The 141330-nt window shown below is 41.4% G+C and overlaps 5 protein-coding genes and 1 long non-coding RNA gene across 18 annotated transcripts; 2 read left to right on the top strand and 4 right to left on the bottom strand.

Moving 5' to 3' along the window:
- Positions 1–1434: 1434 nt before the first annotated feature.
- LOC118125525 lies at positions 1435–3199 on the bottom strand. Its single transcript, XR_004698859.1, has 3 exons — positions 2547–3199; positions 1830–2443; positions 1435–1669 (listed from the first exon to the last, which is right to left on the bottom strand). It is a non-coding gene; the product is annotated as an uncharacterized LOC118125525 (long non-coding RNA).
- A 3625-nt stretch (positions 3200–6824) lies between these two features.
- sema4d (sema domain, immunoglobulin domain (Ig), transmembrane domain (TM) and short cytoplasmic domain, (semaphorin) 4D) lies at positions 6825–49377 on the top strand. 12 transcript variants are annotated; one of them, XM_047344379.1, is made up of 22 exons: positions 6831–6981; positions 13296–13316; positions 15992–16097; positions 23576–23634; positions 35102–35235; positions 36458–36603; positions 36689–36751; positions 36846–36944; positions 37063–37156; positions 37322–37438; positions 38780–38931; positions 39693–39868; positions 40003–40159; positions 40367–40589; positions 41124–41236; positions 41838–42010; positions 42200–42246; positions 43186–43551; positions 45344–45559; positions 47163–47375; positions 47598–47689; positions 48565–49377. In XM_047344379.1, exons 5-22 carry the CDS (start codon positions 35139–35141, stop codon positions 48583–48585), a joined length of 2565 nt encoding a protein of 854 aa, XP_047200335.1. In that variant the 5' UTR covers positions 6831–6981; positions 13296–13316; positions 15992–16097; positions 23576–23634; positions 35102–35138; the 3' UTR covers positions 48586–49377. The 12 variants fall into 12 exon arrangements, 9 of the variants coding, with proteins under 9 accessions (XP_047200334.1, XP_035040090.1, XP_035040089.1 ...); XR_004698856.2 differs by lacking the exons at positions 13296–13316; positions 23576–23634 and having other exon boundaries at positions 6825–6981; positions 48565–48655; positions 48783–49377; XM_047344378.1 differs by lacking the exon at positions 13296–13316 and having other exon boundaries at positions 6825–6981.
- An 839-nt stretch (positions 49378–50216) lies between these two features.
- Positions 50217–52271, bottom strand: zgc:86839 (Cyclin-dependent kinases regulatory subunit 2-like). The gene is made up of 3 exons (XM_035141394.2): positions 52096–52271; positions 51051–51178; positions 50217–50769 (listed from the first exon to the last, which is right to left on the bottom strand). The coding sequence occupies exons 1-3, from the start codon at positions 52152–52154 to the stop codon at positions 50726–50728; spliced, it is 231 nt and encodes a 76-aa protein (XP_034997285.1). The 5' UTR covers positions 52155–52271; the 3' UTR covers positions 50217–50725.
- A 4087-nt stretch (positions 52272–56358) lies between these two features.
- Positions 56359–75270, top strand: shc3 (SHC (Src homology 2 domain containing) transforming protein 3). The gene is made up of 12 exons (XM_035141392.2): positions 56359–59093; positions 62608–62678; positions 64802–64865; positions 66534–66653; positions 67454–67507; positions 67615–67666; positions 67755–67884; positions 67983–68136; positions 68732–68825; positions 68909–69100; positions 70973–71298; positions 71450–75270. The coding sequence occupies exons 1-12, from the start codon at positions 58455–58457 to the stop codon at positions 71576–71578; spliced, it is 2025 nt and encodes a 674-aa protein (XP_034997283.2). The 5' UTR covers positions 56359–58454; the 3' UTR covers positions 71579–75270.
- LOC118098021 (sphingosine 1-phosphate receptor 3) lies at positions 75264–79580 on the bottom strand. The gene is made up of 2 exons (XM_035141393.2): positions 79407–79580; positions 75264–78185 (listed from the first exon to the last, which is right to left on the bottom strand). The coding sequence occupies exon 2, from the start codon at positions 78089–78091 to the stop codon at positions 76964–76966; it is 1128 nt and encodes a 375-aa protein (XP_034997284.1). The 5' UTR covers positions 78092–78185; positions 79407–79580; the 3' UTR covers positions 75264–76963.
- Positions 79581–93890: 14310 nt separating this feature from the next.
- Positions 93891–113631, bottom strand: LOC118125369 (zinc finger and BTB domain-containing protein 7C). 2 transcript variants are annotated; one of them, XM_035183848.2, is made up of 4 exons: positions 113463–113631; positions 97005–97751; positions 96244–96917; positions 93891–95792 (listed from the first exon to the last, which is right to left on the bottom strand). In XM_035183848.2, the coding sequence occupies exons 2-4, from the start codon at positions 97722–97724 to the stop codon at positions 95180–95182; spliced, it is 2007 nt and encodes a 668-aa protein (XP_035039739.1). In that variant the 5' UTR covers positions 97725–97751; positions 113463–113631; the 3' UTR covers positions 93891–95179. The 2 variants fall into 2 exon arrangements, with proteins under 2 accessions (XP_035039739.1, XP_035039738.1); XM_035183847.2 differs by lacking the exon at positions 113463–113631 and adding an exon at positions 103737–104193.
- Between the last annotated feature and the right edge of the window lie 27699 nt (positions 113632–141330).

Below are 141330 nucleotides of genomic sequence, written 5' to 3' on the forward strand. Positions count from 1 at the left end.
CTGTTTTATATAGTATTATTCTATTGAACATTTTCAAATGTGTATGGCACAAATATATAAAGTATAATAGAAACAAAAACATTGTTTATCAATAACAATATGAATAATGAATAAACAATTATGTTAACATTTAAAGTGCTGGGGTTTGTCCTCCGAATCGTATTCCTCTATAATGTAGATCAATTCAGTTTAAGGGCTCTGATGTAAGGGATATTCACTATGAAACACAGAAAGTGCCCAGCAACCACCAACAACTATTTTCTTTATTTTTAATCAAATGTTTTAATCAAATGTTAAATATCTCCATTCATTAATTATTTCTTATAGGGGAAGGTTTAACACATCATGAGGTCATTTCATCAACTACCATATTAGAAATGTATGTAAAATAGTATTATAAGAATAGGTAAAAGCAAAAAAGGGAAAGAAATGCTTGATAGAACAGGAGGGTTTATCCTGGTGCTACTCTGTTGTTTATTTTCCAGATTCTACTCCTTTTGGTGGTCGAAACAATAACACCTGAAATGATAAAAAACCTTCACTTTCTTTTTTTTTTTTTACTGGTAGCCTCAAATATGAAAACATGATGTTGAAGTTTGGACAATGGCAGCATTTCCTCCTGTGTTTTCTTGTGCACAAGACCTTAATCTCATAGTGCTGACAAAATATCAATGTCTTCTATTCATAGCCCATACGACATACCTCTCAAAAGCAAAGAGGTGGAATAATTGTATTTTGTTGCTGGATTACACAAAAGAAAAGTGAAGTTTATGTTTCCATAGCTCCGTACCAGTGCAGCAGAAGGCCTCATGTGTCTATGGTGCATGTCAGGTAGGCTATTTTTAAAACCATCCTGATTGCACTCGAGGTCAGAGACATCACACAGTTACTGCTGGGCGCAGTTAGATTGTATTTTGGGAAGTGAAAGGATCTTTTCAGAACAAATCTCTCCCCACTAGTGTCATACTCACTCTGTCTTACAAGTGTAATACCTTCATGGTCCCATAAGTCGCAGCACAGATGTGTTCTTTACGTCACTACAACACAAACTGCGCAGATGGGCACAATTGTAGGATTTCAATAAACATTAAAGTGACATGTTTGATATTCGCCACTAGATGGTGCTGCATTGACACAGAACTCGCACAATACTCACGTTACTTTCTGAAGTCAATGAAATAAATAGAAGAGCCAAACTGACCAGAGATTACACAAGAACGCGTGAGAGAGAACCTTCATCTGTCTGAAAACAGTCACTGGCTTTAATGAATGTGAAAATCGAATTACTGATAGTTTACCTCTACTCCAAGGTACAAGTTGTTTTTGTGTTTGTTGACTTCTTGAGCTTCACACATCTAAGACGGCGTTTTCCTGTGGTGTTGTTTAAACTTCACGTAAAGAAAAATGGGTGCAGCGGTTTTTTGACACAAACACAAATTTATTTTTGAAACTGATGGCATTGGTACATTAATCGTACATCTTCTTTCACTTCTTATTTCCCATCTTCCCTTTCTGTACGTCCATCTGTCGTTTCCGTCTCCACACTTTCACCAGGAAATAGTCTTGTAGGTAACTTCCTGTTGAGCCACTTCTGTTTCTGGATTCGAGGCATCTTTTTGTAATCCACAGGGGGTAAAGGAGTCCTTCTGAGTTTGAACCGTACTTTTACCTAGTAAAAAATATTTGAAACATAATTTTTTAGTAAATGCTTAAACTTACATTTTTAACTCTTAAGAAAAATATTTTTTAGATAGTTGAATGCAAAGCTGTTGACCTTGGGACACAGGGAGTCTGAGATCATCTTCTCTTTGTGTAGTTTTGTAATTTACCTGTTTGTCATACTCTTTAGGCATCATTTCAATCCATTCATCCAATCCCTCGTCTCCTGTGACGGAGATGTTGGCATCAGTGGAGGCTTCACCCATCCTCATCTGCTTTGGTAGATTACCCTCTTCAACTGGATCCATCCTATCTCCTTGGCTTTGTAACTAATAAGGAAAACCGAAGGTGGATATCAGCAAAGTGTAATTTGGCCAAAACATGGGGTCAAAATGTTGAGCCACTTCCGTTTCTGGATAGTTGAATGCAAAGCTGTTGACCTTGGGACACAGGGAGTCTGAGATCATCTTCTCTTTTTGTAGTTTTTGTAATTTATCTGTTTGTCATACTCTTCAGCCATCATATCGAACGACTCATCTAATCCCTCTTCCTCTGGAACAGAGCTGTTGGCAGCAGTGGAGGCTTCATCCATCATCTGCTGAGACTTTGGTGGATTACACTCTTTAACTGGATCCATCCTCGATCTCTTTGGCTTTTTAATTAATAAGGAAAACAAAAGGTGGATATCGGCAAAGTGTAATTTGGCCATTTCTTCCAACCGAGGACATTGTTGTTGAATTGTTTGCGTTGTCTGTTTGTAGTTGGTCATTTTTCTGCTGTTTTTCTATGAGAAGAGACATAAAAAAAACAGGGGGTCAAAATGAGCACTGACTGGACACTGGTAACTGGTGAGGAGGCCTGGAGGTTGTGTGGAGGTGGATAAACACCTGGCAGGACAGAATAGGCTTCATTCACCCCACATCTAGCCATCTCTTCAGGATCTAATTCTTTAAACTCTGCATCCAACCAATCGTTCTACTCCTTTCTTTCCTGTTCTTTTGAGACAGAGCTGTCGGCAGGACTTGTGCTATCTTTGTTATTAAAAGTGGTCTCAAGTGAAGAAGGCTGCACTGGATCCAGCCTTTATCTCTTTGGCTTTGTAACTGTGAAAAGGAAAACGAAAGGTTGATATCAGCAAAGTGTAATTTAACCATTTCATCCAAAATATTAATGAATAAAAACAGCTTCTCTTTATTCCACCCAGTCACCTTCCCAGTTCAACTTTTTCTTTATTAACCAGTATTTGACTGCTAAGTTTTTATCGCTGCTATCTTTTTATGTGTGTTTTACGTTTTATGTCACATGGATAATGTGTCTAAATGTGATATAATATGTTGTTTTTGAATGTGACCTGCACCCTGACCGGTGGAGGACCACATTTTGCTCCCATGTTTTCTGTAACGTGTGTTATGGATGTGACAAATAAAGCTGAATCTAAATCTGTTAAAAATTTCACAAACTCATAGATTTCAGTCCTCTACACATGAAATCTGATTTGTTTTCATCAAGATCCATGAATTATCCATGATGACATTGAAGAAGGAACACAAACACTGAACAGTAGATTCTATATTGTGCACAACCTTAAAAATCCAAACCTTAGAAATCCCATTTCAACCACCCACTAGTGGGCGCAGTTAATTAATATTTTGGGAAGTAAAAGGATCTTTTCAGAACAAATCTCTCCCCACTACTGTCATACTCACTCTGTCTTACAAGTGTTATACCTTCATGGTCTCATATGTCGCAGCACAGATGTGTTCTTTACGTCACAACAACACAAACTGCGCAGATGGGCACAATTGTAGGATTTCAATACACATTAAAGGGATGTTTGATATTCGCCACTAGATGGTGCTGCATTGACACAAAACTCGCACAATACTCACGTTACTTCCTGAAGTCAATGAAAGAAATAGAAGAACCAAACTGACCAGAGTTTATACACTGACTTACCAAATTATTAGGCACACCTATAGCTGACATAGCATTATACATGATTGTGTATTATATTATATCTCATTCAGTCAGTTCAGTTATGATGTCACAAGAAATTGTAGTGTGTAGATATGTCATGTATTTTGACTCAACAATAAAAGTAGGAAAGTCAGCTTTAAATGGCACAGGCCATGGGTTATCGCTTAAATGAGAAGCACGCAGAACTGTCTGTCCACTTTTGTGCAAATGTGTGAAGGTGTCTGGTATGAAATAGGCAGGATGGCCTGCTTCCTGAGAAACTATTTCTATCCAATGGGTTTCAAACCACCTGCTCAACAACAATCTTAGCAGGTGTGTGGAAAAGAAGAAATCATATGAAAGCTCTGTTGCAGTTAATTAAGATATTGTGTGTGCTGTGTGTTGCTTTTTCAATTCTTTAATATGAGCTCAACATGGTGGAACGTATGGTGTAAATCCTGTCCTGTACCAGTTGACACACACATGCACTCTCCCCTTTGACTGATCTCAGACCAGTGCTGGCCTTTCCAGTGTTGTGAATAATTGTGGCCTGCCTTGTAGCATGGATACACCAGCTAGGACTCTAAATATATCACACTGGTGTGTCTGAAGAGCTCGGGCACGAAGATCATATACTTACACTTGAAATATACACCTTGCTCGTCCATTGTGTGTGTGTGTGTGTGTGTGTGTGTGTTTTTGTGTGACTTTGTCCATGTTACATTTACATTTTGGGCGTCTATCTGATGACGTTATCGAGAGTGGCATTAAAATAGGGTTCACTGTGAAGTGGATTTGCGTCTCTGTGTTTGCATTGGCCTCTTTATCCAACATCTGCACTTTGAGCATTAACATTTCATTCAAACGCAGAGCTACAGTAAAGTAAACGCCAACAAGTAACTTTAAGGAAGAACACACTGACCAGACAAGAAGGGCCCACAAAGACAGAGACATTTCTAGAAAACAGACACGTGAATAAAATAGGTCTTCGGGAATACATATCGTCCTAAGTGGCAACAAATCATTTTAGCTCCAGTATTATGTTTGGGTTTCAGCACACATTCCTCCGTCACCTGTTTTCTCTTAGCAGCACATGTCAGAGAGCGAGTGAAGATAAACCCAGCTGCTTTTCGTATTCATTTCAGGCAGCACTTACCGTCCCCTTTTAACTGCAGCCAGCCTTCAACTCTAAGCTCTCAAATCACCAGGGGCTGATATGAATATAAACAATTTGTAGTTTAGCCGATGATGCCTGGGAGGGTTAGCATATTTAAGGATGTGGCTTCATTTGACTTAAAAAAAAAAGGACATAATAGACTTATTCAAGCTCAATTGGGCAGGTAAATTTCCCTACATTTGTTATTCAGTGAGCCCACAAAGCAGCCACAGAGGTACGTAGCGACGCTGTTCTGTCTTACGCCAGCAGCAATCTGTCTTTGACTCAAAGATGGTATTGTATTTGGCCCGCAGTGCCATGGAAAGCCCCACACCCTCCTCCTCCGCCCCCTGCACAATAAGACAAGGGTCAGCCTGTCTTGCCTTCCACTGTGTTTTTGATTCACTTCTCCTCTAGGAAAATGTTGTGTAACCTTTGACCTCCAGCCATGACTTTTTAAACCCACTGGCTCCACCCACAGAGTCTCCTTCAGCCAGCGTTTCAAGGCAGCTGATTCCTTACCACGACTGAGGACTCAATGTCCTTGGATGTCTGGTAAATCTGGGAACTTCAATGACATGCTGATCTGGTTTGGGTTGATTTTGATAGAACTCATATACTCAGACATATCACTCTTCAGTTTTCATTGTGATTACCACACAAATGTACCAAAGGATTTGAAACAGCATTTAAATAATAGTGTAAAACAAAAATGTAAATGAAATTTGTGAATACCAGTATGTGTGATATGACTTAAATACCAAGAAAAAAAAGACTTTCAACAATTGGTCAGATATTTGGAGCTCTGCAAGATGGAATTTGGACCTTGATGTTCATAAAATCCTGGCTACGACCTTGTTCTTCGTGTGAAATACAAAGTGAGTGTGAATTGTCATCACCCTTTTGTCATACTCTTCAGCCATCATATCTATTATCTATTGTCTATTATGGTTGCAGTGGTGTTGGAGGAAAGATCCAGGTCGCAGGAGCAAGAGTCGCAGCGCAACAATGTAAAACCACCCTACTACAAGTTCAAGTTCTGCTTTTAAAATGTAAGAGAATAAAAGTACAGAGGTTTTAAGAGCCTATTTTCAATCATTTCCAAACAATTAAACTCAAAGTAAGTGCAGAATGGCAATTTATGATGTTATATAATCAATACTGAATTATTATTATTACAAATGCATTGACATATAGACAGCATTTCAGTGTTGTAGGTGCAATTATTTCCACACAGCACTCACAGCGCCGCCAGCTAGCAGGTGGGAGAGACAGCTAGCCGGCTGCTTGGCATAAGGCCGACTGGGAGATGACACTGGACTCCGCAGTTCCTCCGTATCTTCTCTGGAAAAAGCGCATGTGTGAACGCAAATGTCCAAGGGAGACGCCTCGCAGTTCCTACGGACTTTCTCCGCCTGGCCTCCTATAAAGTCTAAGAAATCCAGGAGAAGTCAATGTGAGAACACAGCAGGGGATTCAACCAAGACAGACGCAAAAATAGAAAAAAAGAAAAGAAAACAAATATCTCCCGGTGAAAAAGATGAACCTCCCGCTGCGTTGTGCATGTGTGAAAGGTAAACTCTGTAGCCAATTCACCGGATTTTACCCGGGGGTCACGTCTGAAGATGTCAATAGACTAAAAGTGAAGCCAAAAGCATCGTGATCACCCCCTGGTGACTGGCAGCAGTATAGGTCATTAATCCCACCTGTACTTACAACAGTCTAAATACCCCTCCTTTTTTTTGCTTTCTAACTGTTTCCTATTGGTTGCATACAATTTGGGATTTGTAACTTGTAAAGCACCTTTTAATTGTGTTTATTATTATTATTATTATTATTATTAGTAGTAGTAGTAAGTAGGGGTAGTATTAATTCTATGGTTACATTTTGTACTAATAATCTAACCTGCAAAGTTCTGCAAAGTACCTAAACCTGCCATGTAGATGTAATGCAGGAGAAGAATATTACTCCGGGTTGAGTGTGTTGAACTTTGTGGAGGCCACTTTCCTCGGTGCACCACCGCCTCCACCCTGAGCCCTCCCCCTGTCTGTTGATATCACAGCCCGGAGAGGTTTGAATCCACTCTGTGGCCCCAGTCGCCGCCATGCTGAGCTGAGGGAGAGCGAACTCACCAGACCTCTGTCACGCTGCTGCTGCTGCAACACTCCACCTCCACAAACACCGGGACAAAGAGAGGAGCTAACCCCGCGGTGAGTACCACGCCGGCGGCTTCGGTATTCACAGTTTGATTTGCGCCTCGAGGAAAAGTAACGACGACGCGTTTTGGTGCGTGAAGTTATTTCATCCTGCGCCCCGCTCCTCCTGCTCCTCCTGCTGCTGCTGTAGCTCGTACTCGTGCGTGCTGTCGCGGACTGCAGCTGCACTTGTTGCACTGTGCCCCCACCCACCGACACTCACACGGCACGAAAACACGCAAATTCATCACTTTCTTCCTGAACGTCTTCACTTTGCCGCGGTTGAATACTTTCCAAAACCTCCCTCGCGACGTTTCCAAAAGCGCAATTGCGTTAAAAAAAAAAACTAAACACAGAAACTTCCCCATTGCGCCGAACAGTCCACGCCGTCGCTGTCCTTGAAGCGTAAAATAACTCGCGAATATAACATTACGTTGCCACGCAAAATCTTTTTAAAGATCAAATTCGCTCTCGCCCCCTCCCCCCCACCCCACCCCACTGGCACCCTTTCTTTCTGGCACCCGAGGGTCACTCAGGGGTTTCCACCCTTGGCATGCATAAATCAAGGGTGCTCCTTTTGAGTGCAACAACAAAAGAGCTGCACTGACAGCGCTGCGGCAACATAACCGAGGTTTATACGAGCACTGCTCCGAGCACCGAGGGGAGTAAATACCTGCACCGTGCACGGTTGTGTCTCCAGTGCAGCTGGGGCCCATCACTGCCTGCCCATAAACCTCTCACCTGCACGCATGTCCAGTCTTAAGATGTCGTGGCGCTGTGCGGACCTGCAGGGAGCAATAAGAGGCTGTCTGTCTGTCGTGTGTGTGTGTGTGTGTGTGTGTGTGTGTGTGACCTCTCTTGGCTCTGTGCAGTGTAATTTAACAGAACACCATCATCAACCTTGGGTTTGAACACTTCTGAGACACAAACACAGGCCAATGTTGTCCCAGGGTCAAGGTCTTCTGTGTTGCATGGCTGAATTGATCATATGAGTAGTTGAGGGCTGTATCTAGTGAAGGTTGTTATCATTCATTTGCTGATCTTTCCTGGTCTACTGAAAAGTGCACGTAGCAGTTTCCCTGAGCGCAAAGTGATTGGAGATGTTCCAATACCATTTTCCCTTCCCGATATCGATTCCAATACCTGGACTGCATATCGGCCGGTACTGAAAACCGATCCGATACCAGTGCATTTAAAAATTATAGCAACTTATATAACATATTTTAACAGTCTTGTGCAACTTTCCAGTGTGAAATGTTGCTAAATTCAGTTCTTCCTCGCTTCTCTAAAAACAGGACTTGCCTGTGGCAGTGCAGTACAGTGCAGGTGAAACTAAAGATGTGGTATCTGTTCTGTACATAGATTTGCGTACTTGCCGACGTGCCATTTTCAGCGGTTATCAGAGGCATTTCCGATGCTGGTATCGGAACACCTCTAGCTGTCAAACTGGTTATTTTGTCCAAACAAAGGTCTAAGTATAAAAGAACCAGCGTTGGAACCAGCGAAAAGATGTTTCATTTACTTTTTTTTAAAGATCCACTTAGAGGACACATTCAAATAGTGTTTCAGATCTAAAAAAAAAAAAGTTGGTTTATGATTATTCTCTGTTACTTGTTTTGTCTTTGAAATAGGCCTGGCTGATAAAACAATAATTAACAACTATAATTATATATTGATTCCATGCTTATCTGTAGAGCACCCATAATTGTTTTAACGTTCTACCTCAGATTTCATCGTTCATCTAGTATAGTATAGTTTAAAATTAACTGCAGTTATAATCTTGTGTTTTGTTCAACCGATTTCCAAGAAACTGTAATAGTAATTTTTCAGTATATTTTCTTATTCTAAAGGTCGATTGATTTATTGATTAATAAAGAAAATACTTAGTTTTGGTATACTAGTTTCAGCCCTACTCCTTATACTTGTGAAACGACACCATTTGCCTTCCCTCACGCCCTTTAGCGTTTTAGGAGTTGTATAAAAGAGAGAGCTTTCTTCACTTAGGAGCAAAGGAACGCCCCTCACATGATATACAGGCTTAGTTTACATTGCATAAGCACTGTGGAATTCTGGAGCATGCAAGCTATTTAGTTTGTCACTAAATACAGCTCTTGTGTTTCCCACAGCTTCGTTAGTGACATTAACCGACCCCGCCTGTCCCTCCTCTCCGCTCAGCGTTTTCAGCGACGTGCATGGGATATGACATCTCGTCCCTCGTGGCCTCAATAACTCATTCTTCTGCCTCATCGAGTTTGATTCCACAGGTCCTTCCCTGGGTTGCTCAGGGGGGCAGCCACCCGGATCTTGTCAATATGATGGGGTTGGCTGGCCGGCGCTCCGGTGGCACCGGGGCGAGCCAGAATCATGTCAGTCAGACCCTCGAGGGGGGGCCCGGCAGAGAACTAGCCAGAACAGGATATTGCTGTGTGATCATTCACCAGCAGCAGACAAATCATTAAACCGCTGCGTGCTGCTGAGCCGCTCAGGCATTTCTGTCTGACTTTCCCTCAGGTTAGAGGTTGTGTTTGTGTTGCAAGGTTGTTGATGCTGCAGGTTTTTTGGAATTGCCGTCGGAAAGAAGGATCAATCTGTTAGATTAAGGAGTTTTCATGAAAATAGACATTAGGAGCCCAACATAATAATTTGCTCTGCTGTTTTTCCTTCCAGCTAAAGCTTTGATTTGTTTTGCAGATTTCTGTCATGTTTGTGCAGCTTTACTTCCTCTTACCTGCGCTTTATGCGAGGAAATCTGTGCACACACAAAGCTTTCCTGGGACTTTCCATTTTAGGAATGCGAATTAGCCTATTTTTAACATGTGAGACTGTATGTATCGTTGGAATTCTATTTATAGAGAAACAGATACTGTCTGTAAGTTGTTCTTTGTCCTATTTTCAACCTCTCTCCGTCATTGGAAGCACAGGATTCACATGTGCTAAATGAAATTACACAGAATGCTCCTGCTTGTTAATGATAACTACGCCTAAGCACGCAAACCCTTCTTTAGAGTCCTCTCTTTTTTTAAATCGATAATCAATTTAAAACGGGTGGGGAAACAGGGGATCCACTCAGGAAGTGCAGGGCTGAAAGGGAGCTTTGTTTTGAACATGAACTTTGTGCAGAAATGGCACTTGTTTTGGACATCAGGCGTTATTTATTTGGATGGCATTTTTGCATCTCAGCCCAAGCTCTGGCCGTTTGTCAGATTTCTCTCTTGTAAAAAAATGCTGGGAGCAGTGAAATTGGCTCTTGCTGGAGCATGTCCAGTGTGGCATATAGGGCGATTGCATTAAGCACACATACCGCATCTGTGTACTTTCCCCCTCTGATCCAAATGCACTTATTTGACCCCCTCCAAAGGAAACCTCCTATTTAAGAAACGTCACATTTCTTCACATGCCCACAGCGAACGACTGTCAGGTAATTGAATAAACTCTTAATGGATCTGAGGGTGACCATTCATGAGCCGTCAGGAGCTTTCCTCTCGTCTCTTCTGCCGAGGTTGGTCGTCAGCCAGCTCCTCGCGTACAAAGGTCTGGAATACCTGCTAACGGCGTGGATAAGCAGCACTCGGCATCCCACTGTGAAGGTCACTGTAAAAGGTGTCATGTCTTTGACGCGGACACACACAACCCCTCGCTGTTCCCTTCAGCTCATTAGCAATCTAATTATCGGGATTCTCCTGGTAGACGGGCCAGCAAACTGGCTCTTTCTTTAATTAAAAATCATGCAGTCCATAAGAAGATGCGACATGGAACAGCGCAATGCTGACCTTTCATAAGAGCCTATTGGATGTCATGCGTTTCGTAAACAAGGTGGGAGAGTGTGATGTATGGCTTGCAGCGAGCGACCTCATTGTTGTGGTCCTGCAGGAGTTAAAAGGGGTCAGGGGCCAATCTGTGCTGCTCTGATGTTGAGGTGTGCTGCACTGGTTTTATAAAACAGACATCTGGGTGCAACCCCCACCTCCTTTTGAAATGCCCAACCCCCCCCAGCCGCCACACCCTAGTACCCCCCGACACCCCCGGGCTGGAATAATTTCCTATCGGCGAAAAGAGAGCAGCATCTGGCTCTGTGTTGGCCGCAGACAGCGGCATGTGTAGGCACTTTGTGTGTCTGGCCATGCGTTACTGGCCATGCATAATGCATCGCCGCATTCCGTAGATGTCTCAGCAAAATTGTCTCATGATTGAATGGTGGTTTCAGATCCGCTGATGTAAGGATAAACACGGGATGTTTTGGTCTGATTCCTGTTTTTCTTCTTTTTGTGTAAAGGTGAAAACCTGTCTACAACCTGGAAGGCTCAGTCGCCTGAACTGGTTTCAGTGATTTTAAAAGTGTTCCGACAACAACATTAGAAATAGCAGTCATCTTTTCCCAGAAATCCCCTCTTCCTCTTCGCTGCTCCAAACAAGCAACTACAGTACCACTGTTAAGTATAGTAGAGTGGCAAAGAAGAGGGGATTTCCGATAGTGTAGCATTAGCAACAGCTTGCTAAAATGTCAGCAATATTTCTCACTGGAAAGATACAGACAACAGGTATTTTTTTCTGTGGCTGCATGTTTTTCCAGATATATTCTGTTTTGAAGTTGCTTTTGCACCTATTTCATACTGTTACTGTCCTGTCTTTTACACTTATAAACCGTGGTTGCACTTTAAAAGCTATTTAGAGGAAGTAACTTGCCTGTTCCTCGATGATAAAAGAGGCTCTATGTCCTTCATTTTCTGTGTATTTGATTTTCAAAGAGTTTAACCTGGGCCAGGCCATATAACAGTGGTAACAATCATCAATTCCATACAGCGTTAGTAACATACAGGTGATTAAATACATTATACAAGTTGTTATATTATTAAATACACTGGTGTTAGATTGAAACCAGGTATCAGCTGATATGCAAAGTCCAGTTCTTGGTTTCAGGAAAGGGAAATGGGAACATCTCTGATTAAAAGTAGTTGCATCATTATCCATGACACAACAGAGCCTACACTGTGCATGAACTCTGAAGATCCCCAAGATGCTGTTCCCACAGCTTTAAGTGAGTGTGGGAAGGTTACTGATGCGGCGCTGCAGTGCTATTGACAGCTCGCTTGATATTTTGAAAAGGTTCCCAGCGTTGTGTCTCTGAGAGCAGGGAGCTGGAAGGGAATGAGAGTGTGGAGCGCTGGACTACATACAGTACATTCTGTGACTGTGGAGGATATCACTGTCCCACACAGCTGAGCGGAGAAGGTGTCCTCTGACCTTGTGCGGCTATCATCTGTTTACGAAGTGGTTTGGCAGTTGCAAATCCACCAAAGTTTTGTTTATAGGTGATGGAAGCTGTTGCATGACAGAGGCTCGATCTGCAGTCAGTAGATTTTTATCAGTTCTGCCTTTTATCGGGTTGTTGTCGCTCACTGTTTGATTTGTGTGAGGTTTGCACAGGGAGACAGACGTTTCTGCATCAACGATCCATTGCCCGAGGACTCCAACTGCCTTTACAGCTAACATCTGTCTGTGTGTGTGTTTGTGCTTTCTCTCTCTGTGTGTGTGTGTGTGTGTGTGTGTGTGTGTGTGTGTGTGTGTGTGTGTGTGTGTGTGTGTGTGTGTGTGTGTGTGTGTGTGTGTGTGTTTGCAGTTTTCATCGCCCAGGGCTCAAAACAGTGCTGAGAGAGGGCGCAGCAGCTGGACCTGCACTCCCCATTCATTCCTTAAAGGAGGGAGAGAGGAGAAAAAAAATGTCCCCGCAACAATAGACACACTCCCACAGATGCACATACGCACTACCCTAACCTCTGCCCCCCACACCCCCTACTCACCGACCACCCCCAAAAGTCCCCCCTCCCCCCTCCTAGGCAATTGTGTGCATTGACGCTTTCCAGAGGAGCGATCCTGTTCGGCGTTGCTCTACACTGGTGAACGCCGCTTGACTGTTGTGACAGGTGGGGGGAGAGAGATAGAGAGAGAAAGAGAGGTGTTTTTTTGTTACACGTTCAGAAGGAGATGGACTCTGCCGCTGACGTGCTTTACAGTGAAACAGTCCTTTAATACAAGTGCTGTCTCTCCACCCTTGGAGCATTTTCTTTTCCACTGTATACATCGTGCAAGAAAGAGAGAGAGAGAGAGAGAGAGAGAGAGAGAGGCAGAGCGAAGGAGAGAGGAGCAGCAGCGGAGGAGGAGGAGGGAGGGAGGAGGTGAGAGACTGCTGGATGATCCTATTCTATTTTCTTTTTTGTGTGTCATCTGTCATGCAAACCACTGGTGACTTTCCCAGTAATGACAGTGTGACTGTGCCGGCTTGGAGGAACCTCTCCGACAGTTCTTCTTCTTCTCTCTCTCACCCTCTGCAGGATCTTCCCACTCAGATTATGGTAAGATTCACGTCGCAAACGGCTCGTGTGGACGCGAGTGAGTGAGTGTGTTGACTGCTGGAATCGCACAGTGTCAACACCTTATTCTTTTTGTTCTTGCCATAGCAATCAGATAATGGTTTTTCAAAGCTCACTCTGTGCAGTGGAGAGAGCTATTTTTACCCAAATCTCATCTGCGAGGTAAATAATTCAGTGTGCTGGATGGCAGGTTGTCATGATGCAGTGAGTGGGGCTCTGCCGTGCCTCATTTTGAGGAAATACCCACACGGGTCACTTGGATTAGCTGCTTTTTGCTTCTGCTCGGCTGCATGAGTTAGGATTTGAAATGTTTACAGAGGAGAAAAGGGAAGGATTTTTATTATTTCCACTATAGTCTAGTGTATTTGTTTACAGCAAGATGGAGGAAAGAGTGTATATATATCCCAGCAGGCTGATGTCTGGAGTTCATAAATCTCCCTTGAAAGGGGAAGGAGTGGCACTACCCTCCCAGCGTGGACATTTCAGATTTTCCTTTACTGCACCACAAGTTGCTCTTCTTAACTGGGCATTGAGGAACTCAGAGACAGATGTTTGGTGTGATTAGTTTACGAGTGCTCGGTGCAGGTACATGAAAGCTATCGCATCACTTCAAATGACACTGGTCTTCTGGCTCTGAGTAGTTTCATATCTCTGCTGTGCACAAATAGAAACCACGCTATCAGTCACTGGTGACCTTTTCTTTAAAACTTCAGCTGCAGCACAGTTTGAGTGCTCTTTTATGTGGGTCACTTTGTGTTGGATGTCAATCCTGGATCTAGACACTGGATTAATGCTGCTTTCAGACGTGCACTTAAGTCCAGACATTTTCTTGACCTTTTCCGAAGGGGCTGTGTGTGAGAACGCAGATGTCAGAGTCGGTTGCTGCGGACAGTTTCCAGAACTTTTCCTGCCAGCGCCCAAGTAGAATGTCCGGAAAAATGTCAGAATGAGTCAATATGAGAATACTGCTGGAAAATTCTGGAAGTGCCACAGACGAAGATGTCAATGAGATTCAAGAGCTTTTGACTATGAAGGCAGATGCTGGTGTCGATGTGCTGTAAACAAAACCATATGATTTCTGCAGTGGAATTAATACGTCATGTCGTGCCTCCTGCATGTTCTAACCAGGCTTCATCCCTCGTCTGAAGGTTCCAGACATCTTCGTGTTGTTGTGAACGCGACTGGTGTCTTTGCGGACCAAATTTTCCAGACATTTTCCAGAGTTCATGTCTGAAAAGGGCTTTAGATATGAAATGCACCTTCACCCCATTAATTCAATTCGTCACTCAAATTAACAATCATGCCCACTCCATCACCAGCACTTTTTTTCAGTGCCTCTTTTTAATTATATCTCCCAGACACTTACGCTGAGCGACCAGAGGAATTGGAGCTAAATTGATTACGGGAGATTACTTGGGTGTATGCAACTACTGCCTGCTCCTGCACTGACGACACACACGTAAACTAAAGTTCAACTCGCTGTTATTCGGCGGGTAATGGAAAAGAAACCGATGCACTGGTGAGCAAACGCACTCTAACATCAGCAAATAGAAAGGGTTGAGAATTCAGGAGAACTAGGCTGAGGAGAAAGGTGAAAGGAAAGAAGGCACATGTACCCGTTTAGCCATGGTCCCCACACAGACAGTCTGCCGCTGGCTGGCCGACTGTCTCCGAGCCTGGTGGCTGTCTGTCTGGGTTTGAGGCTGACAGGATTGGGTGGGGTTGAGACCTTACCCCCACTCCCCTGTCCCCCCTCCTCTTGTAGCCCTAGCAACTGAAGCGATAAAACCATTAAGTCTTATTTGGTTGGATTATTAACTGAAATAGACTTACATATAATATTAAAAGCTTTAATGTTCTGCCTCAGCTCTATTGTATACATCCGACTGTCTGTGAATTTGTTTCTAACCTTTTATCTGCTTAGTGAACCTAATTCCCTCTCTGGCTGATCACAATCTGTGTTATGCCAGCGTGCTGACACATCACAGGGTATAATCTATGAATCTAATGTGCTGCTGCCGTCGTAATCTTCGATTTGGTTGATAAGCTGTTGAGCTAATGCCATGCTGGGTTTTGGAGATTTCCCATCAGCCTGCAGGACACAGGATGTGTCTCGTCTCCATCGGCTCATTAAAATTTCAGAATGCTGTCAGTAAGCATCTGCTGATTTACACTACGTGCAATCACAAATGCATTGGCAGATTTGTGTTTTATGGACTATTAGTTTGATAATTTTTATTTTTTTAATGATGTTCTAATTAGTGTTGATTGATGTATTATTCATAGTTTAATGCTGGATGTTAATGAGCTCCACTGAATCCATAATTGCTCCTTAATAACACAATGCATTCTTCATCTGTGTTTGGGTTCACATTGTCTGCTAGCTAGCTGGCTGGTTGGCTGCCTTGGTAACCATAGTAACAGTATCCTTCAGAAAGTTAAAGAGACCAGCGCTTGCCAGATGAGTTGTGAGCTAGTGAAGCGTGTCTGCAAAGTTAGACGTTGTCCTAGGCACGAAACCCAACAGAATGAATCGCTACCTATGGCTACAGAGGCTGCTGTTCCTTGGCAAAAAATTGCATAGTTTTGCTTTTATTATTTATTGTAATATTGCTTTATTATAATTCTAAACTTACACTGATTTTTCTCTGTCGTAGATCACTGTGTCGCAGGCCTTTCCTTCGACCGTTTCCAACTGTGTGAAGAAAAGTGAAAAGAAGTTTTAATGTATCAGTATTCGCTCGCCGACGCCATGACGGACAAGTAAGTGGTTCATCTTCCTCGAGAGTGTGTATGTGTGAAGAGCCCACTCGGGACACTGGCCATTTGTTTCAGTGTGAAGTAAGAACATGACGTTGTCTCTTGTGATTACACTTCTCTCGCTCGGCACAAGATTGTCTGCTGGAAGTGTTTTCGAGTTACTACAGAAGCAGAGGAGAAAGGGGAGGGGTCGATGGTACAGAGGGAAGTGTGTTGCGGTGGGGGGTTGGTATAAAGACAGTCTGTTTTGCCCCTGAAGACCTATTACATTTGCATCGGGGCTAATTTGCATTCTTGTTCACTGTGCTGGTATGTTGCTGCTGTTGTTCGTGGGTCGTTATTTCCCTGACAAAATAGTCATTTATAGGGTTTTTGCACCTTTGCAATACCACCTCTCCTTTGCTCCTTCTCTCTATTCTCCCACTTTTTCTTTTCTAAGATTACTTCTTCATCTTCCCCCTTCCCCCTTTTCGTTTTGGACCAGTCCTCTGCCTATCTCTTTTCAAATGTTTTTTTTTTGTCTCCATTGTCAACTTCGTCTTTGTCTCTTAGTCCGGTGTTTGTTGGATTCGATCTATAGACGATGGAGAATTTGGGTGCAGTAAGCAAAATAATCCGCTGTCAGCGTTCATAATAAGCGGAATAAGTGGCGCAGGGCAGTCAGCTGGAAGGGATAGGAGCGAAAACATGGTGGAAGGCCAAACAAGGCCGGGACTATTATGTGCTTGAATTACAGAAAATGAAAGAGGAAGTGTTGAAGAAGAAGAAAAAAAAATGGTCGGCCCACGACAGAACCATAGAAGCAGGTTGTTTTCAGGACACTTTGATGTTACGGGTCAATTTGAGTAATGTAATGAATGCTTGTGCAGTGAAGAAGTAGAGGAGATTCATGTGCAGAGGGACGTTTCCATCATAATGGTGGTCGATGGAATGAGGTTGATGTGATTTACTGTTTGCGTGCACTCTCCACTTATTACTTATGCACCTGTTGGTCCTTTCAGAGCGAGAGAAAGAGAAGGGGAGAGGTCCGGTGAGTCAGACTTTCTATGAAACAGGCCTCGGGGTAGTTTCCCTGGCTAACACCAGAACACTGAATAATGTCGGCAAAGGATATTATGTTGGTTAGTAGAGCCGGATAATGCTATATTTGCCCCGAGGGGGAATTTCTCTTGCAAATTAGAAGGTTCTACCACTTAAGGATGCATTTCAATTTCTGCAGTGCCAAACGTTTCGGGCTCGGAAGTTTAACTGTTTTGGATGCAAAATAAAAGACTAAACATGAAAAAGATGTTCGTGGAAACTTTACTGGCTCTGCTGGACCAAAAATCAAAGTGGAGGGAAGGTTGGGAGTTTTTCTAAGTAAGTGATGATGTTGTTGACAAGCTGTCCCATTGGATGAAAGGTATCCAGGCAACCAGAGCGGGGCGAAAAAAGGGGGTGGGAGTGGGGCGTAATTGTGTGCTCGATGCTGGTCCATGTTGCAGGATGATTGTTTGTCTGGGAAGAATGATAAATGTTATGCCAAAAGGAAGTGAGGGGAAAAGTTGGAGGACGTGCCCCCCGACAGTGATGGCGAACAAAGCCCCCCTCAACATGGGACTACTTAAGATTCATACAAAGGCAGAAGAAAAAGGCTACTTATTCTCTCTCTCTCTCTCTCTCCACACACACATGCCTCTTGCACACTCATGAGCAAACATTTACACATAGCAGGATATCAGTGGACATTCCTCCATGTGCATTCCTCTAATGGCATTCCCAGATACAAGCTGGGCCTGCAGCAAGTGGAGCATTTGGCATTCACAAGTTTCTGGTATTTTCCAGCAAAGTACATGACGACCCTGGAGTGCACACCATCCCCATTTGTTTGGTAAAAGAGTATAGACCCTGTGTTTTCCATTCAGATTGATGCAGGAGCTGATCCATCCATCTGCAAATGTGCTCTAACATCCTCAAAACCTTCAGTGGCAGGATTTGAAGTTCAGCCCTCGATTGTAGCAGGACGATCTGGGATGAGGAGTTTCTAAAGCCAGATTTGCTCCGTAGTGTTTGTAGATGGGGATTCTTTCTGTTAAAATTCAAGCCTGCATAATCCTCTTCATCACACTGATGTGTATGTGCATCCATATTTGTGAGTAAAGCCCCTTTACAAATGGTCAAAACACCCACTAACATCAGGCTTTAGTTTGCATTTGGAATGGATACAATGAGCATTCACTTCCGGGTCAATAACTGCAGTACAAACTGTTTTTATCGGCCCCGGCTCCGATTGATAGTGATGGAAACATGAAAACGTTATGACGAGCATTGAACCTCTAGGTGTTTGGTGCTTAAACAGCCAGACACGTTTGGGTACTTATTGTTTTTTACATCTTGGTAACAATGTGCAACACCAATTTATCTTATTTTTTTATTCTTATATGTATTGTGCAAAATGCATGCCACTTGTGATGCATTGGTTTCTTGCACATTTGTGACGTTGAACATCAATCACAGACACAACCCAACAAAAGAAACAAACTGGCAATGGGACAAGAGTCTGCCCTTTTTTTCCCACCCTAAATGTGGTGTAAAAGAGGTGTAACAGCAGCACAGGGGCCAAGTCCACTAGTTGTTCTGTTCTTATTCGTTCAAAAACACTTGCACCAGGGTGCACTGTATTGCATCATATGGGAGAGTAGGTCAGACAGACAATGCCCCAAATCCAGAAAGAGAATGTAGTTTCGGATTTTTAAAATTTTTTATTCAATCAAAAACACACACAAACTGTAAAACACTCTGAGTTGTGAATTTCCCTTCAAATTGGTTGCTTCCATTCTTTAGGGAAATGCACAAACACAACCAAGATGGAAGAATATGGTGTTCCTTTTGCCCTCAAAGCATACTATCATATTTCTTTTATGCACTGCTTTCATTCCTGTTTTCCATAAGGAGAATCCTCCGCCTACTCTCTTCTCCTTCTCTTTGTTCTCTCTCTTCCCTCTCTACAACCTCCGCATGAATTTGCTGGCTTGAATGTCCTCCCTCATCCTAAAGCCTGTTTTCTCTCTCTCTCTCCCTCGGTCCCTCTCATTTTCATTTCCTCCCCCCACCTGTGGTGGTGCACGCTGACGGCCCCGTCAGAGACTTGGGTTGTTTACAGACGGACAGTAAGGATGGCTGCACAGATGAGAATGTGTGGGGTGGGGAGGGGTGTTTGGCTGTTACTGGAATGACCACACTGTCATAGAGACGAGTGGCCTTTCCCAGTCTACTGTGTATCTGGATCAGTCAAGGTCTCGCATGTGTGCGTATTCATGTCGGTCTCATGGGAGCGAGCATCTAAAACCACCAACAGAAGCTGGTTAAGTGCTTTCTGTCACTTGCTGCTGACCACTCAGATGTTAGGACCCTTTAGATTAATAATTGCATTTATGAAACATCAATGACTGCATTGCTTTTAACAGCATCACCCAAAACAAAACTGGTCTATTGTTGAAATATAGAGGTGCAACATGGTGGATTTCCTGGAAGAGGACCTGCTCCCGATGTAAAGGGATCATTCTAACGTAATGAAAACACAACAATTCTTAGTTTCAGGTGATAATGTGAAATCTGCCAATACATCCTCATAAATCCTACTCACAGCATTTTAACTGAATCAGGGACACTGAACATCATAGTCTGCATCATAACGTTTCATCCATGAGGGTATCCCACAAGACTACTCTTTTAGGAAAAGAAAAACCAAGCGCTGACAAAATAATTGACTGGAACAGTTTGTGCGGAAAGAAAATAGTCCCGTTGGTTTGTCAACTTAAGCTTTGACCATGGACTTTTCTGTTATGCAACAAGAGGGGGGAAATAAAAATATCCTCTCAAAGTTTGTGATGCGATTGTCGATTATTTATGGGACCATTTTAAGGAGTTGGTTGCAAACACTTGAATTAAATGCAGCACTGTTGTGTTGCAGAGCGGTGTAGCTGAGGTCATGGGATACTGACCAAAGCTCAAGCTGGGTCCTTTTTATCAGCTTGGGGGGAAAATCAGGTGTCACAGTGGACTGAGCTCAATAGCCCATCCTGTCAGTATGTTTACCATAGGCTGCGTTTCTGAAGTAGGGCCATTAATAAATTTGTTCTGGCCTGAAGAGCCTTCAAAAAGCTTTTCCTGCTCCTCATTCAAGTCCACTCATCAATTTAAAAAACACCCAGAGCCGTGACATCTGCACTTCCTCTCTGTGCCCTCTCCAGACCGCCGTGTCACCAAGGGTGTGGTTTGGGCACCGCTGGGCTCGCACCCAGGCCCGACACCCACTCTGGACATAATGAATCGAGACATGTGAAGGCGTGGTGTCACTGGTGTCATTGGGAATCGTGGGTGCATAGTGAAATCTCTGTATCAGCTGTCACAGGGTTTTGTGGGAGCCGAGGGAAGCCAAGTCAAAGTGCTTCCTAAGGATGTCGAGGGGGATGCACCCTTTGGCCCCCAGCTCATCAATCTTACGCAACTGTCATCTTCTCCCAGTGCTCTATTGATGCTGTCGGACGAGGACGAGAGGCAGGGACTCGTTGCCTCTTGTGTTCGTGCCTGTTTGCATACGTGTTTTCTACTTTTGTGTTCGTGTCCCTGAGAGAAGACGTTACTGGAGGATGGGGAAGGTCTGGAAGAAGATGCAAAAACAGAGGGTGATATGTTGGACATGCATTGCCATGTCTATAAGTGGCTACACATCAAGTTTGACTCTTGACCTTGATGACTTGATGACTTACTTATTGTAAGTCGCTTTGGATAAAAGCGTCAGCAAAATGTAATGTAATGATCTATGAGAGAATAAAATTAGTTTGTGGCCTCATGAAACTGATCTGAATTTTAACGCTCAGCTAAAATCTGTAACTGATGACAGAAATGTGACGTGCAATCTTGATATGGATAAATATTCCCAACCGCAACCAACTCATTACAGGACACTGTGGTCACCAGTACGATCAATGGGGGAAACCTGAGACGGTTGTATCAGTCATGCATGGGTCCCATTTTAGAAAACCGCAGCCCCAAAGCTCTTTACTGGACATGTTATCCTCCATTATCAAGTCAAATCCAGACCCACTCTGTCCCATTATCAAATGACGCACAACCCAACGTCGTGTATATATCATAGCTGTCAACAATTACCCGTCAGGTATCTGTGACCCGGTTTGTATACGGTTAATATTCATGCACATCCAAAGCTTTATTTTTAAAAATGTGATCAGTTATAAGTGAGCTGCCAATGTTTGCAGTCTGGTGTGCATCATCTCTACTTAACATAATCTGATTACTCTTTTATACAGTGGGGTGGGGGGGGCCTGCATGATGGTGGCTTTCCCCCGCCAAGCCAATGCTAATGAATCTGCATATTTGGGTTGATTTGGGTGACCTGAATTCACTTGTCTGGAAGATTTGTCTCCTCAATTGTTCTGGCACTTTATTTGTTGCACCGGCAGCCGCGTCATTTAGTCTGTTATTTTAAGGATGTAATGACTCATTTAATTGTTTACAGATGAATTAGGTATTTTTAGGAACTTTTTGGAAATGAGGCCTTGATTCTACTAGTCCCTGAGTCCTCGTCAAGGCAAAGCAAATATGTGAGTCCATGTTTTTCACTGAGAGTTTGATTCTAGCCGACTGTGGGAATGAAGCTTGTGCCCGTCTGCAGGGAGAATGTATTCAGCTTTGTTGTAAGGGTTTTCATTTTGCTCAGGGAAGCGGTCTGAGGGAACGGACTGGAAAGTGTAGTGAATAGAGGCCCAGCCATCTGTCACAATGGCAATAAGAAGATTTCTACTTTCCCTCCCTTTGACTTATAAAATCTGGTTTTCATGCACTTAAAAGAAAAGCAAAATATTTTCTTCTGCTGACTCTTCTGTTCCTGCTCTGATGCAGATTATTCCCTAATGTCTTTGTTCTCTTATTCTTTGTTTCACCACTGATGCACAAGTTTTAATGGCCTTGAAAACAAATTCTCTCGATCGGCTTCATTTTATGATCAATGTGGTTCTACATGAAACCAACCAAATTCTTTTTTCAAGTATGCTTACTCTGTGTGTGCTGTTTGTGTCTGTGATTTTCTCTTTGGTGGATGTTACATTCTTTTAATAAGGACTAATAAGGATTTAGCAAAGTTTGAATGAAAATAATCTGGTGACAGGGTGGTGGGTTGTTTGCTCAAGTTACAGGCACTAGCTTGAGTCATCTTTTCCAAACTATAACTGGCTGTTGCATATTTACTTTTCAACACTCAATGCTACGAAGCAAGTTTCCAGGGGGGTTAAAGGTAGAATGGTATTGAAAACAAATGGTTTTGACCTGCACCTACAATTAGGAAAAAAACTAATAGCATTTTAGTTCATAAAACATGTCTTAGCATTCCACTTTCAAATTGATGATAACCTTATAAAATATATAACCTGTTCAAAATAGAGGTCACACATGTTTAAAACTGGGCCACGAGGCTGCAACTGAACAGTATTTAGTTGAGTCTGAGTCTGGCCCTGCTCCCATTCAGAATCTTGGAACTGGTCGGGCCAATCATGTGAAATCATTTAACTTCTAACTAAGATGGCTGCTGCTGATGTAGAGACGTCTGTTAAAGTCACTATCCAGGCAGGAGTAAACAGACTGGGTGGTATATTTTCTCTCAAAGAAGGAAAAACCACTTCATGCTGTGGTCTGTTTACATTTTTCCATCACTGTGTGTTCTTTCTCCTGATTGGTCCGTTCTGCGACTGTTGATAATGTCTCTTCTAAATTGAAAATGAACTGAGAGATTGAGTCTGGTGACAGGAGGCTTCAATATTTGTGCTGACGGACAGAAAAATTACATGAGGCCACAGCAAATGATCACTTGTACAGCTGAAGATACCCAACCTGAGCCCGCCAGGAGTCGTTGGGCAAACATTTGGAAAAAATATTCGGGTTTGGGTCTGTTTTTTAGATCCGTCATCGGTTACATCGGTTTCTTACAGCAAATAGAAAAATTCCTGTCAGGTTGGGGTTGACTCGGTTAATTTCCTCTCGGGCTCGGACAGGTTTTGACTGAAGGCTGTGGCCTGACACTCTTTGCACTCTGTTGTAGACACAGCTAGAGGAAATCAATATTCCTCACCATAGCTTCCTCTGAGGATAATGCTCATCATTCGTTTGTCTCTTGTCTCTGTGATAAATGTCAGGACAACATGCTGACAGACATATGACATATGGATATAACCATTTTCTCCTTCATAATGCTTATCCATCATGTTTGTGTGTATTAGATGTTTAATATCAGTTTTATTGTGCAATATGTGTTTGCTTCATCATTATATGTATATAGTCTAGACGACTAACCACACATACACACTCAGCACACACACATATGGACACTGCTTCCTGCCACTTGTACATGCAAACACACACACACACACACACCCCATAATTGTCTTGTCTGATCTGTCTGTCTGTCTTCTTCCCCCCCTCCCTAGCTTGAGGATTTTATAATTCTCTCCGGAGGAAGAGCGTCGCATCTTGTAAGGAGCCACAGGTCAGAAACTCTACTCCTCTCCCTCCCCTTTGTTTTACGGTGTGGACCCTCACAGGTCTGCATGCTTCAGCACGAATGCTGCATGCTTCTCCAACACTCCCTTATCCCCCCCCTCAGGGCTTTGCTCCCTTTTTTTTATTTCCCCCTTGCATGACCACACCTGGGCAACCCAGCTGATTTGGTCCCGCTTGGCTTGTGCAGTGTTTTGCAGTGAAACCTTCCTCTTTCACCAATCATTGTTTTTTTTTGCCCGCGTGATTTGCTTTTCCTTCCCTCTTTAAATTGTGATCTGCTTGTTTTCATCAGCGTGGAAGCAAAACCGATGCTCTGTGTTGTCTCAATGATGTTTTAGGGACAGACATTGTGTATGCACATGCAGGTCTCTTTTACCCCTTTTTGACCAAGGTCAACATGGTGCAAAGGGCTGGTTCGGATTTGATGTGAACCTTTTTAGAACCAGTTTGTTTCCGCACTTAAGATGACGAGCACAGAACAAGGAGACACTTTGTCTCATCCACAGACCTATTAAATGCCTGGAGTCAGCTGTTCTTTCAGCCTATTGAAAACTATTAAAACTATAAGCTATAGTTAAAAAAAATGACCAATTAGTTGATTGTCAAAAACAGTTTTGCAGATATTTTGAATTGATAATTTTACTAATTTTTCGAACACACATGCACAAACAAGTGCCCTTTTCCACCTTCTCAAATGTCATGGTTTGATGCTTTTAGTCACATGATAGTTAACTGAATATTTTCTGATAATAAGTAGCTTTCACCATTTTCCTGATCTTTTCAAGTACCAAAAAATGACTAATGGAGAGAATATCCAGAACATTAATCGATAGTTGAGTTGGTTGCAGCCTTGAATTAAAGCGGCAGTCATCAGCTAGGAATAAGAAGCCTGCTGTTGTTTGTGAAATCAGGGACCTATTGTCTCAGAAATGTCTTATTTTGAGTATTAAATCTGCCTTTGTTATTACAAACTGCATATATACAATGCTAGAAATGAGAACTTTACACGCATGCCGGTTTTAACTGAGGGAGGCAGCACTTCGCAAAGGGTCAGTTCATGCAAACACCTGTGATTAGTACTTTTATAAGTCCTGCACATGTGTTTTTCTAACTTTTTCTTATTCAGCTGCTTGAATTTTAAGTGACCTACTTCTTCTGAATGGCTACGATTATCTTCATTAACACGAGGATTGAAGTGGGTCCAGAATCTGCCGACCAGATCACGGAAAAATCTGCGCAATTCGTGTTTAAAAGTTTCAGTCTCGGCCTTGTGTTGTTCCTCTGAGGGGAACGGTGAAATTGTTGCTTTTATCTGCTGGCACACCAAGTTCAGGAGGACACACTGCTAGTGTTGTGGCAGCCTGTGGGTGATGGGGTGAGTTTTCACACAACACTCCAAAGGAGGTTTTTGTCTCCGCCGGGCCAAAATTACCAGCATGAAATCAGTGCCTGCTGAAGGCTGCGCTGGGAGAAAAGCACGAGAGAAAGGAGTCCTCCTTAAAGACAGAAAGGAGAGGGGAAAGTACAGCAGGGTTTTTAGTGAAGTTTACAGCCCCTCCGTATGTCCCCTGACTGGTGGGAACGCTCTACTTTGAAAGATGGCTGCCTCCGCCAACGAGGTTATGTTTTCATCTGCGTTTGTTTGTATAGGCCATTTTCAATGTTTTCCTCGATTTCTCAGAATTATTCATCAACTTGATGGGGGGGGGAAATCAGGCATGTTTAAGGGGCTGATATTTATGAGGCAAGGCACTTTCATTTATAAAGCACATTTCCTATACAGAAGCAGATTCTGTGCTGTACAGGGACATTAAAAACAACATAGATGGAATTCAAAGAAATCAATTTGAAATTGGAAAGCAGGGTTTAAAAAAACATTCAAGCAAATGGATTAAAAAGAAGGTAGAAAAAATACAGTAGGTAGAAATGTATAGAACAATCAAATAAATGTAGAATAATGTAATAAAGAATAAAATACAATGATGGAGTGACCTTGTAAAATTGTTTAGTTAAAGGCACTTGTGAATAAATATAAGTTTTCAATCTGGTTTAAAACGGATTGGATGGAGCATTCCTAAAGCTTTCAGGTGGTTAGTGTGTGAAATTTGGTGCCGATCTGATTAAAACCAAATTTATAGACTTAAAGATAAGATAATCCTTTACAACAGGGGAATTTGCAATGTTACAGCAGCAAGAGGGCAGTCAAAATAAGACATCAGAATTTGGTGTCATAAGGGGACTCTGGGGCCTTGGCGGAGGTATGCACTCTTGAGTGCCTTTCCAGTTTTTTTTTCTTTCTTTCTTCCTTCTTCATCCACTGCTTGGAAAAACACTCTACACACTAAAACTCGAAATAAGGGAAATGCCTTTTAGATATTTTTATTCCACTTCCGTTAAGTCGAAACCTTGGGATTTTATTAACAACCGAGACATTTATTCCAGTCCAGCAGCTAAAGTCACCTGCTCTTATAACTGCTGCTGTTTAAACAACCACCACCAATGTGACTGGACCACTCACCAGCTTTGGGACCGCAAGACCATCAGCTGGGGCTCTTGCAGCTTCCCAAAATAGTCCCACGTTATACGCCCGAGGCCTGGCTGGCATCACAGTCGCCTCAAGGAAACTACATCAAGTGAAAGGTTTATGACTTTACTGTCAGCGGTGGTTTCCACGTGACCAAATACCATTTAGATTACTGTAGTCACCCCAGGATGAATAACAAAATATTTTTTCACTGGGTTTTCCTCTTAAAGTGCCATACTTGAAGAAAATTACATATCTGTGCGTTATTGTTAATATTTACTTTTTAAAAGTAAGAAGCCATTCTTATAGGAACAGAGGGAAATGGCTGTTATGTCATAAGTGGCTCCAGGAAACAGTTTATTTAGCATCTGTATGATGACATAAAAACATATTTTCAGATGTGTAATTGCGCAAGAAACACCTGTTTCTTTTCTAGGTGATCCTTGAATTTTAATCCCTTCTTATTGTAATCTTGTGCCGCTGCAGATGTCAATAGTAAAACTCCTCTGCATTTTTTTCCTCCTCTAATTAAAAGAAACCACGCATGGTGATTATGTTTTCATGTTGGACTACAGAGGCTCATTCGGTCCTTGCATGGGGAACACCACACAGCCGTGCTTGTTCCTGTAGTTATCCTTCCACTTCACTTTGCCCGTATGTTTATAGGGAAGTTATTCAAATCTTCCACAACCATGTGACTCAGAGAAAGGGTGTGTTGTTTTTAAAAAGCTCGCCATCAACAGACTAAATATACCCTTTACTGGACCTGACCCCTCATTTGCCTTTGCTGTGGCCACTTTAGGTCGACATGCTAGCTCAGCAGGGGCCCTACAACCGGTAATTACATAGGAGAGTTCCCATTTTACCTCCCCCGTACAGTGTTGCCTTCACACTAGCTCTTTTCCTCAATTTAGCTGGTTATTGATGGTTTACCTACATTTAATTCTGCTTCCTTCTTCTCAATATAACCAGAAAAACTGTAGTTTCTGTTTGCAGCCTGTAATGCATCAGAAATGTGCTCATTCAACCTTGAATGTAGATGTAAAATTAACGTCATGAATGAAGTGGAATAAGACCTTAATCCTCGATCTGGCCTTATAAAAGTTGAACTCTTCCTCCCATCTGTCATCCGGCGAGCCCACCGCGGATATCGTGATGACGGCGGCGTCATCTGCTGCAGTTTATATATGATTTTCTAGGTATGACCAGCAGTCAGCTGTGCAGTGGAGGTCATACAGCTGTTTCACTGGGCTTCAGATGACTATGTGGCTTTGACACGGTGGCTTTGCACTTCACAACTGAAGGCTTGTGTCTATCTCCAGTGAATTCCAGATGGTGCAGACCAGAGCTGTGGATTTGGTTTGTGATAATTTATCCAGACAAGAAAATCAAAGAAAGTAAAAGAGAACAAACAGATTTTACACATCAAAGTCAATTTACAAGCTATTTTGTGGCTTCATGGGGAATATAAATTGCCTCAAGTGATGTCAACTGAGTCTGTGAGTGTGTATGTTCGGGCTGAAGACCTAGGGCAGTTTCACACTTACCTTGTTTGGTCCAGACCTTCAGACTTTTCTGTCAGACAAAATAACAGGTGTGAAAGGTGCCTCAGACCACAGCCTGGACCAACGGAATTTAGTCTGACCAAAACCTGGTGTTGGTCCAGATCAAACAAACCTTGGTTCAGATTTTTTGCAGTGTAAAAACATTTTGGGGGATTTTTGGACAAATTGCAGGAAGTTGAGACAGCATTAAATAACAGAAGAAAAAGGATCATGAAGCGGAACAAGGGATTGCTTAGAGTTTTTTACCCCCGATGACGTAACGTTCGAACGACTAGGAAGTTCATTTTGGTGGTAGTGTCAATGAAATTAAAAGTTTGAAACCAAGTCTGGGTGTGTGTAGTTACGGAGAAGAACAAAACCTCAGATCTTAGCTGACATTGGGTGAGAAGTGTGGTACACCCTGGCCAGGTTGCGAGGGTTCCACAGGACTGATGTATAGAGACAAACAACCATTCACAGGTTCGAATCCAGAAATCCTTCGCTGGGAGGCCAGAGTGCTAACAACTGCACCACCAATGTTGCTCTGTCTCTGGTTGTCCTGCCAAGTTTTTATTTATATTTTTGCCTGACTATGTAACAGGGGTCCAACAACAAACTGGGAGATTGAACGTTACCTGTGAGAGACACAAGAACAGAAGATGGACTGTAGCTTTAATCGTCAGATCAGATGGAAGCGCAGCAGTCAGCTGGAGATGTACTGCCAGTAGCTGAGTCAATACTGAGAGAATATAAAGCCTTGGCTGCCTACACTCCAAATGTCAAAAACGGTTCATCAGCGTGTGGCGAAACACAACCCAGAACTGGGATGCAGCTGGTAGTATTTTGAGATGGGCTCCTGGTCCCTCTCTAGGCTCATAAGAGGGATTTGATGCCCACAGTTGGCATTACCGTGTAAACATGTGAGCGTGCAAGAGTCTCAGCCACATCTATGGCCAAACTCCATTAATCTGTAAAATGACATTGGAGCAGACATCTGTCCCCATCAGTGTGGTCTCTGTATTTTGTTTCAAGTGAACGCTCTCTCGCGCGCTCACTTTCTCAAACAGGCCGGGCTCCAACTAACTCGTAATACCCTTTGGAGATTATAAGAGCGACAACTTCAAGTAGTCAAGAATACTGTAAACACAGAAGCCCTCCTTTTTTCATGTAAACCAAACATACTGATGTGTTTTCATTATGTGGCATATCCAGACAAAAAACATAGTCTAATGCCCAATTTCTACACGTGCAAATATGCATTATATTCTAATATGTTGTATGAGATCCTGGAGGCCGATTCCAGGGCTACAGCGATTACTACAATTTCCGATTTTCTGAATTGTTTGCTCAGTAGGCCAAGAGAGAAAGAAGCAACTGAAATGTTTTGTTTGATTAAACGTATATATATATTCATGTATAATTTATTACCACATAATACTAAGAAAAAACAGTACATAGTGACATTTAAGAGGCAGGAATCATCTGTGAACATGGAGCCAAAATGTCCCATGAGTTGGACGCAGCAAACATTGCAATTTTTCCCTCTGGTTTCCCTGGTCATCAACAGGCGTGTGTTTCCATCCAGCCCCTGGATTAAATTATGACAGGACTATTAGAGAAGCGTCAGTAAAGCAGGCTGATTAATATAAGCTACTGGTGCTGTTGGATAATCACTCTTCCCACAGCTGGGTGGGTACCGTACAGATGGTCCCAATGATAAAGCATCAGCAGCAGCCTTACGACAGCCAGAAATGGTGACTTGACAACAGCAGAAGTTGGTTTCGCCCTTCAGAAGTAACAACTTGGAGCAAACTTTGAGTGCAGCTCAGTATGGAAATAAAATACTGAACTGCCAAAAGAGACATTCTTTCCACAAAATAAACGAATCACATTTCCCATTGCACAGTTTGTTTGTGCGTGGTCAGGCCCATTGGTATTGTAGCAACAGACGGAGACGAAGAAAAATCTGCCTCTTGGCGTGCTGCGGCAAAAGGAAGAAGAGCATCGCTGTGCATTGATGCCGATGATGAGTGAGAACATGGAAAAGAGAGCCAGCGAGGCCAGAGAAGTGTTGGGATGGGGACGTTGGCAGGCAGTGCCTGATGTCCCTAACATCACCCTGCACCACACTCCGTATCCTCACTGTGCTGTGTGCTCGCAGGATGTGGAGCTTCTTGTTATCAAGTTCCATGAATTATCCCCTGGGAAATTGGAGAAAACCTCTAAAAATGTCCTATCTCGCAATGGTAAAGAAAGTAGGGTCAAAAAGTTTACCTGATGCAAAATTGAATGGGATCTTTCTTGGCCCATGTCCCATCCTTCCACCAAGTTTCGTGGAAATGTGATTAGTAGTTTTTGGTCAATCCTGCTGATAAACAAACAAACAAATGCACAGGGACTAAAGCATACAATGCAAAGGCCTTGGTGGAGATATACCCAGTGGGCAAATCTGCTTATTCAGTGATCAATTCTGATCAGTTCAATCAAAATGAAATGATTAGAACTCTGCCAATGATCCGTCTGTCTTCCACAAACAATAATGGTGATATATTTTTCTCTCTTTCACATGTTCAAACTTCTTGTGCAAAGATAGGCTGAGCTCCAGTTTCCCCTCCCCTCTGTCTGTCCTCTGTCCTCAGTGGGCAGCCTGCCAGTAGCTCTGCCCAGTTAGCAGCGCGGTGCTGGGAACCCCAAGGCCCCAAGCAGGTGTCAACCTCCCTGCCCAGCCAAAGGAGCTGAGAGGGGAACACAAAGGGCTCAAAGAGTACTGCCAGCATGGTAACAGTCTTAAATATCCCCAGCCCAGTATGGCTACTCCTCTAAATCTCTCAGTAGCATAGGGTAGATGCCAGTATACTCTTTCTGCTACTGTAACGCTGACTCTCGAAGAGGTTTGAACCTTTTTTTTAAAGCCCTTAATGGGGAACAGAGTGGTGAGATTGACAGAGGGCGTCGGGAGTGCACAGACGGAGGGCAGAAGTCTCATTCGAAGCCTTATTTATGCAGCGTGCCACCAGAGGTTTTTTTTCAAAGGACACAAAAAGAGAAATTTTGTCCGTCTGGGGGTTTTGTCATGGATTTACTTTTGTTATCTCATCCACTCATGCTACGCCTGCGTCACGCCCGTCCTTTCTCTCTGCTTCCGTTAAACAATCACAGCTAATGCCACCGTCATTAGACACTTCATGGATCATCTTTACGGGATGCGTCCACATCCCGAGCTCATGGGCCTGTGTGATCTTTGAAAACCCCGGCTCGGCTCGGTGGCTTTCCTCGAGGCTAAGCTGTCCTGGCATTTAGATTGGCAAGAGCGTAAAAGAACTGGATGTGAGGGAGACGTGATGTTGTTCTCCCTCTGTCCCCTCTTTCTCTCTCTGTTCATTGTTGAGCACTCTGCAGTGATGATGTGGATGTGATGGGGGGAGGAGTGGAGTGGAGGCGACCCTCATCTTCAGTAAACAATAGGTCCTTGTGTATTTGACCCCCTCTATAGCCGAGCAGAGTCCATGACTAAGGCTGAAGCCGGGATGGAATTCCATCTTCGCCTGATTTAGTCAGAGAAAACCATAGCCAAAAAAAAATCTAAAATCCTAGTGTTGGGAGGGTCAAAGATCTGGGGCCATTTGTTCTCATTTACAACCAAATCAATAATCAATTATCTTTCTGCCCCCTTTTCACTAACCAAAGTCGCCCTTGGCTGGGTAACTGATTACTAACCTATATTTGAGTGGAATTGGCCACAATGGTGCTACTGGGTCATTAATACGTGATTGACAATGATTTATCTGTTTTTTGTGATTGTATCGTTTGCTGGTTTTTTCTAGTTAAAAAATCTGATTCCTTTACAGAGGACAAATGACCCAGTAAAGGAATTTGAGAATTTTAAGGTTTGTTTGTAAGATAGAATCCTGGAGGTCATTTTTGCATAATGCAAAATCTCAAAAGAGGGACATTGGCGCGGATGGAGGAATATTTTTGTTACCACTTTCTTTAGCATTGCAAGATAGCCGGTGTTAGGTCCATTTTTTACATTTATCATAAATTATAATTTCATAAATGTGATTGATTAGTGAGCAGACGTATATTTTTCTGACTGATTATTATTCTGGTTTGATTATTTGATCTATTTATTGTGATTAGTCAGATGAGCTGCGATGGAGCAAACATGTGGGAAACAGTCTCTGACCGCACATCAGACTTTGTTCTTTTAGTTTGTTTGAATTAAAAAATTGAAGGCAACATAATCAGTGATCGAAGTGTTTCGATTTGGAATTTGAACGTGTGAGTCAAGAAGCAGAGCCCTGTTAATGTGGCACAGTTTAAAAGAAAGGAACAGGCGACAACAGGGTTTTGTTTTGACAGTATCACAGATGTCCAGTGCCATTCTAGTGATTCACTAGAATTTCCCTTCAGCCACCTGATTGTGAACATCATTCTTGAATGCTTATTAAGCCCATGTTTCTTCAGACATGGTGATACAGCTTTTCGTTTCCTGACAGTTTATCTCGGTCCTCATCTTACCAGACATCCGATAACCTCTTATCCCGTCTAGCGTCACCGGCCCACCCATTTTGCGGAGGTGTGCTGCTGCAGGTACTTTAGTTCCTCCTGAAAAACAGAATAACCTGTTTTGTGGCAGATCGTTTTACACCCTGAGAAAAGTGAAACGAGTCCACTGAGCGGTCAGACCCACCTTCCTTCTGCTTGTTTCTTTTTCTATAGACTCCAGTCATGGCTAATTATCATAAAAGCCAAAGTTATTGACGTTAAACATGAGTAAAGACAGGTGACGAGGCTGGAGACACTTCCTCTCATTGGATGAAGAGAAAGGAAGAACATCAGCCTAACGATTGAATTATGTGAGCTAATCACTTTGAGTTAATACCACATCAGTGTTATTGATATTTACACAGCTCTCTGTCCATGTCAGAGCGAATTTAGCCGACAGTCATGAAAATTGACCTCGAGGTTATTGTGCATGTGGCCTTCACTGCAGTAAATTTACCAAACATGGCTGTATTACAAGCAGGATTGAGAACAGATTTAGAGATTTATTTTAATATTTTACTTTAAGCTTTAAATCTCGTGCTTTCCCCCCAGCTTTTCTGTTGACCCAGAACTGTCGACTTTAAACATGGTGTGTTCAACTATTAAGTTACTAACTATTTCACATAAACAAACAAGTCTTTCTAAAAGGACAGAGTGCACCAAAATGTCATTAGTGAGAGTGACCAACTCCTTCATTGAGATACCACAATCAACATGTGTCCTAAATTTCAACATCAGAGTTTTGTTTTATTTTCTGTTATATAATGTCATGATTGTTTGAGGCTATTGATTTATATCACTTCCCAGTATATGGTTGTATTTAAAGCCATTTTCAGATATGAGCTGTAAATGTCAGCTGTGAAATGTGAGTTTTCCTTTCACATACGAATGCATAAGGAGATTGTTGGCATTCACAAGAACAGGCAAATGTTGGGAACATTCAGGCGAGAGGTGGCGTATGAGTAGAGCAGCAGGAGGGAGGGCATGACGCATGGATTCAAGTGTGGAAAGCATTGGTTTTTTGTTTACAGCTCATCAAGGCATCGCTTATCGCCAAAAGCCCTCAAATTCTTCAAAGTCTTTCCAAGTTGACGTCTTGTCGGTGTCTTCTACGTGTACGGCAGCTCTTTTTCATCCGGAGATATTTCTCTTCTACTCGTTTCACTTCTGTCATGTGTTAGAAACCTCATCAGCTCACCCACTCACTTGCTGTATTCTCACATGGGCTTGCTCTGACATTTTCTCAGGAGGCTGGCAGGAAAAGTTCTGTCCGGAGCAGCTCACTTGGACATTTGGGTTCTCACATACAGCCCCTTTGGAAAAGTTCAGGAAAATGTCTGGAGTTCAGTGCATGTCTGAAAGCAGCTACATTTTAAAATGTGAAAGAACCTGCAGTGACTTTCACTTTAAAGCTTAGGGAACAGATTAGCTTTAATTCATTGAATTTGAAATAATTTGTGTCCTGGGGTGGGTCTGGATAATTTAACACACAGGCACGGGGCACCCTAATGGAGTCCTTATCAGCCACATCCTGCGGCGAACGCAGCGGGAACGACGAGCCGCTAAAAGGCTGAAAGATCACGATGCTCCACAAATTGGCAAATGGAAAACAACACCTGCACCTGATAAGAGCTGATACTGTGGCTGCCAGGAATGCTGTCGTCATCATCCTCATCATTGTTACTGTCACTGTCGTCGTCATGAAGCGAGGCCAACGTATACACCCATTACTGTGTGGGAACAATGCTGCCCTGCAGAGTAACAAGTAAAAAGGGGATTTTCTTAAGCCTGAGGTGTTAGGTTGTTGCATAACTGCAAACAGATTTTAAACACAGATATGTTAGAGAGTCACGCAGGCTGCATGTGGGTCTCTACAAACTAGTGATGGGTCATGTAAGTTCAGGGTGTCGTCATGCGCTGCATCCCTCGCTCCTCACCGCCGCCTCCTCTGGCTCCTGGAGTATCCGGACGCAACCGATTAAGAGGCGACTATTAGATGTTCTTCCTTTTTAGATTAAAGTATGCAAATTGCAAATGGCTTCGTTGTTTCCCTTCACTGGTGAGAGCTTATTTCCTGTTTTCTGGTGTATCAGATTAAATAACGGCTGTTTAATGAACATGAGAGAGAAGAGACGCCAGTACTTTGAGTCCAGCTGACTATTGTCTTCACTGTTTCCCTCGAAACAACACTAAGAACACTTGAATTTAATTAAAATATTAAAGATTCACATAAATATCCAGACTTTTTTTAAATGTCTAATAACAAAATCCAAATGCATATACGTGCACACATTAGTTGGATATTTTATATGTGCAATGTGGAATTCCCAACAAATTTAACTGTATAGGGCAACTAAGTAATTATCGTTAGCTTGCAGGTTATTTTGTTGATTAACTGATTCATTATTCAGTCTATACATCATCTATATATAAATCTATAAACTGTCATATATATACGTGAAGGAAAACAATTATCTTGAAGCTAGAATCAGTACATTTTAAAATGAATCAACTATGCAGCTCTAATTTTATAAATGTGAAAACATGGCAACATTTTTATTATTTTAAGAGAAGTGTTTTTATGCTGTCTCAGTCCAAAAGATCATCTCTCATGCGTGTGACTGAGATGCTCCACTGACCTTCTGAGCGTCACAAAAGAGGATGTATCAGTTCTGCTAGCTCACAGTGTGAGGGAAGTGGATTTGATGCCTGTCCCCCTTTTTATTTAGCATGCGTTCTGCACGATAAGTTCAGGCTGTGAGGAACTCGCTCATCTCATCCTCGGAGCATCAGGTGTGTTGCTTCACTTTTGTCCGTCCACGTGTGTGTCTTTGCAGAGGAAACTTTACCGTTCCGAAGTCATCAGAGTCTAATATGGGATTTGGCGTGCTGGGAGTGTTTCTGGGTCTGCTCCTGGAGGTCTCCACCCACGGACCCCACGCTGTGCCTCGAATGTCCTGGAGACACCAAGGTGAGGCGGACTGTACAGAACCTTGTCTAAATTAAATATGATAGAGAGATGAAGCAGCAATTTGAGGGACAAATACTTGTTTAAAGTAGAGGGACCAATACAAATACATAATTGTTTGTCATTTTGATAACTAAAGGCTAAGTAGGATAAAATTACAAGTATAAATCAGCCAATATGTTCATAACTAAGTGAAAATGTATGCTAAAACATTTAAAGACATCAGGTTGGGTTCTGGTTACTTTTATTAGGTGTTTAGTTTTATTTCTACATGATTCATATGTGTTAATCAATCAAATACTTATGTATTAATTATGAAGTTTTAAAGTTTTTGCAACATCCATTTTTTTAAAAGTGCGTTTATAAATAAAATATCTTTTGACTTGCTTGGTTACATCAGTTTTCTTAATTTATCTCGTCAGACTCTCCTCCATTTCACCACAGGCTCTTTTAGTTGTTGAGCTTTTACCGTCAAGCGGACGTTGTGTTTGCTTACTGCTGTTCACATAAATAGCTGCAGTAACTCAGTGGCTGTGTTCCACCCAGCGCAGCTCACCCTTTAACAAAGTGTCTCCAGTCACTGTTGCAGTCAGTCAGTCACTGAGAGTATTTGCTTTCATCATTGTGGTGTTTATGCCCAGGCACCTGCAACCCGAACCCACTTGCACCTGGCACAACCAAAAGCCATGCGAACACAAACTCTCCTCTGGGTTTGCAACTCCCAGCACAACGAGACATGCGCTCGACAGAATCGTGTGTCATACGTTCGTTGGAGAGTTCAGCTTCTGCAGTAATCAAAGCTGTGTGTTAGGTGGCCTTGTCGTCCATGTTACATCTAGAGCCTTGTGTTGTCATTGTTAGAGTTCATCAGGGGTACGGCAGTAAATACTAAGTGCAACTTAACCCTGCTGCAACTGGAAACGACCCTGACGACCCGGACAGTGAAAGTGAAGCCAAACCCATAAAACTAGTCCTGCACCATAAAACAAAAACAATGAGCTGAAAGACATTAAAGAGAGTTAAATCGCTCTAATTTAATCTAAGTGTAGGGTAGTAATTATCTGTTGATTTATCACTACAGGGGACTTCTTTCATATTTTAATGTAAAAACATTGATCACATCAGCTTGAAATTGAATGCTTAATGCAGATTTTGAAATGTAAAATGTGCATTTTATGGTTGTTGTGGTTGCTAAACTAATGTGATCTGATCCTGTTGTGCACAGATTTAGATCTGCTGGAGTTTTCGGAGCCCGGGATCTACAACTACTCTACGTTGCTGCTGAGCGAGAAAAAGGATGCGCTGTATGTCGGAGCCAGGGAGGCCATCTTCCAGCTCAGCAAGAAGAACGTGACAGTCAGGAACAACAAGGTATCAACGAGCAAATAACATTTCTGACAAATGGAGATTTAAAGAAACATTCATATGCATTGAAAAACTCTTTTTAACCATCAAGGTTGAGTGGACAGTCGCAGAAAACCCCTTGTTGATGTGCACGCTTAAAGGAAAATCCAAAGAGGTTTGTTCAACTTAATTGTTTCAGAATAATTATCTCCAGTGTTGATGAATAATAAAACACAATAGTAATTTAATTTGTTTATGACTCTTTCCAGAAGGATTGTCTAAACTACATTCGAGTTCTCCAAGTGGTAGACGACGAGCGGTTGTACGTCTGCGGCACGCACGCATTTCAACCTCGGTGTGATTACTTGGTAGGTTACCGCTCACTCCCTCCGTCTCAGTCCTGCACTAATAAACTTGTCCGGACTCGCCGATCAATGCAGCAACCCGTGAACCCTTTAACTGAAACTGAATCCCCTCCGCTCTCAGAACCTCGCTGACTTCTCATTGGACGGTCAGGCTGAAGATGGCCGGGGACAATGCTCCTTTGACCCGTCGCAGAGCTTCACCACCGTCATGGTCGGTGAGTAGCAGAGTCCGGTTTTATCTTATTTCACTAAGAGTTAATTTGGTCGTCCGCCTGCAGTAAAAAGCATAATAATCTTCAATAATCTCTTCTTCTCTCTGGATTGGGAGATCACGATTTTGTTGCTTTATTTTCTGCTTCTCTTTTCTGCTTCTCTATCAGACGGAGTGCTGTACTCTGGCACGGCTTTTAACTTCTTAGGCAGCGAACCGATTATTTCCAGATACTCTCCAGACCAGTCCCTGCTCCGAACGGAGTACTCCACGTCGTGGCTCAATGGTGAGTTGGAACAGAACGTGACAAGTGAACATCTTGAATTCATTTTGGGAGTGTTTGGTTTGGAGGAGATGATTTTCCAAAGCGTCAAAGATTTTGTTTCGGGTAAAGATGTAGCGCCAGTCCTGTGTGGAAGCATTTTAATGGATCTGTATCGGCAAACACAAAGGCTCCAACTCCTCTGCTGTCCTTTGAAAGACAAAAATATAAAAAATATTAAGTTTCAACGTGCAAGTGAAAATGCAAAAAGCTGAGCCAGCTGTTGCTCGGGGGTTGACCACTAACCAGAAGGTCGGTGGTTTGATCTACGGCTGCTCTAGTCCACATGCCAAAGTGTCCTTGGGCAAAATACCGAACCCCAAATTGCTGCTCTGTTGGGAGAGGGTGATAGAAGAATTGCGCTGTATGAATGGGTGAATGTGACTTGTACTGTAAAGCACTTTGAGTGGTCGATAAGACTGGAAAAGCGTGATATAAATAGACATTTTATTCAACTTATTTGGCAAGTGTTCTGACACTGGGATTTGCAAAACGCTCAGATAATCAGTTGCAGTGTGCAAAACATCCATTGACTTGCTTTCAATGGTTAAAATAACAAAATCTGGCCCTTGGCAGGCCATCGATAGTGTTCACTCTCTGTGTAACATTTTTATTTTGGCAATTCTGTGTCATGTCAGTTTCAGAAGCAGCATTCTCCCTGTTAAATTACTGATATGATATGAATGAATGTTTAAGAGTTAAATAAATAGACACAAATGTCAAATTCATGTTGTCATACGTGGAATACAGACCGCTGCATTCATGACACTAGACCTCTCTCTCTCTCTATCTCTCTCCTACCAAACACACTGACACAGGACACATCTGTAAACTCAGACGGGTTAAAACAGCATTATTTGGTCTACGCAAACAGAAATGACCTTTGTGATTATTTGCATATAGAGCGTGGAAGTGAGATCCGATCACAAGTGGTCACAGGAAACACATTCAGGACACATTTTAACGCCAGGTGTGAACAGAGGAGATTCGAGTTGTGATTGGATCTCTCAGGACGGACGTTACTACCAGGTCTGAACAGGGCCTAAGTCTTGGATTTGGATTTGTTATCAGCAAAGGCCGACTATTAAAGGACTTGGATTAGGTTTCATGGTCAAAGAAAAACTTGAGTGGGACATCCCTAGTGTCTAGTTGTTAGGGTTGAAAAGGAGTTTCCGCTAAATTATAGGTAATGGCACCCTTAGGAACAGGAACACAATGAGGCTTTCACAATAACCGATCAATTATCCTGGTCTATTTTCACCATCAACTTTCTCTTTCTCTCTCGCCTCTCCGCTTTCCTCGCAGAGCCCAGTTTTGTTCACGCAGACGTGATCAGAGAAGGGAGGAACGAAGCATATGGCGAGGATGACAAAATCTACTACTTTTTCACCGAGGTGTCGGTGGAGTACGAATTCTTTGGCAAGCTGCTCATCCCCAGGGTGGCGCGCGTCTGTAAGGTCAGTGCACGTCATGCACCATCTGTACATACCAGCAGCACCTGCCTTTATAGCCCTGACCCTCCTGCTGACTGTGAGCACACGTCTTATTCTGTGTAGAGTCATCCTCTCCTACTTTTGGCTTGTATCTCTTACCTGAGCTCATATCATAGCATAAATGTTGTTTTTCATTGCATCATGTAAATTCAGGAGCACAGTCAACATCTATAAATACCTCTGCTGCAGAGAAGCATGAGTCGAACAAGAAAATAAAACTTTCTACGTATGATATTTCTTAATTTCCCTCTGGATCAATAAAGTTGTAAAATTGGAAGCAAATAACTTAGCGTCCTCGTCTAAGATCACAAAATGGTCCCTTTCTAAAATATAACACGTACCTCACGACTCTAGAATATATTGTGATTTATTTACACATTTCCTCATACATTAAAATCAGCTTGTGTTTAGCATCATAGTTACGACCCTCTGTATAATTTCAGGAGAATATCTGGAGTTCAGTGTTTGACTGTGTCTGATGACCAAAACAGGAGGGAAATTTTGAACCAAACACCTGTAATGAACTATGATACCATTTGTACACATCCCAAAAAGCCAGAAACCGACACATCAGCTCATGTCAGCATATAATGAGACTGTAAATGCTGTTGTATGTCTATTTAAACTCATGCACCTGCCATTCCCTCTTTTCATCATCTGTTTTCTTCAGCCTCTTTCCTCTGCCTCTCCCCACACTGCCTAATGTCTTCAATATCCCACCACAGGGCGACCTCGGGGGGCAGCGCACTCTGCAGAAGAAGTGGACGTCCTTTCTCAAAGCTAAGCTGGTGTGCTCCATGCCCGAGCTCAACTTCGTCTTCAACGTAGTGCACGACGTCTTCATCCTGAAGGAGTCCGACTGGAGGGACACGGTCATCTACGCCGTCTTCACCTCCCAGTGGTCAGTGATTTGAAGATCTTGAGCTGGGGATGAGGAAAGTGTGGTATTATACAATATAATGCAGGTTTCTAAATTCACCTCTCCTCCCTCTTTTCTCTCTCGACGCCATCATCATCATCATCCTCGTGCCTCAGGGGTAACGTGGGCCTGTCAGCTGTGTGCGCTTATAACATGACAGCTGTGGAGGACGTCTTCTCCAAGGGCAAGTACATGCAGAAGGCCACAGTGGAGCAGAGTCACACCAAGTGGGTGCGCTACAATGGCATCACTCCTTCTCCACGTCCAGGAGCAGTAAGTACTTTGAACACAACTTTGAACTATGAAGACTGAGCTCAGATTCATGGAAACATTGGTGTAAACTTTGTGTAGCTCAAAGTTTATCCCTAAGAGCTGCCAAATTAAGTCATTAAAGAAGGACTGAAATGGGTCCACTCATCCACCAATTCAGTACAATTCAGTACTGTGAGTTTACAATACAATCTTTATTTTCTCCACCAGTGCATCAACAACTTAATGCGACAGCAGAACATCAGCAGCTCCCTCCACCTGCCGGACAAGACCCTTCAGTTTGTAAAGGACCACCCCCTGCTGGAGGACCCTGTCCTGCCCATCGGCAACGGTCCTCGTCTCATCACCAAAGACGTCAACTACACCCAGATCGTCGTGGAGAGGGTCCGGGCGCTCGACGGGAACATTTACGACGTCATCTTTACCGCAACAGGTCACAAGAGTTTATCAGTTTACATTCATTTAAATTAGGATGTACTTATAACGGCCATTTGTCATTTTGAGATGTCAATTGATATTTATTTTGTTTTGTTGCATTCACTGAAGTGTATTAAACTGAATTCAGTTTACACAGGGAAATATGCTTGACAATAATTAGCTCAGCATTAACAAAGTTATATCCTGTATCACAACTTTCCATTGTTTTGTTTTTTTAACCAGATAACAAAGTGGACAAATTGTTATAAGCAGAACAGTGACCTTATTACAATATAGGTTGTGTTTAGTTTGTCATATTGTCTGCTGACTTTTGGACATTGTTCCTTCTATACTTAGAAGTAATTGCAGACATTTCAACCATTATACATTTTTTACAAGCCATTTCAATGTTAAAACATGTGGATATTGTCAGTTTACTCACACACAAATCTAATACCTTCTTATTTTCCTTATATCTTTTTTGTTTTGCCTGTTGCTGCCGGCTTCTACCTCGGCCGACAGACTGACATTTGACCATGTTCCTTTTCAGATAAGGGCATCTTGCATAAGTCGGTGGTGTACGACGGAGACGTTCACATGGTGGAGGAGATCCAGCTTCTAAAGAACCCGGAGCCCATCAAGAACTTACTGCTGTCATCTGAGGTGAGTGACTTTCACACGAAGACACAACCGCACCTTGAGAAATAGACAACAATGTCTAGGTGTTTTCCAAGCCAAAACCACATGTTTTGTTTGGGGTGTGTGTGTGACCTCTCTTGGCTCTGTGCAGTGTAATTTAACAGAACACCATCATCAACCTTGGGTTTGAACAGAGGCCGATGTCTTCACAGGGTCAAGGTCTTCTGTGTAGCATGGCTGAATTGATCATATGAGTAGTTGAGGGCTGTATCTAGTGAAGTTGTTATCATTCATGTGTGTTTGAGATGTGGTTATTCTGCTGTGAAGATAGGAAGTTACAAGAAGATGTCTGCAGCAAAACCAACAGTTCCTCTAAATGGAAGCCTGCACGTTATTATTATGATGAGCGTGTGTTTGTGGTTGTCTGGAGTTTGTGTTGCAACCTTTACAGACTGTTATGATGATTTCCCTTTTCAAAGTATATGCAGAATTGTCTTCTGTGTCTTTAAGTGTTCATCCTTTTGACCCTTAACCCAAGTGAAGTTCCAGACTTCTTAGTATATTGTATCTTTTTTGTGTGCAGTTTCTTTGGCATATTATAGTGAACCACCTTCTGTTTCCACAGACACGATCCCTGTACGCCGGTTCGGACTCGGGCGTGGTCCAGTCACCCACAGCGTTCTGTGGCAGGTATCCGTCCTGTGATGGCTGCATCCTGGCACGAGACCCGTACTGCGCCTGGGACCGCCGCACCGCCGCCTGCGTCAACATCTTAGATGCTCCCAGCCCACAGCACGGGTAACTCACCATTAAGCTTCAAGATTTGTTTTATCGCCTGATCTATCACACGGTCTACTCTGTACATGCCAGTACTCCACTCATGCATTATTACACTGGTTAAGTGAAGCCAAACCAGAATCGAGTGCCATCTTTGCTTATACTATAGATTAAGACTCGTGAAAATAATAAAGATGTTTGTTTTTTCAGGAAGCTGATCCAGAGCCTGAATGGTGACGCAGACAAGTGTCCTTCAGGTAGGCTGCAACATGCTCATATACTACACGATAAAGACATTTTATTACACGGGCTGACATGCAATCAAGAACCCACCATGTAACTCATAAAGTGCATCGATCTGATATAATAACACAAATGTTTTAAAGTGAAGGATGTTTTTAATCTTAAGGCTGCATTGGTGGAGTTTAGTGAAAGAATGAATTTCTCCACTTCCTTGACCATTTTATCCCATAACTGAATGGTTTCTGAAAATTCCCTGATGTCTAAAGTGGAAGCCACAGTAGTCTGGCATACTGTCATCTATCTATCTGCTAATTCTGTCTGTCTGCATGTGGCTTGTATATCTTGAGAACCGTTCATCTTATCGGTTTCACACTTGGCATGTGCCACCATGGCACCAAATTCAACACTGACCCAATGAAGTTCAGTGTTGAATTTGGTGCATTTTGGACATGTGATGTGTTCAATAATGATAAACTTTGCATGAACAGGTGACCAGTGTTTGTTTGTTGCCGGGACTCTTCAATGTAAGTGACATTGTTGATCACAACAGCTGATTCTCCAGTTCGGGGTTCTGCGTACTGAGTTGGGCTTCACTGAACTGAACAGCTCTTTGTGCAGCAGTGATGGATCAGCTTCAGGGTTCTGTGGACTGAGTCCTGCAGCAGGTCTTTACTTGACTCAATAACCTCAGGTCACTTTTAAAGTTAGAGAAAACTGCTACCAGCATAATCACAGGCTGAGTAACCAGCCAATTCCAAATAGGCAGGTTAAGCACCGCCCTAGTGAAATCTAAATCTGGTAAAGAAATAAAGCAGGATTTTATTTTGTTGTCAAATGTAAAAAGCATGTCTTGTCTGATTGTTCTCTCATCATCTGTTTTAAACAGGACCTGTTACTAGACGAGACTTTAACTATGCAAAACTCATTATTCTCTCTCTTGTTTTGCTTTGTAGCGTCAGGTCTGTCGCTGAAGGACTACCAGCAAGTGAAGGTGAAACCGGGGAGCTCTGTCGAGCTGCTCTGCCTGGTACACTCCAACCTGGCCCATGTGATGTGGAAATCCAACAGCTCGGTTCTCACCGAGGCCTCTCGCTTTCACCTCATAGGTGAAAATGGTCTCCTCATTTACAGCGTGGCACCAGAGGATCAAGGTCACTACGAGTGCTGGTCCGTGGAATGGGCCGCCGCTGCCGGGAAGAACTTCAGTCGCCTCCTGGCTGGATACGTCCTCACTCTGGATCTCCCGACCAGAGCCCCACACCAGGCGGGCCACCGCACCACCACCCTCGGCAGCCACGAGACACCTAGCACCGCTGAAGGTAATGATGAGACAGACAAAGCCCCACTAACTTCAGCCCTCGCCCCCCCCACCTTCCCAGCCTCTGCCCTCTTCACCTCCCCGCCCCAAACTGACTCGTCACTAACCCCGCCCCCTAGCAGCACAATCAAGCTCCAGCCAAAGTTGGAAGCTCTTCCATCAAGCTCCAACAGCGCCCGCCCTGACAACCGGGACCCAGCGGCCGAGTATCTGCAGCACAACAACAGCATTGCCCTCCTCTTTCTCTTCCTCCTGTTTTTCCTCCTCTTCCTGGCTGCGCTGGCCTACAACTGCTACATGCAGTACCTTCCAGCTCCCTGCCTGCGTATGCGAGCTGCTCTGCTGGGCAGCCACAAGAGCGCCACTCAGCCCGAGTATCGCACCTGTGAAGCAGGTCTGATGGAAGCGTCCGCGACGGACAAAATTCACATGACGGAGCAGCCGACGCAGAACGGCAGCCAAACCACACAACACCTGCGGGCGCTCCGCGACACAGGGTATGAGACCGAGCCAGAGTCCGGCAACGGTCGGATCCCCTCCCACAACTTCGGAGAGGACAGCCCGTCGCAGGAGAAACCCTTTGACGTGGACTGTGAATCTCAGCCCATCCAGTTTGCAGACGCAGATGAACCTTACTGCTAAGCAGACGCCTGCTCTAGTTTCTCTCGGCATCGAGAGGAGTTACAGGGGGTCACGTTCTTGCTGCATCTTCCCACTGCTCACAAGTCTTAAGTGTTGTCCTCTATATGGAAGCATGTTCAGTCAGTGTACAGCATTGGATGACGTTTTATCATTACAAGGCTTAAGGCGGGCGCCCCACTTGTGCAGATTTACCTCCTGCTGTCTGACTTAGAGCTTTTTCTGATAAAGTACAACTGTGCCCATTGAAGCTGCACCATCTCAGCTAAGTCCAGCGAGTGAAGCTATTTCTTAAATTCCAAACTGGAAACATTCTTTACCAAATTGGTAAGTTACTGTGATGTTTTCCAAATTGGAATCGTTTTTTTATTTGGTACAGCCTGGGTGAGAAAAAAATCTCTTAAAGCTTTTGCATTTTTTTTTTTCTTCAAAGCAAAGCGTTGGCTGTTGAACTTGGGTAAATGCTTCACCGTTACAGTGTTTTCTCAGGGAAGATTTTCTCGGTACTTTGCAGCCTTGCTTCGTTGTACAGTGTTGCCGTCTGCAGAGCGCCTTATCTCACCCGTCGAGGCGGCGAAGTCGAGTTCGAAACATCAGAAAAAGAGAAAAACATGGATTAAATCAAACCACTGTCTTGTTTGGACTCATCCTGCGCAACAATCTGGAGTCTCTGTATTTAATTTCTTTTCCCTCCCTGTGAAGTAGACATTCCTACGTGGATACAACTCCTGACAGTCCTGTGTATTAACCTCTACTAGTCATCTGCCCTCATGTGGTTTGTTAATAACGTAAATATGATTTATGATGATATCAACCGTCAGTGGTTCTTTCCTCCGGGAAAAAAAAAAAAAAGCCCTGGAAATAATCTGAAGTTATTTTTTTATACTTATTTTTAATTAAAACCTTTACTTCAGTTTTAGAACATTTTCAGAGAATTATTATTTAAGACGTCAAATCTGTGGTAATGTCATTTTGTCCCTTTGTGCAAGTTATGATTTTTTCCTTTTTTATTTTATTTTATTTATTGCAGCAGATTTTTAAAATCCTATTCCTCATTCATTAGTCGCTCCCTTCTGTCTTTCTTGCATGTCCTCCCTTGTTGAGATTTCCTGTTTTCCTCAACACTCTTTTCTCCATCACTCCCTCCCTCACAGCCTCCTCTCCTGTCGACACTTCATTCTCCCTGTCTGGAAGTAGCACTCCCTCTGTCCTCCCTTCTTCCTCCTCTTCCTCCTCCACCTCCTCCTCTACCAAGCCCCACAGTGTGGAGGCTCGGGAGGCAGAGGTGAGACTCTTGCCTCCCTTGCTGAAGGACCAGGCCTGGGGGGTTCACGCCCACGAGGCCTTCCTGCTCTTCTGCCTCGCCCTGGGTGAGTGGTGCCTCTGGCGGTGACTCGGCTTACACCCCCCCCCAAAAAACCCAAACCTCCCTGTTTGGAAATCCTCTCGTTTTTAACCCTCCCTTTTCTCTACGCCATTTTTCCCCCTACTCATTCTTTCGCATGCTACCATTTCACAACACATAAACTAACTGGGAATGTGTGTAGGTGTGTGTGTGTTTCTGGTTTCGCATAAAACATGCCTGCCCCTTTTTTAAAATTTTTTTTTATTTTTAGAAGTAACAGACGATACTTGTATCATAAGTGAATGTTTAAAAAAAAAAAGACAAATCTGGGTTTCAAAATGAAACTGTCCTTCCGCTGTGATCTGGTTTTCCACACAGTTCTCGATTGTATGTCAATGAAAGGTTAGATTTTATGTACATTATTGTGTAACAGTGGTCGGACGTGAAACATGATAAACAGAGGAGCGAATCCTTCTCATCTCTGCTTGGAGCAAATAAATTTAGGATTAGTTCATCTCAAACTTTCAAATTTTTGTGCCTGTAAACAAGTGTAAATACAGTATATTTGTATATATGGAAAAACACTCTTTGAAGATGTACATAAATCTAGGGGACATTTTTGGGGCTGTGGCTCTTGGTAGGTTAAATAAATCTTGTCAAAATGTTTTCAACTCTGGCTTGTTCTTGACTTCAGTCGTTTTTCTTTCTATTTTTGTGTGGATACGTGCAACAGAACACTGCTGCATGTGGCTGAGAAGCCGTGATCCTTGTGCATGTCCTGAAAAAATGATGAGAAGAGTTTTGGGAAATAAGTTGATTAACCTGAAAATGAATTAACGTCAATATAAACTTCAGAATGTGCAGCTCATCAAGTCTGGCTTTATCAGTAACTCTGTTAGATCCAACAGTTAGAAATGCTAATATAATATAAAATATAAATATAATAAGGATGAAATTTAGAAAGAATATGAAAAAAAAGAATGACCTAAAATCAGAATCCGACTAGAATGGCCCTCAGTAGAGTCTATACATCTGCCAAGGTCGTGCCCCTTAAATTCTAATGTCGTTTTCAGAAATGAACGCAGGAAAATGTCTGTAAAATTGGGTCCGAACATTTTCCGGAGTTTCACATATCAATAATGCAGCAGGAGATTGTCCAGGTCAGTCACGTTCACGACAGGAAAATTCTGCATCTCAAGGCCCAACAGAAAAATTCATTCAAGCCAGACCAAACTGCACCCACTCAGATCCATCAATTATTTTTCTCGGAAATAAGTGAAAATGTCCGAACACGAACAAGAAGGCAAAAGAAAATTCCTAGATCCGCCCCTTTGTCCGGATCTGCGCCAAATTTAACGGGTTCTTTCTTGGCCCTGTCAAGTTTCATGTAAATCCGTTCAGTAGTCTTTGTGTAACCCTGCTGACAAACCAACATACTGTATAAACAAACAGACAGGGTTTAAACATTAATTCCTTGGCAGAGGTAAAAAATATAGTGCCAAGTTTACTCAACACCACAAAAGGACCCGTCAAAGACGAGCGTTCCCATTTCCTGTACCTTCCGTCTACGTGGAGTATCCGTGTCTCCACCGCCATGGGTCAACATCAAGTGCGATTCTGTCCCCCAGGTCCCAGTGATGTCCACATTCACTGGCTAATAAACGGACACAGTCTGGACACCCCCATAATGGAGTACCGCCAGCCGGTGGGTCAGAGAGAGGTGCTCGTGAGCAGTTGGCTCCGAGAGGGGCCGCTGATCAAGGACGCCCGTTACCAATGTGTCGCTGAGGCCAGCACAGGGAATGACATGTCTGAGGTGGACCTCCGCCTCACTATTGGAGGTATCTGGTGTTGAGTGGCTCTAATGATGTCCGGTGTGCAGAGTATTATGGTTTTTTGAGTATTAAAAACCAAATCATTAAATAAAATGTGATCACTTAAGGCATGACGAGTGATAATGGAACAGGGTGCCAAGACTAGGCCCTTGGATTTTGGTTGTATAGTTCTCCTCAGATGGATTTGTTTAATGGTTTACATCCATAAAAGATGTGGTTGTTCGACAGATGAGGAGAGCATTCCATCCAGGGATTTGAACCAGTGGAGAGGAGCACTCACAGAGCATGAGCAGCTGCTAAAAAGATGGGAAAAGGCCTGGGTACGTCTATGTTCTCGCATGTTGAGTGAGTGTGCTTTCTCCCAGTCGCTGAAACGGTATTATGCAGTTGGCCGGGTCGACTTGCATCACACGCGCTGGTTTTAACCCGCTCTGCATGTTTGGCTCCAGCTAAGTGGTTTGAACTCTCGTCTTTGAACTCTCACTAGAGAAGTGCAAAGTCCAGATTTACTGGGCCAGTGGAGAATAACTTGGAGCACAAAGCTACAGGCAGCCAGTGCTTTCATTTCCACGAAATTAAGAGTTTTAGTGTTTGGTGATTTTTATCCTGCAGCGTGTTTTCCACTGTGTGAATAAAGGTGTTTGCACTCAATGAGCTAATTCAATTACCAGCAGTTTATGCAGCTTTTTTTAACCATTTAACCTTAATGCATTTAACTGACAACATTCTGTCCCACATGATCTATTAATCACATTCAGCTCATCATATTGTGGATAATGCAGCACTCATGCTCCACAAGGATCACAAGTTAGATTCATTCCAAAAATCCATGCACAGGTCATGTGACATGAAGTTTTTTTTTTTGTGAACAAATCTTTATTGCTTCCAGTGCAAAAATGACACATACACATTATCTTATCATATTTAATAGTGGTAGTACATTATTCCTCCTATTATTATAGATAGATATTTCCCTCCTTTTGGTTGAGTTTTTACTTTGATTGCATTTGTACTACTTGCATGTTTTAAGGCAGTTGGACCAGTAAAAACAATTAAGTTCCCCCCCCTGCTTAACAGTTTGGTTTGGTGAATTAGTTTAGCTCTAGCCTGATAATTAGGCTGAATCAGTCTATATTTCTTTAATATTTACTTCCTGATCTACTTGTACAGTACAGCTCTGCTCCTCCCTCCACAGGACAGCTGTGACGGCCACTGAGCTCCGTGAAGACGCAGTGAGCTTCACTCGTGTGGGCTGAATCTAGGTGTGAACATGGTCCTCAGCCCAGGTGGAGCATGCTTTTGACACTGACACCATCATAAACAGCTACAATACACAAAGATTGTCCCAGTGTCACTTCTTGTGTAGGAGTTTGATGGACAATGAAGCAAAGAATTTACACCTGCCTCCTGCAGGGGCTCACCTGCTCGTGATGATGGACGGGTGCTGGGACTCCTAACCCAAACCTGGCGAGGAGACGGAGCTCATTGGTGGACTCGATCTGGGGACGTGTGGGCTGCCTTCCCACCAAAGATGCATTTATTTTTATTTTCATTAATGTAATGAACGTCCTGAAAGCAGCACTTGTATGGAACAGATGGTATATGAGGGAAGCTGATAAATATATGTACATGATGTAGCATCTGTGGCAGATCAGGCCTGTTCATAGTGAGTTATTTATGATGTTTGTACCTTCCAACGCCTGTTTGGTCCTTCACAGTTACAGTGTGAATGTGTCCCTTGAGATGATAGTGTCTTTAACCTTTATTGGACATATTGGATAGTCGAGGCCCAGGCTTATTCAAAGGATTCAATCCCAGGAATAGACCGGGTTACTGTGAAAAGTCTTTTCAAGCACAGTTAGAATAGCTCTTATGTTTGACATTTAGATAGAGGATATCACCATATATGGAATTCAGATAAAACCACAGCATCCAAAAGGAATTTATTCCCACACTCTTTGTCTGTAGTCAGTGTTTCTTCAATTAAAACTGAGTATTTGAAACAGAATTAAATGGGGAGAGTTTTATTGATGCTTATATTGGTTTAAACGTCATTACGGCTCATTTTTGTCTGAACATGTTTCATCTGTTGGTTCAACAATTTAAATGTAAGACTTTTAAAGACCATTTTAAGACCAAGACAGATGAAATTTAAGACCGACATCAAATGCGACAGATATGAAGGAATATCAGAGTCCCAGAATTATTTACACCTTCCCATAATGGAAGATAAGGTGAAGTAGCCTGGTAGAGAATAACACTTGAAACACATGCATGCCGGCAAAAACATTTCTCTTACAAAAACAAAATTTGAAAGCATGATGGAAGCAGCGTTACATGAACATTGATATGACAATGACCTGGCTAAAAGTATTTAAGCCCTACTTTTAAATATTTTAAAGAATTTCAAGGTCTAAGATTCAGATAGTGAAAACTTCTTTTAGACATTTTAAGACCCAGCGCAAACCCTGTATTAATCCTGCAGGATCGAACTAGAGTGGTAGAGTGATACATCAGCTTTTTTCCACAGGAATACTCTACCATCTGAATTATTAACCAAACACTTCTATTTTAAAGCCAGTTGTTCATTTACAGAGGTTACAACTGATTCTTTGACTGTAGAGATACAGCTTTGACCAAATGGACCAAAACGTGTGATGAGTTAACGAAGAATGATTAAATAAAACAGCTACCCTTTAAATATAAAAAATATATGCAAACTGTGAAACTGAAAAAAAAATATGGTTCTGTAAATCTCAGCAATAGTGTGCCATCTACCACAAGTGGATCCACAGCACCCTCTTGTGACCAAAGAAAGGATCACAACAGAAAAAAAGGAGAAAAACATGGTGTGGATAGGTCATTGTTTATCAAATAGGCCGTGATTGATGTGTTACAGCAGCAAAGGTATCTAAATATTTTAATGTCAATCAAGTTTTTTTCAGTAAACATGGTCTGACAGCGACCATGACAATCTCCAGTCAGTAACAATAATACAAGAAAAAGCAGCATTATGCGAGAGTATTTTCCATTTGCATCATCCACACATGTCCTGGTGCTGACACAAAGTCACATGACAGTTCTCTTCCTGCTGATTCCATGAAATCAATTATGGTCGACACAGACGAATGCAAACTCCTCACCATGCACAGATCAGAAACAGACGTATCATGCAGATTGCAGCTAAGATGGCAAATCAGACATTAGTGTGTAGTGTTGTTTGACAGCCGTGGAACCAGTTGGATACGATGCACTGAGTAACAGTTGACGTCCATGACTCTGTACAAACTGTGCTCTTTGGCTGCGAAGGTACAACTTATGCAGAGCAGACAATAACTAGTGTCAGCGGGATCATGTCAGTGGTTTGGTAGAGGTCTTCTGAAGAGGAGGATGTGCGGCTCTGAAAGTAAAATGAAACAAACAAGTCACTGCAATTCTTATCAGGACACGTCACTTTTCTGGAAATGTAGTTGTCAACATCTGCCGACACGTTTTTCTAGCTTCAAAGTGGTTAACGTATACACATTAACATTTCTTTTGCTATACTGAGGACAAACGTTTAATCTGAATTTCTTTTTTTATTTCGGTGAAAGTACCTTGTTTAGAGCAAACAATAAGTGCATTTGCATTTGAAAGGGGAGCCAACACCATGGAGCATGAGGGAGTAATAACATACAGTACCTGGTTTATGAACCATGTAGTGGACCCATCCTTGGGACTGCTGCACTCCCAGTTGTCTCCACTCGTCCTCGGACATCAGGTGCGATCTCGGAACATATTGAATCATTTTCCGAGGCAGGACAACATGTCTGATGAAATTAGAAAGTGAAACTGGTGGTGACAGACTCAGTGTCAATGTGCTGCAAGGTTTGACACACACTCATTACAATGCAGCCATATCTATATCATATGCACAAATCTTGACAGGTTTTTTGATTGTAAGCCTCCAAATATGCATGTATGCACTTTGCACATTTAAATGTCCTTGCACCATATCTTAAAAATCACAGCGAAACCAAGTTTGTAAAAGCTACAAACATGACTGACATAGTATGTAATTCCCGCTTTTTGTTTGTATGGAGTTTGCAATTTGATTTAATACGATAACCCGGCAATAGGTCATGGTTTTGTGACATTTTAATCGTGTTCAGGTTTTGTTATTTAACAGGTTAATAATAACAGAAAGATGTTGACCACCTAAATATACAGGTTGTAATTAAACCAAAGTGTTGTCTCTGTAATGAATTGCATTATTTACAAAATTTTAGATTGAAACTAAACATTCAATATCTAGATTAAAGATTTAGAATTAACATTTAGATTAAACACCTAACATTAAGATGAAATATGTACTGCCCCCTGAGGCCGGAATGTAGACAACACTCGGAGAACAGCAGTTTCAGTGCTCAGTGGTTGTTTTCCCCCCAAAGGCCACAAGGGGCAACAACAACAACCCAGTTCCACACTTACTCGTGCAGTAACTTCATCAAGCGACACAACGTAAAGGTGAAATTTATACTTTTTACTTACAACTTTTAATCCTAGTTTCCGTGTTGACAAAGGGTCAGAAGAAAGAAAAGACGAAGACTAACTCGTGCTTATGGCAAATCACGTCTAGTTCAACCATAGACAGTATATAAAAAGAGGTCAACGCACAGAAGTTAAACAGGCTGACAGGTAGCTAGCTTGTAGCGTAGCAGTACGTAAGAAAGTTCGTGTTGCTCACCTGTACTCATAATGCTCGTCACTGTACCTGTCCGAATAACATATTTGGTTGCGAGACATATTTTCAGTTGAAGTCTAATTAGTCAAAAAACATTAACACGCAAACAAAACTGACAGCATGACCCACATGTAGCGTGTTTGCGTGCAAATTGCCCTAAAGCGGATTGGACGATTTAAGTCATGTGACCTCGAAACTTGCTTCAGGTCATTTTATTTATAAAAAGAATCATGGCAGCATAATCATGCAAACATATTTAAACATGTTTGATATCAATAATTTATCACAATAAATGTCACGTTAATATTTATTTTTTAAGACAGATTTTGGCTCCTCAGTAAAGGTTGTGGTTTTTAACTCCTCTTTATGAATGACAAACAAAACATTTGACTAATCTGAGGTAGATCGATTATGTGTTATACTTCCTCACGCTGCTTGCACATAAATAAACAATAAATTTATGTTTTGAATATTTATTGCTATTCATCAAACTTTCATGGTCCTATTTATGGATATCGTTTTATTTCCCAGCCCAGGTTTATCCAGATACGAGAAAGAGATCGTGAAAGGGAATTGCATCATAATAATCAGTTTTACTAATTCAATACATTAAACAGAGGAAGTCCTTTTAATAATAAAAATAAATAACCTTTTTCCTGTCAGCGCTGCTGTAATATTAATTATAATTTGTTGAATTACTTTTCTAGAGCTGCTCTTTGTTTAGCTGGTTTCCTGAAGTGGCTTGGATAGCATAGGTTAGAGGGTCTACAGACACAAACACACTCATGCATATTGATCCTCTTGTGCCTCCGCCGCTTCTTCAATGAACCATTCACAGAAAGCTCAGATGATGCCCGCCTTCGACAAGATTATGAAAATGAGCTCTCGAGGCTTTAGATGTTATTGTCCCTATAAAAAGCGTACGTTGTAGGTCATAAATAAATTATAATTTTTTTGTTTAGTGAGTGAAAACCAAAGAGAAAGATAAAAAATTGTATTATTAGCACTGTGTCTACATTTTCATCATTTCAATATCTCGAGTATTGGGGCCAGGAATAATAAGACAGTAGTTGAAGACTTTTTTCCCCCATTTTTCTAGAATAAAATTGAAACCCCAAGAAAAAAGTTCAAATGTTGAGAATAAAATATGACTAAACCATTTTTTCTTACACCCTATTGAATCAGAGAAGTGTGTTCCATCTTTCCAAGCTTGTGTGATTTCTATGAACTTATAGTTTTCAAAGCAACCTCCTCAAATAACTAATACTGACTACCACACTGTGTTTATGTGTTAAAACAGAAATAATTTACAATAGTAACAATAAGTACAATTTCATCAATATCATCTATACAGAGGTTTTTGTAGAGAAAGCAACATCTGCTAACATTAGTAATTATGTTGAAATTAAATGTATTCTTGAAAAACAAGATTTATTCTAGACCATTTGACAAATTTCTTCACATTTCAACTTTATTCTCGAAATACAGATGGACAAAAAATATTCCCCCTCTCATTGTTTTATGCCTGGTCCTTATACTTATACTTATACTATTCCATATCACCCCCTGGACATTGTATTTGTATTTGTAAGACTTGAACCTGCAATAACAGTATTTCGCCACTGGGGGGCAGCAGAAAACATTTCTAAACCCAAAAATTGACAAATCACCTTTTTCAGTTAAAATGAGAATCTTGTTACTAAACTGTTGCTCTCGTTATGCTCCCAGCGGTTTAAGAGCCAAATGATAATTTATTAAGGAGTTGTAAGACCAATACTCACTCTCTGATTTCAGTGAAATCTAAAACATTTTCAGACTCCAGAGAATACATTTCAAATAGCCTCAAAGAAAACAGCCTTTTCAAAATATATTTGGTATGAAATTGTGATAATGATACAACTTCCCCAAGTGTATTAATCGCTTGTACATCATGTCCATGTTTTATTTTGACTATTAAAATTCTCATTAAATATTACAAACCTAAATCATGAACCAAATCTCTGGAGCTGCTTGTGTGTAATGCTTAAAAAAGGTAAACGAAAATGTTCACATATAACCCGTTGTTGGTGTCTGCCCTTTCTGTAACATTGGTTATTTTGCTTGTCGCTCGTCTTAAAATAACTCTTTGCTTTTTTGAATGTTTTTGGTAACCTGGCAACTGTAGTCAAGTGGAGATGTGTCTGCTGCGTTCCTCGCCAACCGATGCTCTTTTCCTCTGTCTCTTTCTCATTTGCACTTAATGTATGGCTATAAGTGAGAAAGAACACTTGTATTAAATCACACATAGTCACAGTGAAACTTACTTAGAAAGATTTTTTTTCACATCTATTACATTCAATGAACTTTGGATGTTTATCTGAATGACTTATATTTATCTTTTGTGTGGCCCTTCTTTGTTAATTCACGCTTTATGAATTGGTGGAAGCAGCGTTTCCCCACACAATTCATTCAGTCTATGGCAATAGCCGGGGGTGCACGTGCACGAACGTCACCCTCACGTGCAACAAATTCACTAATGTGACACGCACACACAAGAGTGAAAGACAACTTATCACATGAGAGAGAGAACTGCACTGCATGCAAAACTGCAGCTGAAATTATGAGGTCTGACTGTCTGCATGCATGGACAGTAGCAACTTTACGGACGATAGCATGAGCGAGCACTTGACAAATAGGGCTGTGCACAACCACACCATGCAGCCATGGAGCAAAGTTAGAGGTCTTTAATGTTATTATGAGAAGTGTACATTTTTTTTTTGTCTATTATGAAATTGGAGAAATCGCAGTCCAGAAAAATAATGGGTTATACTAGTGGCAAATACATTAATGTTTCTTTACATTTGAAAGCATTGCAAAACATGTCAATCACCTGCTACCTAGTCACCAGTTTAATGTATTTGGAGAAGAGGAGTCCAGGATTATTGGAATCCTTTAATTCTTTATCATGAGCAGGCTGGTCAGATCCCTTATTTATTATTTATTTTTCGCTTTATGCTTTGTGACGTGTCCACAAATGGACCCTACCATCATACAATAATCTTCCAATAAGCAGCCATCATAGTCTTGCATTTCAGATATTCCAGATATAACCACCCTTTTCCATTCAGCTCGGCCTCCTTGTGTTTCTTTCAACAGTGGCGGGGAGATGGCAGGTGGGCCTCCTGTGTCTCGGGATCTCGGCCTCATACTGGACACCTGCTTACAGAGGAGGACGTGGACGTGTGAGCAGAGCTTTTTTCGCCTCTGTCCCAATGGCTACACGGTATGAAGATAGATAACACAGCCCAATCTGTCCTTCTAAGGTATTCTGCGGACCTATCTCACTTCCACATTTACACGGCAGAGCGAAGGCATAGGTGAAAGTATTTCAATACTTTTACGCTTTACATTTCATATATTATACCCTCTGAAAAACAGTGTGTAATATATAAAACGAGGAAAAGGAAGATTCCTCTACAACAGAAGAAAGAATAAGAAATAAAAATATAAAGAAAGAAATATGAAAAACTGATTGTTAGGACCATTTAAAAAAAGCTTTATAGAAAATAATAAAGCGGCAACAAATACATATGAAAGAGAATTTTTTCCTTATTGAAGTAATATTTATTTTCTCCGATGGCAAGTTAATAATGTAATATAATATAATGAAGATGACAAATACTTGCTTTCCCATTATTGTCTGCTGATAATTGAACCTGTGTATTAGGTGAAGAATGATCACTATCTCGTAGATGTGAGTCTTGGAGGGTTATATGTTTTAAATAGACAATAGTTCCAACTTTTATTTTTTTCGAGCTTCGAATTCAAATCTAAAATCATAAAATGTTGCAATAATTGTGGTTAGATGCTAATTCTGCTTTTTTTATTCACAAATAATGTTCTGAAAAGCAAAATACATGTGTTGTCCTTGTGTGTTTGTACTATTTGTCCTTATACACATAAACAGTAAATTGTTAATTAAATGTGTGGGTGGTTAACTGTTTACATGAATGTGATTATAAAAAAAAAATTTAAAAAATGGTAATGGTGGCGGTCAAAATCACGGGGGTGGCATTTTCATTTCTATTTTCCATCCTGGATCATTTTTCGGATTTATTATCCTTTGAACAGCTCGTGATCATTTCAAAATCACGCAAACATCTCAAATCTGACCACGTGCCCAGCGTTTTAAAGGATATTGAGGAGAAAACAGAACGTACACCTGCATTTGAAATGGTCTCTTCCACTATTCTGCAAGCCTCCCCTGAATGAGTCATCCAGCTGGCTCCTCATTGGACAAGACCATGCCATCCCTAGGGATTGCCTTGCAGAGGTAGAAAGGCCTTGCTTCCATTCACAGAAACATTGGTATGCCAGCCTGCTATTTCATTCACATAAAAGACTAAATATTGCATGATTGTTTTTTCTCGTCTTCTGCCCTTTTTCTCCTTTGTCTCTTCGCCTCCTCCTTTGATTTGCGAGGGCCTGCCCGTTCTTCCTCCCTTGCTTTTGTGTTTGCCTTTGTTTCTGAGGAGAGAAGGCAGACGTGCTGTCTTTTTTTTCTCTTTTTTTTTTTCTGTATTTGCCAGGCAGGAAAGAGAGATGTTGGGAGGGACTGCAGTGCGAAATCTGCAGCAGAGAGCGGAAGCTGCTTGTGAATGAGTGTCAGTCTTTCAGCTTGGCTATATGCTCCTGAGGACATTTTTTACATGAATGGTGTCTGGCTGTCTGCTTTCCGCTACCACGGAGACAAAGATGCTTTGCTGCCGCTGCTGATGCTGATGCTGATGCTGATGCTGATGCTGATGCTGCTGCTGCTGCCGGGCTTTATCTGTTATCCTTTCGCTTGTTTCATTGACTCATCTGCCTGAGAAACATGTCGTTCGTTCTGTGTCGTTTTAGATGGTTTCATTCACGTTGTTCAACCAGGACCGACTACTGGATATTTTAGACAAGTTGTGAATCTGCTTCTGCTTCCTTTTAGTGGAACTGAATTTTCCGTTCCTTTGTTGCTGGTAGAGATTTAGTGTCCATGTTTGATAAATGGTGCCAAAACAGCTTTATGTCAAAAGAAATATTTATTCTTCTTGCATTATTGGACGCATGTTAATATGTTAGAAACAGCTATAATGAGACTATTATCTAGTTTTCTGAAACCTGATAGCAGGAGTGATGTCTACCTATATTCTGCAGCTGTTATAAAATTAACATAGACATTATATTAATGATGTTGCAAATTTCATGCTAAGATTTTACTTTATTGCATCTTTCAATGATTTACAGAGGTTTCTTTGTTCCTTCTAAAGAAAATGACGTCCTTATGATAAACTGAAATGTTGTTTTCATATTTTTTGTTAGAGAAGCTTTTCTGTCACTGTGGTTATAGCTGTCAGTTACTTATTTCACTTAATTTATTATCAATTCTTTGATTAATTTATTATTTTTGTGTTTTTCATCCTAATATCATAACTTTTATCAGTTCGTCCATCCATTTTTATAGGACATAAATTGTTGGACATACATAAAATAATGCAAATTATTATAAACGATCATTTTACTGTGTTAAATAATCCAGCTACCTCTCATTCTTTGTTTCCCTCTCTTGGTAAAACAAATACGAGGGAAAGAATTTCATTAAATTAATATCAGACAGGGGAATTTAAAAATTGATTGATTCTAGTGTGCTGTAAGTGGGAGGTTTTTTTTCCCTCTCCCTCCAACAGGAAGTGATTTGCAGTGTTCAGCAAGCCTTTTGTTGAGAAGGTTTTCTCAGATCAGTGACTCATGCTTTAGCTCTGAGCCGGCAAGCAGGCAGGCAAGCAGCAGCAGTCAGTAGAGAGTATTTTTCTCCTCCCTCGCAGCATCCGTGATCAGCAACAACATAGATCTTTCTCTGTTCTCTCACTTTTTGGATTTTTTTTTTTAGGCTAGAGATCGGCAGCGGCAGCAGCAGCATCCCCACTGGAAACCAAACAAGCTGCACCACAACACTGGCAGAGACCTTTTTTTCCTCCTCTCCATCCTTTCTTCCTCTGCCTCACTGTTGTGTTTTCATGGATTGTGTCTGTATATTTCCTTTTTACGGATCAGATTGCAGCTCTGGATTTTACTGACAGCAGATTGGAGTGTGGTGACAGCAGCAGCAGCAGCAGCAGCAGCAGCAGCAGCGGTCCAACACAACCGCCACTGTAACCTCAGCAGAGAAAATTACAGTCAGGTGGCCTGTGATTGCTAAAAGGCGTTTGCTGCCTGTACCGCTGCTGCTATGTCACAGGAGAGGGTAATCAGCGCGGCTCAGCCACGTCTGCCAGCACACTTGTGAGAGAGGCAGGCTGTGCGTGTCGGTTGGTGGAGAGAGGGGAGAGAGCAAGAGAGAGAAGGGTATGCTTCACCGTACCAAATACAACCGCTTCAGGAATGAGTCAGTAACATCTGTCGATGATCTTCTCCACGGCCTGTCCATGAATCCCAAGGTCTCGGCTACCCCCCAGTCTGCAGCCGAGACATCTTACACACCCCCGACTGAGCTCCAGTCCTCCACCACCACCACCACCGCTCCCAGCACTGCCACCGGCCACGGGTCTGACCACCTGGAAGATGGAGGCACCCTCTGCACCCTCATCAACAAGGTGTCCAGCCTGAAATTCAGCAACTCAGGCAGCTTGCTGGGCATCAAGGGTCTGCCCTCGGCTGTCAAGGACCTGGCTGTGTCTAAGCTGCAGGGGGGTGGGGGATCCGGCCCAGGCAGCTCCGGTGGCCCGAGCCCCAGTGCGGCATCAACAGCAGCGGCGGCAGTCTCTGGCGTGGGCGGCTCTCTGTGCAGCTTGGCCTCCCATTCGACCCCCTGCTCGCAGCCGGAGACAGCTGTCAGCATGAGCAAGAAGAGCAGGCTGGATGAGCTCCAGCCCGGTGGAGAGGACTGGAATTCAGGTGGAGGTGGTGGACTGGTGAGCAAACCCTCCAGAGGATGGCTACACTCGAGCGAGAAGATCTCTGGTCCAGGGGTGACATACATTGTGAAGGTTGGTGGTCTCTAGTCACCCTGTCATTTGTGTTTTTCTCCTCTTCCTCTTTTCTCCTCTTTTCTTACCACGTCTCTCATTTGTTCTAAAGACGCATGCATAGCTACCTACATGTTGGGTTTAAAGAAGAGATAATGTCGAACATAATAACATGCTCTTGAGTGGGTGTATGTAGGCAGGCTACAGCAGAAGGCTGAGCGAAGGAGGAGCGACCAGAAACCAGACATTGAATAATTTAGAAAACAGAGAAGGTCAGCATTGGAGAAAAGTGAAGGAACAACCCAAGATGTCAAAATATTAACAGCGATCATTTCCATTTATATTTCTGTTTTGTGTATGTGGAGCCACAGCGTTATGCTTTTGTAACCATAGTGATAGTGTTATTTCTGTACATCCGCATGAGCTCTATGGCTGTTTCAGCTCAGGGATGGAAGACGTACAGAGCATGTTTGTCTCATCACATCCGCACCTCACGTCGATGCCGTTCAGCCATCGTACATCATTTAAAGGAGCACAAGTTGGCGCATAACTACGAGAGCTGTGAATGTCATCATGCCGGCAATGAGTCACTAGCATGAGGAGTGATGATGCTGAGCCCCGCGCTCCTCAAGGTGTGAAGTGAATCAAGAAAACGGAGCAAACCATTTTCAAATTGAACATCTACCAATGTTTTCTTATTGTCTTCTTTTTATTGAAGCAGCACTTTAAACACAAAAAAGTTTTTGCTTTTCTGTGCTGGATGAGTGCAGTAAACAGAGATGCCTCGTTTTGTAATTTCCAAATCGAGTTAGCCAGTGGGATTGGCATCATATGACACTTACTACAACTTCCCTGAACAAAGCACCACAGTATCTGTGACCAGTGTGACATTCCATTAACTGCATTAAGGCAGGGAGCGCTTATTTGTCCAGTCAATGCTGCTGAAAGCGTCCACACTGCGAGAGGGGAAATGGGTCCAGTCCGTGCTCCCCCGCCTCCCCCCTGCTCTCCCTGTGGTTTGAGTCCTGTGTGTATTGAGTTCAAAATGGTGTTCTGCTCACAGCACTTTCAATTAGCGTCATGTGGTCACTCCTCGCACATCATGTGCCATTACTGTAACAGGACATTGATCGACAGTGACATTGTTTACACTCACGCTTTCAGCTCATGGTAGCTATTTGTTTATGTCGAAAACCGATAATTCACACAAGACTTTTGAAGTACATTCGTTGCAACGATTCTCTTAATGTAATTTCATAGCATCATTACTTTATTTCGATCTGAGCATATTTGATAGGGCTTTCTCATTGTTAAAATGTTAAATATACAAAATAGACATAGATGAGCATGTATGTTGCAATTTATGCTATTAAATGAGGTGTTCATTGCAATAATAGGATAATAGGAATAAATAAAAATATGTAAAATGCATTAAATCTGTTGCTGCAGAACAAGCTGTGAAGACATTGACATTAAACCATTTTGTACAGATGCTATTGCGATCTTGTTATCAAATAGTAGCCTGTTATTTACATCCAGCTGACAGAGAGCAACATTAGCATTTATTTGGAGACTCGTATCTGGACATCTGCTGTAAGTAAGTGCAAGATTAAATCCCATTGTCGCTCTGCTTTGGTCTCCACCGTATCCTGAGGGAAATATCTGGTTCCTCAGCTAACTTGTGTTTGTACTAGGCAGGTGTTGCAGTGGAGTTTAAGAGTTTTTTTTGGCTGAAAAAGATTGCCTGTTATTTATATCCAGCAGATACAATATTATATCATTCTGTTTCCGGACACCTGCTTATTATATGAGCAATATTCACTTTCTTTTTAGCTCTGCTTTGGTCTCAGCATATCCTTTTTTTTTTTTTTAGCTGAATGAGTTGCTTGCTGCAGTTGGAAACTAAACTTTGAGAGCGATAGGAGTGAAACAAAACAGTAACTTTACAGGCTGGAGAAACACACTAATCCACCCATTTCACAGACTAGTATACATGTGATCTATTATTAATAAAAAATATTAAGTATCTGAACTATTATGACAATATTTGTATTGTTTAGTATGTTGTTGTTACTTACGGCACATTCAAATCCATGTCCATCATATTTAATGGTGCAGATTTTCGCATATTTAGTATGTACTTTGTAGACTGTGCAGAACAGTACAGAGCCATGTAAAGTAACTAAGTGCATAACACGTCATGTCGTGGTGACATGTTTTGTTTTAAATGTGACTAGAGTGAAATTGAATGATATGGAAGCCATTTTTCACATCTGTTTATGGACCTCATATGCACTTGAGCTTTAAATGTAATCTTTTAGAGGTTGTTCTTCGGAACTGCAGCCTCCCATTGATTTTGACAATTAATCTGTAGTTTACTTTTTCTTTGTAAATCGTGTTCTTGTTTGGGTGTTGTATAGCATGAGAGAAGACAAGTGTCTATGTTATGATCAGAATATTGTCTCTAACAGTTCTGACACTGTTGTTGACCCTGCTGAATTGTGCACTTCACGCTCACTGTTCTAAGAATAGAGAACATTAAAAATGTCACATTGACAAAAGGCTATTTGTTTTCTGGTACTTGCGAAACGCTCACTGGTGAGCAGAGGCCTCCCTAAGTGAAAGTTATGACTTTAATAAGTTTTTTTTCCTGAAAGGGAAACGTTTGTGTGTCTGGACGTCTGTTTTGTTTACAGCAGGATTACGAATGTGATTGTCGTAACGATAAGAACTCATCAGCACAAAATGTTCCCAGTCTGTGCAATATTAATTAGTAGAGGCGTTGTAATGTGAGTAGGTGGTCTGCGCTGAAGATGGTTTTATGGGATTGGAGGACGACAGTCATCTCATGTGGCACAGTAACACACTGATGCAGTTTACAAATCATATTATGACGTACAAGCATTGACTTGATTTTTTTTCCTTCCAACTTTGCATCCACTTTATGTCAGACCTTGGCTTCGTGAACTCCCACAGGATGTTTCTATTTTTAATTAGAAACTAGAAAACAATGACAACGGCAGGTTTATGAAAACACATTTGCACATTTTATACAGGTGTAAGTCTTTTTCAGACTTTATTTACATGAGCATATGAAGGAGAATAACCAATAATGGCTAATTTAATATTCAGTCTCGTCCCTGACATGTGCATTTATAAGATCATTGTTTAAAATATTTTTTACTTAATATGTTTTGTGTGTTTTTGTGGCAATATTTAATTCAGTGATTCATGCTACAAAATAATGTTAATAATGGCAGTCAGAAAGTGACCAGCTGGTATGGGTACATTTAAAAAAAACTGATATTAGAAGAACTAGATAACAAAGATGAAAATAAAAATCACCTGGTGCATAAGCCAGAAAGGTTTTCTAGCTGCTGTTGTTTTAATTCAATGAGATTCAGTTGGAAACTCAAACAAATCTGTTGTGGATTTTTCTGTACATTATGATAAGCTAGACATGAAAATGTGAATATTACGATATTACGATCCTATTGAATATTTATTTCACACTTATTTCACTCTTGTTTTCCAGTATCTGGGCTGTATAGAAGTTCTTCGGTCAATGAGATCGCTGGATTTCACCACAAGGTCACAAATAACAAGGTACGTTCACACTGAATGTAGTTTTCTAACGTTTCACAGTAATTTAAGACAATATGTGCTTTTGTTTGTCCGTTTCTAAATCTCTAAATAGGAACATTCCGAATTAAAAACCAGGTTGAGATTTTTTAAGAGCCACTAATGGTCATACATACATTTTTCTTGTTACAGTACTTTTAAATTAATAGTCATATGATACTTATAGTGGTACTTTAAGTAGTTTAACATGACTGTCCCGCAATTTAAGCCTCCAGGAAAACAATAATGTAATTATAATCTGTAAATGAGTAAATGGGATATTTAATGAATAGGTTAAATTTAATTCCTTCACTCTCTACTGAGTAGAACTGTCTATATGTTTATGTTTATAAATACTTTAGTTTCAGTACTTTACAAATACTTTAGTAGTTTAAATCACAAAAACATGTAATTTAAAATGATATTAAAATTAGTTGTATCTTGTTTGAAATACGACTTTCTGCACCTTGTTACTTCACTAAAGTCAGTTGGCATCTTTCCATGTAAATTACACTAGCGATAATTAGTACATTAGCAGGAAATTAGTTTAAACAAAGTCTGTATTAGTCTACATATAGGTTTCCTCTTATCGCAATTTGTTTGCATGGAAACATCTGTGGGTCTGTGTGTCTCTTTAATGTCATTGACCAATGTGCAGTGAGGCAAAGGCTGATAGTGAATCGGTTTGTGTCATGTCTACTTTTCTGCTTGACACACAGTGGCCCAATCTCTTTCTCTTTTTCTCTCTCTCTCTCACATATCTGTGATCACTGTTTGTGAAAGACAGAGAGCGAGAGAGACAAACTGACAGAGAAACCTATGTCTCATTCTATTGCTATTATTAGATTTCTGCGTTTCTAAAAGAACCCGCTGCTCTGCATGATTTATCCAAAAGATACACAAATTAACATTTTTGTTTCTGTCATGAAACCATCGTCTTAGAGGGAAATCTGACTTCTTGTATCAAATCAACTGAATCTTTAAGCCAATGTTCTGATCCTCGTGTTTTAGTCTTTCATATAAAAATGACAGCATGGTTATGTTATAGCGACAGCAGAATAAAATGGATAACTTATCTTAGGGACAGTTTTAGATTTCACTATCTGATGTGCAACACTCTATACCAGACACAGTTAGCTGGTTTCTAGAGGTCCATTGTATTTAACTAGTCCACATGGTGTCTTATATATACTCTTATATTCTAAGTCCTGTCTCCGGCCCCCTGTGGCCATCTTATGTAACAGCCTATAGAGTTGAGGGATACCATAAATGTGGTTTTTTTTGTCTGTTCTCTATTTTAAATATTAATTAATCTAATTATAATAAAGGCATATTCTGTATTATGATGGAAACAAAATCAAAACAGATTGCAACACCAGCAAATTTATCAATACATTCACAAATCATTTCCCTCCAAAAGTGAGTGAAGTGGAGGTCCTTACAGAAATTTAGAGGCCGAAATACCCTCAATATTTTTATTTAGCTTATCTACAATTAATTTCTCGCTTTGTAAAATTTGTGATAACCAATCAAGTGCTAATATCGGTCTGTAGGTCTTGAATGAAATCTCTCAAAATTTGTTGCTGATATTCATGGTCTCCAGAGGATGAATCCTACTGACAGTATTAATCCTCTGTCTAGTCACCATGAGGTTGACATTAAGTGAAATGTATTTATGTTAATGTTACCTGCAGGATGAACTGTAATCATTTGGATGATGCACCATCGTTAGGTCAAAATTATATCAAAATTATATCCAATACTTTATGACCAAATACCTGCAAAACAAATGGTAGTATGCAATGGCCTCAGTTGTGCTAATTAGCTTATTTCAGTATACTAAACATGCTAAACTAAGATGGTGAACATGCTAAACATTATACCTGTTGCATATCATTGTCACTGTGAGCATGCTGAGGTCAACATTTACAGCCTCTCAGAGCCACTAGCATGACACTACACTCTTGAATGTTGCTCCTGCCAAGACAACAAAATGCATTTCTTGTCAAAGTGAGTCACACAGTCCAATTTAATGCCAACATAGCTGTGGTGCTTTGGCTGTGTGTGGTCACCATCTTGGCTTCATCTTCCTCTCTCCCTCCCTCCAGGGAAGCCATCAGCCTGGTGTGTGAGGCTGTTCCAGGGACCAAAGGAGCTCTGCGGAAGAGAAAGGTACATGGATGGAGAGGATGGAGGGAGGGATAGAAAGATACAATGAAAAAGAGGAGTCAATGAATGTTGAAATGTAAAGTAGATAGAAAAAGAGGAAGCAGCATTAGAAAGTCATTTATCCTTCTGTGTTCTATATATAGCAGTGTCTATGTAAGTTATTTTTCTCTCAGCCTTCCTTCCTGTTAAATAAGAGGGAGACAGATAGAGAGAGGATGAGAGAGAGAGAGAGAAGCAGAGGAGAAAGGAGAGAGATGAAGAGGTATGGGACTGTATGTGCGTGGGCGTAGCTCCAGCCCACGATGTATTGCACACGGCGCACAGCGCTTAGTGACTCATGTAGTGCACAATATCTGTGATCAGGAGGCTGAGCTGCTGTGTGTGTGTCTGTGTGTGTGCATGTGCATGGTGTGTGTCCACAGCGTGTGAGGAGACTGTCTTAATGTGGGGTGTGAAATGAAGCATTACTTTGCTCTCTAGAGCTTGCTCAAATGTCAGGGAAGAGTATATTACACAGAATCAGCGCCGACTAGTTTCTCCCTCAGAATAGATGTGAGGCGTAAGATAATGTTATTGTGGCAAACACACTTCAGCTTGATGCTGCGAATCCTAAATGGGTTGGGCAACATTTTTCCGCTCTTCTCTTTATTAAAAACACTATTCATAGTATTTTAAGTATTCAAACTTTAACAATCTCCTTTACAGTGTTAGATGAAATTAGCCTGGACCAATCTATGATCAGTACAACCTAAACAACTAGAATGGCACTTAGTTGAACTCATACCTTCGCCAAGAGACCAAAATTCCATTAGGAATCCATATTTAAATCCATTCATCTTTTTATTTGAATCTGCACCAAATTGCACACACTGCCTAAATCTTTTCTTGAAAATCCATGAATTATTGGGAAATTGGTGACAATAGCAAAAAAACACCTCGCAATGTTTAAAAAAGTGAAAAAAATACCTGCACCTCCCCTTTAGTCCAGATCTACAGTAAAATGTAATGGGCTTATTCTTGGTCCATGTCCCTGGTCCATATCCTTCAACCAAGTTTTGCAGTAATAGTCTAGTAGTACTTGCGTAATCTTGCTTTCAAACAAACCAACCAACCAACAAATGGACAGGGGGCGAAAACCTCATTGTTGGAGGTAATACTGTCTTCTCTGTATTCCTTGATTAATAATTGTTAATTGAATGATACCCATAAAAAGACAGTTTCAAATTCCTAGAGAATCAGTTGAGATTAATGCAATTTTTCTAACAATAAAACTGCAAAGATGAGGTAGTTAGCTTAGCTGGCTCCGTACTAAGGTAAAACATTTTTACCCATTACAGCATCATAACTATTTTTTCTTTTTTTAAATGAATGAAACAAATTAATTATTGAGCTTGGAACAGGAATTTCATTGGCTTCGTAAAGAGCCACGTTAGCTGTTTCCCTCTTTAATCTGTATGCTAAGCTAAACTGCCTAGCCGATGGCTACATGTAGCTTCATACAGTATTTAACAGAATTAGAGACATGAGAATGGGATAGATGTTTTTAATTTAGCTTCAGCAAGAAAGTGAATCATTTCCCCAAAACATTTTTTCTTTAAGTTGTACTGTATCTTTGGTAAAATATATTCAGCTTTAATTAGTTTTATTTGTGTCTGTCTATGTCCTCGTCAGCCACCGTCCAAAGCTCTGTCGAGTATCCTGGGCAAGAGCAACCTGCAGTTCGCTGGCATGTCCATCAACCTGAACATTTCCACCAGTAGCCTCAACCTGATGACCCCCGACTGCAAACAGGTCAGTTTGCAAACAAAAACAATGTTCATGATACTACTAGGGCAGTATGACAAAATGACAACATTGTGTAAGATGGTCTTTTGAAAACATCACCCCAAATACTTTTAATGTAGACTGCTGCCATACACAAGTACCACTGAGTCAGGGAAAATGGAGATACTTATAAAAGATTCACTGGAGACGATCACAGAATATGCTCAACAACGTTGCATGGATTGTGTCAATGGTAAAATAACAAGCTGAAAAAAGTGACCAGAAGACTTTTGTTTCTAAAATTAGATCGTCACAATGGAGGAAGTCTTATTTTTAGCTTCTGCGAAGGTGATGAGATTTTTTCTATAAAGAAGGATGTCTTATGTTACGAAAGAGCAGACGCAATAAAAGAGGAAGACAACCAGGAGGACATGACCTCTACGGATGTTACTGGAAATACCAGGGGAAGTTGGCAGCTTGATGATCTTGATGCTCACAACTGTTTTCATCCAGATATTTATGATAGAATTGTTTTTCTTTCTGATCAGTGATTGACTTATTACTCTTTTCCCCCCACTGTCAGTCAAACAGTGTTAAATTAACCCAATAATCCGTAATAATCCGGATCCTACACACAGTAACAGAGTACACAAAGCAGAATAACACTTCCTGACCTGGTCAATCCCTTCACCCTCTTATCCTGATGTCTGAGTTGTACTTTTAGAATCTATCCATTGTTAATAAATACATGTGTGTAGAACCTGTGCAGCATGTTTGCAGAAATGTTGGTTAATTCACATGCACTGTTGCGATTTTACTCCTGACAGATCATTGCCAACCATCACATGCAGTCCATCTCCTTTGCATCAGGAGGAGACCCTGTAAGTGACTCAATGACCTGCGTCTAATTATCTGGCACCATTGTTTTGTGATATATTTGTTAGTTATTACAACAGTTGGAAAATATGTTGTTTATTTTTTCTTTTAGGACACAACAGATTATGTTGCCTATGTAGCAAAGGACCCAGTTAACAGAAGAGGTACGTGTTAATTCCTTCAGTCCCCTGTAGTGTCTCATATCTCACATGCAACATGTTCATTAAAATTTGTTGCTCCGACTCTCTGCAGCGTGTCACATCCTGGAGTGCTCTGACGGACTGGCCCAGGACGTCATCAGCACCATCGGCCAGGCCTTCGACCTTCGCTTTCAGCAGTATCTGCAGTGTCCCTCAAGCAAGCTGTCCTCCACACACGACAGGTACAGTGTTCACAATGCATTCATACAACACGCAAAAAGATCGCACTTTGACTGTAGTGTTGAGATCTCATAATCAAACCATGTTTTTATTTTCCCAGGGTATTAAACGTGGAGGAGTTACCATGGACTGAAGAAGAGGAGGAGTCAGCTGAACATCCGTACTATAACAACATCCCTGGAAAGATGCCCCCACCTGGAGGCTTCATCGATACCCGGCTGACCAATCAGAATGCAGCAGCTGATGGATGCCAGGTAGATAATTCCTTCATCCTTTTTTTCTACAAACTAAGAAGAGTAAACACAAAGTTATACAGATTGATTTCATCCATCATCATCAGAGCTACATGGATCCATGTGGGGCATCAAATCCTGGTGATGGACAAGTCATTTTATTTCACTTTACTGCTTCTTTTGTGTGTATCTATGAAATTTTTAAATGATTATCAGCATACCTTCACTCTTGTGCTGATGTGTGTGACCATGGTTACCAAACTATTTGTACATCTTCTTACGTAGATCGCTATTAAATCACTCTTGAGCAGTTCCCAGTCAGCAGATGGTTTCAATAGTAGTTTAGTGACTCAAAATTATTGTAAAATCAAATTTCTGTGATCACAGTTTGGTTGCTTTCAAATCACAAACAAACCAACCACAGTCCACTTGGAAACACACTGAAATCATCCTCACTCGGTTGCATCCTAAATGAAATGCAATAAATAGGCAAATGTAACAGATTTCCTCAAAATTTTTGCACTATATGTAATTAATATTGTTTATTTTGTAATATCAACTCATGGTTTCCATTTTTTAGTTCAGAAATATTCACTGTGTGTTTGTATGTCATCAGATGGGCCCAGGTTCGGTAGATCAGACATATTACCAGGGGCGGCACTGTGGAGAAAACTGGGGAGATGAAAGAAAGCCCATATTCTTACAACAGGGTAAGAAAAGCCACACTAGCTACATACACATTTGATTTAGCAGAATTTCACCATTGACTGTGGTTGTTTCTCTGAATGTCCAGGATCATTTGACATAAGCAGTCTGCCGGAGAGTAAAGGTCAGGCACCGAAAACAGCCGAGATGCCCATGTACGTGAACACGCAGCAGATTGATGCCCAGGTACTCGCAGTTCTCCAGGCAGAGGCGGAAAATGTGACCAAGGGCATGGCAGCTGCAGCCAAAGAGAGCCCACAGAAGGACCTGTTTGACATGAGTAAGTCTTGTTTTTCACATAATTCAGTGTATTATTTTACTATTTCCCTTTGTAGCTGCAAAGGATTTCAGGCAAAGCAGTTTTGAAGCAAAGTATCAGTGCCTTGACTTCAGAATAACTTTCTAAGGCCATTTTCTAATCAGAGATCTTAATTAAAGGGGATTCCTAGCTTTTGTTTTCTCAGCGATGTCGATGTGGCATTATAATAACATCATGTCACAGTGAAGACAATAGGAGGCCAGTGTCGATGTCAGTGCACCCCCTTTTTTCCTCCCACCTCCAAACTTCAACCTGAGCTTTGCTATTAATATCAGACATGAAAGATAAATTACATGAAGATACTGCATGTATGAAGAAGGCATGACACAAATTACACGCGAGTAGTCATTTGTACAATTCAAAGTGAACTGTTATATGAAATCTAAGTTGTTATTTAATATTGCCCTCCAGAAACACTTTGTTCCTCTTCTAACAAACACCAGCAACTGACGATAAAGTCATTATTCAATCAAATTTGACGCAGTTTCATGCATAACACAGTTCAGAAAAAAGACTTTAATTGATTATGAAACTTATTCAATAAGCCATTCATTGAATAACCATATAATAGATTATATATAGTACTGTTAAATAAAATCTAACTTTTATGATTAGTCATAGACACAAGCATTTTCTCCACTATCATTTGCACTGACTTTGTTAGAGACTATGTAAACAGGTTTAGTGGTTTTGTCTTCTTGGCTTCACACTCGGCTCTTGTTTGATTTTCCTCTAACAGTCCAAAGACAAGCACGAGATAATATGGCGACTTCATATTACTTTGTTTGTTGTGCCTCTGTAACGGGCTGGCAACTGTTTAGCACTGTGTCATCAGCATATCAGTGCATCAGTTTAGAATTAATGACATATAAGGTAAATATAGAAGTGTACTGTATTTACTTACGTATTTTTATAGAAATTGAGTGCATACATTGAGTAAAAGTTTGAGAATATATATTCTTTAAAGGTCTACAATTTCACTTTTAGGCACTCCACTGATAAAGTATACTGCAGTTTAATTCCATACATAATATCCTCATCAGTATGAGCAATATTTCTGGGTTTACAGATCAGTTGTACTGCACTTGATTGTTGTAATGTCATATTTATTTTGTATCCTGAAGAGGATATCAGGGTATTTGTATTACCTCACATGTGTCATGTGTTCATGTGGATTTACAACTGTCACTGTTACATGTCTATAATCAAAGAGGGACTATGAAGCACTAAAAGAAGTATATTTATATATTAAGCGTTTCATCCTTTTCCACTTTGTTTTCAGTCAATACCTCCTTCTGAGGATAGAGGGCTACAGGCTTCAGAAACTCATGGTTTCCTGAACTACATGTTTGTGCAGGTGGAATCACAGTGAGGGATTGTTTTAAACTGTAAACCAAAGGTTTATCACCACAAGACAGAGAGACAGTTTCATTTTGTAGGAGAGGCAGAGGATTATTTTTAAAAATATCTAATAGGTTTGTTTTGGGATTTGTTTGCACTGAGTTGTGCAACATGAGATCACCAGATTTCCTGATTGCCTGGAAGTGACCCTGGATTTTTTTTGGTGAATTTAGAAAAATAAAGTTTTTGTTCACATTCAGTTCAACTCTCAAACACATGCCGGGGACCATTACAATAATTATCCAATTACAATCTTTTCAAAATCATGAAGCAATAACAACCCTGTGATGACCTTTAACTTCCAAGAGATGAGTTACGGCCCATCATACTTTACAAATACTGACTTCTGTACAATGTCAAGTTAAAAACTATGCTGGATATTTCCTTCCTTGCTTAATAAAGTTTTTTCGGCCCTGCCCCCACCTATAACAGAGCCCTTTGAGGATGCGATACATTCTCAGTCCCATCCGCCGGGCCAGGGACAGGCCCAGTCCCAGGTGTCTGGTCTTCACAAGGCAGCATCCATGGATAACTCGAGCCCTCTTCTAGTGCGTTCACTGGCCTTCCGGGCGCAGGAGGAGCTGGAGGGCAAGACATGGTATCACGGCAAAATGAGCCGTCGTGACGCTGAACAGCTGCTGAGAGAAGACGGGGACTTCCTGGTCCGCAAGAGCACGACCAACCCTGGGTCTTATGTACTGACGGGCATGCACAATGGACTTGCCAAACACCTACTGCTGGTGGACCCTGAGGGCACGGTAAGACGGAGTTCAAAGACAAGTAGGGCGTGTTTGAAAGGAGATAGAAATGAGTGATTGGTTAAGTTATCAGTGAGTATGAATCTTACAAAGTGAAAAAAATGTCATTGAGCAAGAAAAAGACTCATAACATCTCTTTCTCTTCCCAAAGGTACGGACAAAAGATCACATATTTGACAGCATTAGCCACCTTATTGGCCATCACCGTGACAACAATCTGCCTATTGTGTCAGCCGGGAGTGAACTGTGTCTCCTGCAGCCTGTTGGAAGGAAACAGTGATGCTTGTGAGGCCTGACGGTAAACAGGAAGCTCTGAACAGTCTCTCCTACATCCTGAAACTTGAAGATGACACATGAACAGAAGATGCTTAAAGGCTCTACGCACTACGACGGTGTTTTATGGGAGAAGTTGTCCCGCGGTTACTTTACAGGAGGCACTGGAAGACACAGGATTTGTCTAAGATGAAAAAAATATTTATAGAACTGTTATTTTGTTGTGATGACTGAAATGCTATATTTTTGAGAAGACATAAGTGCATTTGGACATACTATCTTGATTTGGTGTTTTAAAAGATATAAAAAATAGACAGTTGTTCTTGTAGTTTAGATGAAATCAAACCTCAAAGAGGTGTTAACAAGCGTATTTTAGAATAAAAACCTGAAATTTTAGTTTTGTCTGTCAAGCACAACCACATTTCTACAGGAACTGTTGGCTAAGATGTCGGAAACGAAAGCAGTTTGGACAACAAAGGCAGTTTATAATGAATTTAGGAGAAAAATGTCCTTTAACGTCACCAATAGCGTTACAGCTCACTCAATTAGTCACTATATGAAATCTGCTTTTATTGGGAATTAGAAATGAATGTGTTTTGCTTTGCAGTAGTGACAAAGTTTTGGGGTGTGAACAGACATCCTTCATATAGTGCTCTCAATGGCTTTAAAGATAATCTTTTTTATAAAGTATTTTCTTGTGTCACAGTCGCATGACTTCAAATCAACTGTTATTGTGGACATTGTTCGTAGACCTTGATGCCCCTTTGTTTGGAAGAGGTGCTTGTGTATGCTGACACTGTAAAATATTTATGCTTTTCAACTAGGGATTATTTCGGAAATTGGTCTCCTCTGGATTCTTCTTTTAGGTGTGTAGTCAATAATTTGTTTCGGGGCTTGAGTCATTTTCAATGTCTTAATTCACATGTTTTGCTTTTTGTGAACTTTTAAAGGTACTTTATGTAACAATCAAAAAAATATTTTCTAGTAATGACCTCAGTCAGCATCCTGTTGAGGAGTTGTGTGTGTATGTGTGTGCTCGCTCGCTATTGGTTGGCACGAGGGAGGATGCCGGCCACGGCCAAAATATTGACGTGACAGACATGGGAAATAATCGTGATAGATGGCGTCATGTTCCTAGATGACATAGCTTAAGTTACAGTTTCACCATAAACTGTATTTGAGACGATGCACCATATTAGACTGTGTCATAATTAGCTTGATTTCTAGCACAAAATAGACTCGTGACATTTAACCAAACTATTCTTATTGGATAATACATTGACTTGCTGTTCGCTAGCCAGCCCACTTTATTAATCGCTATTTTTGTAGCTTCCACCAACAGCCTCTGCAAAGTCATCAAAGCTAAATATGCTGGATGACAATGCTAATCGTTCCAACTAAAGGTGTTGCCACACTTTTTATCACAACTCTTGTTTCTGTAAATTGACATGCTAATGTTTCTGCGTAATAGAAGTTGAGATCATAGACTTTAAATAAAGATGGACGACACATCTCCACTTTCGCCAACTATCCAGAAATTAAGCCAAAATATCTCGGATACAAAAGCCTCCATCTTGCACATTTGGTGCCAAAGTCTGCGCAGTATCGACTAGGGGATGGATCTGTGGTAGCGTTGTCCTGCTGATACATTTCCCTGTGTTTTTATTGCATTGATTAACTAATTTTTGGCTTCACTTTTGGAAAGCAGTCATGTTGTCCATCTTTATCAAAAGTATAATTGATACAATGATATTCCTAAGATAACATCAGTCATGAACAGATGATAGGACACACAACATCGACATAAAAACTACAAGATAATAGGTTCCAATACGTTTTCTTGTTGTGCTGGGAGCAGGTCATTAATTTGTTATGGGACTCCATTTCTAAGCTAGCGTTAGCTAGTTTTTCACTCTGTTGGTCCTTTGGATTTTCCCAGAAAATGTGTCCAGAGTCTTTTACATGGAACACCAGTCCACAGGCTGTTAGAAGCAGCCAAGATAACAATTAATACATATTAGTGCTTCACATTCTCACATATAGTACCTTTAAAATATTGTTCTTATTATTATTTGAATGATCACAAATGAATAGCACAATCAGAAAATCTGTTAGATCATCTGTGTCAGTCGTACCAAACAAATGACCCATGTGTTTAGATGTAATTTACACTTTACTAATTAGACAAATGTTGATTACACACAGAATGCTCAATATTACTCATGTCGATATCTTATGGCAATGTTGCCTTATTGCCACTAGATGTCATCACAGACACACTTGTGAAACACCACCCCAGTCAGTCACACTCACTTCAGGTCCCTTATTTTATCACCTAGTAGAAGAGGATGCTATTATGTATTGCTTGGTGAAATCAGACTCCACCTTTATTGAGGACAGCTCACAGTTAACTTGCATTTTGATGTCCACTATACGCAATCGTTCCTCAGAACAGTTTATGGTATTTAGGTTACACAGACATTTTTGTTGAGTTGGAATCCAAAATTTGAAGAAAAAAAGACTTATAGAAATAATACACAGCAGTTTTTAAATCCCCTCATCCTTATACTATTATCAGTACTCTGATGGATACCAAATGAATGGGGCATTGTATTTGATATGCACTGGACCACTTCAATTGAACCAAAATCAGCATGTGTTCAATGGGTTTGACAAGACAGATGCAATGTAATATAACGTGCCTGTATTTTGCTGCAAGAGGGAGTGTACAGTACATGCATCTCACGACAAACACATATTAAGCGTTGGGGATTGTATTGGGATCATTCTGGAAAAAATCACCACTTTTGGTCAAAGCCCATTAAGACTTTCTTAGATTCCTTGTCTCCTGTCAGAAAAATAAAATATTTTCTGAGGGAGAGGGACGCAAAGAACGATTAAGTTTTTTTTATTTTTTTCAGTTACCCGCCATCATCTTTTACTTTGTCTGATTCTTTGTGACATGATGTCATCAAATCTAATATCTCGGGAGATGGAATCACGCGCACTATTCTAATGTAATGCATTATTTTCGAGATCTGTGTCTGGAAAGCGAATTTGTGGAATCACCTCGGCAAAATGTGCAATGTTTTGAACAAAGTGTGTACGACAGAAGGAACAACTTCCATACTTGAATCTCTCGATTAGCTGCGCGATGTCAAGAAATTATGGAACCAAACTGACACGCTGGGACACAAATAAGAACATGGCTTCTTTCCAGATTTCTGTTGATGAAAATGTGCCTTTTATTTGTACAAATGTTGTTTTTATTTTTCTCTTTCTCTCTCTCTCTCTCTCTCTCTCTTCAAAGTGCAATAGCTGATCTTCAATGGGGCATGCCTGTTCACTAGAGGTCGTGTTTTGCCCTGCTGTGTGTTGCTGCTTGAGACTACTGTTTCCTCTCTCTCTCTCTCTCTCTCTCTCTCTCTCTCTCTCTCTCTATCTCTCAGTCTCTTTATCTCCCTCCCTCTCTATTATATATTATAAATGTATCATTTCCAGATTCTGAGTATAAATCTTTGTCAGAGGGAATCACACAAGAAATTCACTATTTTGGAGCAGGTACAGTTAAAAAAAAAAAAAAAAACTAAAATAAAAACAAAGAGAAACGAGTCCAAATGATGTTTACAGATTTAATCTTTTGGTTGTATGGGTTTATCATTATTCTGTATGACTGTTGGCAATAAAACCGTGAATGTGTAGAATCTCTGTGGTATGTTTTGTATTAAGACTTCATTTTGATGGTAGAAGCAGCATTTAGTCACAGCCATAACAAATCCTTCTAAAATCTCTTCTAAAGAGTCATCATCGAAATGATAATAAATTCAGGTAGTTCCATTCTATCTAGCCATGCACGTTGTTTTAATTTCATTCATTTGAATATGTCCTGATTCATGTCTGTATAGCAGAACAGACGTAAATGGAAATATGATGCTGAAAGTTTTAAAGAGTACATCTATAAACAGTGTTGTTATTCTAGATAACCCACACTTTTAAATATTGTGATACAGACTAGTTCCTGGAAAGAGAGGCTGTTGAGTTTTTGTATAATAGAGGCTGCTGATAGGACACTAAAAAAATTAAACTAAATGCATGGGAAGATACCATTAGAAATAAGTGAAAATGTGTTTATTTGTAGTATGATAAACCAGATAAACTTAAAAACTTATAATCTAAAAGTTGATCAATTGCATGCATTGGGGAAAGCACAATGCTCAAAACAAGGCAAAACTGCGCCCTCTTCTGGCCACATGAGGTGATCAAGGTGAATTTTCCTTACACGGTATTTTCACCGTTTTCTTTCTTTACCATATTAAAGTCATATTTATTACCTCATATAAACCGCTGCATCTAACTTTATAATCCACATGCAGCATTCACATGCTTCAAGAACGCTTGTTTTCTGCTTCATGCTTTTATGCGTTGATATCAAACATTTCCACAACTGGAATAAACAGATGAAATAGCACAAAGACAATCAAAGCGGTTGAAGCTTCTTTACTAACGTGAGGATTGAAGATATCCGACACTGAGCATGCAGTTTATCGTGCACTGAGGACTACCATCATTAACCAGCAGATGGCGCTCTGCGATCTCTAAAAAACACTGCTGTTAAATGAGCTGCAGCAGTTCTCTGCACAACTAATGCAGATAATTTCAACAGGATGCCACTGACATTATAATAATAATACGATATATTCAACATGTGTTTTTAACTCAAAATATACTATTGACAGTGCAGCTTTCATTACAGCAACTGCACAGTAGTATTACTGAGTAAATGACTGCATAGAATAATAAATACTGCTTATCGCAAAACTAATACTGTCTACAATCATTCTTCATTACATTGTTTTTGCAGCATTATAATTGCAATTTCATTTGAATAACTGCAGTTGTCCTATGGTCACACGTGTAACCACAGAGGTAAATGTTTTTTTTAGAGCACCATTAATTTGCCCTGTAAAAAAAACATATATCAACAAAACTTTCAACTTTCATCTTTGCGACAATGCAAGTTTGAAGACAATTCAATGTATGATTTGTCTGTTGCGTAAATAACCACATTTGGAGATACATGAGTCCCATACAAGAGTGATGAAATATGACCTATGACAAAGTGTTGGCTTCACAGATCAATCTAACATTTCAATGAGTTTTCAGATAATGGATGATGACAGATATATCAATGTTAAGCACAAAGGAGGAGCTGCTGCCCTGCAGCGATGCCTCAAGTCCTTGCTTCCTTCAAGAAATCCTTTATTCCAGATCACTCAGAACACATTTCCCTTCTCATCATCACTTCTGTCCACTGTGACCACTGCACAGGCCCACCAGCATGTGTCAGGACCACCCTCACCCTCTACTTGCTCCCTTCTTTCAGTTTTTCCCTCTAGTGGACAGCCTGGGTGGCCCCTCCTGCCACCACTGAGACCTCGCCGTGGGCCCCGTCCATCTCCTGCTCCTTCTCCACCTCCGTCTGTCGGGAGCCCTGCTGGTTCTGGTTGGGGTTGTTCTGGCTGCTCCACGACTTGCTCCTGCTGTGGCTGGGCTCCAGCGACTGCTTGTTCCCGCTGCCGTTCACAGACGCCTGCCTCCTGTAGCACACGCCACACACCAGGCCCAGGAAGGCCCGTCGCATCTCTCGGCTGGCCAGAGTGTAAATAACCGGGTTCATGGCCGAGTTGATCACAGCCACCGCGATGAACCAGTCGGCCTTGTAGAGGATGGGGCAGCGCTCCTTGCACGCCACATCCACCAGGAGCAGGACGAAGATGGGCGTCCAGCAGGCGATGAAGACCCCAACCACGATGATGACAGTGCGCAGTAGCGACATGGCGTGCTCCGAGTTGCTGTTCCTGCTCACCTTTCGGCTGCTGGACTTCACCAGGATATAGATTCGGGCATAAAGCACTGACATGGCCAAGAGCAACACCATGTAGACGGTGATGCAGAAAGCGACATATTTCTTGGAGTAGAGAGGGAGGACTGTGGAGCAGTCGGGGAGGTTGTCCAGGCAGTTCCAGCCCAGAATAGGCAACGCTCCCAGAGTTATGGCAATCAGCCAGCAGGTCCCTATGAGCAGAAACACCCTGTAGTTCTTGTTGGCGTCATACGGCCTCATTTTAATCATAGTCAGGTGTCTCTCTATAGCGATGGCCAAGAGGCTGAAGATGGATGCACCCAGTGCCACGAACATGCTGCCCTCCCTAACGAACCAGAGGGCGGGCGAGAGCTGCAGGGTCTTCTCTCCAGACAGCAGCAGGTTCACCAGGTAAGCGACGCCAGCCAGCATGTCGCACAGGGCCAGGTTGCCGATGAAGTAGTACATGCGGTTGTGGAACCTGTGGTTCCTCCATATGGCCACCAGCACGATGAGGTTCTCCAGCACGATGAAGCTGCAAATGACCAGGAACGCGATGGTTTTGGCGTCCACGGTGCCCGGGCTGGCATTGGAGCTGGGCCGGTGATCCAGCTTCCCCGTGTAGTTGTAGTGGAGGTTTATCTGAGGGTGGATCATCTTCACAGCGGAGGCAGCGGCTGACACTTGGTGTGAGAGGTGAGCAGGGAGCCCAGCGTCAGCAGGTCCACCGTGTTCAGCTGCGGTAGGAGACCTGAGGAACATGAGTACAGAAAACAGCTTTTTTTTATTTTTACACACTGTTATCATTTAATCAGTAAAACAGCAATTGATGATTTTATCTGATGGATTTAGATAATACAGTATCATCTGATGCACCAGCCCAGGAAACATAAGCTTTGGCAGCTGTGGACCAGGGGATAGAGCGGCTCGTCCACTAACCAGAATGTCAGCAGATTGGTCCCAGTCTGCCAAAGTGTCCTTGGGCAAGATTCTGAACCCCAAATTACATCTGACGGAATGTGTGTGTGAATGGGTGAATGGCAAAATTTAATGTAAAGCACTGTGAGTGGTTATCAAAACTAGAAAAGTGCTCTATAACACACAGACCATTGAATTTGAATAATCTAGTTCAGTGGTTCCTGGGCTCTGCAGACCCCTGGGGGTCCGTGGCGTCTTCTAATCTGATTCTAACATTTGGTTTTACTTTTATCATTCATATGTTGTAAGGGTGTCCTGTTTAGAAAGGAAATAAAAAAGGGAAATAAAAAAGGGAAATAAAAAAGGGAAATAAGATAGATAGATAGATAGATAGATAGATAGATAGATAGATAGATAGATAGATAGATAGATAGATAGATAGATAGATAGATAGATGGCTGGATGGATATTGATCCCAAACTGGGAAATTCCATAAAGCAGCAAGGTATCAGGCACATAGTACACAAAGCAATTATTACAAATATAAATATATAGTATAATAAAAATATATATGAGCAGCCTATTCTGTGTGTATTCTAGTTAAATCTTTTTAACACATATATAATATATTTTCGTTGTGTTGTTATTCCACATAACTAAGTAGAAGTGTAAAACATATAGGTTTTTGTCAAATTATTCCACATGAGGGGGTCAGAGAATACTTTTTTAACTTTTAGGGGAAATTTGAGAACCTCTGATCTGGTTTTCCTGTTTCCTATAAAAACTAAATATTATATTATAATAAGTCAGCTGCAGAAAATGATTTATGATCAAATAAAACAAATGACGATGCTGTTTGTTTGTTTGTTTACATATTAATCTTGGACCATTTCCAAAAACTGAAGAAGAAGAGGCTCGTTCGCACCTTCATGTTTTACCTGAAGTTTAATTTGAAATCAAAGAAACGATGAAATGATTTTTTAGAGTTAAAGTTTTTCAATCAAATCTTTGCCGACGCCTCTTTCCCCAAATGTGAACCCAGACAACAACTCACCCTGCAAAGCTTCAGATTCCCCTCGAAGTTAAGCTCACACATTTCCTCGCCGTGGAGTTGATCCTGCGTTTATCCAACATTTGGTTTTCCTTCAGGGTTTTGTAATGGTTCCTCGTCGCTGGCTCGGTGCAGCAGCGCAGCTCCTCATCTTTTTCTCTGATCTCCAAACTCAGAGTTGAGACTGGACCGTCGCCTGGAAGTCACACCCCTCCCCTCCCTGCTGCTGCAGCCCGGACAGGAGGAGCGCAGAGAGGCTGCAGGGGCTGCTGCTGGGGGTCGATGCATGAAACACAGGAGGCACATATGGAAATGTGCATTTGTCTCAGATAGATTACTTTAAAAAACATGTTTTAGTTGTTGGTGTTATGTAGGATAATGAACAGTCCTACAGGGATGTTTAAAACAATCAACAACAGTGATACATGTAAGATTTATATTTTAATTCAATCCACCTTTTTACTTAGATGTTTTTGCAAGTTTTTATGTAAACTGGAAGAAAGTTATTGACTGTAGCCTATACAAAGATGGGTGATGTAACTTCTCCCTTAAAGGGGACATATCATGAAAATTCCACTTTGTTAGTGCTACATGTTAATGTGGGTATCTGGCATGTCTACCAACCCCAAAACTCTGGGAAAAAAACACTCGCGCGTTTTGTTATGGTTCCTCTAAGTCAGAAACGTCATGCTTGAGTGACTGGAATGAGCTTCCTGTGTACTGTGTCGTCGCAATACACTGGAAGTCTCCCTGCTTGTAGTGGATGGGCAGAGGGGGACATTTAATTATGTGATTGGGAAAATTAAAACTCCAGGACAACAGAAGGGGAATACAAAGTATGGGATGCATATTTGATAATTTATATCATATAAAATATGTAATTTATATCGTTTAAAATCATGTTGGGAGAGGGGGGAGGGGGGAGCTGGCTCATTAGCATTTAAAGGAACAGGCACTCAAAACAGGTCACTCTGTGGAGGGCTGTTTTAGACAGGGTAAAAAGGGTGCTGTTTTAAATGATCCTTGTGGTATTTTGACCAAAGTATGTTACAGACATTTCATTAAGACCCCAAGGAACCATATCAACTTGTGGTAAAATGGGCATGCAATGTCAAACCAAATCTCTGCAGTTGCCACTTTGTGGCTGGCTGCAGTATTGGTCCTCCTCCATGTTAGTGGATGGAGCCAAACAAAAAAGAAAAAGTAAATAATGCACATAGTTTTGAAGGACATTGTATAATGATGGATGACAAGACAGTTCTAAAAAAGTGAAGCCTAATCGTCTCGATCGCCACCTGGTGGCTGCATGCTGCATAGCTCAACAAACAATGTACGTTGTTTTGGTTCAATTCATTTCAATATTTCCTGATTTATGCTCCTATAAGAACAGAGGGGAAAGTCAATTTGGTACTAAAAGCTATATTGTTATGTTGGATAATTCATACTTTAAAATGTTTCAATACCGACCATTTGTTTTGTAAAAATGTTCCAATGAAAAGTTCTTAAAAGTGAAATATTTTAATTATGTATAAATATGGATGACATGACTGCAAGACTCGATTCCCCCATAGTGGCTGGCTGCAATATAGCTCATAAAGCCCACCTCCTCCATGTTCGTAGATGGGGCATAGACCAAACTTAAAAGACAAAGTGCATGTCAAATACATTTTTCTCATCACACTGTTTGTCCAAATGCTCAGTTTTCATTAAGTTTGGTTTTAATTAGTTGATTTGATGCTATAAAAACGAGGCGAAACATCATGATTGACAGCTGAGACTGACTCACGATAGGTGCAGTGAATGTATCGGTGGAACCTTGCCGCCGCAGACTGACTCCAAATGTGCAAGATGGCAGCGTTCATATCTGGGATCATTTGGCCTCATTTCTGGATAGTGGGTCTAAGTGGAGAAGCGTCATCCATCTTTAGATACAGTCTATGGTTTGGACTAGGTTTGGTTACTATCTCCTCACGTTTCGTTAATTATCTACATTAATATGAGTCAGAAATCTTTAAAACACTTTTGATCCTGTGAATTAAAGGATCTGAGCATTGCTTTTCTTTAACGTTAAGTTTCTATAATGTATTTAATTGGTATAAAAAATATATTCAAGCTTAGTTGAACATTTAGCTGCAAAACTGCAGCTAAATGCAAACCCACAAATAAAAGCAACAGCTAGAATAAATTATGATGACAGAACTGAACCAAAACTCTAATATCTCTTAATGCACAGTGATATTCTATCCAAAGTTCAAGCAAATGTCCCGATGCAACAAAAAAGCCTCGTCTCTGCAGAAACAGATCATAAATAGCAAATGCTAACACAGCTCTACAGTCTGATGTTCCCTGCTGTGCGCTGGCTTGACACAGGGACAAAGAGAGAGCGAGAGAGCAAGAGAGCATACATTATGCCATAAGGGTTTATGTTAAGATGACTGCAGCCCATCCTTTGTTCTGGTCCTCCTGTCATGACCTCATATCCAGGAAGGATGGGCAGGGCTGGCAGCGAGAAGAAGGACTCGGAGCGTCTGAGGGAGTCAGAGAGACCGATGAGGCCTCTTTCAAACAGATGTGACAAAGTTCAGGCTAAACTGACTTCATCTGATTTCATTCCAAGTGCGCACAATGTGACTAAAATAAAACATTTCAAACTCCAAACTCCAAATCCAGAATAAGTGAGTCAGGAGCGTTGTGCTCCACACGGCCCCGACTTGCACAAGAACATGACTCAAACACCAAGAATCCCATTTGCTTTACTTTATACTGTGCCACACATTTTGCTGCTCGCGATTTTCCTCCAACGAAGCACATATTGTGCTGCCCTGCTGACCAAACCATTAAATAGCAGATCTCCTCCAGTGTCTGTGGTTATTAACCCACATGAATGTTCTGTGTGGTCGAATAAACAGCCGTGGCCTGGCGTCGCTCCATTTGCATTGTTGTAGTCACAATTCACAGTCGTTTCCTGCAGGTCACTCTGTGCCAGCAGCAATGGGAAAATCGCAGGAAAAAAAAATACCCAACGAAAAAACGCCAAGTCGCTGTGGGCCCGCAGTGAATCTGGGACCAATCACGCAGCGGGTCCACGTACAGGCAGCTGGATTAACAGAGCGGGAGCATGGTCGGAAAAACCTTGGGCTTTTCACCGAGCTACAGTGATGTGGGGCTCGCATCTGCATTTACATAAACTTTGGGGCCAAATATGAAACCATCAGCAAGTACAAACCCATAATATGTGGTCAGAGTGAGTCTCTGTCTGTGTGTATTCATAGACTACTGAAGAGGAGCATGGGTGGAGGGTTTTCACTTTCTGCAGGACCACCCTCTTTGGTCCCCCTGTCGTCTTTGTCAGCGGGACGATGATTACAGATCTCCCTAGGTGCCATTTTCCCAGCATCAAAAGCTGCACATCTCCCCTTCAAACCAGCAATGCAGCGTCATGTGTGATTTCCTGCTATTATGATGCTGTCATTTAAGTATAATCCTACGAACTGCAACCCCTCATTTGAAAGCACTGTACAATCTAACCTTCCTTCAGAGGAGCCGGGCCTCACAGCTGCTAAAACCATCCCGCAGGGAAAGTTTCCATCGCTCGGCTGCAGCCCCTGGAACTTTGACAGTATACAGTTTATGTGTGACACTATTAGTGGTTGGAGGAGGAATTCACATCCTCTACTGAAGTAAAAGTAACCAATGCCACAATGTCGAACTCTTACAAGTTAACGTCCTGCAATACAATTCAGTAAAGTACTATCAGGAAGAAGTACTTAAGAATTAAAAGGACTAATCATGCAGAAGAATGTTCACAGTCAGTGGTGTATTATTGTTTATTTACATGTAGGTTATGTTGTCATCTGCATTTGTCTGTTTGTTTGTTTGTACGTCAGCGGGTTTTTGCAAAAACTCGGACAGATTATAACAAAACGTGGTGGAAGGTGTGGTATAACATTGTGAGATTTTTCAACATTCCTGTGGATTTCGTTGAAATGTATGGATCTTTGGTGCAGATCCAAATCCAAATCTGGATCTAGTGTGTATGTTTCATAAGGCAACTGTTAGAGTTAAATGCTCCTTTTCTTCTAAGAGATATTGGAGGGGAAGTAGAGTATAATTCCAATAATAGTACAAATGCATCAATATTTAAGCACAGTGCTTGATTAAATCTACTTTTCTGCTTTGGACCACTTGACACTTTCTGATGCTGGTAGTGAAAAAAAATGAATTCTCTGAAAAAGATTGAAGATACGAAGTTTGAGGCTTTTCATCTGATTTAAATAAACTTTGCACAGGATCCTCTCACCATCTACAGATATAGGTCATTTAACTAACAACCCTTGACTCAGGGCATAAACATATCAAAATATTCATTATTAATCATAACGCACACTTACAAATGGCTGCATGTACAAAGTATCTTCCAAGGACATTCATAATTGATTATAATGCAGTTTATTTGACTGGTAACGTAACAGCCTCTCATTCAAAGCAGAGAACTAATGGTTAAATGAGAATGGCCGGATAGAATAAAAGATAAGAGCCATGCGCTTTATTCCTATATAAGCACATTACAAAATCTATTTGGCCGACAACGGTGTAGCCATTAATTTGCCGGGGGTTCGCCTTGTTCGAGCTCTCAACCCTTCATTAGAGTGCCAGAGCTGGGGTCAGAGCCGTGGGCAGTGGGCACATCCACGTGCAATTACACAAAAACTCCTGCCTTTAATTTCACCCTCGCCATTTTAAGGCAAAAAAAACACACCCCGTGTGTCTGGGCCATAAATCTGAGGCGGAGTGTCCCCTCCTGCCCTGTGGCTTTGTGGCGGCAGTATTTCTAGACACGGCGGTCTCTCTTTCTCTCTCTTTCGCGTTCAGCTCAACAGAACAAGGCCTGAGAGACGTTGCTGAGGCATAATTTCAGTTTAGTCTAGATCTGCCAACTTCACAAGGCCACACAGACAGAAATAGGCCCAAAGTTCTGTCATTTCCTCGCGCTGCCGGGATATCTACTGCTCGTTCTTTCAGCGTTAGGTGCAGCGCTTTTAATTTTCCATTTCATTTGTTTCCAGCTGAGAGATTAATCGGATGGTTTTATTGAGGTGCTGCCATTGGGTCTGACTTCAATAATGGTGCAGTGGCTCTTCAACAGACTATCTAGTGTCAAACTGCCTGACATTAGCCTACAAGCATACATTTAATGGACTGAAATCACTTAACACTGAACATGGAGGAAAAAAAAGCCCAGAAACCACAGTTTTTCTGTAGTAGACTCATTTTGAGGGCTTCCGTGATAATTGCACGGTTCCCAGTCAAGGTTGCTGCCTGGTCTGCTGTGTGTGTATGAGTACTCCTAATATTTTCCACACCTCCACATACATGCACACACTGCTCAATAGAATAACGTCCAAAGGTACCATTCAAACAATGAACTGAGTCGAACATTAGAAACTTTCAAGTGTGGAGGACAGCAGTCACCTTCAGAACTCACATTCCAATCCCCTGGATCCTGATTTCTATTTGGTATATGAGGGGAGTAACAGAGGAAAGGGGAAAAGGAGTTAGTATAAAATAAGCAGAAGGTGAAACTATTCAATCCCATTCTCAGCAAAGGGAGACACCTACACCTGTATATCTAGATCCATGAGTTATTCTCTGAGAAACTGGTGAAGATATCATTTAATGGGTTCTTTCTTGGCTCATGTTCCATCCTTCCACCAAGTTTCATGGAAATCAGTTCAGTAGTTTTGGTGAAAATCCTGCTGACAAGCAAGATAAACAAAGAAATGGACAGGGGTGAAGGAAGAGCCATACATTCATTTAAACTTTTGCAGGAGTCAATGTAAAAAAACAATATGTATCAAAACTGGTCTAACTAGCCAGAAATATCTTCTCACATCACAACCTACAGATGCTTTTAACCGTCACAGCTTCAAGTGTATGGACATAAAGAACTTTTATTCTTTACTTTTGTTATGTCTTTATTGATATATATTATCATTGGACATATTTTTGGTTGTGTTGCATCACTGCCTTTTTTACCTTCCTTGTGTATCTATGTTAAGTTATTTTTTGTTATCCCGTCATTTCCTGTTTCATTTGGACGTTTACTTCCTGTCTCGCCATTGGTGACTTTACTTCCTCTTAATTACTTCCACCTGTGTCTTCTTCACTCCTGTGTTCCTCACCGCTTCATCTCGTCCACGTCCCACTCAGATTTCCAGTGTTTTCCTTTATTCCCTGAGTTATTTTTCAAGTTCTGTATTTTTTACTTCCTTTGCTCCTGTGTTTTTGGGATTCTTCACCTGATTCAACTGGCAACCTGTTTGCCTTCCCGTAAGTCTCTTTAAAACACTTTGTGTGATCAGTGCACAGACATGGCAAAAGTATACGCATTTTTTACTCAACTAGAAGTACAGATACTTGTGTTTAAAGTACTGATTCTTCCTCTTTACTTTTAAGTAAAGTTATAAAAGAACAGGCTCTGAAACGTATTCAAAGTATAAAAGTAAAAAGTCACTCTCCGAAGGATATTTCTACTGGCTGTCAGGGTGCGCAAAATGGCAAACGTGAACCCAAAAGCACGACACTTGAGCAGTCTTAGGAATAGCAAGAGTTCTGGTTTAATGGATGATCAGGGGTCAAAAGCCAGGCAGACAGTCAGAGATAGCAAACAAATCTGATAGGGAGCAGGCAAAACGGGAATCCAGGGTCCAGAAGGCAGGTCAGAGCGGAGATCAGGCAGAGCAATGTAACAAGGGATAACGCTGGAAAGCTAGGGAAAAACACACTAGACGATCTGGCAGAGAGCAGAGGAAATGGGCCGGTATATATACTGGGTGACTAATGACTGATGGAAAGCAGGTGAGTCTGGGGGTGTGGCAGGTAATGGGATCCGTGGGAAGAGGTGATGCAGAGCAGGGGGGCTGAATTCTGAAATGACATGAGAATTAGTACATGAAAAATAAGATAATAAGATAAAGAAAATGAAAATGTTATGAGCTGACTGAAGTTGTGACACTGGCTGTATATGTGCAAAGCAAACTGAGACACATGAATGTAGTTCGTAAACCATTTAACTTCAACCACTTTAATCTATAAATAAATAAAATAAATTTAATAAAAACAGGGGTTAAAGCAAGAAAACATTTGTGAGCATGAAAAAATATCCAGGAGGAAATTTGTACAATGTTTTGAATGAAGTATTCTTGATTCAAATTTTCATCCATTTAGGTTAAAATCTTCTTTCATGTCAAATAGCTCGATGATGCAAAATAAAATAAAAAAATTTCCCCTCAAATGCATTAAAACGACATTAAGTTTTGAAAATGTAAGAAGTAGAAAGTATAGATATTTTTATTAAAATGTAGGGAGTAAAAGTAAAAAGTAAAGTAGTAACATAGTAATTGTATTTCGTTACTTCCCACCTTGTACGTCTGCATTTGGGTCCTCACCTGTTTTCTAGATGTAAAAATAATCAATCAATTAAACATTATTGTTTAATTACGTCAGTAAATTAAACAATAATGTAAAAAAAAAACAGAGCTTTTAAAAAAAAAAAGAAGTGAACTTATGTCATATAAACCCAGAGTAAAGATAATTCTACCTAAATCATGTCATCATTTGTTTTGAGTTCATGGAACTTTCAAGGGAAGTGCTCATTTTAAGGGAAGTGCTCATTCTCAGTAAGAAATAAATACCCAGTAGCTTTAGAGGAATCAGTGGTAGCATCTTAAAGCTGAAATCTAAAGTTTGACTCATCAGCATCTTACAGGTTCATAAACATATCTCGGGGTGTTTATTGTTATTCACTGTCTTGACCTGAGGATTTATTTGGGCCCTAATAAGCAGTCAGGCTGCTGTGCCTCGCCGGCATTAGGTAGCAGCCACTTCCCTTCCCTTTTTAGTTGTTGAGTGCAATTGCATTGGCCTTGCAGACAGTTAATGTGAGTGGGCAGCAATAGTGCATTTACAGTATCACAGGGTTTGAGCTCTGCTTTTCTCTCTCGGGCCCATTAGGTGCTCAGCACTCAGAGCTTGTTGTATTGATGTCGAGCAGTCACTGGTCATTGCCTGAGGAATGGAGGACTGTTATACTGTCGTTAACCAGAGAGGAGTCTGCATGGGGGTTAGTTATTTCACTCACGTGTGCTTATCCATTTATCACTACCTTTATTAAATCGTATTCAATGTAATAAATAGATAGAATAAGTTGTTTAAAAATGAAATTCTACTTATATTAAGGATTTTTATTCTTTTATTTGTCGGCGACACTGCACCTGCAGCTTCAATGAACTCACCTGCAGTTTGTTCTGATGTAGAGAAACTCTGTTTTCTGCATGTCTTAGAAAACTGCATTGACAATCAGTTAACATAAAATTGAACTGAAAGTAAAAAGGCGGAAAGTTAAAGCATTACCCATTTTGTATAAAAAAGCTTTTAAATCATTAACTCCCCTTTAAAACACCCAAAAACAATATATTTTTTAAGTTCCGCTCTCACGTTGCAGGTGAGGAGACACAGAACGCTGTATGAAATTGTCCACTCAGCAGAAAATGCATTTCAAATCAATGTTTCTGTCGTCCCCATCGTTCATTTTCATCAAGTTGTTGAAACCTAAGTGCTTGCACCATAAGAATGCATTTAGAATCTGTTTATGTCTACAGTGAAAGCCTGAGTTAACATGTTAATAGTGCTAAATGCACATGTAGGGCAGCATTATTTTTATATGATAATACATATACAGTGTAATGAGATTATCTATGTTCTGTTGGATCAATGTGCTGTATCTCCATTTATGTCTGTGCAAGGTGTTTTGGTCCAATGCTATGGAACATTTTTACTTTGGTGTTGCTCTGTCTGTGAGCACATCTAATCGTGCCGCAGTTAAACTCAGTATCCTTTTTCATTTGAGATTAAACATATGAGAATTTAGCTGACACTTCTGTATGCACAATCTTTTCTATCTCTTCGCTTCCTGTTGGTGGAATCAATAAGACGGCTCTTTAGCAAGCATAGGGACTCGCCAAGATGCATAGTAAGTGTAGAGGAAACCATTACAGCGCCCCTGATTAAATGTTGGTGCACATTATACCACCAACTCCTGCATGAATGCCAGTGTAGCTGCCTATGAATGAGCTGAGCTGTGCATATACAGCGGCTTTAAAGCAGACGATGAATGGGCTATTTAGGCGTCCCACTCTCGCCCCAGTGGCGGCCGCAGGACTACCATCATCATCGTCATGGTTGCAGTCGTAGACATGTGGTCTTATGGATTCGGGTTTAGAAAACATAATCGGGTGGTTTGAACTCTCTCGCCACATTTGCTGTAAGCTAACGAAGGTGTTTCTTTCAAAAACCAAGAAATATTAATGACAAAACATCGGCCACATTACCACGTAGTTGAGTAAGTGATGACATCAGCAACTCTGGGGTCTTTAACCGTGTGTGTGTGTGTGTGTGTGTGTGTGGTCCAGGTATTACTCATCTTGTGGGGACCTTAACTTGTTTACACAGTCACATTATGGGGACTTGTCTTCCTTATGGGGACAAGAATTAAGTCCCTATGATGTAAATTGATGTACATTTTAAGGTGAATACATGTTTTTAAGGTTAGTTTAAGGTTACGGTAAAGGTTAGTTTAAGGTTAAGATTTAGGTTGAGGTTATATTTCGATTAAGGTTAGGGTTGGGTTGGTTTAGGTTAAGTTTAGATTTAGGTTAAAGGGATAATTTGTAAGACCTGTGTGTGTGTGTGTGTGTGTGTGTGTGTGTGTGTGTGTGTGTGTGTGTGTGTGTGTGTGTGTGTGTGTGTGTGTGTGTGTGTGTGTGTGTGGGTGTGTGTGTGTGTGTGGGTGTGTGTGTGTGGGTGTGTGTGTGAGTCATTTCCAGTAAGAGGACAATCATTATTATCAGTTTACGTCATGTTTTAGCCACGTAACTAATTTATGCTCACAAAAATCCCTTGAGCAGTATTACAGTACATTATTATCACTTCAAATTTTTTTTTTTCATCTGTTAAGACTGATGTGTTGAAACAGGAACTTACTACAGAGAGCACGATGTCCTGACTGGTGACCGCGCTCTCTGCAGTAAAACCTTCCACAATAGTATTCCTGTATACATATTTCATTAGAAGCGGTTTGACTGACCCCCGCCCCCCCCACCCAGAGCACACTTTAGCTCTGTCTTCCATTGACATCTGCGGATGAGTTGGAGTCTGAGTGAATGTCTGGTGCCACTGAACAAAAAGTCTGAGAGGGCAGCCAATAAAATGTGTGCAGCTGAGTTAAATGCTCTAAATATGAGCAAATTTATATTGCATATGGTTGAACAGTGCATCTGCCATGACAAGTAACAAGGAGTTTAAATGTGCTTCTCTATTAATAAGGACAGAAAGTCATGTAGTCATCTGGGGCCTCATTTCTAAAGCAGGTCGTACGATTCCTACTAAAAGTGTATATGCGCACAAAAGCCGAAAATGGCGTACGCACAAAAAGATTCAGATTTATAAAACGGTGCAGATGCACATCTGAAGGCAATGTTCAAGTTGTTTTTTTATAGATCTCAACGTTTGCGTTAGAATTGGCTTGTGCATCTTTCAGAACCTGTTTTGTGTTATAAATAAGGCTTCTGGTGTTTTGCAGGAAGAGGTCATAGCTCTGTTTTATCTGTGGGTTAAAGTAGACGGACTAAAATAACTGTTGTGGTTGTGCACTTCTTCTTCATCTCTTTTTTTTTCTTATTCATATGCAGCTGGTGCATGCACATTAAGAGCCTGACTCTTAATAGGACTTTTTGATAGGACAAATTTTTTTAATAAATTAACCCTGAGACAAAATGTATGTTGTCATATGATAGATTAACTAAAAAAAAAATCTGAGAAAATGCATCTGCCCGTTCATATCTGCACCAAAATTGAATGGCCTTACCCAACCCCTCCACATGTCATTGAATTTGTTTGGGTTGTTTTTGCATAATCCTGCAAAAGAAAACTAACATCGTCCGTAAAGTGGTTACTGTCCACAAGTGGCAAGTAATGCAGTTCTCTCTCTCTTACACGAGAATTTCTCTTTCACACTTTAGCTTGTGTACCTGTCACTCAGAATCTGTTGTGCATTAGAGCTACATTCGTGCATGTGCACCCCCCACTAACGCCAGAGATTGAATGAGTTCTGTGGGAAACGCTGCAGAGAAAGTGAAACAAAATTCCTGAATCCTTCTGTTTATTCGGATCTGCAACAAAATTTGAACGGTTCCTCCCAAACAAAATTTCTGTTAATCCATCCAGAAGTCTTTGCAAAATCCTGCTAAGTAACAAACAAACAAAGAAAACATAACCTACTCTGCCGAGATAATAATTGGAGCAGTTGTATTTGGAGCCGCTGACTTGCGTGTCAGAGTTTTCTCTCTAATTATGTCAAACATATTGTCCCTGTGTTTGAGCTCTTGTCACAGAAGAACTGCTGCTTTTTCAAGGCCCTTTGTTTAGAAGCTGTTTCCTCGTCGGCCCCTCAGAAACCCCACAGAGAACACCAGACTGTTACCTTCCACAGTCCCTGTGGTCTCACTTGTATTTGTATTGTGTAGCTGCATTGTCGTGCAGCTTCCTTAAAGGATGTTCCATTAGAAATGCTTTGTGTGAGTGCCACACACACACACACACAACCAGAGACACTAAGGGCCGCTGTGTACACGGACAATGTGCCTTGGCTGTTTAGGTAATAACAGTGAGAGGAGCCTGGAGAGGACAACGGGTTAATGGGTCAGGAAGTTACACCTCTGGAGTGCACACACACATTTAACACTTTGGCTTGTGGGTGAAAATGTTCCACTGCTAAATGTCTGTGATCGACTTGCAAGTCACGTCTGAGGCCACCAGACACAGGTCACAGAGAGTGTGTGTGTGTGTGTGTGTGTGTGTGTGTGGTCAAGTAATAATCAGTCATTAAATATTACACAGTAGAAGAAAGAAGAAATGTGTACTGAGCTGTAACAATAGGCCTCCAACTCTTTCATGGACAACATCGTGACGTGTCACAGTAGGAAAGCTATTGTTATTTTGTATAAACAAATAGAACAAAATTTAATATATTTAATTATGGCTGAACCTTAATTTAGGTGCTTCAGAACCACTCTTAATATCATATGTCATGTGCTTTTCCTACTATAACCAAGTAAAATATCTGCTTTAAAAGAAGTCTAATGTTTATAGCTATATGCTCGTGGTTATATTTCAAAAATTCACGTAAAATATCTGGGATTCAATTCTTAAACTTTTAAAAAATTATTATTACCTAAGCTTGCATTTAATAGATTTCTTCAGGCACTTTGGGCTGGTGCAACCAACAAGTAGCAAACACATAATCTGGCTTCTTTACCACTAATTACTTCACCATGTTCACCAGCTAGTGGCTATAACGTTGTGTATCTGCTGTGTGGTGCAGAGCAGGTGCTTTATCCAGCAGGTTTGATGAAAAACAGCTGACTGCTGCATCTGCAGATGATGAAAGCAACGGGAGTCGACCAAAACTGTACAGATGTGGGCTGTGAAACCACAGCAGAAATGTTCCAGAAGAGCACAAGTGCTACTGGTAACACTGGTAACACTGTTCACCCTCATGTACAATAAACCAAGACCATGAAAAAACAGGATTAAAACTTTATACATAACATCATCCGTGAACATGATTTGAGTAGCATCAGGTTGATTTATTAATTTGTTGGCAATGGTGGTGAAGACGGCAGCTTCCATGATCCCAGACTGCTTACCTGCTTACATCAGTCTTTCTAATTGAGAGACCCCTGGTGGCCGAAGTTACATAAATTCAACGCACAATATTATTGTGCGTTGAATTTTAAACTGAATTCATTTGTGTGGCATTATTTGATCAAGCTCGTTTAAATGTGTCCTCAACCATATAAGAGCGCTTTATTCTGAAATATGTTTACAGTGAGCTAAAGAAGTATAGTTAAGTGGGGGCAGGAAATGGTACTTCCAGCAACATGAGGGGGGCGAGTCGACCTTTGGAGCGTCACCTGCCCACCTGAACCACAAGTATGTTCATTTTGACATTTTACTTTGTGTTGGAGGTTGTGTTGTACAAGTTTAAAGTATATGACTAAAGAAGGTCAAATTGCATAAAGGCTTTTAGTCATCGTTCCATCAGAACAATTTAACCTGAACAGTGACTCACGGCTTACGAAGTTAACAGTTACCCAAAAATGTAGGTGTACATTTTATCATAGATATAACCGTCTGTGACGTTTCTTTATATATTAATAAGTACTTGAAATGACAAGCCCTGTGTATTTCTCTGTGAACTATGTGAACTGTGAACACTCTGCAGAGGTCAAGCTTAAATCTTTAGCGCCCCCCAGAGGGATGAAGCTGCATCAGGACCTTTTCAAACAGCTTCTCAAAGATTTTATTACTTTAAAGAGCTACTGAGTAAAAAGTATTTTAGAAAAGTAAATAAGTCTGGAACAGTAGTTTTTGTGATATAGTCAGATATGTATTTGGGTTTTTCCATCATCAGTTTTTGAGACGTCCAATTGACACGTACAGTACCCTTTATTGTCCACAAGAGGTCAGGGCAAAGAAACAGACAGGTACAATAGTGTATGAGAAGCTGAGTGTTGAAACCAAATGCTGAGATCAAATACATTTATATGTCAAATAAACAAAGGTAAAACTATACCTCAGTAAATAGTCTGACTGTAAAGTTTGAATGATTCATCTATAAAATATTAAAATCAACACATTCAATATGTTCAGACATCAGCATCTGATCCTCAGTATTGTTAAATTATGTATTGATCCATTAAAGTGTCTCTTTAAACCACATTACCTTACAAGCTTAATCTACCATGCAGTGATATGCATATTTTGTAAAGCGAAAAAAAATCATCATGAATCCCAATAACAATATCTATGTCTACTTTTTGTGATTATAGCATTGTTGTCTTAACTTTACTTAATAGCTGAAATCAATCACACACTGTTAACAGATATTCTGATGTAAAAATTTACCATTTTTTCTCTCAGACTATTGCACAGTTTGTAACATGCTGCTGGTTTAGTTTCTACTGACACTGAAAGAATGGACTAAATTATCTGTTATATTTGACCTGATTGTGACTTTTACCTGCACTGTTACTGTTTGTTATCTTTAATCAATCATAAAGGAATCAATGATAGATATGTATTTAATGCAGACTATCTATGACAGAGGAGAGTACAACATAGCTGCTATCAAGTCTCCAGCTGGGGATCCCTGTGTGGTCTCAGGAAGAATTTACAGTAGTTTAGTTCAGTGGCATCACAGCTACTTTACCCAGCTTATACACACTTTGTCAACATTCTCATTGTCTCCAGTCAGTTTGTCACTTCCTGTGTCTAAAACTAACACACACACACACACACACACACACACACACACACACACACACACACACACACACCTTGTGGTAATAATACTCCCCGACAAAGAGCAAAGTTCAACATTTAGTGTCTTTATAAAACGATTTGCAAAATATAGCCAAGGCTCATTCATTTAAATATGCATAAATAGCAAGAAAATACTTTCCCATTTCAATTCAAATCATTTTTGAACGTCTTTATACACAAATCAGAGATCAACATTATATGAAAACAGGGGCCTGAAACCCTCATGACTTTTTGCAGCAGGAAAAAAAAAAATCACAAGCATACTGTAGAGCTAAAGCGGCAGTTTGATTAGTCAGAAATATACATGAAAACATCAAAACCAAGTCTTATTCAAGTCTGTGAAATATCAAAGTACACATCTTTGGATGGATGTCGTTTGTCCGTCATCCTTTTTTTTTCTCTTTCTTTTACATCATCAGCAATTAACACCACAATGGCCAAACGTTTGTGTCTATGTACAATAGTGCAGACGAGGAGCTTGAATCAGAACAAGGCAGTGAGAGGAACATAACACATCATCTAACATCCTGATTTTATTTATTTTTCAAGTGAGTTCCCTTTGTTTTTGATTATTAAATATGCTGGAAACAATCGTACTTTCAGGACGTGTGCCAGACGATGCCCTGCAGTAATCTAATAGTTGTTCATGTTTCTTTTTAATAACTGATGCCTTTTCAACACCTTAACACAGCCATCCATAATAAACATCAGGGTGAGATGTTTGGATGAAGGTTTTTATTTATTAGGATTCTATTTTAATTATTTATGTCACTTCCCTTCTTCATTGAAGGATAGGGGAATGTTTCAGTTATAAAAACATTTTTTCTACCATTCATATTTGGTTATTAAATCGAAAATTTTCGTCATTAATTCAAATAACAATCAGTCCTGCTCTGGATGTAGGAAACAGTTTCTTGCATATGAATTATTTTCAAAATAAAAGCCTGATTTTATCTTGCTTCAGAGGATATTGTAGAAATATGTTAATAGATTTTTGAACAAAAATTAATTTATACAACCTTGTAGAGAAATAATGCAAATAACACCTAACAGTACTCTGAAATGTTCTCCACATTACCTCTTTTCAAATGATCTGCAAACATCCACAGGGCTGAAATTATTATTTAACATGGCATCTTGGAAATTGTTTAATTAGACTGCGTTTTCCAATTTGAAAAACAAAACAAAAAAACACTGCCACATAAGCAGGCTTAGTTCACTGATCTCACTTTTTTTTTCTTTAAAAAAGGTGCTTTAGCTTCCTGGAGCTGAACAGACATGGAGATTAAAGAGATTTTCATTCTTGTCTTTTGTCGTCTTCCGCAGACCTGAGTTCATTTGGCCGGCTCAGAGATGGGTGGAGCGCGCTCCAGTCTCATGGTCCAGGGGTCAGAGGTCGCAGCATAAAATGGTGAGTGGGTAAGCACTTCTTCTCCAGCCAGAGCGAAGGCGAACACTCCTCTCTGCCTCCCGTCTCCTGCCTTCTCCTCCTCTGCGGCGTGCTTCCCTTCTGCTCGCCGCTCCTCCCTGCTCTCCCTGCCCGAGCTCTTAATGCCCAGACCCCTACTGCCGAGGCCGAGCATCTCCCCAAGTCCGTGACTCTTGACCGCCTGGTACGCAGGGCTTAACCCGTTCTCCTCAAAGCGGTTGGTGGCGGCGGAGGGGGGGCACAGGAAGTTGCTGTTTGGTGTGGCCCGCCAGGCGGCCGGCTTTCGCCCCCGCCGGGGGCGGGAGATTCGGCAGCTCTGCCTCTTGATGTGTCGATGTAGGTGGTCGGACCGCGTGAAACTTTTGTAGCAGTGCTCGCACTGGTAGGGACGGACCCCCGTGTGGATTCGCAGGTGGTTCTTCAGGTCGTAGTTGTGGACAAACTTGGAGTTGCAGTGGAGGCAGATGTAGGGGCGCTCGCCTGTGTGCTTCCTCATGTGGATCTTCAGCTTGTCTTGTCTGAGAAAAGATCAAAACCACACGGTTTCTTACAAAATCTCATTGGTTTGAAAGGTTCACACTTAAATTACAACGCTGCTTTCAAGATCTTTTTCCATACGAGTGAATTTTAAAAGTCAATATTGTATTTGAAGAGAATTTGATCTATAACATAGTTTCTCCACTGACAATGTGCTGCTCTAAAAACGTAGGTGGAAAATAGACCAAAGAAGAAGGATGTAGCTGAGAGACATATCACTAATAAGAAACGTGTGGAGGGGGCTTTCCACTTTCAGCTCTGAGATATTCAGATGAGATGAAAGCAGATTAACCTCAGTCTAAAGAGCATGGGGTACTTTTCCGTTAACTGTGCTGTTTGACATAACCTGATGCTGCTTTCTCGTGAAAACACAGGAAAACATTAACATCTCAACACGATCTCTCTGTGACGTGAACAACTCGCTTCACATACCTGGTGAATCGTACTTCACAGATAGTGCACATGTATGGTTTCTCTCCCGTATGCGTCCTCATGTGTCGTGGCAGTTTCCCGGCTCCTTGGATGACCTTGTTGCAGATCGGACATTGCTGTGACGCCTTTGGCTTCATCTTCCTCTCCTCCTCCAGCTGCCAGGGAGGGAAGAGCGCCCCCAGGTGGGAAGCCGAGCTCAGGAAGCTCAGGTACGAGCGGAAGTCGGCCTCGTCCTTAATCTGACCCAGAGTGTGACCCTCTGAGGGCACCGACCCGGCGTTCACCGTGCCGCCTAGGCCCGAGCTGACAAACTCTTTCAGGAAGTCGCCGTGGAGCAGACTGGGTGGGACTTCCTCTTTCATCTCCTCCTTTATGATCTCTCTCTTCACGGCTAGGTCGAGAGGCCTGGAGGCCTCGCGCTGGGCGGAGGTGGAGAATGCGTGGGGGAGCCTGGTTGGCAGTGAAGCACCTGCATGGGGGTGTTGACGGTGGCCGGGGTCCAGGAGCTGCTGAGGGAAGGCTGGGAACTCTGCAGCCCACATGGAGGGGTAGAAGCCGGGGAAGAGAGGGGAGAAGCTGGCCCTCCGATCCAGTGTTGACATGCGAGGATACAGCCCTTCCTGGAGGAGGGACTCGATGGAGAAATCCTTCAGAGCCCGACTCTCCATACTCTCCTGCAACACAACAACGGCATCATAAGCCATGAACTTAGAAATAGTAATTAAGTCTTTTTTTTTTTACTTGATGTCCAGTGAACTTACCTGTTTCCCCCTCATGTTGTCTGGAGACTGCGACTGTGACGACTCTCTGTGCACGTCAAACTGCTGCTGGTACGTGGAGGTGCTCGGAGGCTGCGACTCCTCCATCCCCGGAGGCGTCTGCTCCCCTCGGCTCTCCGACGACTGCAGTGACCTCTCGCTGACGTTGTCCTCCTCTTCATCCTGCTCATCCCTCCTCGATCCCATGTCCTCCTCTTCATCTTCTTCCTCTTCTTCCTCCTCCTCGTCCTCCTCCGCATCCTCCTCTTCCTCCTCCTCCTCCTCCTCCCTCCTCCCACCGCCGCCCTCTACACCCCCACTGTCCATGATCTCCATGCAAACGTTGATGATGCACGGGATCTCGAGCATCTGAGCCGCGTTCAGGATCTCTTTAACGTTGGACGCCGTCACGGTCAGAGTGGAGGTGTAGGCAAACTCCAGGATGGCCGTGAGGGAGTCCGGGGCCACAAAGTCAATTTCGTACACGGCCGCCGTGTGATGGGGATCTCCACCATCAGCGGTGGCAACTGTGAAGAGCTTCTTGAAGTACTGGCTGCAGGCGGCCAGGACAGAGCGGTGGGTGCGGTACTCCTGGTCACGGACGATGAGGATTACATCGCAGAGCAGCCCCTCACGCCGCTGCTCATTGAGACTGCAGAGGACGTCGCTGCTGTGATTGGGGAAGGGGATCCCAATCAGGTCCTCTTCTCTGTGATGAACCATCCTCCTCTCTTAGTCTTTGGTGATAATCTGGATGGGAGGCAGAGACATTGAACCGTTTAGTAACACTTGAATAAGAAGGTCAAACTGAAAGAAACACGTCATTTTGGGGAACCAAAAACTATAGCTTGGTTTGTTCCTCTCATTTTTGCATGAAATTTACTTAAGCATCTGTTTTTTCTAAAAGATAAACTGCAGCAGTGTTTCATAAACCCACAAGGTTGTTTTACAATACAGAAGAGATTCTAAGAATTCTTTAGAGAATTGAAAACACTTCAAGGTCCGTCTGGATCAAAAAACGTGGAGTCTGGCTCACAATACATTTTCATTATAATTTAGACACATTTCCTGAGATGTGAATCTATTTCTTAATTTCAAATAAAGGCTGAAAGTGTTGCCATGTCTTTGCTCATTTTGTACAACAAAATATGACAAAAAAAGAAGTAAGAAATAGCTGTTTGTATAAAGAAAATAAACTTTTTTATTCCAGATGGAGGGAAGACTGTGCTTTTAAAGCTGTGTTAAGTTTTGGGATGTTGAACGATCACCGGGGACTTATCTTTCAGAAAAACAGATGCTTAATTCTGTGACTTAAATGCAAAAAATGCCGTGTGAGAACCACACTTTGGGGGGATGTTAAACGGTGATTCATTCAAACATGCCCTTTTTGCATGTTCAAGCAAATAATGAAACAGGTCACTCCTCCGTTTAACATGGAGTGACAACAATAATAAGCAGCAGACAAAGGATTTTTACCTTGCTGTATGCTGCATGGATTAGCACGAGACTTAGTCAAAGTATGTGGTATGGGTCAGGGAAGAACTTGTTAGACTTTGGCATGGATCTGGATCAGGGGGAGGATCCGGGATTTTGTTTTCCACTTTCTTTAATATTGCGACATAGGGCTTTTGCAACATTTTACTTGATTTCTGTAAGAATAATTCTTGGATCCAGATGAAAAAAAATCTGCCGTGTTTAGGAGACTGATATTTATGTGTATTTTGGTGAAGATCCAAATAAGAATCCACATCTAGTGGGTTTAATGTGGTTGTCCTTGGTGGAGTTATGTGCTTTACCGAGGGCGAGTCTAGTTTTAGAGAGGAGCTAATCTAACACCATGAGTGGCAGCCCTGCTTTATTGAAATATACTGTAAGCATGAATGTTTGTGTGCCATCTGTGCAGAAAAGACAACAAGTGGTAAATACAGCATGTCTCCTTTCGAGCAAACATCACATCGGGTAAAATTTAATCTTGAATGTGTTATCAGGATGTCTTGCAGGAAAGTGTTGAGAGCTATAGGGAAACCCATCATCTTGATAAGGCCGTGTTTGACTTGTGTAAAGGACTGTTTTACTTCTGCACGTCGCAGCAAGAGATCCTGAGATAGTAACGTCCATCCCTCTTGTCTGCCTCTGGCAGATATGAGCACAAAGCAAGCCGATACCTTCACGTCAGCTGCAGAGAGAGTGATTGGGATGTGGTGAGAAACAAAGAAAGAGGTCAGATTCTAGATGCTGTATCCTGTCAGATTGCTTAGTGTGCAACCTGGCCTCACGTTGTTTGACTCGACAGCAGATATTGTACAAATCTGCACCGAGTTCTTAAAATCTCCATCCCACGGCTACTTGAGCTCCTACCTGTTGATTCACTCTGCTGTTGTTTACAGTCACAGTGATAAAACTCCCTCTGGCACAGTGCTCATTCATTCACATCTATGAATAGAGCTTAAACTTAGCCATCCACACTTGGTGGTCACTGGAGGCATGTGTAGATAAATACTTTGAAGCGGCCCCACTCACCACAGCTGCATTGTTGACTGGCTCTAAATGGTCCAGGGCTGAAGCCACACACACACACACACACACACACACACACACACACACACACACACACACACACACACACACACACACACACACACACACACACACACACACACAGACACAGACACCCTAGTCCTAGTGTCTCACTGTCTTGTTTCTTGTGCTGCAGCATGCCAAAGAAGTAAAAAAAAAAAAAGAGAATTCAGAAAATCCCTTAGTTCACCTGCAGGCATACAACTTGGGTACCAATCTTACATGTAGTTTATTCTTGTCGATCTTGTTGCTAGGCTACTGTTGCTATGTTCATGCCATTGATACAGTGTGGACATAATTAAAATGTCTATAGGGGGGGGGGGCGGTATAGGATATAGGCCCGCAGACCTGTGCCACTTCATTGAGCAGAAACTGGAACAAAAGAGTGACAAGAGAAAGTTGCGGTGGCCAAACTGATGAAATGATGTTTCTAAAATCTTAAAGAATGAATGAAAAGAAAAGGGATTATATCTGGGTTGAATTTCATACTCATCCTGCAGTGCAAATAAATCCTAAAATACATCATATTAAAACTCCTTCAACTGATTCCGCTCCGAACACAGCAGTATCCCTTTTTCTATTACATCTCACACCACATGTTACATCCCTAAAAGTATTGGGTAAAAGCTTGGGTAAAAGGTGAGAGAATCTCCAGTGAAAGAGCAAAGGAGGGATCGTATGGCCCTGAAAGTTCCCTAACAGGTTGCACAAACACCAGCGGAGGGGCCCCTCCCAGTAACAGCCTGCCAAGGCAAACAATAGTGCAGAACTTGGAACAACACCGGGTGGATAAGAGGGAGAGGGAAAAAAAGGAGTCTGACTGGGAGGGCTCGGCGAACTCGCTGTCATTCGCTCGCCCTCGATCCATCCCACCCACTCCACTGGAACTATGGGACACGTGCTGCTGTTGCTGTTTGTTCGCCTTGTGCCCCAGCGAGCACCACTCCCCTCCATTCCCACTGTTTGCCTGCCGCTGGCTCTTAGCGGCCAGCCCCTAATTACAATGTGGAGAGGATCTAAGGAGGATGTGCCACATAGACAGGGAGGGGAGGAGGGCACAGCTTTCCCACCACAAGGTCCTGGAGCGACATTTCATCAGCCAAACAGCCTTAACCCTTTATACACACACACACACACACAAGCACACACACACCACCCACCCATCTGCAGCCAGGGTGGGGACTGCTTGTGAAAGGGCTCTGATAATTACTGTTTAGGTCATTTGGCTCTAGATCATCCTACTTTTCTGGCCGAGTCATGGAAGGACACATGTTTTTCTTAGTACTAAATCTGACTCAATAAAAAGTTGTCAGTCCAAATCAACCTGCTGTTGTACAGTGACAGAGTTTCACACAGTTTGTTGAATTAATAAAGGGTAAAAGTCTTATCGTATTCCAATAATCAGCTGCAGCAACTATTTCTGTTTATCACGCAAGCATCGCTGAATTCATCAGGAATTTCAGTTCGCCGTGTGACACTAGCTGAGAACTTCATTATTAAGCAGACATAATGACATAATGGACAGTGCTGCTTCTTCTTTCCGGGCCGCCTGTACCGGCCACGTCTCCTCTCATGCCTCACTTAGTCACCAACACTTTCAACTCAGCACTCCCACCCCAAGTCATGTGTCACCTCCATTCACTGTCGTCTTTCTCCAGAGAACTTCATCTGCTTTCTGGGCTCTGATCACCACCTCCACTGCCACCGCCGCCGCCGCCACCACCTCCACCTCCTCCTAATCATTCTCCTCTTCCTCCTCCTCTTCCTCCTCCTCTTGCTACCCCTGTTGCAGCTGTATCATCATTATGCCCAGAGCGGAGTGACTAACTTGTCCCCAGCCCTGACCGCTCAGGCCACAAATCAGCAGCTAATGTCCATCTCAACCCTTGTCACGGACAGACACTCATTTGGCCTCTAAGCTACGACACCCAAAGCCTAGTTTATCCCTGTCAGGCCATTGCATCCACCTGACCCACATGCTAAATCACCTGCAGCCAAAGTTTACCCCTGTCAGCGACTGCCCTTAGCCAACACCTGCTAAACAACTGTCACAGATGGACAATTGCGAGGCCAATAATTTACAGCATTGACAGACAAAATGAGGAGAGGACATTCATTTGACCTACTGTGTGAGGAAGTCCATTATCACCAGTAACACACAGGTGCACCTGTTTAGCGAGTGTCTGGAGCCTATAGGTAACATACGGGGAAGTTTTAAAATTATTATTTTAATTGCTGTCACTTATAGCCGGTGTGCAGAGTATAATGCCAGTTACACAATTTCATGGGTTGTGTATTTATCTTTATAATAATGATGAAATGTCAGGGTGGAATTTGAGCATTTAACTGCACAATTTGCGCCTAAAAGTTGAATTTCACCAGAAACTTTTTTAAGTGAGTCCAGTGCTCACTTATGTCCCTTTTACACTTTTACAGAACAAAGGGGAAGTTAAAAATGTTTTGCTACTGCACATTTTATTAATTTATACTTATTATTTTAAAATATATTATATATGGGCTTGAATTAAAAGTTATGAATATTTTCATGCAAAATCAGCCGGCGAGATGAACAAATTTAACCTCACTCTAAACATATTGTCAAAATATTCCGACAAATTCACTGCTATATTTCCTGCAATTATTTTAGCAATAGGTCAAGTGTATTTTGTGCCTTTTTAATTGATTCATTTATTACAAGTTTGATAGAATGAAATAATTTGAAGTAAGCATCTGAGATCTGGAGCCCGCTTTACCTCACTCTGCTCCTCAAAGAACTTCTGTCCATTAAGAATCACCTCTGGAGCCTTTAGGGGAGCCCACAGCTAAACACCATTATCTCTCTCACCCCAAAGTAAACACAAGTTTATCGTTGGCTGCATAATATCGCTGGACTGATGAAGAACATCACTTATAGTCTATTCGCTGTGAAATAGATGTTACTTAGGATTTGTTTACGTCTTTTTTTGGCCTGAATATAGACCCACAACTGAACAGAAGAAAGTTGTATTCAGTACCACAAGTGAAGGTTAAATAAAACATTTTTTTAATATATTTTTTGGGAAAGTATAGATATTATTAAAGTTTACATTTGGTTAAAAAATATTATCTCCTTTAGCTGTATTTTTGGACACTCGGAAAACCATCTTCAAGCTGAATGTATAAAAATCATACAAAAAATAAAATAGGCTAAAGAAGAAAAGTTTCATCAAACAGTGGCAGGTGTAGGTTAAACGCTGGCTGAAGCTAATGAGACAATCAGAGGTGACAGAGTAAACTTGTCAGTGATCTATATTAAATTATTTGACACAATTTGACAATATCTGATATCTGATATTTATATGCAAAGGAATCCCGTGTATTTTATTTCCCACAGACACAGTTATTAATAAATAATCTGTGCATAATTTCATGAAAGAATGCAGCGAGTACAAAGAAACGTTGACACCTGAATGACAAACAGCAGCTTGTAAACAGTCCTGATGAGATTACCGGTCACTGCATTCTGTAACTAGATGAGCTAAGAGGTCTGCCAGCTCCACTTGGCTGTAAACAATAATTTGCAGCTCAGCCTTTTTAAAAATCCATAACATGTTTTTTTATTTTTGGCCTCACTCACCAAACACCTCCCAACTTAATGAATTACCTGAGTGTTTATGTTGCATTTAAAGGGACAACGTCGTATATGGATGTGTAATATCTAAAAAAGTGACATGTGTAATTACTGCCGGCGACGAAACACATAGTTAAGTCCGCGAAAATGCTCGACACTTCAAAGACATGTTGTGATGCTGTAAACACTCGATACCATTTCCAGACTTTTTATGGCACAATATTTATACTACGGCCAAAATGATTACACGCGTCATTAAGTGACTTTATTGTCCTGTTTGCACCTTGTCAGGCCTTTATGATCTGGAGCAGGAGGCTACAACATAATAAGTGGGATGCACATGTGCACACTGAAGGAGGACACACGAGTGGAAGCTTGTTCACACAAACACACATACACTGCAACAATGGGATTATTATAGACACACACATATATATATATATATATATATGCACAAAGCTGCTCCAAAATCTGGCATCCACATACATTCACATGTCTTATTGTTTCCCAGCATCCCACAGCTCCCAGCAGCCTTCGACCTACCGTACCTTCACTTTCTCGATTTCCCCTCACGTGTCTTTTTTTGGTTTTATTTCCAGGCTCCGCGGCTCCTCGCTTGACCTTTCAGCATTGCCCTCTTTAATTGAAACACAGCTGTCTCTCTCTCTTTCTCTTTCTCTTTCTCTCTCTCTATCGCTCTCTTCTTGCCAGACTGTCAGTCAGTCAGTCAGTCCATTCACAAGCTCCTCACACCGGCCACGGTTGCCCATTCATAAGAATAATACAAAAATTTAAAAATATATATATATATATAAAAACACCCAGGGAGGAATATCCAGTGGAGAGCGGGCAGGAGCAGCGCGGCGGAGGAGAAGCGGAGAGTGTGATTCTTGGGTCTGTCTGTGAAGCAGCGTGGCTGGTGTGTGGAGTTTCGAGTCAGCCTGTGTGTTGTGTGTGGCTCGTGTAGGACGAGCGAGGGAGTGAGAGGAAGGGAGGAAGGGAGGGAGGGCAGCAGCACTGCGCTGTGGAGATGTCGCACCACTAGTTTTTATAGCAGGGTGGGTAGCTGGAAGATAATAATACCCCATCCTCCTCCACAACACAAGTTTAAGCGCACTGTGTAATAAGCCCATGGCGCAGACACCCTCTGATTTAGGTCAGACAAAATGAATTTTTAGTTGTGTTAGAGTGGATATTGGTATAAAGGGACCGGGGCAAAGGAACTCGAAGGGGTTGTTTGGGGAGACTGAGGGAGGGTAAAAAAGGAAAGGGAGGAGAAAAAAAAGCGAGAGAAAAGTTGGAAAACTATTTTGTGCCCCTCTGTTGGTTAGACTCAAGCTGAGATGAGGAGATGCACAGAGGCAGGAGCACAACAGCAGCTGGGAGGCATGCTAGTTTGAGTTTTAGACCTGTTTAAAATGGAGTCATGATATTTTCTTAAATAGTCTTACATCATATATAAATACTTAAATAATAAAAACTAACAATAGACCAATTTTCTGGTCCTGATTCAGGCTCTCAGGCAGGCGACAAAAGGTGCACGGCCCCTGCTAATGCTTCCTCACAACACACAACTGAAAACACCCACCAACTTGAGAGGAAGTATTATTTAAGAGTCAACACCATCTGAGGTCTGAAATACCACAAGTGATTAATGCACAGACTTGTTTTCATTTCTTTTGAAAGCACCCAGGTTTAAAAAAAACAGAGAAGAGTGGAGAGGCCAATGTCAGATTCCTGTTTTGAGTCAGAAAGGCTCCAAAAAAACGGGTAACGGTCGGCAAGTACACGCCGCCACCTCAGTCTGTGGAGAGGAGGAGGAAGTCCATGCAGAAAAGTGCAAAAATAAGACCAGCTGCTGAAAAATGTACTGAGGTGAAACCAGGTTCAGGAGGAGTTCTGGGCTGTGGCGAGCAGAGAAACAATTTTTGCAAATGTGCATCGTATCAGCACTCAATGGCAGCAGGAATGGCCTTCAAATCTGCTTCCTGTTTTGTGTCAAAATGTGTGTGTGTGTGTGTGTTCATGTCACGGTGAGAAACCGAAAAAAGAGAAAACTGAAAAGAAAGAAGGATAAAAAAAAGAGATTTATGTTTTGTATGAGTACGCATATTCACAGGATCTGAAAGACCCACCGGGGTTTCCTGTATGACATCATCAAACCACGCCTTTTGTTATACTTGGAGCAGGAAGATCTTAACATGTTATTTATTTAAATATTTAATGTTTTCATTTCTAACCTTTTTTTGTGATCATAAAAATCAAATGTTAGAAATACAATTAAGAGAATTCTTCTAAAACAATATCTTTTGAGTAACACATTGTTTTTTCAATCAGAGCGCCAGTTGGATTTCATGGGTAGTTGGGGGTCAAACCAGTGTTTCAACAGGGACCGCTGTTCATTAACATTAAAATCCAAAAAGGGATTCTCACAGATGATATGTCAAAAGTTGTGACGGCTAAGATAAGAACTAAGTTGAACAATCCAAACTAAGCAGTCTTTCATTCATAAAGGTAGAATATGCACTGAGCCATTGTTTTCTTTGTGGTTTCTGGACCTTCAAATCTACAAAAAAATTCCTAACCATCCATAAAACACGAGCGACAGTCCTACTGTGAAAGCAGTTGAATTATGTCGAGTTAACCTCCGCAAACAAGTCGACATCAGAGTGCTACATCAGACTGCTATGCCCACTTCCCCCTGGGGGAAAACACGGACCAAAGCAAACCGCAGCCCATGCCCTGGTGGTTTACACTGTTTTGTACAGGGTGAGAGCTGAGGCCAGCTCACATTGGCATCAAGTATATATAAACAGGGTTAGCCACTAACTGCTCACAGGCCGGCCAGACAGCCAGAAAAACAACAGTTGCCATCCTATAAGCTGGGCTATCGTTTCTAAACACGTCACGGCCGTCACAGCAGCACACTGCTACCTGAGAGGACGACTTGGAAACTAAATATGCTTTCAGACACGCGACGAGATATTTTACTGAAATTGTCCAGAGAATGGAAATTCTTTGTTTGTCAGCTGCTCCGGACATTTTCTGGAACTTTTCCCAGCAGCCCCATTATGAAAATTGTGAGCCCATGTGAAAAAACAGCAGCAAAATGTCCTGACTCCTGCAGTGTTCCTATATGTGAAAGGCAAATTCCGGAAAATGTCCGCATCAAATTTTTTAAAACTACAGGCTGTTGTACTGTCCGATTTTTCATTTAATCACAGTGTAGCATGACTAAAAGGCAAATTTATATTGAAATAATACTTAACATATTTCTTAAATCATAACACAAGCATGAAATCCATTTTCATCTTACTGTCACATGCATCCTTCTCGAGTGTTTGGCTACACTGAGATGTGGTTAGTCCTGTCGCTGAGCCCGAGTGCAACAGTCACAGGATTCAAGGATTCAAGGGGCTGAGTAAGCGTCATGTGTTTAGTCTGTTCAGTCTGTCTGTCTGTCTGTCTGGCATCTCAACGTACCTGTTTACCATCACCTGCTGCGCCCAGCAAGATACACACACCAAGACACCAGATTGGCACTTTGGAGTGGGGGTGGGGTGTGAAGCATCATTACATAAAGTTGATATCACAGAGACTTTGATGCTGCTCTGAACTTGGCTTAGTGTACAGTATCACAAACACACTGAGGGAACTTCTAGCAGAACAAATACCCTGAACCTGACAGGGTTGTCCTTGTTATGAATTCAGTTATTTGAACCTTTTAGCTGTGAATGCTGAAAAACTAATGATCTTCATATGATAGAAAACCCTTTATTAACACGTTTTTCTCCCATTTCTGCAGCTCCATTGTGTGATCCAACACTGCTCGACTGTCACACACACACCAACCACACATCCACTGTTTGAATACACCACTTTCACTTTCACACACACACACACACACACACACACACATTCCAATCTCTGCACAGTGCTACCACTTCCAAAACATCAGAACTCTCCATTCACTTATCTACGGACCTGCAGAGTTAAATCAGTTGGAAAATTACCTGGTTCTTGTTAGTTGCACATTCCCCCGTAAAATATATGTGGTAGGCGAGTGTGCAGTAATTTCATCAGCGTTCACTCAACAAGCAATATGTCCCAAATGCTGTTTGCAGCAGCAGATCTCAAAAATAGTTTGCGCCAGACCGTAGCTGTACACTGGTGCAACAAACACAAAGTGGTGCAGTGTTCAGCCAAAGGTCACGTTACTCTTGAAAAGAACTAGCTTGTAATAAGTGTTGTTCAATCATGTCAGAATGCAAACAAGTTTATAGACGTTCCAAGCGGCCAAACTCGAATGTAGTTTGAAAAAGGTGGCGTCATAAAGAGGAAGCAGTGATAATTGTGATAATTGTTGAATAAACTTATGGGTATAACTGAGACGGTCCTCCACAGAAAATCAACAGCATTTCATATTTTCGACAGCAAGCGACCCAATGTAGCATCTACATACGTTTAACTGACATTGTTATATAGTTGTTTTAAAGCATGCTTGTTTTAAAGGGCCCCCTATTTTAAGTGTTAAACTGCATGTGTCTGTAATCGAGCTTGGTCGGCTTCCAAACTAAAACAGAATTCATGTTGGGTTCGGGTCGGGCTTGATTCGTGAAAGAAAACTGAGACCCGAGCTGCTCTCTATTGGCCTCTATTTTGGCCTTCTCTGATTGGTTGGTAGACTCAAACGTCAGAGGAGAATGTTTTTGCTCTGCTGCCAGGCTGCTTATTGATTTTGGTTATTTGACAGCACCTCCTCACATTAAGATATTTGTTTTTTATTTCAAATAAAATATTAGAAACAATTTACATAGCATTATATAGCTTTAAATTCCAGGTTGCAGCAAAAAGCAAAAGACAAGAAACAGACAAATCCAATCAGCCTGACTCGTGCCCTTTACCCTGGTGTCTCGGAGGCCAGGTGTGGCCTGGTGTGGGGGAAAGGCAGGAAAGGGAGGCAGTCATCCCCCCACCGTCCAAAGATAGTGCATCACATCGCAGCAGCCTCCCCGGTCTACACCCTCCTACCTCCAGAAGGTCAAGGCTGGAGACACATGCACAGATGCAATGCTGCTTTAAACACAAAGGAAGGCAGGCCTGTGTGAAAACCGCACTGTACCTGTGCCTTGCTCAATCACAGACACACACCCATCTGTCGGTGCACTGAGGTCATTAGAACCACCTTGGAGCATGCCATTTGGGTGAGTGAGGTGGGGGCGTTCACTCACTGCTGACCTTTCTGTTTGTGCTTTAACTTTCTCCTGTTTGGTCTTCTTCTCCGACATCCTCCTAATCGCTATTGGATTCTTTGCCAAAAGGGAGGCTAAGTACACAAGCTGCATATTTAGAACTGGGAGTGCTGGGAGAGACAGTTACAGTGTTTCACAGGTGGCCATAATGCTTTGTGTAAAGTGTGTGTGTGTGTGAAGACAACTTGAATGTCTGTGGTGATGTTTACTGAAGACAAATATTACTCTTCATGTCTGCGGCGCTGCCATGCACTTTTGTTTTTATGTCCTTGATAGAATGTGGAAATTTATTCTGTACCAGAAAATGCAACAAAGTGTACAAGGAGTCGACCTCCCGACCTCAACCGCCATGTTTGTACTTCTGAATGCATTCTGCTACTGTGTTGTGCTCATTTGATTCGCTTTGTGTGAATATTTGTGTGTGTGTGTGTGTGTTTTGGCAGGGTCGCGGGGTGAATGAGGACAACGCCGTATGGTGATAACGAGGAGGAGGCCAGCCTTGGTGGGACAGCCTCTGTCTGCCCTCAGGTAGTGTGTGTGTGTATGCATGTTTGTGTGTGTGTGTGTCAGCAGGAGAGCCCTCGGGCACTCTGGAACCTCCTAATTAAAACCAGTCAGGCTGCAGGGCAAGGGAGACAGATGCCTGTCATGGCACACGTAACACACACACACGCGTACACACGTGTGCACGAGGTGGCGGACCGCATTGAACCACATGTACACTCACACATGCACCAGTGTGATGCGTAGGTCAGCTATTTTTGGACAATCACTTCCCACCCACTCAGGTATCACACAGGTAAGTAATCTGTACGTGACCCAGATGACAAACACAAAGCGGTGAAATCAACACAGCAGGATCACGACTCGTGGCTGCTTATATTTTAAGACAAAGAAAATGTTAACATATGTGAACAGTCATTGTTACTTGACTTGTTTATATGAAACTTACATGATTGAATCCATCACTTATTTTTAAAGGCTAAAACAAATGTGGCCAATTTGGTTCAAAATCCATCAGTGAACTCTCATTAGTTTTATTTGCACCCCTGAAAATCTGCTGGATCGTGTCCAACTTCTTTCACCGACACACACCGAGCATGCCTCACACTCTCCCTCACATGCAGTCGTGACCCATTCTTGCTTCCAGATTGACACATCTCTCTTCCCCCCCAGCACAGAATGAGACATAATTGTGCTGAATATCTGTAGCCTGCAGACTCTGTCACATTTCTTCTCTCTCTCCGTTCCCCCATGTACGGCCCAGAGCTGCAGGCAACCACATATAGTACTTAGCAGGCTAACTGCTGTTTGTCTGGGGTGGGTGGGTGGATCAAGGCATGCTTCTCTCCTTTCTCTCCCAGTGATTAGATAGCATAAGCAGGCCAGCTAGCCTAACCCACACACTCATGTCTCTAAAACTGCCATCCAGCCCTGCGTTTTCTCTCACTGCCTCTCACACACAGGTGGGTGGACCCACTTATTCAACCCAGATCTTTCTTTTAGACATTATGAAATCGTGCTCTTTTTTTTTTTTTCCCTTTCTTCTTTTTTTTTTTTCATCTAACTCTCCAATGCTGACTGACATTCGACTCTGTATGTTCCCCGCAACGTCTCTGTAGCTCGGTTCTATAGAACAAGCGATTTAATTTTCCAATTTACTGGGTGATATCCCCCTTTGTCAAGCTGGCAGGCATGTCTCCTTGCACTTGTCACTGTATAGGCTGAGGCGAGGTGGGTTGCCAGTGGTTACAGGGGCCTATTTTCTATTATCGAGGTAACATTCAGGAAACACCCACAATTTGTATGTAAAATGCTTCATTGCACAACCGCATTACAAATTGTGGCTGCCACTGACATTTCAAATGTTGAAGTGTGACAAAAAATATTTCTCTGGTTACTGCCACTCTACTGGGAACAGAAGAAACCATACAAACACACAAAGCCACACATATTTTCCGTATCATAAGCAATTTATAAAATAAGTTAAATCAAGTTTAAAATGAAGACATAACTAAAAACTAATGTTATTTACTGATGCAAATAACCTATTTATACATTAATCCGGTGCAATTCAAGAAAAGAAATGTCTAATATTACAGGATGTTTGCTGTAGTTTCTCATAATTGTGAGCAAAGGTGGCTTAATGTGCCTCGAGGTGCAGGGTTAATCTATGTGAATGTTATCAGGCAGAATCTTAAAAGTGATAAAAAAAAAAGAAGAAAGCAGCATGTACGGAAGGATTAAGAATGGTGGGAATGGAGAATCGGTGCGATCGACCTGTGGTAGCGCGGGTGCCTGCCTCCCCGGCTGCTTTGTCGTTCGAGCCAGGTGCCGCGTTTCGTGAGGAGCACAAAAGTACACAAATCCCACAGAAGGAGCTTTTTTGGCAGGGCTCGGGCCTCCCACCCACGGCAGCCTCTTCAAGCCTCCTCCCATCCTCTATTCATCTGTGAGGGGCGGCTTACTCACCCAGGCCGACTCCACACAACAAAATCTGGACCTCCATCCTACGGAGGGGGGCGGACGTGCACGCACGCACTCGCAAACGGCTACTCAGCCATGATAGACATATACAACCACAAGCGCATTCATTTGAGCCTGAGAGGTTGTTTTGAGGGTGCACACCTAATTAGCCAGGTGACACGTTGTCACCCAGGTTTGATTCAGTTTGAGCGTGGTTTGGAAACACTGATTCAGCAGCTGTGATAAAGTGGGTCACAGGAGGTTAAAGTCAGATTGCGTATCCCTCGTCACATGGACATGCCCACACGCTGTCAGTTGGGAAGAAGGCGTGTGGACTCATTCGCTCGGTCAGTCTCATCTTGAACACATCATTTCTGCAATAATGAGGCCACACCCTCACTCACTTGACAGATTCAAGCCTCTCGCTCCTTCCGTCAAGTGCATTCACGCTCTCGCATATACGACCACGCACTCACTAAACACACAATGTGGGCTTATCATATACAGTATACTATAGGTGAGATTGTACGAACATGAAGAGATCTGCCTCGGGTAATGTAACTGACGTAAAAGAGGCCCGGCAACAAAAGGCCTGAGTGGATCAGGTTAAATTCAGATAATCCAGGAGACAGAGAGACTCAGAAAGACAGCCTCTCTCTCTCTCTCTCTCTCTCTCTCTCTCTCTCTCTCTCTCTCTCTCTCCTGTCTAGAGTAGGTGTGGTGTCTACTTGACTTTTTATCCCCATGTAACCCCACTGTGACAGGAAGAGAGCTCTGTAGGCCCTGCTTGTTTTTTTGTCAAGTGATAAAGGCCGATAACAGATTCAGACTAGGATACAAGTGTTATTGCGACAGAGTATAGGCTCACTGAAAAAAATCAGAGATTCTGAGTATAAAGTTGTAATTTTATGAGAAAAAAGTTGTACTCCTATGAGAATAAAGGTTGTAATTTTAACGAAATAAAAGCCATAATTTTAGGACGAAAAAGTTGTAATTTTGCGAGAAAAAAGTCTTAGTTTTTGGCTAGGTGACATGTTAAAGGGGGGAATCAGAAAATACTACATATTGTGGCTCATCAACATTATCATAAGTATCGGGACTTGAAAAATGATTTTGCTAACCATGCTACTTCGGTTGTGATCGCCAGTGAGGTTGCTGTTGGTTACATCTGCATGAAATTCAAATTCAATAGTTTCTCAAAGAGTTTGATTGTTTCAAGATTTTGGATCCAGAAGGAGTGGAACTGTGGCAAGCGCTGGTTCTCCTCTCTGCTAATTTCCTAAAAGTATTTCTCTGTATTCTCCCAATATTATGACTTTGTTCTCACCATTCACAAAATCTTCATGAAAGTTATTATTTTCTTCAATGTGGCCCCAATACTCCGTCTCTTATTACATGTTCTGTACATGCTGCTTCAAAGTATTTTCATAAGAAAGTTTTTATTCTCATTTGTTTCTTGCTATTGTCTCACACCCATACATTGTATTATTTATTATTTGAAGTACACTTTGAGGAGGCTATGTTTTCTTTTCTTTTATCCATCATGTGTCTGATAACAGAGACAAAGTTTTTGCCTGCATGAAAACATATATATTTTTCTCATTTTCATTTACTCAAAGTCATATAGTCAATTTTAAAATACTGGGGTGCTTGTATCAGCAATTTATGGTTTATGACTAATAATATTCTTAAAGTTTGAAGTTACTGTGTGTGTGTGTGTGTGTGTGTGTGTGTGTGTGTGTGTGTGTGTGTGTGTGTGTGTGTGTGTGTGTGTGTGTGTGTGTGTGTGTAGAGAGGGTCATAGACAGGAAGAATAAAAACATTCTGAATGTCACACTTCTGCCCCCACATCTGTTGCACAGAGAAACTAAATCCGTGCATACTTTTAAGTTAATTGTGAGTGTGCAAGATCGCTAACTGATTAAACAGAATCCTGGAGGACAGATGTCATCCCATGTGTCTTATTAGCACCATGTTATTTACAGAGCTGACATGCTCTCAGACTCTAATAGATTTAATCTTATAACCCCTGGGGTGGCTTCTTGACGGCAGATAGTTGAGGCTAATGAGGAAAAACATCATATAGAATATATAAATCATGCACGATGATTCCTACGCTGCTGCCACAGTAACAAGCGAGATTAAGATTGATGTGATACTTTCAGTCTGTTCCAGCCTTGTCATGCTTTCACTTGCTTCCTCCTCAGTGTGCGGATTCTACAGAGTGAGAAGGACGAGGCTTCCGCTGCATGCACATCCGCAGCAAGATGCGCACAGGAAGGTTTCCGGAGAGCACTGGACATCCCTTTTATGAAGAGTTTGATATATGGGCCCAACACAGAAACCCTGATTCTACAAGAGGTCAGCCACCCTCAAGTCTGATTCTGGAGCTCACTGGGGCGCAGACAACTCTTGCACGCTTTGAAATTTTGCCATAACACACAGAAAATATGAACCTCTCATTATGACTTTTTTATGGGAAATAGTCGCACAACGAAGAAAAAACAGAAAAGAAATGACAGAGGAAGAAAAGATGTTAAGAGAGATGTTACTGACCTTTAAAGAAGTTTTGAGTTGAGTTGCTCTCACGCCCTCAGTCCCTGTCAGGGAAGTCGAACGCTGTCTCGGCACGGGCAGACATGTGAAAGTGAGAGCAGGCGAGATAGAGTCAAATTTGCTCTGAAGGTGTGTCAGTGATTTGGGGGAGTGAAAAGGTACCGTTCCATGAAACGGTTATCTAAGAAACACAACAAAACAAAAACTGCTACACCCACCAGCCTCAGCCAACACCCCTCCCTCCCTCTAAACCAAAAGTATTTGGCAGCGTTCCCTACAAGTCCACCTGTGCTTAGGGGAGGGGAGTGACACACACACACACACTCACGGGCCAAGCCTAAAAACCAGCTTGCAAGCTAGGACTGGGTTGTGGTTGGGTAGGGACTTAGCTTTAGGTGCCGAGGGCTGGAGGGCAGAGGGGATGGAGGCCTGGAGGTGTGGAGGCAAAGACAAGTTGGTGCAAAATGAGGGGCAAGGGGTGCAAAGCTGAAGCACTGAGTTTGATGTGCAACCGGACAGACTGGGCTGAGATTTCAAACAGAGAAGAGTGTGCAAAGAGGAGGTTGCAGTAAAACGCAGGGTTGATCCAGTGGGTGGGTGTTTGCCTGTGCCAAACAGGAGCTAGAGGGGTTCATATCAGGTGTCGAACAAAAGACATATCAGGGGAGAAATGAAAGGATTGAAGAAAGGTGGTGTGATAGAGACTCGGTGACAGTATCTGAGTGTATCTGGGCGTGTGCTCCAGTGTACCAGCCTGTACCTGGCAAGACGCAAGAACCATTGTAGTGCTCTGAAGGGAATAATGCAGTGTAATGGCAATATAATAGGAAGGTGTAATGAGTGATGTAAATGCTGCTGGAGGGGGCATATTGGGTGATACAGGAGCAGTATTGTTGGCTAAAAAGATTAATAAATGAGCTCCAGAATGAAGTGACATTTAGAACAATATTTCTATATTGGTCTATTCTTATTACCACTTTAAAGCACTCATTAATAATGTTCGTAAGTGATGTTGAAGGGATATTGACATTCTATCAATATATTAAAAAATTATGTGAAAACAGTGTGACAACATAATGGGGGCTTTATAGTGAGTGTCCCTGTTTGACCTACAGCGTTACTGTTTTGAGTCACCGTGTGGCTTTTAACTCGCTGTATCACTCAACAGAAGACATAGTTGTAGACAGAGAACGTAATGGAACATTTAGCAGCAGCTAGGTATTTTCCTCACATACCAGGTGGCCAGAGATGCGACTTTAAACATATGATGTTGCTCAGTTTCCGCTGGATGTCTATAGAAGTGACTGTTCACTCACAGTGTTACATTATCAACCTAAAAGGTGATGATACATCACATGTAGGGCTGTTTGTAAAGATGAACGTCATGACAGCTTCTAAAAGAGAAGCCAAATCTTGTTGATCGCCCCCTTGTGGATGGCTGCAGTATATCATTAACATAGACGGTACGTGATGAGGGTTCACAATGAGCCTGTGCTTCATTTGAACCACTGCTTTCATGAATCTGAGCTGAATGTAGGATAAAATCCACACAAACATGGGGAGAAGATGAATATTCCACCAAGAACCAGAAGCAAAATCTTTTTACTGTGAGATGCAAATGGAGATAGAGAAATTGTTTGTATTTCCTATGTCTAGGGGGTTTCCCCCTTTCCCAGATTCCATAGGAGTAGACCTACAGGATACACATACAAAAACTCACTGTGCATGTTAGTACTAGAAACAACTTTACCTTTTACTTAGTGTTTTAGGATAGTTAATTCAAATTTTCCCAAACAATGCACAGATAGATTAAATCAGCTAAATATCGGCCTCAGCACATAGTGGTGTAAATTAAGATTACAATAGCCCTGCCCTCTTCTTTTGATTTATCTGTCACAGTGACAATCCTCAAGTACACTCCATCTGTTTATAGATAAACACACCAAGCAGCGGTCTGATCATTGTGTGTTCTGTCCCATACAGTGTCTTACTTCTTGTCCTGGGAAACGATGGGTCTAATGTTTAATTTCATTGGTAGCTAAAAAACATCTGTTTGAGGACAAGTTCAGTCAATGTTTTGTTTGAATCAAATCACACAAGCAAGTGTGAGACACCTGACAAGGTGCAACTACTGTAAAGAGCCTTGTTTTTCCTCTTGAACCTGAATGGTCCTTGACAAAGTGTCAATCTTGTTCTTCAACTGTGATCATCTGAATTTTTATATTTTCAGAATGAAATGGCTGCGAAGTGCAACGCTAGACAAAGCATTTAATCTGTAAGAAGCATACAAGAAGAAAAAAAAAGTGCTTTACTAGTTAATGACAGTACACTTTAATACTTTAATATTCACAAAGACATGTTGAACTTGCTCACCACTGCCTCATCATACCAAAAGGGGTGTTAATAATAAAACCATTTTCAAAATCAGTCTCCTAACCTGATGGGGGGTTTTGTATGTGAAGCTGCAGGGTCCAGGGTGCAAAACCACCCCCCTTTGAATACAATGATGAAAAAAGGCTTCTGGTACATGAAGCAGCAACTCTTAGTTACACCCACATGCTGCTGTTGCTTTCATCCTGCCACCTGTGGAGTGGGTGTCACCATCCTATCCACCAAATCTGTCAGAGAGACCGGTTTCACGGGGCCATGTTTCGGGTGATGGAATCTGTTTTATGAATAGCTTTTTTGTTGTGTTGATTTTGTTTTTTTCCGCTGCAGGCTTCTTCTCTCCCCACACAGTGAAAAGTTCTTTGCTTTGAGACAAGATCATGTTTAGAGTAAATGATATGCTTATACATTAAAAGTAGAAGAAGAGAAAAAGAGAATACTGTAAGTGAAGAAAAGTCTTCTTAGTTAAAAATAAAAATAAAATTATTTCTCTAAATATTCTGTAATGGTCAGTTCCTCTGGCTTCCAATCAAAGTATTAGACTCGAACAACAATTGGTGGAGCGCATACCTCCGCCAAGTCCCAATAGTCCCCTTAGATTCAATCAAGCTGCACCAAATTGCACACACTCATAGATATCCCTCCCCCACAACATCTTCAAGCTCCATGAATTATTCCCTTGGAAAGCAGTGAAAATGTTGAAAAAAACGGCCCATTTTGAAATGTTAAAGACAGTGAAAACATATCTGTTGCGTAATCTTGCTCAAACCAAAATAAAAATCAACAAACAAATGGACAGACAAATGGTGAAAACATTCTCCTAGGTGGATGTATTAAACCTGTGTAGTGATCAAGTGGAGGCCGTAACAGATTGTATAAATATGGTGCTTAAAATATCGTAAACAAATCTAATATAATTTTTTTGATGATGAAACATTGTCATCTCTCTCTCTCTCTCTCTCTCTCTCTCTCTCTCTCTCTCTCTCTTTCTGAACAATTTTTTTTCGGACCGTATTTTTGTCGACCTTGACCTTTGATCGATCACTTACTTATCTGGAGAGATCTCCCAAGTAATATTCTCACCAAGTTTAGTAAAAATTCATACATGCATTTGGTCCACTTAGGGCACAGTATAATGTGGGTGACTTACTACAAAATATTTAAAATATATATCTTTGCTTTTTCAACGATACAACTTTTGGAAGGCCACAGCTTTTATTAGCATCTTGATTAAGTCGATGCTAATTTGATCGATACAAAAATGCAGAAAACAACAAATCAGCAGAGACATTCTGAGCACCACTACCATAACACATCTGTGATTCCAACTTGTTTAATGATCTTAAACATCCCATTAAATGAAAAGGCTCTTTGTATGATTCTTTATTTCTTTGTTCTGTCTGTTCGATGCCAAATGCACTGTATGTCCGCTGTTCTCTTTTAAAAACTGGTCCATCAAGCTATAGAACTAGAGGCAGTATCATGGGTCTATGGGTCAGAGGTGTGTAGGTGTGTGTGGGAGGTGTCAGTTTGTAACAACACCACCAACATTATCAGCAGCTCTTTTTGCTTTAAATCGTTCAAACATATGTGGCCTGATTCCCGTGATGCAAACTACCTTCTTTTCCCCGTCCACCCCCTCCTCTGTAAGTGCGATGTGAGTGATTTTCAATTGGTACCATCCATGTCCAGTTCGTCGGCTTCATCCTGCGTGATTGTGAGCTCTGGAATTCTTCTCCAACTTAGTCGGTGCAGCAACTTCTGGAAAGCCCGATTAACAACTTTTCTCTTTTTTTATATTTACATGGGTGTGTCCAGGTGCAACTACGAGGTTGCGTCGCTTGGAATGTTGCTGCCTCAAATAATTGTTGGGCGGCATTTCCTCCTTTACTTTCATAAAGGATGCAGCGATGTTTCCTATGCTTAAGAAGATAAGTTTGGAAGCATTGATGCTCCTTTCCTCATTCTTTAGCAAATTCGAACAGCTCCTATTATGGCGGTCACTGCCATAAGGCCACCATCTTAAAGGGGCCAGGCTTGGCTTGTAACAAATATCTATTAACTCGCTTTGTGATATTGTGTTGTGTTGTGTTATCCAATAAGTGTGAAATGATCTGCTTGTATCATCAAGTAGGCACTAAGTCATCTTTACAAGTCATATTTATTTGCACTCCCTACCCTGAACAGCGGATATCACACTTGATATTTTAGCCTGGACTAGTGGTGGACAATCCGACTGACCAACACTGTCATCTGTTGATTCTTGCTGCCGTTTGGATTAAAGTAAAAACACTACTTCAGTTGGGAGTTTCTTGAAAAATTACTCAAAGGGAATTTAATCCTGACAGCCAATGTCCATGCAAGTCCATCAAAATTTAAACAAAGTATTGTTTTCAGTTGTGAAAAGCTAAAAACAAGTTTAGTGAGTTGTTAGAAATGCATCCTGCATGGCAAAAGCCTTCCTGAATTCGTGCTTCATCCATCACGAGTATTGTTTGGGTATTTACACCATCGTGATAGAGGAGGAGGAGATGAACATTTGGTGCACAGCAATGATATTTGTAATCTTGAACATGTGTGAGACCAGTGTAAACAGAAACAGCTTTCCTGCGGTCTGTCAGCTCAGTGTCAGTGCTCTAATGTACTGACCTCAGACCAGCAGTCTAAAGCAGTCTGAGCTGTGCTATGTTAGCATGAGCTGAGCTGTTTGAAACTGATACTCTGACAGAACAAAAGTTTGTATAAGTGAGGCCAGGGAAGTTTTTACTCATCTAAATTTGCTGTGGTGCAAACTATAGGCTGAAATTGTAGTTTACTTACAGTACAGAGCAGTTGTAGGGAGGCCCTCTGCAGAAAGGGGCCCTATGCACTGTGTTAAAGCATTTAGGATGAGGTGTGGCTGGCTCATACTTGTAAGTGTGGTAAATTGTGGTCTTTTTGGTTGCAAACATAAGCTACTCTTGTTGGCCTTTGATTGAGGTTCCCACGACACAATGAAAACTGAAAGGGCACTCAGAGAGAGCATACCCCGGCCAAGGCTAACGTTCAACCTGCACCAAAATTAAATGGGTTCTTTCTTGGGTCATGTCCCACCTCTACACCAAATTTCATGGAAAATGGTTTGGTAGTGTTTGAGTAATCCTGCTGACAGACAAACTAACAGTAAACAACTGCAAGCCTAAGCTCCTCCTCCTGCAGATAAACATCCAAACTAGACCAGAAAACCCAGTTCAAGTCTTTACCAGTTTTGGCATCGGCAGATGGCACACGGTTAGATCCGAGCACACACCCAGGGGTGTGAATGTTTATGACAAGGTGGGATTGGCTAAGACAGGTTGGTTTAGGGGCTAACACGCACCATTATTCACCATTCATTGAAAACATGCCAGCTACCCATAGATGCAACCATTACTGGGCCTCTATAATAACCATCAAACCAGTTTAACATGTCTTACCATAACAGAAAAGGAGATGAAGCCAACATTTCTGTAAAGAAAGAGTTGAAGAGAAAGAAAATGGAAAGTGAGGATGAAAGAATCATTGAATGAGTCAAAGCTTATAGGTAGATTTACTTTGACAAACAAAAAGAACTGATTCTTCATCTTAGAATTTTGCAACAGAAAACAAGAATTATCTATGGGGAAGAGAGATCATTGCACACAAAAGCACAGGTTGAATATGTCTCCATAACGTAAAGGGCAGTCATCTACTTCTGTTTTGTTTTTTAATAGCAAAATTGACATTTTCCATTCAATAGTTAGCCACATCTCAGGCCATTGCATTTAAAGTGTTCAAGCTCCTTGGCCTTGAGGGACATTAACAACAACTGTGGTACAGTAGATCTTGAACCGCTTCCTGAATAGGCCTGCTGTTCTCTCAACCCCTTGGTGGCCATGGTCACCATAGAGACTGCAGAGTACTTTACTGCCTGGACCAAAGACTGTCTATAAAGATGGATGATGTGCACCTCTGATACAGATATTGCCATCTTGCACTTGTGACGTCATTTGGAGCCAGTCTGGATTGTGAAGTGGAGCCACAGTGATGATGCATGTGCACAAACAATAGCAATTAACATTTCACACCATTTTATAGCATTAAATGAATAATCAAATCCAAACACATCAACATCAACGTGGTAAGAACTACCTTAAATGACAGACACCATCTTTACAAAAACGTTTTAGGTGTGTATTTTGACTTTTTAGGCAAGCCCATGTCCCATCCATGAACATGGGGAGTTGGGGTTTATACTACACCCAGCCACCAAGGGGCAACTGCTATATTTTAGCTGTTTTACCATTGCAACAATTAGGTAAATGTCTGATACCCAAACTGTAGTGCTTATCTCTGGCTCCCACTTCAGCTGTTTGGAGGAGACCGGACACTGATACGGTCTTTGACTTGTACTTGATGGAAATATTATTCCCTTTCTTGCTGAAACTTAGATGAGAACATTGATGCCACTCACATATTGTTAAGTATGAAGCTACAGAGCCTGCAGCCAATTGGTTTAGCTTAGCATAAAAACTGACTTTTGTATCTTTGCCTTTCTGGGTAACTGGGGCCTGATTTTATCCACTTGGCTACTGCTAAAGAACTCAGAGTCAAAGACTAGACATCTTTGTATTTTCTTCTCTCAACCCATTAGCACTGCAAGGGCTGACGAGACTATCTTTGTAACTGGCTGGAGGGATGACAACCGTGGCGTCAACAGGATTGTGGACGGAGATGCAAAACTGGTGCTTCTGCATTTTGATGTTCTGATATGATGAGGACATTCTATGTGGGTTTCACCTGCACAGGAAAAGATTAATCATGTCTCCCAAATGTCCAGGTACTGTTTTGTGCCGTGGTAGAGTTAGTACAAGTGCCAACCCTACAAGCAGGGTCAGGTTCTTCAGTTCACCCTTCAGGACAAAGACCAACAGGAAAGTAGTCATCATCAACAACAACATAACTAGAATATCGTCTCTATCCGGTTATGCATTCCTGTTAACCATGTTACATGTTTCAGAAGTAAATAACCGACCCTATCTGCTTAATGTGTTTAAATTTGGTTTTGTCTGACTTTTATCTGACAATCTGAATAATCTCATTTTTGTTATTCTGTAAAAAAAAAGGAAGTTGGCAGCTGAGAGGAAGGGAAGACAAAGGTGGAGAAGAGCTCATGTGAACCAGTCCTTCCACCTCAGGGCCACAACACTGGTGCTGCGTTAGTGAGAACCGCCGGCACTGCCCGTCTCTCAACCTCCTCCACCCGTCCTCCCCCATATCCCTTCCTACTTCCCCCACCTCTCTTCCTCTCACTCATTCTTTCTCCGTCTCTCCATCCCCTCCCTCTCTTCCAGCCGGCCCCACCACATCGCCCCACCCACAGCATGAGAAGACCGGGAGAGGAACATGATCTAACCACTCTCCCAGAGATATTACCTCAGATGCCACCCCCACCCCCCCCTACACACATACATGCACGCATAAACACACACTCCTACCTCCCCTCTGTCATACCCAAGCCCATGCACTCCACTCACCCTTCCCTCGGCACCCCCTCCTCGATCTCCTCCTCGTCCTCCACTCCCTACAACACTGCTGCCAGGCCGTAATGTTTTTCTTAGCCTCTCCTACACAGTTTTCACACAGTTTCCCTCTCCCTCAACATACAGCAACATCCCACACACCCTGGGCCCAACTGACCCACAGAGAGAGGAGGTGGGAGAGCTTTAGGTGGGCAACAACGCCACCATTGAGGGACAAGCAATGTGACTGTTTCAGTAACTGCCAAAAAAATTTAATCAGCAGGAAGTGTGAACATGCTTCCACGCTCGTTCTCTTTGCTTTTAATGAATTTGAAAGAAAAAAAAAAAGGTGGGCTCTCACGTATCATCTTTTCCAGGTTTCGATCCTTCAGCTGACCCACATTTTTTGCGCGCTGACAGTGTTCGAGTCTGTCTCATTGAGGCCGTGATGAAGTGGGGTTGACAGGATGTGGTGTAGGATTCATTTCTCTCCACAGAGAAAGACAAAGAGACAGCTTTAAAAAGGTTAAGCTTTCTGTTATCAGCAGGTCTCAGTATCTGCCATCGGTTTGTTGTGGTTTTCTCAGTAGGGCCCTTAAACAGAAACAGCATCCATCTGCGGGTCTCAGCAGATATGCTCCCCTAGTGTACATGTGACTACAACTCTTGAGAGTGAGAGAGGAAGTTGATCGCTACAAATCCACAAATCTCTTACCCTAATAGAATTAGCTAGGTTAACTTATTTTACATGCATAGTTACATAATATATAACCCAATTTCTGACATATATACAAAACCAAAAGAAAAACTACATCATAATATTATACATTCGAGTAATGTGCTTATGAGTTCAAACTTATTTTTTTTATTACAGGAAACAAAAGAAATATTACCAGCTTAAAGTTTAATTGATAACCCTCCAGGCTTTCTTTACACTTGCAATAACTACCTTTTTTTTTTGCTACTTGTGGGCAGTGGAAAAAAGCTTTATGTCAATATCGAAAACAAACAACTGCGCTTGTATTACTTGTTTACATATCCAGCAAGTGTGGATTCATTATTATTAATTTGTGATGAGTTGTTTTTCTGGCCATCTGGTGAATTTTGGTCCAATGTTCCCTCTCTTTTAGCTCTGTTTGGGTCTCCACCGTCTCCAGAGGGAAATATGTGGCTCGCTATATGCTCCTCTATGTTCTAAAAGCAGTTCCTAACAGTGTCTGCCAGCTGCTTGGTGCTTGTCAGATAGTGTACTATTTGTTTTTAGAGCTGTTTCCCTGAAATCAGCTCCTGAAAGTAATGATATAATATAAAGAGCAGGGACAGTGAACCAAAACAGTAAAATTGTGACCAGACAGCTCGATAATGAGCTGAATCTCTCTTTATAGCTCTGTTAAGCCAAGGGGATCTGCAGGTTCAAGTGATCATAGGTTCATCGCTATGGGCAACAAATTTTACTTTGTAATGTAATACTCATAAACATTTTTTGCAGTAACTGTCTAATTTACATGTTTCATATGCAAATAGCCAAGTCATTCCTTGTGCGTCATTAATGTTTGAACAAGAAATCTACAGTCATGCTGGCAGTTCTGTGAGGGTGCACGGTATCTTAATGTCTGACATGTATCATACCGAGTTCACCACAGTTCGGCAGGTTTAATCATTAACCAAAGTCTATGGTAAATTCAATGTTGACCACATGGTGACGCTAGATAGGTTATTGCAGTGAATCCTGACGGGGTCATGAATGTTTGTACCAAATTTGATGGCAATCCTTTCATTTGAAACCTTACATTACCTTCCACAGAGCAACGCTTATGTTTTTACTACACAAAATACTGTACAATTCCCAATAAACGTACAAGGGACATTCACCATCTTGTCCTATATTCTAAAATGTATGATTCCCAATAAAAAGAGCAATACAAAACAAAATGAAACAATTTTTCTTCATCCGTAAGAATACTGTGCTCTGACATAACCTGCTCTATTTTCATCATCCAGCGGTAAAATACCAGATATCTATTATTTTTGTCGTGTTGGTGCAGTGAAGCATAATGGATTCAAACATGACATGCAGCAAACAGTGATCTGATTCAAGTTTGTCGCTCTCTCCAATTAACCATTGGCCTAAAACTGCAGCCAAGAGTGGCAGCTGGTTTGAATTTTTTACCAAATCATTAAAAAAGATTTTCAGCATTTTCTGCAACACTGCTCATAATATTGTTTGGTATATTTACGTGTGTTTTGAACTTTTCCGTCAAACCTATTACTCTATTATTTAAATGTGCAAATCTTGGGAATGAATTCAAAACAGAGAAAGGCAGACAGAGAATGAAAGGATACAAGTTCCATACCTACTGTTTTTCTGAGTGTGCCAGTCACATGCAGGACAATATAAAAGTATATACAGTGAATGATAATAATCCCCCTGGTCTATCAATATCCACATAATCATTATGGCCAGCAGAGAGGAGAGGGCGCTGGTCAGTAGAGGATTATGGGTTTTGCAGTTCAGAGCAGTTAAAATAGCCGCGCCGCTGGTGGGGCATGTGACTACAGGGACCGGCGCGGCTCAAGAGCTCCCTGGCAGGGTTGAAGAAACCACACGCTGACACAAATGACTGGCCTCGATGCGTTTCATCTCAACAGGGAATCGGAGGGCCTTGTCAGAAACAAGCAGGCAGTTATAAGCCACAAAAGCACAAGTTACGAGTGTCAAGCCACGTTAGTGAGAGGTAAAATCACAAGCTGCTGAAAGAACAGGAAATGTTTTATTTAAACATCTTCATGGTTGTTTGATTGAGGAAGATACTTGACTTTTATTGGGGATTACAGGACTTTATTTTACCGTCATTTGGCCAATTAGAGGTTCACATACGAAAGTTATATTCTAGATTGATATTATTTCAAAATCTTAATGACCTGAATTATAATTTTGAAAGACTCTTTTAGTTTGACACTTACTTTCCGCGTGTAACAGTGGCAGATGTAGAATTTTTCTAAAGCAGGGGCCATAAAGGAGCCACAATTTCTACAGAGGGGCCAATTATATGTCCAACATCATCCACATTCCTGATTCAGTAAGGTGCACATTTAAGTTGTTTCTTGTTTACTGTTAGCTCTACAGCTGAGCAACCCACACATCTCTGAATATAGTTAATATATATTCAAGAACATTGTGTACCTCAAACTAGCTTTAAAAATCTCATTTATAATGCCTATGTATGTAAGTGACTAGTTTTTAAAAAGACTAACGATGAAGACATATCAGCTGGGGCCAGTGCCCCCTTGCCTTGCCCCGCCCATGGATCCGCCCATGTACTGAAATATCTACATTTGTAAAGTTACTAGTAACTGTTGTTTTCAGAACAGGATAAAAAGTGCAAAAATGTCCTCTTATGGAGAAGAAATATAAACGAGCATTGACCTCATATTTGTACTTTAATACAGTACTTGAGTAAAGGTGCTTAGTTACATCTGCCTCCTGGTAGAGAACCCTGGATAAGAAGTAGCCCATTTAAACACGCCTCTAAAACATCAACTAGTCGTTTGTGTTTTTGTATGGATTAAACAATATTGGTTTATATTAACTAGTTGCATTTTGATATGTCAGGACATATTTAATGCACAGTGGTGTCAATCCTCTCACATAACTCTGAACAAGAAAGTGAATTAGGGTATTTCCCAAAAGGAGAATGCTGAACTGTCTTTTTAAGCAAAGTCTTGCTCAATTAATACAGTTACATGGTCAAATCTTTATCATGCCTTTTCAAGTATTTTTATAGTATATTTTACATTATATTATTTCTGTGTGTGTGTGTGTGTATTTGTGTGTGTTTGTGTGTGTGTGTCTGTGTGTGTGGTTCAGGAGTGCGCACACCTGCAGGAGCCTCCGTGTACCAGCATGTGCTTTTGCATGTACATGGTGCCGTGTGCTGGAGCCCCCCCACGGGACAGCTGAGGTAACATCACGTTTCTTTTTCTTTTTTGATAACATATATATAGCTGGAGGTAAAAAGCTCTTGTAACTCCTGCGGTTTTTAGTGTTGCCAGGTCAACCTGCCCACTCTACACTCAACAACACTGGGATGGGATGGGTTGAGCAGGGGAAGAGGTGAGTGCAGAGAAGTGGGAGTGAAAAAAGGAAACTTTCTGGCAGGGGGAAATTATGGCGGGCAGGAGGAGGGGTTGGGAAAGAGAGTCAGAGGGAGAAACCGTGGGAGTGGGGTTAAACAAGAAGGAAAATAGAAAGGTGGAAAACTCATGAGATTCAAAAGAGGAGGAACTGATGCTTTAAGGAGATTTTGATGATGAAGAGGAGACAGAGGATGATGAAGGCTGGTGCGAGATGGGTATTCTAACCCCAGCACTTCCCCCTGCACGGTGTTGTCCTGGCATACCCTCTATCCACTTATTGTACATGTGATGAAATGTGTGCCTCTGTGCAAGCACACTGTACATGTGTGTGCGTGTATCTGCCCGGCTGCCAGCTGCCAGTGTGTAGCACTCCATCCAGCCAAGGCGAAGCCTAATTACAGACGCACGGCTACAGATTTAGCCGGCATGCTAACCATAACGGAGGAGGCAGCAGGGAGGGGATCGCTTGGAAAAGTCACGGCTGGACGGGAGCTTCACAAGAGCGGACCACAGGGACAAGGGAGGAGGGGGGCTGGGTGATACTCTATTTCAGGATAGGCTGCTCTCATTATTTATCATCGTGGAAGTCTCAACAAGAAGACGCAACCTGCAATTGACTGCGTGCATCGACGCAAGTGGGCGAAAGCTGCGCAAAAACCCCCCACCCCACCCATGCCCTCCTACACCCCACCCACGCCCTCCTACACCCCACCCACGCCCTCCTACACCCCACCCATGCCCTCCAAACCTGAACCATGTATATTATCGTTCAAAAAAATCCAACAAAACAATCGCACAACTGCATTTTTCTCATTTGTATAAGCCAACATCACTCACACACTTACCTGCAACAATGAAACATCCAGTATAGGCAAAGTGACACAGAAAGCATGCAACCCGTTACAGGAATAGATTCCTCTTGTGAAAGTTTCCCAGGTTGTCAGGCTGAAACTCTGTGTGCAAGGGTGTATGTTATGTGCGAGTGTGTGTAGGTATTACTCATGTTGTGGGGACCTAACTGTGTTCACACAGCCACATTATAGGGACTTGTCTTCCTTATGGGAACAATATTCAAGTCTCATCACTGTAAATCATGTTTTAAGGTTACAGGGTAAGGATGAGTTAGACAGGTGGTAGTTATGGTCACAGTTTCACAGACTTTTGTAAGTCTCCAGGAAATGCATATGTATATAAGTGAATGTAATGTCCGCTGAAGTCAGGAGTGTGTGTTTGTGTGTGTGTGTGTGTGTGTGTGTGTGTGTGTGTGTGTGTGTGTGTGTGTGTGTGTGTGTGTGTGTGTGTGTGTGTGTGTGTACGTGCGCTTGACGGACAGTTTGTGAGACCAGGAAGGGTTGGCAGTTAAACTCTGAGCTCACCCACGACTCTACCACTTCCACCCACAGTGTCCTCCATACAGCTGCTCTCACTGAGCCAAACTCACACTTCTCCCTCATCCCTCTCTCTTTTTTCTCTCCATGCCTCTCTCTCTCCCTCCCCTCCCTCCCTCCCTCATCCATCTATCTGCCCATCCGTCCGTCCATTTTTCCGCTTACTTTACTCCCTTCTGTGTCTAACCCTTCCTCCTCCTCTCCTTCACCATCTCTCTCTCTCCCTCAGTCGCGACCCTCTACCCACCTCTTTCAGCATGTTCATTTTTATGCCGTCTCTTACTACTGGCAAGTCTTTTGCTTACTATTTCAAACTTTTGGACCTCAACGCTGCCCACCCCTGTCTATGGTCTTAGCGTGGGAAGAACGATTTCGCATATGGATGATGCATCCATTTCAGGAGAGGGGGTATATAAACATTTCAGTAAGATTGTGATTGATGAAAAAGGTTATTCGGAGAAAAGGTCTTGCACTCCTGTAAAGTAAGAGGTGTACATGTGTACAGCAGAGGCATACGGTTGCAGAGAGTGACGCCATCGTCTTCGCTGTTTAAGCACAAAGTCACAGTATCACAACTATCTTTGATTAGACAAGAACTCCATAAATTTCCACTAACACTCGCGTCCACCCAATCAACGTATAAATAATCCATCAGCTGTTTGTACTAAAACGTGACTCAGTGTTGAAAGAGAAGAGAAGAAGTCATCCACAAGAACAGAGGCGTTGACTCACAAAACAACAGCTCCTGCTGAAAAACCAGCACAGTGTTTGTCCTCTGTTTATCAGGGATTATTTAACCACGAGTCGCACAGTGTCATCGTTATCAGTCTCTCATTGACGAGAAGAGGAACTCGCTCGTTGCGTTGAGATGTGCTGACGCAGCTTTGACACTACCCTGTAATAAATATCCATGAAGTAGCGGCCGTCCTCCTGAAGCTGCCAAACTAAATTGACAAAATTGGGGTGTGTTTTTTTTCACAATTGTGATGATGTTGGGTGACAAATTTGTCATGTGCCCTTAAAGCAATTCTCATCATTTAAAAATAGGCTTCACTCCCCTTCAACCTGCACACACAGGGACACACAGTCACGTACACACGCAGACTCGAACGCAGATTAAAGGTTTAGATAAGTTCTGTACTTTTCCCTCAGCGGACAGGAACACGTTGTTAGCAGAACAGTCTGGCACATCTAAAAGAAGGATGGAAGTGAACTGAAGACATTTTGCTGTTGTATAATAATATATATTGCATGTATAGATTTTTGATTATATATATATAATATATGAAACTGAAATCGAAACCAATAAGTTGCAGATAATGAAGATAAGTTTTAACCCGAAACGTCACCTTGAAAAGCAACGCCTACCACTGGTTTGAGCTCTGCCGTGTCAGCAGTGCAGTATGGGAAATGAGGAGTGGGTGGGTGTGTGACCTTATGACCTATCAGCAACTCGCTCAGGGCCCAGCCGCGCACCATCAACATCTCCCTGCGCTCGGCTCCAGCTGAATCGATTGCCCTCATTTTCACATGTACAGAAGGAAAACCAACTGTTTTGCAGTTGTGTTGCAAGACGTGTGTGTGAACTGGGGGAGGTGGAGAGGAAGCTGCATCGCAGATGGTTGTTGTGCTTCTTGAACGCTCGACAGTTTACTCACCTTCTGGGCTTCTTATCACTTTTACACAGTAGTTTTTAAGAGAGGGAGGACGTGAGCTTATGGCTCATTAAAGTATATTATATTTAACCTTATGGTTAACATGATTAATGACATCTGAAAAGGCACAGCTCTACATTTAAATCACAGTATCTTCATTTTTGTATTTAACGAGTGGGCTTCACACAGGAATTCAAATTCAAATTATTACTAGAAACATGTGTTTATTGCCCACACATCCTCCACACAGGATGCACTCTGGATAAAGTCATTATAGTTTAGTTCTATGACTTTAGTTTTCAGTCGTCAGGATTTAGATTCACCTATGACAACCTTTGGAATTGTGGAAAGTGACAAAGTATTTTGATTTTAAATACTTATCATTTCTATAATTGCACTTGCATTTACACCACTTCATGTCGTGGCTGCAGCTACTATTTAATTTCGCAGACGCTTATTTTGTATTTGTCAGTGTGACAATAAAAAAGATAATATATTTTCCCCATACTGTTAAAAAATACAACATTTTATACATTGTTGTCCGAGAACATCTTCACACTTTCTTGGCATTTCGGAGTCAAACCAGTACGTCCCCCTGCACAAGCTGAGCTTGGGCCTCATTCTTATCACATGTCAGCATCTTGAAGTCTCAGCTCTTTCCATGAAAGTGACCTCAGACAGCTCGGATTCTGTCATTAAAAACAAAGAACTAGATGTGAGAACATAGACCAAAATGAATCAGAGCTGAATCAGCATTCTTTGATTTTTTGGACACAGTTTTTCCTTCAAGGTAAGAAGATTGACGTAAGTTTTTGTTCACTGTGTCAAAATGTTTTTTTTACACATTTGGAGCATTAGACTGCATTCATTTAATATGATTTATTATTTGAAACTGAAAAAAACTGAAGCAACGAAGGGAAATATACTGTTTTTCAGTCTCTGCTATGGGTAAAGCTTTAAAAATGCTACAGAATCGGGGGGGAAATTGGGTTTCGTTACAGCTACGCTTAACCCTGCAGCCATTACAAAAATAGAAACATAAATTATAGGTGTAAAATCAAAAGTTAGTTTGAAAACAAGTGAAATTACAGCAAGTTAAGACAACAGAAAAAGCTAAAAAGGTCAGAAAATATAGGAAAACGAACAGGAGCAAAGTAAAAGGTGCACGGTCGACGCATGCACTACATCCAAGTCTCTGCATACAGTACATGGCCCCTGCAAATTCCAAAACCCAAGTTTGTAACATTGTTTTCTGTAAAAGTTTCAAGTCTTATCCCAGATCATTCTCTTTACATTCTCATTTTATTTTCTCAGGAAGTTCAGCCATATATATATATATATATAACTTTACTCAAACTGAAGGAAACTGTTATTCAGGGGCTATTTTCAGTGATGATTGATACACATTAGGTGGTGGGGTTCTAGCAGTAGGATAGTACACTGTGTGTGGGACTCCCTGAAAATAAGCTGCAGTGCCCATGTTCATGGTCATGAAGGAGAATGTCAGCAGTTGTGATGGTAAAGTGGACTGGTGTGTGTTTTCGGACTAAAATTAAGGTGTGTGCCACAAACTGGGGCTGGCGTGTGCAGCTCTGTCATAATAAAGACAATGTCATATTACTGTTGGGGAAGTGTTGTGATTTGAAACAATGAGCTGAAATACAAGTGGAGGCACCCCAAGGACAGAGGCTGTGTTTGACAGATAGTGGAGCAAAGCACTGACTGGCAGTGAGAGTTGTCGTGATGAGCGAGGGAAGGGGACAGTGGTGGGAAGGAACCAAGTACAGTCTCTCAGACGCTGCAGTTAAAGGGGCTATATATAAGCTTTCACTACCGAAAAAGAGCTATTTACTTACTTATCACGAATATTACCTTTTGCTGTCACTTCTTCCACTGAGGTTACCATGCCAACTATCTAGTTCTGGCCTGGCCGGCTCGTCTGGTCAATTTCAAACATTGAGTTATTGTAGAGTATTTTATATCTTGTTGTTCTGTAAATGCAATGAGCAAGAAACCACATTCAGCTACGTAGAACATTTACATATAGCACTTTTAAGTGTAATATTGAGGTATCTGCACTTGAGTATTTCCATCTCTACTCGCCTACATTGTAATATATAATACTGTACTTTTTACAATGTGACCTTTACAAGTAGATAATAGTAAACTTTACCGCAGTCTACAAATTATTTAAAACTATGAACCGTACCTCAGCATGCTACAACATTCTATTGTAATAATAATACAATACAAAGTACATCTAAATAGACACTGTGGACGATTAGTTGCCAAGGAGAAGTTCATTGGATTTGTTTTCTTTCTTCTGCTGTTCAGTGGACAAATTAAATGAGCATATCTGTTCCTCGTCATTATCTTTGTTAGTGTACCATCTGCAAGCTGGTCCTTTGTTATGCAGGCAACAATAATAAGCGTGGAGAAAAATTGTGGACTTATGGTTTGGTTTACGCACATACACTAGACTTGGTTTGGTTTAGGAGAAACTTGTGGTTTGGGTTAACGTCCGTGCTGACGTTTAGAAAAATAAACGTGCAGCTTTAGAGGCTGTGGGATGGTTTTGGATAAACGACGAATATTGGTTTCATACGGGAAACAAACAGCGGTTTCCCGTGTGAGAGTCAGTAAACTTGATAAAAATCTACCAAGATTTCAAATGTAACACTAGTTTTGTCTGTACACTTTACAGGTAAACACATTTCCTGTGTCCCTGCTCTGGTCATTGCTGATGTATTGTGTGGTGTGAAAAGGATCTAATCATCTTATTTCCTTGGGCACAAGCCTCTGGCCGACGGCACAAAAGGCCACGCTGGGACCACCGCAATCCTTCCTGGGCCTCTCACTACCCCATACACAACCACATGGGCACTGATAAAAGTAAGCTCACACACACACACACACACACACACACACACACACACACACGCACAGAAACTTCATAAACAGGACACATTTTGGAACGGCTTACGACTGGATCTAGATTGTGGATTTTGACTTTTGCTTTAATTGTGAAAGATCAAGATAGTATTTTATATTTTACTTTGTATTTTTTGCTTCACTTGTTTATGCTTTTTTATTATTTTCTCTGGTATTTCTTATGCTTTACTTTACTTAAGTAGATATATTTTCAGGTAATTTTCACTTTTACTCCGTTCCATAAATCAGCAAATATCAGACCTTTCTACAATTCATCGCTTTACATGTCACATTTATTTTTTTACATTTTTAAAAGTAATCAGTAATGAGAGGGAAATTGATTCACTGAACCAATCAGAGCGGGCAGGTAACATTAGACGCCGCCTCCTTCAATGAGAGTCAAGTGCGCCTGCAGCTCCGGAGACGCCACATTGCCGGGACTCAGCCATAATGATGTAGGAGGCCGTTACATTTGGGAATAGGCTTCACTCAGCAAGTACTATATATTATATATTTGTAATGATAATATATATTTAAAAGCAAGTACTTACTTTTACTCAAGTAGAAAAGTTGATGTGGAACCTTTACTCAAGTACATTATTGTATTGTATTTTACTTTCAACTATTTTTGCATCATATTTCATGAATTGATATAATATATATAGATAAGATAGATAGTGATGTATAGGTGTTTGTGTCTCCTTATCTCATAATAAGGTTTGGTTTTACTTTTATTATTTATTTAAGGTATCCTTGGGTGTTTGGAAAGGCACAGTTAAATACAATTTATTATTACTATTATTACTATTATTATTATTATTATTATTATTATTATTATTATTATTGTTATTACTTTGTGTTATGTACAGTATGAATGTATCTATTCTACATGTCTAGGTTGGTAGAGACAGCCATCCCTCCTGAGCCTGGGTGTTGAGGTGCTCCGCTCATTACTTCCTCACTGTCTCACACTCATAACACATAATAATATGGACACTGTTCATACATAATATTTAATACATTATGGTTATGCACTGGTACAACTATGCGGTGGAACTTTGTGGAGAAAAAAGACTTTATTCATTCGTCCTGCACTGACCCAACATAACAAACCTTCTCCCCTGTTGGTTATGGGCAGTTTAACGGCTTCTTAATTTGCCAGAGGACGAGCCTGTTGTGAGCCTCATCAAGAGGGAGATGTTTTGGAGAAGGCAGTCAAAGAGACTCTGCTGGATTCACAGAGGCCCTGCATTCATAAATAAAGTATACTATATGAGCAGGTGTGTGCGAGGAGGCAGCTCTTTATCTCAATTCTTCATCTCCACGGTATAAACAGCAGATTTAGATGCACAACAGGACTCCTCGCCAGACTAATCTCTGTCGGTGATGAGCCAACAAAGTGTTTCATTACCTCCCCCCCAAAGTTTAACAGTGTAATAGCCGAGGCACAATTACAGCTGCACAAACAGAATACAGAGTACACAGAGTGCGACAGGTAGGTTCCATCCTGCATGAGCTGCTAAAGCTTTCATCAGCAAGTCCAGCAACCACCTGCAAATTCTCATGATTTCATAAAACTGACTGAGCTGGTGTTTCTTCCTTTTTTCGGAGAAGATCAGTACAGAGCGCAGCATGAGTTTCACTATATGTTGCAATTTCTTTTTTTGTGGGTGAAAAATAAAGTTTCTAAAGGCCTAAGTTTCTGGGTCAGACCTGTGTGGAGACCATGATTGCGAAGATGAGAGGGAGGTGTAAATGATGACCCCATTAGATTAGAAAAGACAGAGTGTGCATTGTGTGTGTGTGTGTGTGTGTGTGTGTGTGTGTGTGTGTGTGTGTGTGTGTGTGTGTGTGTGTGTGTGTGTGTGTACTGCACTGACACTTTGCTTGTCTTATGATTCTACTATTGCTTGACTATCCATTCTTATATTTCCGTGCCAGTGACAGGTATAATGTTTTTTCTGTTGTCCGTCTATACGTTTCCTTCTTGTGAACATGATATCTCAAAAACACTTTAAGAGAATTTCTTCAAATTTGGTACAAATATTCAGTTTGACTCAAGGATGAACTGATCAGATTTTGGTGTTTTGCTTTGTGAACATGTTATCTTCAGAACACCTCGGGTGAATACTTTCAAATTTGGTTAAAATTTTCACTTTTTTTTTTTTTTTTCACAATCATGGTGAGCTTACAAAACAAGGTTTTTTGGTTTCTTGAACATGATATCTCAGAATTTCTTAAAAATTTGACCAGTTGTCACTTGAACTCAAAGATGAACTGATTAGATCTCAGTGGTCAAGGGTCAGAGGTCACTGTGACCTAATACGATTCTCGGAAAAAAATGTATATAGATGGAAAATGTACTGGTTGACGTAGGCATACAACTGTAGGGGACTGAAAATGAAAGTAGCGCCTCGAGTGCTTGAAGCCTGCACAACAACAGACCATGTTAACATCAACGGTCCTGTCTGTGGTTAGCAGTGCTTTAACATAACCTTAAAGGTTTAATGAAAACGTTTCTACAGGAGTGAACATTGTTCTGCAAGATGAGATATTTTGGCAACGCACATGAAATCTATGAAATAGCAACATGCCCTTTTTACATTAATATAAAACGTAAGTCAAAGTATTAACTGTTGCAGTTAAGTGTTTAGAAACACAATTTATAGGAGACACGGTTGTGTTATGGCTGTGGGACATTTCACCAGTTGCCATGGTGCACATAGAACTAAGAAGTGATCAGGGTTATCGCCATGGTGACACATAAGCCCTCCGTCTTTGTGTCCTCTAGGATGAAACTTCACAGCAGCCAAATGATGTGTGTGTGCAGGTGTATCCAAGTGTGTGCGCCGTGGCCAGTATTCTCACACACTGTCACCCTTTACTCTTTCCATGCCCTCATCCCTCCACCCCACCGTCCACCCCTCCCCTTCCAGAGCGTTTCCTGCCTGCCGGAGAGCAGAGGCACGGCCCGGTGGCGTCGACCTCATCCCGAGACCCTCAGGAGACACTGACCATTACTGCGGTTCCGGCTGTCTCACAGTCCAGCCAGTTATCCCTGCTCAGACAAAAATAGCAGCAGCCACTCACCCTCACATCCTCTGCCTATTAGCAGTCACATATGCCCTCACCACTGTCCATGTCATTGTTTTATATGGGGACTCGTTGTAGTGTGTTAATGGTACAGCACAGGCTTTAAACAAGCACTCAGTGAACACCAAACAGAAACCTGAAGACGGAGGTGTGATGGAACTGATGTTTTACTGAGATTCTCCCACATACAGTAATGCTCATCTGTTGAATCAATTATTCTTTTCATTTTGTATCTATTTCCATGAACTCATGTGCATACCCACACATACAGACACTAGAACGTGATATTAAACCAGTGGTGCAAAAAGTAAATCCTTCACATAAAAGTACAAATACTGAAATGTAAAAATATGTCATCACCGTTTTAGGTAGATTTTGGTTGTGTTGAAGTGCAGTATTTTACTGTTGTAGATGGTCACGGTGGAGTCATTTCTATTTACGTTACATATTCTAGGTAACTACTGTAAGATCTGTAATTGGAGATATATATTTATGGATTCTTTTTGTATATATTCCCCCGATAATATTAAATTCTTCTATTTTATCCAATTAAAAACAATTGATAAGTTTAGAAGACATTTGTAGCTGTTATCAAATTGTATCTTTCTTTTATTTTTACTCGAAAGTAATTTGGGGGTCACAAGCTTAAAAGGTTTGGAACAATTATGTTTAAACATTAACAGTGGATTTTTTTATATAAGGTTAGGCCTATAATATTTTTTTATGTAAAATCTTTATTTGAAAAGTAGCTATGGCTGTTAGATAAATGTGTTAGAGAAGTACAAAGTAGCAAAAAAATATATAATATAGAAATACTCAAGTTAAATATAAATACTTCAAAATTGAACTAGTACAATTATTGAATGAATGTACTTAGATACGTTCTATCGCTGTGATTAACATACAGGAAATGATGCTTAACTGCGTGTGAGCCTCTTACATCTGATGCAGTGCACTGAGGTCATCTCTGAGTCTGAGAAGATCAATTCTGTCTGTATCTGACACGTCTGGAGAGGAGGGGACATTATGACGTGGCACAGGAAGGAAATGGAAGGCGGTGGCACAAGAAGACAATTTATTTTTGTTTCACATAATCTCAAGGCATTTTACATGGTGAGGTGGAGACGTTACAATACAGCAGAGAGACACCCCACAGTGCCCACAATGAGCCAGCACTTGGCGGCAGTGGAGAGATAAAACCTCCCTTGTAACGAACAGAAACAGACACGGGGTGGGCGGCCATCTGCCTTGAACCAGTTAGGTTGAGAGGGGAGAAATAAGGGAGAGAGGAGACACAGAAAAGAGAGCACAATGTTTCCTTGAGAGGCCTGCATGGTACCCAAACTAAACAAGAAGCACTAGCTGATAATGAAGAAGTATTTTTAGGTGTTTAAGCATCGAGTGGGCTCCAGGCAACAGATCTCAGACGTTAAGAAACAGAAGCACTGACATCGTTGTTTGAGCATCTGAGTGGTCTTGCGGGGCCAGAGTGATTTGAAACCATTATAAGGACCGGTTGTCTCTTTGTGTGAAGAGACAACCAGTGTGCAGTGACAGAATCACTGCTGGTTTAGTGAGAATAAAGCGTCATTGAAGAGCTGAGTCGCAGGTCGTGAAGACTGACAGGGAGGAGCAGTGTCCAGAGATTTATCATATCATTTTAATTGTTTTATTTATATTTCAGTGATTGTGGCAGGAAAGCAGAGAAAAAGTTCTGTGATGCAAATTTGTATTAATGTTTCAGACAATATTGGAGAGTGTGACCTCTTTGAGCCTCAAACAGTTCTGAAAATAAAACCCTATGGAGGATAACTTTGGAATAAAAAAATAAATATCTAAAACGTGACAAAAGGCCTCAGCTAAATATTGCTTTTGTTTCGGGGGGGTCACAAGAAAAGAAGGATCGGGAGCCACTGGCTTAATGTTCAACAGTGTGTTGTATTTTCTTAAGTTGATCCAACCATGTAATGGATGTAGTTAAATTAGCATAAAATGAAAAAAATAAAGTAAATTACTTCTACGTAGAAAATGTACATATAGTTCAATGTGGTTAGAAACAAATGAATTAATTTCAAACATAACATGGGAAAAAACTCACACACACACTATCAAATACATTTTGCTCCGTTCATAGAACACACTGCAAGAAATGTACAAAAAGCTTTGAAGCGATATTTAAACAGACACACTAATCGGAGCAGTATTTTATACCAGTTTATTTTGAAACTAAAAAGTAATATGGTTTTGACTTCTTGGTGTTTTATAGGTTTTACGTTTCCAGAAGCAAAACAGCCGTTTATTGTAGACCCAAAAAAAGAGAGTGGAGTAAAAACATCCACTTACAGAAACTTATTGAAAAAAAAATTCACAGATGTCCATTCTCCTATCAAGGCAGTAAATAGTTGTTTTTTTAGGTAAAAAATTTGAAATCATGTCAAGCTTCAATTTGGGAGAAAATAATTATTCTCTGCCAGTGATTCTCTCCTTAACAAACTCACAAACGATTGGATAAGAGATTTTCAACCTTGATGCTGCAGATTTGTTTGACTTTGGAGGGACTTTTACCCGTCGAATGACTGCGGAACTGACCAACATAATAGCCCGACTGGCTTTCTCATGGTGAAATATGACAAACTCTTACCGAGACATACATCAGGCTCGGAAACTCAACGGGTCCTAATGACAAAGCAGGAGAGGCATTTTGTGGCAGTTAGCAGGGCCCCCCTAACTTCACGCAGAGCCCACACCCCCCGAACCCTCCTGAAAAATGAATTGAACCAAAACCTGTTTATGCATTCACTCCATATACTCTGTGGCACATTACATTCTGCAATGCAAATGGGGGCAGCAGGTAATGAAGCTTATGCTGTGTGAAAGGGCCAATTACTCTGGTGTGTGGTGGCTGGGACTAGAGTGTGCTTGGGCTCCCTCCAGGCTAGAGACAGAACCCAGTAAACACCTCATCAGCTGATGAGACGCACACACACACACACACACAGTGCTGAAGATCCTCATAGTATGACTACTGTGTGACACACACACACACACAACGCATGCTCGAGTGAATAGCACACGCGTGTGTTTCTGCATTTGTAAAGGCACATGTAGGCGTGTGCATGTAAACATACATGCACAAATGCACTTTAGTACACATACATGCATAAATCAGCACTGACACATTGTGAATGACTTTGTGCGTGTTCACATGCCAGAGTTGGGAGGAGATGAAAGATGAGCTACATAAGCCGAGGATCCTGTCTTTGTGTCTTTGTGTAATTTTCTTAATCTACAGTAGAAGAAAATAAAGACTAGAGGAAATGAGAGGGATTTCAGGAGACGGGAATACGGGGCAGACGGTGGAGGAGAAAACAGCAGCAGCAGGAGGCCTCTTGTGTCACCAGTAGCCGAGGGTCATGCTGGGGAAGGTGAAAATTAAAGCGTGCGGGCAGCGTCTTGCACCTCAAACCAGATTTTGCCCTCAGTGGTGCTGTTGGCCTGTGTGTGTGTGCGTATGTTTGTGCAATTGTGGGTAGGGTGGGGGATTTCATGGTTGGGTGAGTGACAGGTGAGGGTTATCTCAGGCGCGAACATGCACAGGTGAGTCACAGGTGCACCCGCTCTACACACTCTGCATATTTGAGGAGTATCGTCACAGGGCGGAGGGGCACTTAAGCGCGGGGCGTGCCAATGCGCCTCCCTGCTCGTCAGACAAATGATTCTGATGTCTCATTGTGTCGAGCAGGGAGTGTGGACTGCAATGAAGCATCTCGCCAGCGAGCGAGACCTGTTGGTTGTGTTGGGAGACACAAAATAGAGACGAGGGTAGTGGGACTGTTATCAAGTCATCATTTTTTAATATTAGACAAATAAATAAATTGTGGACTGATGGTGTTGGATGATGCAGGATCTCAGAATCTATTACAAATCGTACAATTGGTAATGGCAATACCGTTTTAAAAAATAAAAAAGGCCTGTTAAATAGCCATGCTGATAGTGCCGCTTAAAATAAATGTAATTGGCAACTATTTTAGTATTTATTTCATAATTTCATAGTTTAGTGCAGATTCAAATAAATTGAACCTTCATCAAAAACGTCAAAAGTACCTTTTCCCTGATAGTTGTGGATTGATTTCCCTAATTTAGTTTTATTTCTTTTTATAAACTATTAAATAAAACGTCTACACTGGGATAACAAGTCAAATATTTGTCCTAATCTTTACCTCCCCCTTTGTTTTTCATTAAAAAACTGCATTTTAATCTTTAAATTATTGACAATTATTTAAATTTATCGGGAACTTGTGTTTTTTGCAGCACAGCCAAATATAAACTTAATTTTGTGTCTCAAAATTAGCTGGATGCACAATTAGCCTACACAGTAATGATAAAGCCCTTTATACAAAATTTGAAACAGAGAAACATCTATATTTTATAGCCATTAAAAAATGACATACCTTGTAAATTAACTTGAAATTGTTTTGTGTGTTTTTGTTTACATGCAATGTTTACATTTGTTGCATGTAGATCATTTTCCTCATATAATATGTTAAAATATGTTCAAACATAAAATATGTTATATTTCCTAGACTGTGTGGTAAACTGTTGCATGAAATGTGGGTTTAAAGAGAAACATAGTCACAAAATAAAAAAATATGCAAACATTGCTTTATAATGCAAATACAAAAACTGCACACTTTAAAAAAAAGGAATTTATTTTTCATTTAAGTGTGTTCTATAATGTGCATTTGAAGACTGCATGCTAAAACTAAATAGTTTCATTTAATTTGTCATATTAGTGAACTTACACCTCTCACCTTCCTTTGTGGAAAATATTACTAGTGATAAAGTCTCACATTTACAGTTCCAGGGTTTTGTTATAATTGTCAATAGAAGACATTTTAAGGTGGATAATGCAAGTCGTGTAAGTAAATAAAACTGTAATATGTTAATGTGATGAAATTATCATTGTTTCATTGCTGTGTTTGTGTGCGTGTGTGTGTTTGTGTGTCTCCGTGTTTATTTCATTCACATCCTATCTAGACCTATGTGACTCAGCATGGGTTTCTGTGGTCATATAATGGGGATGCCCTGGTGCATAAACCATAATCATCTCCCTTTCCATCTCTCAGCATTAAAGGCCGCTCATTTTTCTACCATGTAATAATAGGGAACTTCCAATTCAAGCCTTACAACAGCTTGTAACTTTGTACAAATCACATGCCCATCCAGAAACTGGCACTTCCCCACTGGTGTTTATTTCACTCGCTGTGGAAGCTGCAACAACACACACGAAAAAACACCAAATTTCTCGAAGGATTTTCTATAGACTTGGTTTGTTAAGGCCGTGAGTGTGGCGCGGGTATCAAGAGGAAGTGAAACTGAAATGGAGAGGAGGAGCGGGATGGAGGAGAGGGACAGATAAAAACAGAGACGTTGAAGGTCAGTGTTGTGCACAGAAGGAATGACAGGAGACGAGTCTCTGAGAAACACTCCAAATAAAGCAGCGAGAGGGGGAGGGAGGAGGGAGAGATCTCTGCCTCACCAAAGGAGAGGAGGGTGGGGAGAGTTTGGACCTCATTGCACGCACACACACACACACACTCACACATATGCACACATGCACGCAGACGTGTCTCCATGCAAACAACTTGGCCATGCCGGGCGGTTAGGTGGGAGGATGTAAGGGAGAGGGCTACACCCTTGTGCGAAGCTTTGTTGTGTGACACATAGACAGCCCACCCTAACATTCCCACCCCTATATTTGGCCTTGAATACAATTGCAGGTTAGAGAGTGACAAATCGGACCGGGGCAGGCAGGCGGGCAGACTCGGCTGAGGACAAGGGCAAAATTACATGAGTGGAATGGGGAGCCGCTGTGGTGGAGAGGCTGTTTTGGCGCAATATTGAAGATAAGAAAATTATGAGTGAGAAGATTCTGGATTAAAAACCTTGGTGCTTCCTGTGTCCATATTGTTATCAATAGGTCTGAATGGCAGAAAGAATTCATCTTGATTGATTTTTCTATCAATTAACATTAACCGGGTCACTATCCACCCAGTGCATCCTGGGAAACAGATTGCTTTAATTCTCAGAAATTGAAATAAGTCAGAAAAAACAACTATTCTGATAAAGGTGTGTAACAGAAATGAGCATATTCATTATTTTATTGATGTGTTTTCTCACTTTTTATCAATGATCAATTATCTTTGTGGTTTCAAGAGATCTACCTGATTCATATTTTGTATTAAGTGAAGTATAATTTTCTTGAAATTAATGAAGTTATCTCCAATATTTAGTATTTTTTTGTTAAGGTCTGCGTCTGTGGTAATCCAGTTAGAATATTTCACCCAAAATTTTGGTGTTTAAATTCAACAAATACAATGTGAGCGATTTGATTCATTGTCTTAATAAAAATTTTGGGATTTGAAATTTACGTAAATAGCATGACTGATTACATTTAATCTTATTGGGTAAATACTTACTTATGAGATCCAAATCCTTATGGCCATTCTTAGAGCTGAACATAAGATTTCACTACATGTTATTGAGATGACATTTTTGCAGCACAGCCACACCTAAAGAAACTTAAAATGAAGAAATCTACTCCAAAAATATAAAAATAATTTGGTCTATTTTAAAAGCAGACAAACGCACACAGCAACAATAATTAAACTCTGTGTACAAAATTAGAAATGACAAACCCATATAAACCAGAGATTTCTGTCAGTGGAGTCCACATGTTTTTCTATGGATTCTTTTT

This window comes from Hippoglossus stenolepis, chromosome 18 (assembly GCF_022539355.2).
Source record: "Hippoglossus stenolepis isolate QCI-W04-F060 chromosome 18, HSTE1.2, whole genome shotgun sequence".
NCBI classification, from domain to species: Eukaryota; Metazoa; Chordata; class Actinopteri; order Pleuronectiformes; family Pleuronectidae; genus Hippoglossus; species Hippoglossus stenolepis.

What these genes read in the sequence shown, in the direction of transcription:
- sema4d (XM_035184193.2), top strand. Translation starts at nt 16,060, where the DNA reads ATGTATCAGTATTCGCTCGCCGACGCCATGACGGACAA. An exon ending in AATGTCCTGGAGACACCAAG is followed by an intron (nt 35,236 to 36,457) that starts GTGAGGCGGACT and finishes TGTTGTGCACAG; the next exon opens with ATTTAGATCTGCTGGAGTTT. An exon ending in CGTCATCTTTACCGCAACAG is followed by an intron (nt 40,590 to 41,123) that starts GTCACAAGAGTT and finishes GTTCCTTTTCAG; the next exon opens with ATAAGGGCATCTTGCATAAG.
- zgc:86839 (XM_035141394.2), bottom strand. Translation starts at nt 52,154, where the DNA reads ATGTCTCGCAACCAAATATGTTATTCGGACAGGTACAGTGACGAGCAT. An exon ending in GACGAGCATTATGAGTACAG is followed by an intron (nt 51,179 to 52,095) that starts GTGAGCAACACG and finishes TAATTTCATCAG; the next exon opens with ACATGTTGTCCTGCCTCGGA. An exon ending in CTACATGGTTCATAAACCAG is followed by an intron (nt 50,770 to 51,050) that starts GTACTGTATGTT and finishes TTTTACTTTCAG; the next exon opens with AGCCGCACATCCTCCTCTTC.
- shc3 (XM_035141392.2), top strand. Translation starts at nt 58,455, where the DNA reads ATGCTTCACCGTACCAAATACAACCGCTTCAGGAATGAGTCAGTAACA. An exon ending in TGACCCCCGACTGCAAACAG is followed by an intron (nt 66,654 to 67,453) that starts GTCAGTTTGCAA and finishes TACTCCTGACAG; the next exon opens with ATCATTGCCAACCATCACAT. An exon ending in CAGCAGCTGATGGATGCCAG is followed by an intron (nt 68,137 to 68,731) that starts GTAGATAATTCC and finishes GTATGTCATCAG; the next exon opens with ATGGGCCCAGGTTCGGTAGA.
- LOC118098021 (XM_035141393.2), bottom strand. Translation starts at nt 78,091, where the DNA reads ATGATCCACCCTCAGATAAACCTCCACTACAACTACACGGGGAAGCTG.
- LOC118125369 (XM_035183848.2), bottom strand. Translation starts at nt 97,724, where the DNA reads ATGGTTCATCACAGAGAAGAGGACCTGATTGGGATCCCCTTCCCCAAT. An exon ending in ACAACATGAGGGGGAAACAG is followed by an intron (nt 96,918 to 97,004) that starts GTAAGTTCACTG and finishes GTTGTGTTGCAG; the next exon opens with GAGAGTATGGAGAGTCGGGC. An exon ending in TGTGAAGTACGATTCACCAG is followed by an intron (nt 95,793 to 96,243) that starts GTATGTGAAGCG and finishes ATCTTTTCTCAG; the next exon opens with ACAAGACAAGCTGAAGATCC.